The sequence below is a fragment of the Phaethon aethereus genome (genome assembly GCF_964289735.1).
Source record: "Phaethon aethereus genome assembly, chromosome: 18".
NCBI lineage: Eukaryota > Metazoa > Chordata > Aves > Phaethontiformes > Phaethontidae > Phaethon > Phaethon aethereus.
The window spans coordinates 7,706,222-7,850,400 of record NC_138594.1 but is presented as its reverse complement, the minus strand read 5'-3'; the positions used below and the strand labels follow the sequence as shown (position 1 = coordinate 7,850,400).

Sequence of the window (144,179 nt, the reverse complement as noted above, 5' to 3'; positions counted from 1 at the left end):
TGACAGGAGTATCTCTGCAGAAACCTGCCAAAGCCAACAGGTTAGTTAGAAAAACTGATACAAATGTCAGTTCCCACAGAACTAGTATTCTTCACCCCTCCCAAAAATCTGAACCCCGTATTTATCAGCAGACTCACTTTTAAGTGTCTGGGGAAGGGGAACAGATTGGAAACTGAATGAAACACCTTGAGCATCAACCAGAAACTACAAGCCCATTAAAAAAAAAGGAAATAGCAGGCATACATGCAAAACCAGAACAAGGCACAGTTTTCAATAAGAAGCCAATATAGGTTAAAAAAAAAAAAGTGACAGAAAATCAAGAGACTAAACTGGAATTCCCAGTTTTGAGTCACCATGTAATTCATTTCACCTCTATACCTCTTCCCCCACCCATGAGATGAGCCTAGTATTACTCGCTATGCGCGATTCCTTGCCTTAACAGAGCCCTTCTAGATCTTCAAACTGAAGAGGCTGCAGTTACAGATAATTACAGCCAAAGAACACATTAACATTTTCCGTAACTTAGTCCCGCTGGGCTTCAGGACACTGTTCCGAGTTACACCGAGCCTTCACTTTAAGGCTATCGAGCGGACATTGTACCCGCAGTAAGTACAAATTGCTATTATGTTAAGCACAATAGGATGAGTTTTAAGCAGAACACTGGTTTCTTTTCTGACCATAATAATCTGCATTTTTACTGGTCTGTGCCTATCACGCCTTTTATTCAAACTCCTCAAACTTGAAGAATGTTCGAAACAGATTCAGCTTCACAACACTCCTAGGGGATAAGTGTGAAGCTGCAGCATTTCTTCAAAAGCGTGAAGCTGCATAATCCCCATCACACAATGGGGGAGGGTATCGTTCTTAGCCCTGAATTTCAAAAAGGTTTTCAAATATCCAACAGCTTAGACTTAGCCCAAAGTTACATTGGTCTGTCTGAGAAGTTTAACTATGCAAAATTTAAAACTTTTGATTGACCCCACTATAATCTGTGTATTACTGAATTCCTCAATATCTTTAGGGTAAGCCACCTGCTATCAGGGCTGATCTCACACATTGCTTAAACCAGGAATAAGAGTCAGAAATCAAGAGTTTTCCACTCAGCCGGAAACAGCACTCACTCTTGGTTTTTTCCATAACTGAAATCTGCACACTCCAGGGATCCCAAGTACATCCTCTATTCTCTTCCACAATTACACTAGAATAAGCCGTTACATCCAGCTATAATAGGTCAAGACAAATTCAGGGATAGAAAATCAGCGTCGTTCAGTCAAGCAATGTTCTTTTTTCAAGACGGAAAACTTTAATTGGAGATTTGCTCAATTTCAGCCAAGTATCTGTCCATAATACTCAATCTTTTAGAGTAATTAATCTTAATTGATACACATCACTGTTCTATAGCCTCATCTCAGTACGTGGTATTATACATAGCTGAAATACTCCAGCACAAAGTGGTTTGAGAACTGACAGCCCATGAATTCCTCTGTAGTTGTTACAAGCAGCTTCAGGGCCTGACTCTGCTGGGTATATTTATGCAGATGAAAGACTAGTTTGTGTTAACACACATACATATAAGCAATAATGGCTCTTTTACACACAAAATAACTTACACAAACTTGCATCTCGTGAATCCCATGTCATTTTCCCACTGTATCTATCCAACCACTTCTTGGGTCTCCTCAATTAAATGTAACCTTGAATTTCCAACTATGAAAGACCTTTTCCGTCACTTCCAAATTCCAATTGCTTCATCTCACAGTATAGTCTTTTTCCCTCTAGCTTACCCTTATTGAACTGAAGCATTTTGCAGCTAGGACAGAGTGGTAACAACCGTCCCACAGTATAAGAGATACTTGTATTTTGTTACGACTCTTTGTAGTACAAATTCAATAGCCTGCACAGTTCACGTGATGAATCCGTGCAACAGGGGCATAATTTTTCCTTCTGTAATCTCATTCTTATCTTCCAATCTATGAAGTAATTGCTTCTTCAACAAATTGAGCTGGTACCTCCAGAATCTAACCCCTGTGTGCAGAAAAAGGCATCCTGCATGGTCTCCTGGATCCACTGAAGTCTGTTAGAAAGCACATAAGCATGGCTTATTTGTACAAATGAAGGACAACATTCTCCAAGACAGGACAATGCAGCTGTGGAGTACAGTGAGACTCAAAACAAGCTCTTACTGCTGCAATGAATTCATCAGAGAAGCTACAGGGAAAAAAAACATGGCTTAATTATTTCATTCTTAATGCAACTCCTCCCAGTAGATCAGAGAGGATAGTTTTTCACCAAGTAACTGAATCTCATGAACAGCAGGATGGTGAGGTTCTGACTGACTACACAAGTTCTTAAACAAATATTTTTGTATTTTAAATACTCAACACACCTTTTCTCTTCCAGCAACTTGGAAATCTGCATCCAAAGCTTAAAACAAAGACTAAAGAGGAACAAAGAACCCTTGCAGTTAAGCATGTGATACAAACCCCTTAGCTAAACACTACACTGCATCAAGATTTGCAGACAGGAGTTGCTCGGTCTTCATAAAATGGATGTGTCTTTGAAGATCCTAAATTGAAGTTCAACTCCCCCCAGTTCCTAGCCATGTAAATCTGTTAACACCTTACTAGGCTTCATTTCCCAAGTCAGTCTCAATTCAGTAGAAACTGACTGAAAATACAACAGAAAACATACTAAACCCAGGATAAATACAGATTCCTGCTCTTCTGACAGGAAGAGGAGCAAGAGGTAGCAATTATAAGTAACAGCTCCTGCATCACATTTCCAAACTCCCCCTCTGCTTCAACTCTTCCTCCCATCTGTTTAAGCATAATAAAACATTCAATATTGCACACACAAAATGGAAGTCTCATATGGTAGGCAATCATGTGCAGAATAGAACACTATGAAGACTGAGATCTCAGGCACATTTTACAGTATCTATTATGAAAACCGAATCATACTGCAGCCACGTCAAAGTGTCTGATCAGCTTGTAAGATTTCATTCAGGTTAAGGGGTCTCAAAGTAGTCTTTAATAAGATGTATAACTTGCATAGCTTTAGTGATTGGCAGAAAATACACGTGCAGACTACCTCAATGAAAGTGTCCCAAAATGGGTTAGACTGTATTGCCACCACACTGTGTCACAAACACGGGACAAAAACCTCCGAGTATTCAAGAGATGTTTTGTTCCGGAAAAAACAATCATTGTTCCATAGTTTAAAGAGAAGAAATCCAAACGACAACAGTAATGTCTCAACAAATGCCCAGCACATTGCTGCTGCTAGCTATCCAAAAGGAAATGCAGCATGAATACAGCAGAATTCAGTGCAAGAGTAAGCGACAGCGTGGTATACGGATACCTGTGAGACTCCTGGAGGTACTGCACAGCAGTAACTGAGGATTTTATGCTGTACAGACTTGTTTCAGACACCCTCCAGAAGAGCTCTGTATCTTCCTCCTAGATCTTACAAATTATAGCAAAAAAGGGGTTTAGAAGATGACCAGAGGCCTTCAAATACTGCAAGAAGCATCCTTAGGTGAGAAAGCAGCTTCTTCTCAAGGTGTGCTTTGACTGCCACATCCAATTAGACGGGTTCAGCGCTACATCCAAACAGGAAAATCTAATTTGCTGTCTGATCAGCAAGTATTTGGAAAAAAATCATGTAGCAGTTGAAACAGTTCCACACAGAAGAGACTTACAGAACCGTAACTTTCCAAATAATTTTGAGAGCAGCAATCCTGGCTACTGAATGAGACAGAGGGGAAAAAAAAAAATCATTCAGTCCTTTTAAGAATTTGCTAAACTACCTGCACTGCAAACATAGTTCTCAAACGGAAGCAGGGTCAAACAGCAGATTCAAGACAGACTTCGTAGCAAACCCAATAATCTTCTAAATAACCAGTGTTACTCTAACATCTACGCAGTTTTTTGTTTTCTTGGAGGTTTCATTTCTAAGCACTAACCAGACTAATTCTCTTCAGCCTGCAAAATCAGACAAGATCACAGCCTGAAGGGGAAAGGCTGCGGTGATAAATATTTAATGGACTACATCAATAAAATTTATTTTGCCAAGGAGAATGGAAGGAGAGGAAAAGCAGAGAAATAATTCATTAAAAGAACTTCTGCTTAGCAGTGCTAGAAAAAAAGCCATGCTAGGAAAAAAGAATTAAACACAAAGAGATTTTAAATAGGTCAGAGCTTAAGTACTCTTTAACACATGGCAAACTGACAAAGAGCTGAGTTTTTCAGAATGAGAGTACAGTGACATGTATACTTAATAGTAATTCATCCCATTGCAAATATCTAGTAACTATACATGCTAGTAACACCAGTAAGAGTTTCAACTTCTTGCAATACTTCCTATTATGCAACCTTTAAGACCTCTTTAGTACCTGAAAGTGTCCTTGCTCAAGGCCCATTAAGAAATGCCACAAGCACCTCGAGGTTTCCTTTATTTCTCAATGCTAAAGTCTTCCCTATTTTATACTGGATGGGGCAGGAAGTTATGTTTTCCAGAAGACAAAAAAGCAACAGCAAGAATTAAGGTATTTAGTACAAAGCTCAAACATTCTTATACTGCAGTGGTCCCCATAACTCAATATAAAGCTTAATATTTGCAACTTACATCATAGAATTTGCAAACAAAAATGTTTAATCTCTCCTTCCTTCCTGCCACTATTTGAAATCACTTGCAGCGATACAAGAGCACAGAGCATCGCAACATAACACCTTTTCCATCTACTCTCCTGCTCCATCCACTATGGACTTCTTACAAGCAGAAGTCAGCAGGCCAGGCAAGGAAGAACATCAGAAACTCTGTGTTAATGCTAACTAAACAAGTCCAGGAGCCCATTAATTCTCAAGTTCTAATTCTAGATCTACTAATGACTTGCTATATGGCTTTGAATCACTGGATTTGTGACTTATTTTTATGGGTGGAGAAGCACACACTGTGCAAAGAGGGGCACAGTCTCAGGACACACAGATTAAATGGTATTAAAATACTTCACAGCTACTTCAGTGAGATTTGGTAGAAGATTTAATATATTTTAAAACCTACCTTTTTATGAGTCTTTGCTTTAAAATGATTTAATAGTTTTGTGGATGAAGTCACACTACTTAAACCTCCCTAACAGTGAAATACAGAAACGATTAGAAAAACGGCCAACTGTGTCGGTAACCACAACCAAAACCTCACTCCTCAGCTGCGCTGTCACAGGAGAAACTGGTCAGTAGCACGAAGCAGTCAAGTCTCCAAACAAGTGATTAAGTGCTGCCCTCTAGTGAGGTCATAAACCAGTTTCAGCATCTAGATTTCTGAAATTCAACAAAATCTCATTCCCAGACAGATTGTAGCTAGTTTTTTCTGTAAGAGAAGAATCCTACAGCAAGCATGAAGTGTGCTCATGATTTAATTTTACTCTTCCGTACCAGGGTCTTTAGTTTAGGTTTAGCACTGCAGTAAGGTTAAACGCTGTTGTCAATTTAATGCCTCCAGAACATATTCTGCTTTTTCCTCCAACTTGTGAAATCAAGTTCTCATTTTACAATGAATCACTGGCAAAGTCATTTCAAAAGCCCATTACATGAGAAAACACAATATTCTATTTTTTAGAACAGTATGACATGAATTTAACAATAGGCTCATATATTTAAAATTTTGGACAGGGTTCTAGAACCAGCTTTTTCTCATGCCGAGTACCTTTTTTATAATGCCACTTTCACTGAAGGCTTAATGACTTTACTACTGGTTACTGGAGCACCTTGTCTTTTGATGTTACTGCCCAAAAAGCTCCCTCATGTGGACAGATACTAGTCACATTTTATTCTCAAAGCAGGGGTTTTTTTATTGTAGCAGATTCCTTGTCAACTTTTTGTTCATGTATTTAAAAAGAAAGAGGTGGCCAATTCAGGAACAAAGAATTTCACAACTGATTCAAAAATCAAGTATGAAGTGATACTCAGGATGCTTTGCTTTCACAGAAAGCTAAGAACAGGGTCATCCTTAGGAATTAAAACCACATTACATACAGTTGCTTTTGTGACACACAGGAGGCAGTAAGCACAACTGAGGGTGGTGTTTCTCACTTTCTGGTTTAGGCCAAGCTACAGCTGGCCCATTAAGTTGGGCTGAACTACAACACCTGCATCAACAGGGCTTCAGGTTAATTTACTCCTCCAGTCAGCAAAATGCTGTTTCCAATCCAGCCTCAAATGAACCTGGCAGATGGAAAAGCTCACACTAAATGCATGGAGCAGAGGTTACAGTTTACACAAAACTGATGTTCAGCATTGGAATACTTCATATGCTCATAATAAAGACATTTAAGCATTTCTTAAAGACATCAGCTTGAATGACAACCATTACAATCTACTTAGTTTTGCTTTCACAAAACATTGGAAAAGGTTGAAACAACTTGCCTGAAAACTTATCAGGTACATTTATTAAGGAACAACTTTAAAAATATACAGATGTTACATTAGTATTTTTGAACTTCCATACAAGATAAAAAAAACTTCTTTGATTTTGTCAGTGTATTTGCATCTGCAGGTTGCAACACCTAGAGGAAAATTAGTACAGAGAATTTTGTTAGTATCTTCCAAACATTTAGCTGTCACAGAACTTTATGCATGCTTAACATGCAGAAGATGTACGTACCAGTCTGAATGAGTTTAGCTTCCAATCAGTAACACGTGTCAAACAGAACTACTATATTGCTGTCAAGGCTACAGGTCTTTCCAGTTTCCCAAGAAGAGTTTAAAGTGTACAGTAAAATGGTATCTGCACACAAGCTCCACTTCAAACTTCAGTAATTTATGTAATCTAAATTTGAAATTATACAGACTCATGTAGGCTCACTTAGGTGACTTCATGACAGGAGCAAGCGAAGTATCTGCAAGCCTACAGCTGTTTTTAACAACACTGCCTACGAGTTTGATTTAAATATATACAAATTTTTAAAACTGCTGTCAACAGGACTGAGCAGAAATTTAGTTGGACTACCAACTCCCTGTAACAGTATTATTAGAAAAGCTGAGATTGACAAGACAAGCCTGACTCTTGCCCATCATGTGGAGCCTACTACCCGAGTGATCCAGACAGAACAGTTTCAGATTACACAGTATTAAGAACTTCTTGTTGCCATCTATAAAAAGGTGGAGGTAGGAAAATGAAAATAAGGTTCCTCAAGACAGTGTTGCCAACAAGTTCTAGTGCTTCTTTTACCTCAGTTACAGGTCTGTTTTCTCCTCTATCTTCTTTTAAAAATCTGAATAATGTTTCAGTCTGAAGAAAAAAAAAGTTGAAACATTTAAAATTTTTCAGTAACCTATTGAGTGAGCAACACAAAGCAGCAACAACTATTCAGTAGTGTCACTGAATATTCTTAGCTAATCTGAAATACAGGTGTAGCAAAGGATGGCAATCATCAACATGCTAGATTTACTTGAAGTTCCATTATAATATGGAGTTCCAATTAAGGACAAATCACAAGATTTATTCACATTTTTACAGACTTGCTTGGGAGTCTTTCTAAATTCTGCCTGTCAGACTTTGTAAATCATTAAAATCTTATATTAAAAATAAAAAGTTTTTTCAGTATCACATAAAGTTACTCAGTTTAAAAAAAGAAATATTCTTGCTCTGAGTTATCTCTGATCACACCAGCAGAAAAAAACCCCACCACAACACTTCTCTCTTCTCACACAAAGGCAAACAGTTAAGCTTATGCTAGTCAGACAGCAACGACTGAGTTCGAGTTCCATGTTAAAACTAGGATTTTAGAATCCAGTTGTAAGCTGGCAAGAGAAAACATTTATTCCTATGCCCTCACAATAAACCATGAAGTCTTGCCACATGCATCATCCAGCATGTGCAGCAAGCCTTCAAACCTCACTGAGCCTGAGCACAGGATCACCAAACAGTTGAGGTTGGAAAGGACCTCTGGAGGTCACCTGGTCCAACTCCTCCTACTCAAAGCAGGACCACCCAGAGACAGCTGCCCTGGACTGTATCCAGACAGCTTTTGAGTATCTCCAAGGATGGAGTCTCCACAACCTGTCTGAGCAATCTGCACCACTATTCAGTCATCCTCCTGCCAAAGACACTACTCACCCTGCCTTTGCAACTAGAACAAACCTATGCCGGGTATGGATGTTAACAATGAAGCACAGATCTTTTAATCCTCTCAACTACTTTTTTTAATGGGGAGAGCATCCAGTAGCTGGCTTTTTACATACTAGTTATTTCAGAAAAAGACAGTAAGAGTTTTGATAGGGATGTCTGCAGCAATGTATATTTTATAATCAGACAAGGCTCATTCTCCAGAAGGGAAAGCCAGCTCCACACTCAGTTAAATCATCAGGTGAAATTCAAATCCCCAAGTCAAACCTTATCATTTACCAGCCATCTGCCCCACCTTACAGAATAGAAACATGTTATCTGGGATTAATGAATCTAAGTACATACCTAAATAACAAAGCTTTGCCTTTGTTATTTGCTACAGAGAAAAAACCACTTCTGGGAGAAAAGTCCATAGATTGAGCAAGATAAATCTGTTTTCTTCTGAACACTGGGAAGTTTGAGAATACAGTATATGAAGGAATGTGCACCTATTGAGAAATAGGTCATTAGTTATAACAGTTAGGAAAAAGCCACTAAAACTCCAATTAAAGTATAAATTTAAGTTGAAGGTCAATGGTAAGTTCAAATGTTCAGTTATATTCCTATCCTACATCACTCATATATAGAGTTATACTGGAGAAAAGGTGCAGGGAACTCACTACAAAGCCAGTTATTGCAAGTCATTTATTCTTAAGTAATTACATCAAAGCAATAAAAACAGGCTTCCAAACCCTCAGATTAATTCAATAGTTCTACTGTTGGCCAGAATTCCAACAAGGTTTGCAAAATTTTGAATGAGCTAGGAAAAACACCACATAGTAAGACCATTACAGTTAACAGCTGTTGAAAATTCACATTGTTGCCAAGTTATATTTACAGCACTGAAATAAGGGCATTTCAAAAAGGGAAAAACAAAAAGATGTTTTTTTCAGAATAACCTCACTGAAGAAAAAGAATTATTTCCTTATGAATGTACAGTATCTTGTACATGTCCTGACCTGCTTGGTCTAGCAAATTTTGCAGTACACCTATCCACTCAATAGCAGCTTTATTATGTCACCAGGAACATTTCAAAAAAGCTTGTATTAAAGAAGCTGAACATACCAATTTGACAGCCTCATCAGTTTCTCGGGAAGCCACTGCCAAAATTTCTGTGGTGGGATTGAAGGTCACACATGTAGCAGATGTAACTAGGTTCATTATGGCTTTAGCTGGTTTAGGACGGCTTTCTTTGAGACAGACATCAGTAGTATATAAATTTACAACTCCAGAATCTGAACTAAAAAAAGAAATTATTGAAGACTATAACCAAGAAGAAACATTTACAGTACGTATTACCTTGTTATCTATAGCCACCATGCAACCAAAAATGTAATTTCCAATTATTTACTGGAGTTTGTAATGATATTTTGTTTGGAGCTTGATTTTGCTTTGGACTTTATAATAGTATTTAGTGAAGGCTTTTTTTGTTTTTATTTTTTATATATATATATATATATATATATATATATATATATATATGAAGAGACACACTTAACTGTGGTGAGCCTTGATAAGCCCATTTCTTGTACAGAATGAATTCAAAGCAATGACAGCGTGGTATCAAAAGCTTCTGAAATAGTTTCAAGCTTCATGATTTTTTTTTATACCCTGTACAGTAACTCCACTTAAAAAACCTGCTTCTACAGTGGGCTAAGAAAATGCATACTGTACTTAAGTATTTGCTAGTCTCGTTTAAAGGAAGTGATACCCTAGCTGAAGTTGCATCTCAGTTAAATACACTCGGAGGAACACTTTCAAGCTTGTGGGTTTGAGCTGAGGCATCTTTTCAAATGCTAACATGCTATTTAGCAGGAATCAAATGGGGAGTATAGGAAAGAGAACTAGAAAAGGGGAAGACCCTGAATTGACATTTGTACTACAGAATTTATGATTTCAGTCAGTATGATTTCAAAAGTAACTGCTAAACCCATATATGGCAACAGTAATACATTAAGAGTGATATTGGTATTGCGTTACGCTATTTTAGGTACAGAACAGACTGAATTATCTATTCACTTCTACTCTAACCTTACTTAAACCAAACTTACTGCATGTTCTTACACTCTCACCAGCCACCGGTAAGTTTGGTCAAGAGATTCAAAATGAGATAGGAAGTTGTCAAATTCAAGTCACTTACCCACACGCCACATACTGGTTATTTTTTGAAACAGCGATGCACCTTCCTTCCAAACAACCTTCATCTTCAAATTTGTGTAGACACTTTCTGCTTCTCACATCCCAAATGAAAACTTCACCTTCCTCTGGTTGCACAGTAAAGTAGAGAGTAAAGAAACCATACATACAGAACACATTGTCTATTTTGTTAAAATAAATTTCATTAGATGACAACTATCAAATACAGGGTATTTAAAAGAACAACTGAAGGCATACTAAAACAGTTAACTCCATTCTGTAACGATTGATCACTCAGTTATATTTTTAGGCCAGTATCTGGCCTAAAGTCTTTTAATTACCCATAATTATTAAAACAATAAATGAATTACAAAAACTTATGCAATTTAAATGAAATTATGATTAATGCTGTTAAAGAGAATACTTACTTGAATAGCTATATATTTTACTGCTGTCTGGAGTGAAAGCAGATGCAGTGCATCTTCCATTTACTTTCATAGTGCTAACCAGTTCCTTTGTCTATAGGATGAAGAACAACAATGGTGACAATGATTCTGCCAAAAATCTGTAGGAAAGTTGTTTCCATACTCCTGTCCCGCAAAAATCTTAAGTTAGCTACTGCCACGAAAGTAACAGCATTAACATTTTCAGTTCCTATAGACCAGAGAACAAGCTGATGTATATGAGTCCATGATCATTTATTATTGTACAGCTACAGCTAGTTCAATAAACACTAATTCGCTCCCTTGCTGAAGGGTCTTCATTATATAATGAAACTGAACTTTCTTTTTAAATAGTATTTTTCCTAATAAAAGTTTAAAACAAATCCAGCTGCCATCATACGCATTTTAAAATCTGACTGAAAAATTCTATATGCATTATGAATCACAGTTTATGGCATGATTCATGAACACAGTACAGCAGCATGCACTAGCACTATTCCCAAAAAAGCAGTCCTATATTTCTTCCACCCTCAGATGCCTGCTCCCATGCTGATGCCATTCCATTTGCCACCACAGTGTTTGTGCAATCAACCAAAATACAACACTGACATACAACTTTTTCCAGTGACAGCTTAAAAACCCATGAAACTGGCCTTAGCTCTGCCAGCCCCACAGAGAACTGCATAGTCAGAAAAAATTCTCAGATAACCCAAAATAATTTTCTGAAAATATAGTTAGTTGATTCAGCAGCTCATTTTTGAAGGCTGTCACAGTATGCGTCATACCTCTGTTTCAACTGAAAGCTGTATGGCTTTTCAGATTAAATATAAAGCACATTCAAAAACGAAAAGGTACCAAGAAACTGAAGCTACATGAACCATGAAGAGAAACTACCTTCATTGACAACAAGTAAAGGTAACCTGAAGTTCCAGTTAGAAGCATAAATGATCCATCTGGAGATACTTCGAAGTTTCTGAGAAATCTTTCCTCCACACCTTTAAAAAGAGATTCAGAACTTCAAATTGGCATAATTTATTCTTTTTTCCTCAACATTCAGAGGAATGATGAATATGACAAAGACCTGACTTCAGCTTTTCATTTCTGTAATACACTGTCACAGTAAAGTTACAACTCAACCTTGTTTATGTGTGACAATTAACTTTTAACAACCCAGGCCAACTAAAGCAAAAGGTACCCAATTAAAGATCCCCAAAGACAAGTTAAAAATATGACCTCCAACAATTCACCACACTTCCTTTTAAAGCAAATTCATGTCAACTCTATTGGGGACAGCTTCAACTATGCCCAGACACTTAAAGCACTATAAAACGTACCTCTTACTTTCTGTATAGGAGTAATACTTCCACTCATCATGTCATACACAAAGAACATTTTATGGTGAGTACCAGTGGCTATAACTTGTTCTCCGTCAACACTGAAACAAGCCTTGTAAATTGGAAAACTCTCTAAATAGATGCTCTGTATTCTTGGATTCCTTATACCATCGACCTTATTAAAAAAAAAAACATATTATCATATTAAGGAACATACCAAATACTTCTACATAGAAAATTCCTATCAACTAGCCAGTACAAGAGACTTAAACAGTAAGAGGTACAGAAGTTTGAGAAGAGAGGAAGAGATCAATGCTTCAACCTACAAATAACCTGACTCTTGGTTCCTCACCCTAAATATCAGGCACTCCCAGCTTTCCTGGATATACTTCACACCTCTTACCCTTCCCTGTCTTGTCTGTGTTTTGTTCAAATAATCACTTTTATTGTGCTTTTCTGAAAACGGAAGCATTTGCTTTGTATTGTTCTTTCCTGCAGCCCTGTGGGAGCGTCAAATTCCACCTGTGTCTTTGACCATTTCACCTATACTGGGCCATGCTGAAAGTTCCTAAATACAGTTATGACCTTTAGTTTCCAGAGAAGCAGGGCAGGAATGTCCCAGGATGAGCAGCTTCCTGCTGCAGTACAGTCTCTCCATCCCCAAAATGATTTCACAGCAATATTACAGTTTTAAATGAAAGTGGACTGCTCCCCACACTAGAGGCAAACAACTTAAGAAAAAAAATAATCTCATTAGTCCTCATCACTGCAAGCCTTAAAACCAAAGATTTTTAAAAACAAATCTTCAACTAAAAACTCTGATACAACAAAGTTTGCCTATACTCTGTAAGTGGTTGGTATGAAGTCACAAAAGGGAAATTTCTTCCAACAAGATGCCTTCAACCAAGCAAATTCCATTCTAACCATAGACATTACAAGCCCTGTGAGCACACCATTATGAGAGAAATCAGTCTATCATTCCAGGGTATCTCAGGCATTCTTACTAAAAAAAGTTTCTGTACTTGGTCATTTACATAGTATAGATTGAAATTCTTCACCTGAAAGAGTGACACAGATCGATCATGTCCAGCAGTCATGACTACTTGAGCAGAGGGATGAAACTGCACAGTTACCAGTTTCCCATTAGCAAAACGTTCCTGATTAGCAGGCACGCAGGTTGCCATCTAGAGCAAAGATCAAGAAGTTTAAAAAAGATACAACTTACACATTTTTGCTAATGCTGATAACAGCCAACGTAATTGCTCTTTATTCTACAAAAGCAAGATCTTGAACCCTATGGTGAACTTTTAGACAGCATGACATATGCAGCACACACACAGAGTAAGTTTAGTAAGTTGCTTCAACACAGCAGCATAGACATAAACCAGCTAGACTTTCTAGTGACTTCAAAATTAATGGTCTATGTAAAACCAGTTGCACACTAACTCATCTGAAACAGCTGTAGATGAGAGTGTAAGAAACATTCATATACCATAGAATAGTTTGGGTTGGAAGGGACCTTAAAGACCATCTAGTTCCAAGCCCCCGCCATGGGCAGGGACACCTTCCACTGGATCAGGTTGCTCAAAGCCCCACCCAACCTGGCCTTGAACACTTCCAGGGTCAGGGCATCCACAACTTCTCTGTGCAACCTGTTCCAGTGTCTCAACACCCTCACAGTTAAGAATTTCTTCCGTGTAACTAATCTAGGTCTATAGAGCTAGCTAAGCTAGACTTAAAAGTCTAGCTCTTTGCAAGGACCATTTCAGTAGCCTCTAATTTGTGGGAGAGTCCTATCCTTCCTATGCATAAATTAAAGTTCTATTACAAGATGCTACTTTAGACTACATAAATTAACTCCTATGTCAAACAATACATCTCAATTTATTGTTTCATGCTTTCATGATGTGAACATTCCCATTTGTCTGTTCACTCTTCAGAGTTTCAAGTTAGAGAAACAAACAAGAAATTCATACGATTACTGATTTCACTGCCCAAATAGCAACAAAGGAGTCAAAGTGTGTATATGGGTCAAACTGAGAAGGAAAGATCGGCTTGCCTTTACCTTCAAAATACCTCTTGGCAGGGACTCTGAGTTTGATATGAAATTGCCAGTCCTGCATAGCAGATCGTCATCTTCATCACTGTCACCTAATTAAGACAAAGCACATTAAAAAGGCTAAACACTCACAAAACCTACAAATTCCTTACAGAAGCAGATTAAATCAAAGCACAGTGAAAGAGGGAAGGAATAAAGCTGACTTATACAGCATATTATCACACTACTGAAACTGATAAAACATCAAATTTTTTTTTTCTAAGAAGCTGAATAGGGAAACACATAAAAGCTTATTAGGATAGTAATGGGTTTATTTACTATCACTTGCAGTCCTTTTGGATTTCTTCCTCATTTCTAAATCAGCCCAGGCAGGAACTCCCCCCATGGCTCGCTGAAACCTAGCAAGAGAAAGGTAAGGAGGAAAGAGAAAAAAACACAACTTTTGAGAAAGTAATCTCCTTCTGTATATTAAGTACTTAGAAGATGTACAGTCAGAATTTCGCAAGATTACTTGTACTTGGAACACTGTGCAAGTTCTTTAAAAATTCACTGAGCTTTCTGTGTTCTGCTGACTTCCTGAATGTGCAACTAAAGCAAAATTGATACCAAACATTAAAGCACCATTCTTTGGAGCAATACATGCTAATACCAAGACAACACAATGACATCTAAAGTTCTGCTTTGCTGTCTGACTATATTCTCATTTCAGCTCATTCTTAATATAGCATATTAAGTTAGCATCTTCCATCATCCTATTTACAACACAATGTATCACAACAAAAAATTTCTGGTATAATTCCCTAGAAGACAAATTAGTTTCTGCACGTTTCCTAAAACAAGTAATAAAAAAATTAGTCTAGACAATGCTAATGCACATTGTTTATTGTTCTTAATATAATTTTGGATTTTAAAGTACTTCTAGTACTATAAGAAGCACTAGCTTTAAACAGGCCACATGAATACAGTGAGTAAAGAGGAAAGTGATTTTAAGTGTCACATAGACATATCTTATCTTAGCCACAAAAACATTAATGAAACTCACTGTTCTTCAAGTCTTCTTTTTAGCTTTTTCTTAGTAAGTATCTTCTCAGCATCACTTTTCATGAAATCTTTTCTATACCTATGGGTCATATCAACACTAGAGGGTGGAAAAAAAACAAAGAACATGAACATCACTCAAACCGATGCCACTTAAAGTCACAGACACATAATTCCTACCTGCAAACTTGAACTTACTCTTCCTCAGCTTCATCATCTTCATCCACCCAGGCTGGCTTTCTAGGCATGAATTTATTTTTTGCTTCGTTTTCTACTTCCGAATCACTGGAATCTTTCTGGAGACTTTGCCTCTCTGCAGGATTAAGCTGAAAATACCAAACAGGCCATTTTAGCCCAGCCACGGCCCGGTGCAGGGAGATGACATGCACGGCGGCGGGGCGCAGGCAGGGGCAAGGAGCCGAAACAAGGACCAGCCCCTACTCGGGACCGCAGGAAGCGCCGCCTCCCCGCGCTCCCCGCCGGCGGGCCCGGGCCTCAGGGAAGGCCCGTGGGGCAGGAGCCACCCGCCGCGCCCCGCGTCTTACCCTCTGGGGGCCGGCCAGCCGCTGCAGCAGCTCATCCTCCTCCACGTCGAGGCTGTCGCCGAACACCAGGTCCTCCAGCTCCCGCTCGGCGTCCGACGTGCGGGAAAGTGCCTTCAAGTTCCGGGCGCGGCGAGCCGCCTCCGCCCGCTCAGCTGCCGCCGCCGCCCGCTCAGCTGCCGCCGCCGCCGCCTCCGCGCGCGGCTGGAGCGGCTTCACTCTCTTCTTCGTGTTCTTCATTTTCTTCTTTTTCTTCGCCGCCGCTGCCGGGCCCGGGCGCCGCGGCCCCGCCGCGGGCTGCATCGCTCCTGACGAAGCTGCCGCGAACCGGAACCGGAACGCGCGCTCGCTAGCCGCGTGACCCCCACTTATACCACCTTCCTTGCCCCGCCCCCGGAGCGTGATAGGCTTGTCCTGCTGCCCCTCCTCAGCCCACGTGACCCGGCCACTTCCCCGGTCTCCAGACACTGTCACGTGATCCCCTTTCTTTGCTTTCCTTCCCCCCGCCTCCCTCCCCCCACCCCGCATTCCACGTGATGCGCCCCACGGCTGGGCTGCTCCATTGCGCGCTCAGAGGGGTCCCCCGCCCCGTCTGACAGCAAGGGCTCCTCACCAGCCGCCCAGCAGCTGTCCCGTGCGTGCCGCCGTCCACCGGAAGGCAAAACAAGCCTCAGCGGGGCTGCCCTTATCCCCCAGCCTCTGCCCAGTCTCTGAGCCCCCCCGTTTCCAAATGGTTTCCCCCGGAGGTGGTACGGCGAGCGAGGAAGCCCCAAACAGCTGGGAGCCCAATGAGGGCGCGCGGTGGGCCGGGCGCTGCGCGTGCGCAGAGGCGTTATGCTAATGTTGTTGATATTCCGGCGCAGGGAGTTGGGTTTCTTTCTCCGGCTGAGTGAGAGGCTGAACTTTCCAGGCCGCCTCCTGCCCCGCCGGGCCCGGCCCCTCGCAGGGGGAGGCGGCAGGCGGAGGGGGCCGAGCCGAGGGGAGGGGGCAGAGGCAGCGGGCGTCTCCTGCCCATGAGGGCCTGATGGAAAACACAAAGGACCTGGTGAGTACCACAGCCCGGGGGAGGTGGCAGCCGCGGCGGGGGCTGCCCCGCTGAGGGAGCAAGCGGCACCCCCGGCGCCTGCGGGGAGGGGCGGGGTGCTCGCGGTAGGGCGCGGGGAGCAGGGGGGGCGGGGGGGGGCTGGGTGAGCGACTCCCCTCGGTGCCTGTGCCGGGGGAGGCCGGCCGCCGCCGCTGTGAGAGGGAGGAGCAGCCCCGGCGCCCTCCGGCTTTTGGGGAGGGGGGCGGTGCGGCTCTGCGGGGGGGTGTGGGGGGGTGTGCCGGCCCGGGGCGGGGGACTCCTCCGTGCCGGCCCCCCGCGGGCCGTGGAGCGACGCCGACTTTCTGCGGAGCGTTGTCGCGAAAAGTTTATCGCGGGCAGCTCCCGCGGAGCCGAGCCGTCCCGCGGAGCGGGGGCAGCCCGGGGCGGAGGGGCCCCCCCCCGGGGCCGGGGGGGCGGGGGGGGCGCCGTGGGTGGGTGCTGGCAGCGCTGCAAAGCCTGTCACCCACGGGAGAGCTGCGGGCACGTGGAGGCGCGCAGCGGCGGCTCCCCCTTTGTTGCGATCCCGGCGGAGCGCTGCGCTCCCCGGCCCGGGCTGTGGTCTGGTTCTTCCCCTTCCTCCCCTTCCTCGTCCTGGCGGCGGCCGGGGTCGGCAGTGAGGAGCCGCGGGCTGCCTCGCACGCAGCGATCCGGGCGTTCTCGTAGCGGTCCGCTGAAGTGCTCGTCTTTCAGCAGCTTCTTCTTGCACCTAAAGCCTTTCAGATTTAGTTTTCCAGTCGCGCTCATTTTAAGTGCTGTAGAGTGTTCTTTAACATTAGCACTTCAAAAGTTTTGGATTCTTTGCATCCAGTTCCCCCCCTCTATATAATTTTTATGACTCTTTATATTGTGACTTTGCTCTTAATGCGAAGAGCAGTAAACCCGTGAAACCAGTTTCACTTTCTGGTTGTTGCTGGAAATGTTTTAAAGTGTAACAATTTCTGTCCAGTGTGGCTTTAAAAAAAAAAAAATCGTACTACAAAGTATATGCTGATTACGGTAGAAACTACTGCGTGTGAAAAAGTAATTCATTTTAAAATAACGATTTAAAGCGTGGGTGGCAGCCCTTGTGATTTTTCACATCTAAACCCAGTTAAAACTGAATGCTGCAGGGCAGTCTTCTGTATTTAAAATTAAAGTTATTTTGCAGGTTTGAGAACCTCCATTTACTTCTTTGTTTGCTGTATTTGTTTATAACAGTCTGATTTCGATTTGTAAAGAGTGGAATAAAAAGGCTCTGAGAGACCCTAATCTGGGACATTAAACGGGAGCTGAAACAATATATTCCTTTCAAAAAGCAATCAGACTTGGTAGGGTAGTAGTCTTTACTCATTGCTGCTTCTGAGGGGTCGCTTTGGGGAAATGCGCAATGTAAGTGATAGGGACACAGAGCAGAGGTATATATATGCTCTCCTGTGCAGAAGTTATTCTCTATGCCACAAGAATAGTTTAGGTGTTCTTCTTGAGAGTGTGTAGGCTTGTGCATGTGCAAAAGGATTGTAGACTGAAAGTAAGAATTCTCTTCGATGTTGTTCCCCAAAGAGCTAGATGACTGTGGCAGTAATGATAACATGTACAAAAGTTCCCTCTCGTTGGCTTTCATTTCTCTTACCTTCTAAAATTTGATTTAATTTTGCAAGGCTTTTGATACCTTCTGCAATCTACTACTGCATACCTGCATTTCTCAGGTAAGTCAGTATACTCTGGGCATGTGTGATATTTTGCTGAATCTGGCTCTGAGCACATGGAATGAATTCAGGTCTTGAAAACTTTGGTTTTGGGTTGGTGGTGTTTTTTGGTTTTCTTACATTTAAATTGGTTTTTTTTTTTTAATGGTAACGCAGTGTTTAAAGTGAAGTATTTGCCTCTTCCAGATATTCCTGTAAGAATAGATTTTCAGTTTTCTCAAAACTCAGATATTTCACATATTAATCATCACACACACCCTCCAAAATTGCCTGCTAATTTGATATATTTTTTTATGAAAGAGTCTCCCCACTTGTGTGAAACCCCCTGGGGAAGAGGCTATGGACAAAACCATTGGCAAACAGCAGAAACTGGCTTCAGACAAAATGCTGTCATACATAGCAAATGAAGAGACAGGAAAAAACATTTCTGTAATTTTCCAGCAGAGATTTTACTTATAATAAGAGTGGAAGGCACATTTCCAGATAGAGGTGAGTTGCTTGTATAAAAAAGTAAGTTTGGTTGGTTCTAATTTCCAGGAATCCCAAGATGTTTAGCTTTGGGGGTTTTTTGTTTGTTTGTTTTTAATGAAAGCTGAAAGTATGTTTTCTTTAAATTGGTACCATGTTTGAATTTTCTTTTTTTTTTTTCATGCGATGAGGCACAATTAGACTTCAGTTCCACAGGGGGCACACTAGTATTACTATGGTAAATTATTGTGGCCAGCTTATGTTCAGAAGAGTTGTAATAAGTTAGTTCCATCATCTTGTTTCCTTAATGCTAACATGCAGAGTTAGAACTAAGCTTGTAGCATAAAACATCAGTGAACTTTTGAAAACAAAAGCTCTGTGTCAAACTTAATACCAACTTGGAAATACGCGACGGGAAATGCACGATCTGTTAAGGATATGTGATTTAAGTAAATGTGTCTTATCACAGACCCTTGGCTTGAAGGTTGTGGTGACCTCATTGTTGACCTTGGCCTCAAATACCATCTGTCCCTGCTTCTGCCATGTTTCTTGGGGTTAGATGCCTATCTGTATAGGTGCTGGTAGACCTTTGTTAGGCTACAGCTCTTGTACTCAAAGCTCTAAATTGCTACCTTTCTGACTTCAAGCACCAAATTGATTTAGTCAGCAGTAACAACAACCATTTTGAGTGGTTTGAAACCTTTCTGTGGCTGTTCTGGATCATCCTCCTTTGGCCAGGATGCACTTATTTGGGGACAAGAAGCTTGGTTACTTAATTATGGGGTATTTTTGTGGCAAGTTTTCACCTTCAAAACACTTTCTCATAAATTTTGCCAGTACTTGAGCAGTCTTCATCAAGACACTAAAGCAATTTCCTGAGTAAGTATTTGATGTCTATTGAACATTAAATAGTTTTGTGTTTTGGCCAGGCATTATTCACCCTTCGTGACCAACATCCACACTGAAAGAGTAGCTATTAATGCTCAAACAATGTATGCTATAATGTGCTGACCAAACTCAACTGTATGTATATAGCATATATACATCTATATGTTAAGGGAGTGAGAAATTATTTACTTTTCATATTTGTTTAGAGTTGCTTTCTTGCTTTTATGGAAACCAGTTTCCTTAACTATATTCTCCTGTCCTACCATTTGCCTTGTGTAATGGTTAATTAAGAGTATTTCTTAAAAACACATTGTTGCCAAGTATTCACAGGGAGGAGAGGAAGAACAGGAAAATGGGAAGTTGGGCAGAATAAGAAAGCAGTTCTTAAAGAGTTTCTTTCTCCACCCATCCCTTCAATAAAGAAAAGTATGCAAGAAAACCCCCAAGCAAATAGTCGTACAGGCTTATTTGCCAGTCCCACTTACCCTAGACTTTGTATTGCTCTGTCTAAAAATCTTTCCTGTTGAGGAACCAGTAATCTCATTAGGAAAATAAGCCTTAGCCAGTATGCCTAAAAGTTTGTCTTGTTCTTTTGTTTCTGCATTGCTTCTGCTTAATGTACTAGTAATTTCTTAGTGGTGGAGTTATTTAAGATACTCCTCTCCTGGTATTAACCAGCTACAAGGTTCTAAGTTTCAAAGTAAACCAGACTCTTGCTCAAAGCATGTTTTGCAGATAGGCAGGATGCTATTCCCTCAGTTGTTAGAAGGTGAAGAGCATTGGCCTGGTTCAGTTTTGAGGAAAAGACAACCTCCCAAGCATGATTTTTAGTGCTAAATCCAGCTTCTAAGAGTAGGAAATATTTTATTTTTTTACTTGTGTGCCTGTGTTGTGAAACATGGCTTGATCTTACTACGGTTGTAATTGTTAGATCAAGTTACTACTACTGTTAGTCTCTGGTAGCTTTTTTGGGTGAAGGACTGCATTCTTATGGACAGTGTCTCAAAATTCAGTTGGAACACCTTGCAGGGTAATAAGCTGTTTTTTCTGAGGCTTCCATTCATAAAGCTCCTGTAGCTACCATGGTTAGGTGCTTTTTTGTCAGACAGACAAGATGTTGCTAGCCAGCTGATCATCACTTGCAAGAACTCAGCGGGAATTGCAGGCTGCTACTGAAGCAGCTGCTTTATCTCAGTTATGGTTCAGTTTGAGGCATGTATTGTCCTTTTTGTAAGGATGCCATTTTTGACCATTGAGTTCAGAGTCGTACCCCAACTTTTTTTCCATTTCAGATGTTAGACAAGGCTTGCAAAAGAATAGGACCTCTAAGTTCTGCAAGAAGGGTTATCAGAGATTCCATGGTGGTTGCTTGTTTCTACAAACGCTGTCTCTCAACATGGATTTAAAAGAACCTTAGTGGTATTTATTATCAAAATAGAAATGTTTTGATCTGCTCTAACAAAGTTCCAGCGGAGGTAATTGGATATCATCTTCCCTAACTTCCACCTACTGTTGTGCACAAAGTACTTTGTATTTTTTTGTTGCAAAACTGGACCTTTTCCAAGTTTAACAAAACATATTTTGAGTAGTTTCCCCAGAATTACAATCCAGATAACAACTATAAATTAACATTAAGAATGTCCTACATAAATTATTTAGCAAACGTGGTCATCTTCTGGCAAAGCTTGGATAAAAATGTTTTATAAGAACTACAGTATTATTTTAAAACAATAAGCAAAGCTGCTGTTTTGAATGGCTCATAACTTGAACTGGGACAGTTTGGCCAAATATAAAGTAATTTGAAAGGTGATACATGAGACTTGTTTTGACAGTGTAGCTGAATTTGACAAACTTGATGATTGCTGTTTAGGAACCTGTATAATGCTGAAGAATCATTTTCTTAGTAGAAGGCCCAACTTTCCATATAGAAAGTGGAAATACTTTCTTTCTCATCTGTGGATATTTTGGCAAAGAGGGCTTGGCAGTAATATTGAGGTTCTAAATACATGTGATGCAAAAGAACAACAAAAAAAAAGAGCCAACTCTACTGTTGTATCTGCAATTGTAATTTTGCACCATGCTTCAACTTGCCTAGAGCAGCCTGTCTTCCCTTCTGTGCCACTGGTCCTTCCTCTTGCCTTTAGCCTCCCATTTCTTCTTTTACCTTCCCTTGTGGTGGGAACTAGAGTTTCTTTAGTGTAGCATTGAGAGTTGGAGGGACTGGGAATGGGCTGCACTTCTCTTCCTTCTGAACTGCTACAGCATTTCAGACCTCAGCCAGTAAAGTACCGGGCAAAGCAGAACTGCGTGTGGGACCAGGGTTCTCCAGTCTGGAATGGAAAAGGGATGTCCCGAGACTACCTTGTACTGCAGCCTCCACTAAAGGGTCCTCTGTTATGTGGGACAAGGCTCTAATCTCTTGGTGAACTCAAATCAGCTGACTTATGGAGGATGAGTGAATGAGGAAGGCAAATCCTGCCTTGGGCACTGAAAGGCCACTCCTATCTATCCATAACACTAGAAGGCATCACGGTGTTCTGCTCTTACTGTTGTGGATGGTTAATATGGTATTGCATTTTATTCTTTAGCGGAGACTGTGGTCAAGGAAAGTTAAATACTGGGGGACGTAAGCAGTTCATGAAATCTTGAGGAAGATGACTAGTCTTCGTGTTCTGATCTGTAACTTACTGGCACTGTTCGCAGAACGCGTATCCATGGCAACGCTGTGCTCAACTTCTGTCTTAATCTACATACACGTGCACACACAAATAACTGATCTTGCATCTTGTTGGCTAAGAGCATCAGTACTAGTGTACAGGTGAGGCTTGTTACCAGTGGAGGTCAGGACTAGGTTGCGTTCTGCCATTGCTCAGTGTTTCCTCTAACGATTGCGACTGTTACCCTAGCTACTTCAGGCAGATGTCACTTCCTTCAAGGAGTTCATAGAATCATTAAGGTTGGAAAAGACCGTTAAGATCATCAAGTCCAACCGTCAACCCAACACCACCATGTCCCCTAAACCATGTCCCAGAGTGCCACGTCTACATGGTCTTTGAACACTTCTAAGTGCTCAGAGTTGTCAAGTTATGCCCTATCCTAAGTTTTGATTGGTTTTAATACAATTTTTAATTGTTGGCTGAGGAATGTGTGCATAATTAACATGACACTGACTTTTTTTGCTCTTTTATTTCAGAGCTGCTTTAAGTGTTTTAAGTTAGTTTACCTCATTGCATAACCTTTTGTGCTTACTGGTTTTTGTTTGGTGTTTTTTTTCTCTTTTTAAATTGGATGCTGGGATTGGATCAGTGTGGAGATTGGTTTTCCCTTTTAACTATAAGGAAATCCTTCCATAATAGGATTTAGTCAGATTGCAGAGAAGAACAGAGAATATTATAACAAAGGGATAGCATGGCAGAAAAAGGCTCGGATGAGATCCAACAATAAAGATGTTCAGGCATGTACTCTCTAGGAAAGGGATTTGGGGAATTGGGGAATTACTGTGATGAAATCTTAAAGCTATGAATCCAAATGCAGTTTGAGAAGGAAGAGTCCAATCCCATACTACTATTTTTCTGTCTACAATGACTTCTAAATAAAATTAGCTCTTGAAAAAGTAAGTAGAGGCAAAGGCTTTCTCAGTATTTTTTTTCCTGTTTTCTTGGCTGTACTTCATTCTCCTAACTTGTGCTTCTATTGTAGAATTTTTCTTTTTCTTCTGTTTATCTGTTATTTCCTCTCAAACTTAGTAGATACTGTTAAGGATAATGGAAATAGTTTGAATTTTTTTTTTTCAATTTTTTTTTAGGTTATTGAGGGCAGCTCATGTAGCAGTAGCCTTGTTTGAGTAGAGCTGTGTAAGATAGTAATAAAGTGAAAATTGTCACTGTATTAAAATGCATGTATTGGATGTGGGGGGAAAAAAGACATCAGTTATTCTATTGTTTATACTTGTTTAATGTCTTTGCTGGAAATTGCTTAACTGTTCTTCAAAATTCTATGGTTTTTTTTGACCTCAGATTTTATGGTTGTAGGAAAACTCTGTTATGTAACAAGTTTTTGTATATGACAGTGGCAAATTAGTCACCTTTCTATCTTTTAGCATTTATACAGACCCTATTGCCATAGTAACTGAGCTCTTCATAATTGTTAATGTATTAATCCTCAGAACATCCCTGTGAGGTAGAGAGGTATTCCTGTTTCACACGTGAGAAACTGAATTATAGGGTAGCTGAGTGATTTATCGGTAACCCCCCAAGCCAAGGAGAGCAGCAATACACTCTCATTTCTGTCACTGTGGTGTAAGTGCCCTCTTGGTTGAACTGTCTTTTCTCTGCCCAGCTTTCTCAAATGAATGAATTTTAGTGAAATTGGCTGCAGCCATCTGGAATGTGCTCATTTGCATGTAAGATCTGTGTGGCTGTCATTATTCAGCACATCAGGTTTAATGAACTCTGAAGATATCAAGAAAAAGAAATATATGGACTGCTACTGTGTATTCTCAGTGGATCGTGAGATAGATTTTTCTTCCTGTATATCACAATACCAAAAATTGGATAGTTTTGACTATACCAATATTAATTTAATTGGCAATATATGGCTCATATCTCTGTGCTGATAGAGCAGTTTGTTAGTACATCTACTTCTTAAGGCTTTGACCTTTGAAACTTTTTAAACTTGACTTTGAAATATTTGCTTTCTGAATACTCTGCTATTCTTTGGGTTTTTTGTTGTGTTTGTTGTTTGTTTTTTTTTAATTTTAGACAGAACATACTTCACGAGCAGAAAGGAAAAGACGTGATTCATTCGGGATGTTTGACGGTTATGATAGTTGTAGTGAGGACACCAGCAGCAGCTCCAGTTCAGATGAGAGTGAAGAGGAGGTTGCTCCTTTGCCATCCAGTCTCCCAATTATAAAGAACAATGGACAGGTCTATACTTATCCAGATGGCAAATCTGGCATGGGTAAGTATGTGGTGCATGTGTACAAAGAGTTTGATATTTATGGTTTTTAGCCTGTGCTGTGAGGTTCCAATCCCAAACATTTGAAAAGGGACTAAAACAGCTGAAGGGGTTGGGGTTGATTTGTTTTGGGAGAGCGGTATTGTTTGTTTTTTGCTAAAATGAAATAAGATGTTGCATCCTGCTGTCAGGAAAGGATGGGGACATCCACTCTCCCATCAAATGTTTGTTGTGTATATATGCACATGCATATGTATGTTCTCATGTACATTGTTTTTATTCTTTGAGCTTTGAGGAAAATGTCAGTGTGTTCTTTCTACATTTGGGCATATATAATCTCTCTACCCTTTATGTTAATATACAAGGAAAAATTCATTACTGCTACTGTATAAAGTCTATTAAGTGTATACCTGTTTACTGCCCACTCTCTGTGAGCTAGACTGTACTGGAAAAAAAAAATTTAAAAGAGAAGATGGCTTTTATATTTTAGCCAAAATCATTAGTGATTAGTAGAGCTCTGTCTGGGTAGAATCTTGGTATTGTCACATTGGCATAAGTTAGTTGCAAACTCTTGTTATGGAACAACTCAGTGAGTAATGCTGTCAACCTCTGAAGCATATGATTCCAGCTAGAACAGAATATTGGTGGGCTGGGGTACTTTGGGTATACTAATTTATGATTCAAAAAAGAGATCTGGTTTCATTTCAGGTCGGAAGTATTAAATATTTAAAGGAAATCAAGATTGGCAGGCCCAGATTCAAAGCAGACGCTTGCTTGAGAACCGTGAAAACACAGAAATCGGCTTTAGCTGATTTACCTGGGTCATTCACTTCTACCAGTGGTAAAATTAGTAGGGAGCGGAGGGGAGGCACCCATTCACTAATGAATTGGAGGTTCTTAGTGTTTCGCTGACATCTGTGGTGGTGGTCTTGTTTTCTGTGCAGTTCTCTTCAGGGTCGGAGCCCCAGAAGCTGTTTGGTGGTGCCACCTACAGGGCCTTCCTTATGTTGTCTCCTGAATTTTTATTGAGATCTTCATTACACTGTTAACATTTCGCTTTTTCTCTCCTCTGATTAGCTACATGCGAGATGTGTGGAATGGTTGGTGTCCGTGATGCTTTTTACTCTAAAACAAAACGCTTCTGCAGTGTGTCATGCTCTAGAAGCTATTCATCCAACTCGAAGAAGGCCAGCATTCTGGCCAGACTTCAGGTAGCGGTACAGACACCATTTTCTTTATATACTTATTATAGTCTATGTTTGTAAAACATGTAAATTTGTAAAACTTGCTGGATGTTTTAAGATAAGTGAGATTTCTTAACACATTAAAATTTCCACATAAGTGATTTTGTAAGCCAAAACTCAAAACTGTGTCAGTAATGAACAAATCACTTTGTTCAGCAGAGCAAATTACAGAAAATACTGACTCCTTATTTCATTTCTGCCGCAGTGGCCCTTCTGCAAGAAAAAGATTGGGAAAAATCTTCAGTCCACATATGTAGTGACTTGAAATGCCATGCACCTCATACCCAAGAGACTTTCTGGCTTTAGAGGGCGTAAAGGTTTATTTAGCGTTGTTGAGTTTTGGTTTTGAGGGTTTTCTTAACTACATAGATTTGCAAAATGGGTTTTGGTCTGTTCACTTAAAACATTAATCAAATCATCATGAAGGTATATTTATAACATTCAAGAAAAGAGATAGAAATGTCAAGAAATATCATTACATCCTATCTCAAATTAATTGCAACAAATGCCAAGGAACTGCATTGATATAAATTAGAGTAAAAGTTCTTCCTTTTAACCTGCTTTTAAAAGGTATCTTTTTTTCAGGTAAACCACAATGAATTTATAATGCTGTTCAAGTTGGAATACTAGTACAAAAGTCATCTGCTGGACATTCTTTGCTACTGGTTTTTAAATTTATTTAATATTACATGTAGTTTTGTGATTCTTAGTGAACTTCCACTCTGTGTTCTAATTTAAGTTAAATCTACCAGAGATATGCTACAGACCTATGGAAATTTCCTGATGGGAGTTTGGAAAGACTTTATTTACTTAGCTTTTTTTGTTTTAGGGTAAACCTCCAACAAAGAAGGCTAAAGTTCTACAAAAACAACCCCTAGTGGCTAAATTAGCAGCATATGCTCAGTACCAAGCAACTTTACAAAACCAGGCAAAGACTAAAGCAGGTAATGGCACATAAACAGAGCTGAAACAAATTCTTGGTAATACAAGATTTGTGGCTCGTTAGCAGCTTCCTAAATAAAATAACTTTCTCTTAGCAGCTGTCCCTGTGGAAGGTTTCAGCTGGGGTAACTACATCAATAGCAATAGCTTTACAGCAGCTCCTGTTACCTGTTTTAAACACGTAAGTATTTTTCAATATGTACTATCCTTTTGTGTGTGTGCATGAGAGTGAGTCCATGTTAATTTTAGAATTCGTTTTTGCAGAACATTCCTATGCAAATATGTTTCATGGCCTCTATGAAACTTGTATTGTAAACTGTGTTAGTGTGACCGCTTTTTAGAGAGGTATGTTTGGTTTTATCTGTCCTTTAAAACCATTCTGAACGCTATCAGTTACTTTCATCATACATGGTCTCATAAACAAAGAAAAAAGTAAAAGGAGGACTCATAAACACATAGGAAGTTATTTTTCCTCACATTCAAGACGTAAAATCATCAAATGTACTAGAGTAACGAACCAAGTCATGCCATATTAGAAAAAGTCATAAAAGGCTTTTTAGACAGTCAGTATTGCTCCATTATGTTGAACTGATCTTTTGCTTACGTATTTGGATTTGGGAATTTTTTTTCTTATGTTTTAGTCAGATTCTCCCTGTCAGTCATGCTGCCAGGTAGTAGTAGAGGAAAATGAAGGCATTTTTTTAACCTGAAATTAAATAGGTTGGTTTTCTTTGTATTAGAATTACAGAAAATCCAAATAAAAAGTTCTCAGTCATTAAAAAATGTAATTAGAGGATGAGGAAAATATTTAGCAGCACCTATCTTTAATGGGTTTGTTAAATTCCAATTATTAGCCCTTGTTTAAAATATTGTCAGTACTTTCTGTCTGTTAAGTAAAAACTTTCTCACAGAAAGTATTTTCTCAGCATACTTTTTTTTTTTAATTTGGAAGGTTGAAGTGTTAATCTTCTTAGAAAAGTTTTATTTTGCTCAAAATTATCTGATGAAAATTGCAATCAAAACAAACATTTTGTTTTAGAGAAGTTGTCCATAAGGGAGAAGAGAGACATTTTTCTGTCTGGGTCTGGAATTCATGCTGAGCCCTGTCAACTCATAAATTAGTAGGAGTTGAGGGCTCCTGGCAGTTGGCACTTTCTGAATAGCACCCTTTATGCTTAGAGGCCTTAGCTATTGCCCAGAACAGAGCCTTGCATTAGTATAGCTTCGTGAATTTGTATCAAATTCCACATGCTTAAGTAAGCATGTTTGCACTTTGCTTTCACAGTTATGTACATGCTATAATAAGTAATTTGGTAAGTACATATCAGAAGGTATTGTTTGATAACATGGGCTGTGCTATTATATCAACAAATGCTTCGTGATGTATGGCATCCTTAATTAGGATACAGCTACGATAGTTAAGTCACTTGTAAATTATGCTATAATATTCCATATTAAAAGGAGTTACATCTTCCTTTCTCACTGCTTCATTCATGAAGTTGAATGGTACACCAATAATGTGAAGAGATATAATATTAATGTACGCATTGTACTTTGAAAATTTTCACAAGCTACATGGCAACAGTGCTACTGAGCCTGAATGTTGTTTCTTTTCTGTCCCCATTTTCCTTTTTCATACAAGTAAAATGCAACTCCTGCAGTCTCTGATGGAGATTTCTACTTCTTTTGGTGGGCATGAGTTAGTGTTGCAAGGGTGTGATTTGCGTTTAGTTTCACTGTAATTTTTTCTTAGAAAAATACATTATTTTAAACCAGTCAGAATCTGAAAAGTACGTAGTATTCTCTTGTTAGGTCCTTCTCTCTCTCTCCCACTCTCCGTTATAATTAAAAGAAGCAATACTCTGTCTCTCTGGAAAGATTGTTATGTTTTCTGTGTGCTTTGATTTGTAAAAGTTTTTATTAGTTGATGTTTGTTTACCGTCCATATTATGGATTCCATGCACATGTTGTGTGTGTCCACAAACTTGGATATACAACTTACTCTGTTCAAAACAAAAGTTTTGAATTGACAGTAAAATCATGACATATCTACCCTTAAATTTGTTATTAGATAAAATATGTGTCTGGTTATTCTGGGTGCATCTGTATGGATATTTGATAGGGAACATTGGGATCAATGTTAAAGAAAATTTAATGGAATTATGAGATGTGGGATTTGGCTTTTTTTTTTTAATAACCTGGCATACTTCAGTATTTCAGGTCCGATGTAATTTTCCCAGATCAGTTGTTTTGTGCCTGGGGAATTATTTCCTCTTCTATTTAAAACAGTTATATTTTGGAATTAAAACATTTAAATCTTGAAATTCTCTATATCTCTTTCTCTATATGAGAAGAATTAATTTCAAAGTCTTTTGATGTGCTTACTGTGCTTTTTTGTACTTCCCTGTTACCTTCATTCCAGATTTTGGTGTTGGGTATTACTAATGAAATTCACTAGCAGTAGTACAACTGTGTTCACTTTATAGTTCAGTAAACTGAAGTAGAGAAGGTGCTTTGGTTTATGTCATATAGGAAGCCTGTCAGAAAGCCACTATTAGTTTATGCACCTTGCAGCTTTTTTGTGGTTGTTGAATTGTGTTAAGCAGACACACAGCAGTAGCTGATGCAAGGAGGAAAACTCTTTAACATTTTTAATAATGTGTGATAGTAACATACAATGTGTTCATTGCTAATCTGCATTCCAGTTTCATTTTCTTCTAAAAGTTTTTACTTTTTTCTATATTTGCTTTTATTAGCTGAAACCATTCCTAGAAATAAAAGCAAATGCAGTGCTTTGAGTCCTTTTTCAGTACTGCTTAATGCACGACTTAATGCACAATTAGTAGTAATTATTCCTTTCCACTCCGTTGCTAGTGAGATGCACATTTCCTGAAGTTAAGAATTTTTCAGTCTTTCCTCCATTTGGATTGTATTCTGAGCGGAACTATTTTCATTCTCTTGGTTTCTTTTGTTATTAAAAGAAATAAATAAATCGTTTGCTCTAAGGGAGCATTTCCAAGATTTTACACCAGGTGGCAGTGCTTGCTTTGAACTTTTTACTTGGAAACCTTTTGCACATTGTCTTCTGTGGCTTCTTTTTTTTTTTTTTGTTGCGGTACTGTACACACACAAGATTTCCGCATAGTATCCTTACGCTTCAGGAATTGGTAGCATCGCTTTGCCATTAAAATCCTGATTCAAGTTTCAGGTCTGAAATCATGGCGATGTCGGTGCTATCCAAAACCTTTATGAGCCAGTTATTTAACCCACGAGATCTTTGTTCAGCTAGGCGTGTGGGGATACTTTAGCCTTCAGGCGCTCGGGTCAGACAGCACCTTCCTGATTGCAACTTACCTTGCAGAGAAGGCAGCTGCCGCTCACAGCTAAACCCTCCCAGGTCATCTCCTGGAGCAGGAAGCGATGAACCAGATCTTCTTTCTTTGGGAGTGATGTGAAGTGGATCTCTTCGTCATGAGTCTGAAAGGTAAATTTGTTCTTACCTGTAAATTATGGTTCTGCTAGTTCGCACTATGCCAATCCAGACTTCAGAGTTACCCTTCCAGCCAGCAGATGAATAAGACTTAACACTTATTATAGTGCTTTTTGAGTTTTTCAAAGCACTGTGCAAACATTGATTGATTAATCAGATGAAGACAGAGAAGACATGAAGGAAGACTGCTGTTATAGCGCTGGTTTATCCAGTCTTCCTCCCGTAAGAATATTCACAATGGGTGTAAAAGGAAAAGATGGTGCAGTATACCAGGTATACTGTAAACCACACTTCAGGACAGTAATGTTATCTGGCATTTCAGTAGCGATGCTGCCCAGGATGGCTTCCTTCTTCTAAAGGGTGAGCCATATGGATTGGTGTAGGAGAACTAGCAGAACCAATATTTTCACAGAGAAGGACAAATTTAACTTTCTGCTATTTCCCTCTATACCAATCCATGCACTAGAAATAAAAATCTGTGAAATTTCCATTACCAGTTGATGTGAGGAGAAGCGTTTCGATATATGTTTCTCTTTGAATCAACTGAATAGATGAGCAGGCAGTGAAATATATTTCAATTAAGTGCAGCTGGATTATGAAATTATTCAGCACTGCTATTTTTGATTGTTTGGCTTCATCTGTATCTCTGTACAAGGCAACAAGATTTACTAAAATACCCAGTTTGAAAAGTTTATTTCCTTAATTCAATTGAAAAATCTACACATGTCAATCTAGAGGTGATAGCGAATATGTAATAGGACTTGATTAAGAAGCTGTATCTGCATATTTGTGTGTGAAAATAAGCTGTCATCTTTCGAGTTGTTTTTTTCTCTGTCTGCCAGATGGCAGAAAAGAGCTCTGCAGTCTAGACTGGTGTAGGTGGGACATAGCAGAACATGAAGAGACCAAGCTTCAAGAATAAGAAACTGGCATACTTGTAATAACTTATTTTTCCTTTAATAGTTAAAACTAGTTTTAAGTTTTGCATGCCTAGCCTCAAATATTTCTAATAGTGAAGGGTATCCCTTTTTAAGATAAATTTGGCTTTTAGTGCTGCTAGTTAGCTATTCCTGATTGTCAGCAAAATTCTGTTATCGTGATTTCCAGTCATTCAAATTTCTTTAACTTGTGGCTCTCAGCCAAAATTCTGTGAAGTTGGAGGCTATTCCCACTGAGCGGTTAAGTTCTCTGTGTTTGCAAAGAGCGTTGTAAATGAGACACAGCCTTAGAATACTGTCTGTTCACTACGGTACAGAACCAGAGGATCCCTTCAGTTGTCCCTGTGATATCTGGATATTCTCTGAACTGATAAGAATTATTTTTCTCAGAACACCTTAGGATTGATATGACTGTTGTTCTTAAATACCCCAAATCTGAATCTTTCCCTTCTTGGTGGTCTCAAGTTTAATGTAGACTGAGTCATGTTCTATTTTGTTACCAACATAACTTCAGCTGAGTAACTTTTAAGGTTTTAGACTCTTCAGCACTGTGCATTTCTGCTTATTGCTGCTCATTGCAGGGGGTTGGACTAGATGACCTTTAAAGGTCAAGGTCCTTTCCAACTCAAAGTATTCTATGATTCTTTGATATCTGATATCTCTATGATACCATCTTTGACTATCTTTTCATGATGCTTTGTTCAACAAAACATTCTGCTTGAGATAGCAAACTAAACGTAATTTTTATCGCCAGTTTCCACAAATTCTTAGAAGTTCATCAAGCTTGTATTTCTTTTTGTTACTAACACGTTGGTCTAAGCCTTCAGGACAGTGTGTGAGAAATCTAGCTCTGCTTTTCCTTTTGGCATCTATTAAAAAGGGGCCACTCAGCCTTCTATTCTTTTTGCATGCTTGATGGGCTGATTGCTTGCAGGTGATATGAAGGCCTGTTCCTCTGAGAGGACATGAACCAGTGGGTGATAAACCCCACCATAATACATCATCAGAATAGATTCAAGAAATAACTTCTAGGCATTCTTTCAGGAATGTTTCTGATTTACAGCATTTAAAGATTTTCGTGTCTGTGGCACACGTATGAATTTAAAGTACCATAATATTCTTGTAAGGAAAATTTCAGAGGAATTCCACTCACTAAAATTCCACATTCCATTCTCACTAAAATGAGTAGCTTACACCTAGTTGGAAACAGTACAATAAAGCTGACCTGTGCATATATGCAATTTGTGTTTGTGCTTTACAGATTTTTAAATTTGAAATCCTATAACTTTTGCAGGGAATGCACAGTAATAATTGTATAAAATTACAATGCTACACGCAAGCTTCAATTTAAAACCACACTAGGTTTTCATAGAAAGAGTGTTTTCTAAACATACGCTTATTTCTTACCATGTATATTAATTGTTTTGTCTTTTTAAGTTGCTCATTAAAAAACTGATATAACAAAAAGAAAGTTATTTTCATGTGGTGAACTAGTGACTTTTCCCCCCCTACCTTAACTGATAGGCACCTATGGGGACATGCTGGGGTGATATCTCAGAAGGAGTGCGAGTGGAGGTTCCAAACACTGACTGCAGCCTGCCTACCAAAGTCTTCTGGATAGCTGGAATTGTAAAATTAGCAGGTAAATATATTTTAGTTGAAATCATTAAAGGAATCAAAATAACTGTATGAAGGGAGCTAATAAATTTAATCAGTGGCCACCTGGTTAGTGTAATGTTGACAGTGGTTAGGTTGTCAAAGCTGTGTCAATAGGTTATATGTTTTAGCGCTATCACTATTGTTATACTGTTTTACAGTGTCTTCAGTGATGCTTGAGAACACCTGTTTGTTTTTTGGTTTTTGGGGTTTTTTTTTATATTGCCTGAGAACATGGTAAGAGCAGTGCAGAATGAGATAGGAAATTGTATAATAGCTAGCAAGTAAGCCTCATTGTATGAATCACTTTTCTTGGTTAAGAGTTAAATATTCAAGGTCACATAGCTAAGATCTAAAAAAACAGATACTGTGGGCGGTTAATTAATTTTGTCCTCCTACCTATAACTTCTAAAGGTTTTATAGTTCAAGAATTTTGATTTTAATTAAAATTTGACTTGCATGATAGCACATACACATTTATCACAGTAATCCATTCTGTGCATTAACAACATGCAGAAATGTGCCGTAAGAATAACATTCTATAAAAAGTTATAATCTAGAAAATTCACTGTAATATACATTATGATTGGTAAAGAAATATTAATAAATATTTATAATCTTACTTAATTTTTGTCTTTTTTTAAATGGGATTACTTTCTTTCAGGCTACAATGCTCTGCTAAGATACGAAGGCTTTGAAAATGATTCAAGTCTTGACTTCTGGTGCAACATTTGTGGGTCTGACATCCACCCAGTTGGTTGGTGTGCAACCAGTGGAAAGCCTCTAGTCCCACCTCGAAGTATGTAAATAGTAGCCTTACTGATTGATATAAAAGTCTGTCTTTATTAAACTAAATTTGCTCATGGTCCAGATATCAAAGTATTTTTTTTACCATAGCAACTCTTTCAACAGTTATGAATAAATCATTTTAACTTTTGGAAAAATAAGGACTTGACTGATGCTGAAAGTGTTTCTTGGAGTAGCCCTCTGATGCAACTTGAAGTTTTTAAGATCAAGGTGGAAGCGGGTAGCAAATCAGTGATGTGAACATGCACTGATTTTATTTATATTTCGTTATTAAATTCTTTGCCCTGACATACCCATAAACTTAATCTTGGGTAGCATTCATTCTCTAAAGAGTTTTTTGTCATTACTGTCATCGAGGCTTTTTAACAGTCATCTGGGATTTCTTCTTTACATATTCCAGACTCTAATATTGTCTCTAACGGACACAATTAAAAATCAGTGGCTTATTTTTTCCCCTTCATTTGCAACAGCCATCCAACACAAATACACAAACTGGAAAGCTTTTCTAGTGAAACGACTTACTGGTGCCAAAACACTTCCTCCTGACTTTTCTCAGAAGGTAAGGCTGATGCAATATCAATGATGTACTGTAAACGAAATTGCAGCACAATGTGAAGAACTGAAGTATTTTACAATGGCACATTAGCTCCTTTTATAGTGAAGATGATACAGTAGTTTATTCCCTTACAGTTTTCCTTGGAATCTTTATTCTCCAATTATGTCCACGCTTGTCAGTATGTATTTGGAAAACTGTTTCTTCTAGCAGAAAGTAATGTTCTTTAAAAACTAGTTAGTCTATTTTAATTTTTGAATACCCCAATTTAAAAAAAAAAAATTAGAGTGCTAATAAGCTACCCTGTGATAAGTAAGAAAAACTAAAACTGTTTTTTCTAATTCAGGGGTTATTTTTATCATGCACTATTTCAAGAAACTGAACAAAATGTGGTAATATAGCACATACCTAGATGCAACGAAGTACATATATTTAAACGTTAATATTTTTCATCTGCTTTGGACTAGATTTTTTTTTTTCCTTTCTTTAAGTGTGGCAGCTGCCTGTATAATGTGCTGTAAGTTTGCTTACTAGTATTGTGAGATGGTACATAGCTTTTAGTTAGAATATGAGACTTATTTGTTGTTTTACACAGCATCTAATAATAAAAAAAAAACCCACAAAAAACCTTTCTGCAGTTGTTCATTTCTATTTTAAAATTGGGTCAGTTGGAAGCCAAATTAAATTGGCAAGATTGCAACACTTTGAAGAGCTCATAATGGAAATGACGAGTGACAGATACTGATTTTTAAACAGAATGTATTGTCACAAGGCAGATTAACATCTATTTCTATTCTCTTCCTTTCTTTTTGGTATATTATGAAGAAATATTTTTGTGAGTGACCAGCTTTCGTTATGTTGAAGGTTTGTCTTCCATGCCTTTTAGAACGAAGTATTTTAATCCTATTTTTAACGTGCTGTATTTTGAGCAGGTGACAAAGCAAAAAGAAAAAAAATCTTGGCACTGTTTTTTTTGTTTAAAATATTTTTCAAGGTAACTTTATCCATTGTTAACACTGAACAAACTTTCATTAAGTCAATAGAAAATTTCTGTAATCTATGTGAGAATTATATTAGGGGCTGTACTTGATACAATTAAAGCATTGTAGGATCTATTCTACTTAGTTTTCTGAAGCATTTCTTTTTTTCCCAATGTACAATGAAATATAAGAGAAATCGGTTGTATGATTTTTGCAGGTTGATTAACAAGTACTTGAATTAAACGAAAAGTGCACTGATACTGTGCTTTAATAGGAGAGACAGATGACTAAGGAAAAACATTCTTACAGGATGGTGGTTTTTTCCCTGTTACTTTAAGGTGTCTGAGAGTATGCAGTATCCATTCAAAACTTCCATGAGAGTAGAAGTTGTGGACAAAACGCACCTTTGTCGAACAAGGGTAGCAGTTGTAGAAAGTGTCATTGGGGGACGGTTAAGATTGGTGTATGAAGAAAGTGAAGACAAAACTGATGACTTCTGGTGCCATATGTACAGTCCACTCATTCATCATATTGGTTGGTCTCGAAGTATTGGACACAGATTCAAAAGATCTGGTAAGCTTTTTGTGTTTTAGAGGTGTCTTTGTGGGCAGCATTGGCTTGGTGAAGCAATACTGTCACTTTATACAATTAATGAAACTAGCTTGAAAAATAGTCTTTAAAAATTTGTATAATGCAGCCCAGCGGTTTTACCAATTATATCAGTTAAAAGTATACTTAGTGTATTTTGCAAGATTGGAAAAGCCAAAATAAATTTTAGGTTGGTTTGTAGTATGTTGATATCTAGAAAGAGTTAACGATAAACAGTGGTTAACAAACTGCCAAGGCAGGAAAACCTTGAACTGCAATATTCAAGCATGGTAAACCTCATTTTTCATGCTGATACCTGGAGTTGCAAACTCCTAGATTCTTCATGTTTGTCTTTCTTGTACAATACTGCATGGACAAGTATCCTATTAGATACTGAATTTGTTTTTTTTTACTTGCAAGTCTAAGGACTATCTAATATGTTTGTATTGCAAGTTTTACATGTTCTGGCGGGCGTTAGGAGATGGGCAGGGAAGATGAAGAGACAGTCTAATAGATGGTATACAGTTAAGGCCCTTGTTATCTAAAATACAAAAATACTTGTAATTTGAAATATTTAAGGCTTCTTAAAAAGAAAAGTCTGGTTTTACTATTTCTCTGGTCTATTGAGCTTGTTTCCTTTGTCAGAAACAGAATTTTTGTAAAAGATTCCTCAAGCGTTCCTTCAGGAAAACCTTCAGTTTTCCTAGCGCTTAAACTTTCATTGAAACCATTTGTAAATAAGAGTAGCTAGAGAAATCAAGAACGGTGCTACTTCCCAGAAGTAATGTCTCTAACAGAGTTCCAGGGTTTCCCCTCGGAAAGTGGTATTCAACAGTTGGCTAAAACCAGCTCACTATGTGTTTAAAGTGATTACGTATAATTATATTTAAAACAATATAAATATAATTTTCTGTCATAACATAGTGCAAAGTAGTTTATTTGCCAATTTTTTGCAAAAGCTTCTATGTATATTTGTATCAATTTTGTGACATAATCAAGTGGCCTTGTAAATATTGGATACTGGGTTTTTTTCCATAAATGAAATTGTGTTGTAGAGGTATTTCAGGTGGGAGTCAACAAGGAAAGTAGATACTGAGTGGATTATGTCCTCCAGATTTTTGTGATAGTCGTATTACAAACTGTGTTCCTCCCACACCAATGACTGCATTGTATTAGTTAACATTCAGAAAAGCATACTGTCTGCTCTAACAAAACTTCTGAATAATATGTACTATTATTCCTTGTAGATATTACAAAGAAACAGGATGGACATTTTGATGCACCCCCACATTTATTTATGAAGGTGAGTTTGCTAGCAAGAACACTGTTTTCTCAGAATTTACTGAGGACCTTTAGTTCCTGGCATTCGTAAAACAGACCTGAAACTCTGCTTAAGTCCTGGAAATAGGCCCAGCACAAGCATTAATTTTTTTTTTTATTCAAGCACTCTACCTAATTTGGCTTCCTTGACATAAGCAGAGATGATAGAACAGGTGTATCAGTCTGTTGCTTTGGCACTGTGGGGTTATATTTTGTTCCAGGCTTATTAGATTCTTAGCCCCTGGTGCTGTTATGTGATTCTTTTAGGTAAAAGATGTTGACGCAGCTGGAGAATGGTTTAAAGAAGGAATGAAATTGGAAGCTATAGACCCCTTAAACCTTTCGGCAATATGTGTGGCAACTATTAGAAAGGTAAGAAAACAAATGTCTCTTTTGGGAAGGTCGATAGGAATCCATTTTTTCACTCACCTTTATTCAGGTTTGAAACAAAAGGTAAAAAAAAAAAAAGTAGTTCATTCACACAGTGAATGTTTATGGAGTACATCCATTAATTGCTTACACGCAGTTGCTATGAAAAAAATATACTCATGTAATATATTTTTTTTATTTTGCCTTTAATCTCTGGAAATTCAGTCTTACCTTTAATTAGAATATAATATATTGGTGAGAACAACTTGCAGGACAATCTTCTGGTAGTTATACCAAGTGTTTTGCAACTGTTCAAAGAGAAACCTCATCTTGCTTGTGCGCAGAATTCTGTGAAGACATTTTAAGGATGTACTTCTTTCCCAGCTTGATTGAAAGGGAGACCATCCATGTGAAATCTGCTCTAGAAGGAAGAAAATGTAAAAAGTAGCTTAGCAGAATTACAGAACCTTACCAATGAGGAGTATGGTTATGATTTTGATTTTTTTTCTTATTAACGGTGTGCAGAATATCCTTGCAAGCTAAACAGTAGACCAAATTATAAAGCGTTAAAATTAGAATTGATGTTCACGAGAAAAATAAACTTGAGATCAGAAAAAGGAAGTGCTCATCTCTCATAACTTTGCAGTTAACAAAGGTACATTTGACAATATTACACAGAACTTTGGAAACAGGTATGATTTGGGGTTTTTTGTTATAATTGAATGTCCTTCTGAGTGTGCTTCCATTATTATTGAGCTACTTTTCACTCTTTTGAAACATGGCATGCTTGCTTTCTAGCCTTATCACACAGTTAAAGGTATTTAATGTAAAATTTTGTTTTTCTTTACAAAGGTTTTAGCAGATGGCTATCTTATGATTGGGATTGATGGCTCAGAAGCAGCAGATGGGTCTGATTGGTTTTGTTACCATGCCACTTCCCCTTCTATTTTCCCTGTTGGTTTCTGTGAAATTAACATGATTGAACTAACTCCACCCAGAGGTACATTTAGCATTCTGACCACCTTTTATTTTGAATATTTTTCAGTGATATTGTATGTGCCATATGCTTTGTTTCTTAACTCAGTCTACAAAATTCATGTCACTTCTTAGGACTTTCTCAAGTCTGAAACAAATACAACAGCATAACTTCAAAGCAATCTGAAACAGAGATGACCAACTTTTCATTTAGAAAAAGTCGAATTGAACATCTGATTAATTCTCTGACTAAAATAACTTGCTTTTGCTGTCAAAAATTGAGGATGGGCACTAGTTGAATAGTATATTCCTTAAGTGAATGGAAAGTATGCTAGTCACTAAAAGGACTGTTCAGAATGTTGCTTGTGTAGTCCTGGCCACCAAAAGGATTAACAAACGTTGTAAAGGATCTGACTTAGGCTAATTTGCAACAATACCAGTTAATTTTTTGAAGAATATGCACAAACTGCAGCTTCGAGGAAGTAGCCATTAGAGCTGTATGCTGCGTAATCCCTTCTGTGAGTAAAAGCTGTCTGTCCGCTAGCACGTAGGCCTACAGAAGACCGTATTGCCTTCATTTTTCCATTTTATTGTCGTTGGTCTAGCAATCTGTAAAGAGGATTGTAACTTGCTGTGTAACAGCAGATAATAATGGTTTTCTATGGATTTTTTTTCTCCGTTCTCATTTTTGCAGGCTTCTACTTGTATTTATTGAATTGTTTTTCTAGGTAATAACTACAGAGACAGTGTAATGCAACATGAAGAAAAAAAATTCATATCGCTTTCATTATTGCACACAAATGAATCTGTCATCTTTGAGTATGTGGAAAGTGCAGTTGGACAGTTTTACTATTATTTTTCAGTCAGCTCATTAGTGAATTTATGGCCTAGAAGTTCATGGGCACAATCGCCCCTCAAAAATCTGTGGTGCAAGAGTCTCTTGCAATTGGAAAAGTTTTTGTGGGCAGAAAAAGCATGCATATGAATACGTATAAATTTAGAGATAAATACATTAAACTGATGATACAGAATAGGAAAAAACCTTCCCATCTATTACAAAACATGTCCTCTTTACTCTTCCAAAACTGCTTACATAACAGTATGTGAATTTTGTTGTTAACACATTAGATACTTCTGTGTTTCTTGTATCATGGCAACCTTATTCTTCGTCTACATGTATATTTTCCTTTTTAATGCAGTTTGCCATAACAGTCCTGTATTAGCCACTGAGGGGCAACTGTAAATCAACATGCAATAATCTAAAAGTCATTTGAAAGAGGAATTAACAGGAGTAAAATACAGAATATAATGTGCATCAACGTATTTAATAGGATCCAAGTGATCAAAGCTTCTTACCTCTTACAGGGGTGTATTTTGCTTTCCAAATTGTGGGCTTGAAAATGGGTGGTTTCTTCATACTCTGACTACTCTTAACAGGGACCACATGCACACGTGTCTAGTGTGTGTGTGGTGAGAAGCTAATTAACGGACTTGCATACAAATATATTGGTCTAGCCAGAGGAATTGTTCATTAAGAGGAAAAGCATTAATATGCACAACTGATAAATTATTAATTGTTATCTGTCCAACTCCATCTGTTCATGCAGATACTACTTACCTAACGTGAACACTTTTCCAAAGTACATTTAGCAATGTGGATAATTTTTAAGTTGCTGTGAAATCATTGGACTTTACGTTTACAAGCTCATTCCTTCCAAACATCTTCATCCCTTGCTGAAATCAGTAGAAGATGAAGATGCTTAGGTACTTTGAAGAATGGGATTGCATTTGGGGCTGTGAATGTTAGCTACCTGATGAGCCTGGCCCTGCAGTACTGAGCTATCATTCAGTGGGAGCTCTCTACTCCTAGTTAGATGAGATCCAGCTGTTTCCCATAGCTCCCTGTGCCATGCCCGCTATGCTGCAATCTTTTCAGAATGTCCAACGCTGCATACTACTACAAAGAAATCTTTCAAGCTGTTGCTGCTAGAATTTGAGAATTGTTAGTTTAAGCCGTTGTAGAAGTTGCCCAAAAAATAGTCCTGCATGTTTTATGCATATTCAGTAGGTGAACAAAAGCTAAATATATTTGAGAGATTATTTTCTTCCCTTTTATAATAGCTTTTTTAATTAAAAAAAAATCCTGTAATTTTCCATATTACTGCTATTTTTAGCCTTATTTAAGTTTTAAAATATCCATGCTGCTTCTTACCGCTCTGTTCCAAACAATTCAAGTGTTTCAATAGTGGAGCTCTTTCCCCACAGGAAAGACACTGGATATGGTTAATTACATGGTCTGTTCTGGGTCATTTGTGTGGGGCATTGTAGAGATCAAGGATCTACGTGGACAGAAAGCTTCAAAAGTATGAATGATTAATATTAACATTAAATGACACTTTCTGTACCAGAGGTTCATTCATCTTGTTTGTTGCCAATGGGCAATGTTCAGGTGATTGTCTTGTCCCTTAGACCAAAGCTCAGAGAGTGGAAGTTTCTGATGTTAATGTTTTGCTTCTTTGTTGTCTTTTTAACCATAACACAGTGCCAATATATTATTTTTATTGTTGTTCTTAGGCATGAAGTTTGCAGTTGATGTATGAAAATGTTCTTTAAAATTCACAGGTTATGCAAAACTCCCTTTTAAATGGTTTGACTACCTCAGGGAAACTGACTCAATAGCAGCACCTGTAAAGCTCTTCAATAAGGTAATAAACATTATTCATGTATATTTAAACTGTAATTAGTGTTTTCTTTACGCTTCTGTCTGCATAGTCCATGGGATTAACCCATTTCAGTAAATACAATTTTGAAAAACTAAGACAACAGACTTTTAGAAATAAGAACCATTTGAGTATATTAAGCTTGAATATTTCTGAAATGTTAAATAAATACAGGGGTACATGAAACTTCATTAATGATACTTAGTATTTTCCTACATTAAGTTGACTGAAATATTTATTTCAATGCTGTGTTTAAGCCATCTTCATTAACATGTTTGTTTACTGATGTTTGCCTTGTTCATGTTCGCTTTTCCAGGAAGTTCCAAACCATGGGTTTCATGTTGGAATGAAACTGGAGGCTGTTGATCTGATGGAACCTCGCCTAGTATGTGTGGCCACAGTAACTCGTATTATCCATCGTCTTTTGAGGATACACTTTGATGGATGGGAAGATGAGTATGATCAGTGGGTGGATTGCGAGTCCCCAGACCTCTATCCAGTGGGATGGTGTCAGCTAACTGGATATCAACTACAGCCTCCAGCACCACAATGTAAATAAAGTAACAGTTGCTTACTGGTCCTTGTTCATGGGTGGTGATTTTCCTAACTTCATCCTTTTCAAGTTAGGTTACCAGGCATAACAAAAATAGAACAAATTCTTGGTAATGCTTAGAAGTACACAGTTCTAATCTCTTCCACCTTGACTTTTAAAGAACTTCTGTGGCTAATTACTGTTTTTTAATGCCAGAAGATGCTTTTTTGATCCAGGGAAAAAGCCTGTTAGTCGTCACTTCTAGATAATATTCACTGAGAATTTATATTGCTCTAAGACTTCAGATATATATGCTTTACATACTGAATCTGAGGGCACCCAGCGTGTGCAGAAGTATTTATGTGAGAAGACTGTATTTTATTTAGTGCATCAAGACTTGTCCTGTCAGGTCAATTTATATGATAATAATTGATAAACTGTATTTAGAGAACTGTTAGTTGTTTAATCGGAGGATAATAGTGGTTACTGTTAGTAGTTTAGTGGGAGGCTTTTCCCACAATAAAGGTATTCTGCCTTCATTCAGTCACTAAGGAGAAATTCTGTAACTGTGTCGCAGCTTTGACACGTTCTGAAGTGTTTTTCTGAAATAGTAAACTTTAATTTTGAATTTTTAATTTTTTGCAGCATCAAGAGATAGCCAGTCAAGTTCATCAAAGCAGAAGAAAAAAGCTAAATCGCAACAGTACAAAGGACATAAGAAAAGTGGGTGACAAAGTAGTGTTTGCACTTTTCCTGTTGTTGAAAAAGTTTGTGGTCTCTCCCTAAGTCCCTCTCCTATTTGGAAATGTTTGTGTGTGAACAGGTGTTATGCTTAAAGGTGCAGTATGCCATAAAAGGAACTCTTTTTCATTGAGTATAGCCATTTTTATAACTTTCAATAGGGTTGGTGTTGCTAATAATAATCTATATGAATTGTAGGTGGACAACTTTTACAATACTTTTGGTATTTGGACGTAATTTTTTTTAAATAATACATGATTACGTAGGTATACTTCCTTATACAAAATACTCAGGTACAGTTTTAATTCTGCTTTTTGTAACACAGGTGTGGGACTAAGAACCAAGTTACTAGGATCAGAAAGAGGAGATGTAGAAAGTTTAAATTACCATTTCGCTGGTTCCTTTTAAAACCTAGTGACTTATTTGCCAGTTTTTTAGATGAGACATCTGTGGGAAGCTGTATGTAAATAAAACTTCTGTGATTATTTTCAGAAACAACAAATAGCCTTGCTCTGTGTGACTATTCTTGTCACAGTAAAAAGCAGTAGTGACACTTTTAAGAATCTGAAGTACTCAGGCTCTTTCCAGAGTAATTTGATCCAGAGGGAAAAAATTATCTGCAAAATTCACAAACAATTTGAATGTGCACAACTGCACATTTTGCTTTTGTCCATATTTTTATTTCCATGACTCTGTTGGTTTAAGCTGAAAATCTGTTTTGTATGAGTGAAATGAAGGGAGCAGGGGCAGCCAATCGTAAGAAGACCTTGTGCCTTCTCCCATCATTCTTCTCTGGAAATCAGATCCATCTGTATTCCCTCCTCTAAGCAATGTTGTAGTTTATGTCAGTTTTATACTGAAGGTTCTTAAGCCATTTTTGCAATAATTTGACAATTTTGAAAGGCAACTACCCGTTGAGTCATAAGCAGCAGCAACGTGACAGCCATTGTACAAGAAAAGTATGTGCCAGAGATGTCATGATAAATAAGAACACAGAGTAAGCCTTATTAAAAGTGCTACACAATTTTTAATGATGTTTAGCTCAAGATTTTACACCATCTTTTTTAAAGAAGAACCAATTACAACTGGAGGGGAAGGTTTTTTCTGCCACTTAAGAATGAATAGTTTGTCTTGATAGAAGTAGATGGTCTAGTTCCAGACAGCCTAACCATGGATATTACGTTTGGAGCATCAGATCACTATTCTGACTCATTCTCTTGGTGTTTTCTTGGAAATAGTGGCAAGTTGGAAAGAAGGTGCAGTGTTTTACACTGCAGAAATATGGGCAGGTCAGCTACAGAAAATACAGGTCTATTATCTGTCATCTTGAATTGGCCCTGCTGCTTTGTCAAGATATTTTTCTAATAGGACAGCCTAGGAGACAATCAAATCAACAGTTTTGTTAATGTTGAAAGTTATTTTACCTGCAAGTCAGCAAACTTGACTAACGGTAATCTTTAACAGTCCTTAATGTGACATTAGGAGAGATTTCATTATGTGAAATACTCCTCTAAGCGAGAACATTAGGCCTTTCTTACCATTAGAATCTGTATCACCTTGACGTAGACTTGTTTCCAGAGAGTTTTGTTGCTCCGATACTTGAGTTCATCCACGTAAGGCATATTCGCTGAAAGAGAGGAGAACAGTTTTTCCCCCACCCCTTAAAAACTCACTTTGAAGTACAGAGGCTGTTGAAATCTAAATTACGCTGTTCTGCATATGTGAGGTGTAGCTGCTTTGCAGCTGTTCTCAGTTAAGTGTATTTTCTGATGATGAATCCTTATGTGGTCTTTAACTTCTGGACAGCCTTATCTTACAAAGCATCAATCACTTTGACTTCAGTATTACTGCCAATGCTACGATCAAAGGCTTCCAAAAGGCAATGTGGATTTATAAGGACTATCATGTGCCTTTGGCCACTAGTCCTAGATAAAGGAATAGATATGGGAGAAAAGCACTGGCAAGGTGACAGGTTTCATAAAAATAAACCTTTAAACATGGTGAGGGAAAAGAACTCCAGGCGAGTCTGACACTCATTGTAAGTCTGATTAAATGGACCAATTGCTAGGTTGAATTGTGCAATGCAAACCAACTGCCCCTAAGAAAACTCTTGCATAAAACCTAGAGCAGGGGTCCGTAGACAGATGCTGATCTATTTTAAAGTAATTCAATTTCAACGAGAATAGTTAGCTGATTAATAACATGAAAAAAAAAAATTATACTCTTGAGGTAAAAAAAAAAAAAACAGGCAAGTTTGTGTGAGATTAAAAAAAAAAATCTGTCATCAATTTCCCTTATTTCAAATCTTTTTTATCTTTGAGTGGTAGTTTGTATTGAAATAAGATGCATCCACTGATTTCTGTTCCATCACAGATGTAGCTATCAGGGGTGGGTCCGTTGACCTGGGATAGGAAGAAGGGTATCCTTATTCTGAGCAGGACCTGAAGCTAAACTCTGAGTTAGGTCTACCCTAGCCTCCTGCAGTGATTTTGAGAATTTTGTCAAGTGAGATTAAAACTTTGTTTTTATCTCGGGCTTCCCCTGTGATAGAAAAATTACCTAAATGAAGAGCTGTGCATCTCACAAATGTGAGGAACTAAAACCGTTGTTTTCCCAGTAAATTTGTGAATGGATCTATTAAGACAAACTGGAACCTTCTTCACTAGTCATTGCAGAAAGCAACCTTTGCTATTTCGATCTTGGGACCACTGAGTGCCACAGGCTAAAGCAGGTGTATGGGAAGTTCTTAACAACCTCTTGTTAAGTGCTTCAGACACTGCGCTGTTTCTCCTTTCTGCTGTTTGAGGTAATAAACAGTAAAATCCAGATCCTGTTCAGAATCTTGCAGCACTATTTTTTAAATAGAATTCAGGTGCAGAAAAACTGCTGATTTGAGAATATCTAGAGCAAGTTGTGAGTGTTGTTGCTTCAAGCTAGGAAAAGATGGCTATGTCATTAATTACCTTTGTGTAGGACCTGTTCTTGGATAATTCTGGACTGTGAGCAGATTTTGTTTAGCAAGCTATGCTAGATCATCCTGCTCCTTACCTCATCCCTCTCCTTCCACCTAACACCTCTGCAAAAGTGTCTTGATATCTCTCTTATAGTAAGTGTGACAGAAATAATGGAAAGGTAATTCCCCTTATCTAGTGCCATAGGAAGGAGATTTGTTTTAGTGTAATTTGTTCTTCATTTCTCACTAACTGGAAATAAGTGTGGGCTATGGAAACAAGGAAAAACTTCTGATGGGTTTCTTTTCTGGACTGTTTACTCAATACTAAGAAATCTACTTAATCATCAAAAGGAGATGAGAGAATAAGGTCATGAAAAGTTATAGTTGGCTGCCTTCTACGTGTTTATTCTTGGTAGGTTATGGCAACAGAAGTGCTGAGTCACAGGAAATAATACGAAGAAAGTGTTCTCTGTAGCCTTTTATTGTTCAGCACTTGTAAATAAAAATAAATTTACTTTGAAAAGGATTTCAGTCATAAAACTGTGTAATATAGTAAGTGTTGCTTTCATGGCAAAGTAACCACAGCTGACGAACAAGAAATTGTATATGTCTTAATTAAACTAGGTTATTTTTAGCACAGAGAGGTGTTACTTCCACATATTTTTCTTATATGTACTTACAACACACTCCAGAATGTCTTTGAGTCATTCTGCTGTGTATAACGATGCAGATTTCGAATGCAGTATTTTACGTCCTTATGGAGGCCGTTGAGAAGCAAGTAGCATGTACTCGGTGTGAAACAGAACGATTACATAGGGAACGCTGCTGTAATGGGTCATGGTAAGAGGAGAAAGCCAGAGACTCCCATTGTTCTGCTGTGCCACTACAGAAACGAGTATAACCAGCGGAATTAACGCTCGACACTGAATGGGAGCAACTTAACAAGCATTGCATCCAGCCATAATGTTTTACTTCTAAACAGCAAAGGGGTACAACAGAAGATTTTTAAGGGATCTTAGATTAGGAGAATTTCTTACTCCATAGAAACAAGTGAACTTGCAGCTGAGGATACAGCTGTGCTTTTTTTATTACTTTCTTTGAAATCTACAATGGGCAACATAATGTTAACTTCTCCTTATGTGATTGTGGCTTAGAAGTAGTTAATGTGCACACATGTAGTAATAACGATAGAAAAGTTAACTGTCAGGTTGTTACTCCTTTTACAGAGAGGCTGATCATAACACAGAGACTTCTTTTAAGCATAATTTGTTGTTGTCGACTGTTTGGAACACCCAAACACTGTATTTTGGTGTGATTACTGATACACAGAGCATGGAATAATTTTCTTTAAAATGTAACAATGTCTTTAGTCTATTTTAAATAAGACTGTTCAAAAGGGAGTAGAAATTAGCTAGCATCCTACCTGGCCTAGCCTTTAATAAAGCTGGGTTGGTTTTGGGGTTTTTTTTTTTTTTTTTTTTTTTTCCAGATTTACTATGTTGCTATGCAAGGAGCTTGTCATGTTGACAGTGAACCCATTCAGTAGCATTTGGATTGTAAAGATGTGCTTATTTTACCCTTTTTAGTTTTTAATTAGAATATTTTATAACTATCATGTGTCCCGTGTGTGTGCAAAATATCAGGTGGACTGTTTGAATTGTGCCTTAGGCCTTCCGCTTTGCCACTGTTCTCAGCCAGCGGCATGTCCACCGTTGCTGCTTGCTTTTTATTCAAAGAAAGGGAGATCAAGCTGCAGTTAGTTTGTATGTTTGTTGGGGAGTTACAGTGTTACTTGTTAATTTCTAATCGAAGCAATTTCTAATTAATTTCTAATCTTCTGAGCGCTTCTGTGTATACTTGGGAATAGCTTCCAGTTCTGTTTCCAACCGGGTTTATTCCCGGTGGGTAGGACTTTGCACTATGTGCCTACTGGTCAGAGGCTGCACGGGTCAGTGCTTGACAGGTAACTTACCCATTTGCCTAGGCAATTCGTTAGTAATGTAGTATGCAGTATCTACACACATGATCTGTTTTCTGGTAGCTGTATACATTGGAATATGGTTATTGAAATGATAATTTGACCTCAACATTTTAAAAGCTGGGATTCTGTAGACAACATTCTGCCTAATTATGGTGTTATCTCTCTAAAAGGTTCATCCTGAAGTCGTCTTGTAAGAAGAGTATTTAAGCGTGGTGATATCTTTAGCATATACATAATCTAGTTACCTTTTCTCTTCAGGGTTAGACTTTTGTTTGTCATGTCATCTTTATTTGACAGTGTTGAGAATACTTACCCATTAGCAATCATAAATATAGCTGAAAGCAGTGGAGATGTTGTATTATAGTGCTTGCATCCCTGATATTGTAGAGAAGTTTCTTTGGGCACAGAATTGGAACATCTTAGTGATAAAGGAGGAACATGCTAATAACTTGTATGGGAAATGTTTTCATAACATTTTTTCATGAATGCAATGTTTGATAATTTGAAGGCATTTTAGAAGATATCTTTTCTGAACAATGAAAGGCTGATTGATATTTGTAAGGCACTGTAAAAGTAGGAAGCACGGTTCTAAAGTAAGTTAGAGTATGTATTTTTAAACTAGGGTTTTTGGAGGCGATAAACTTTGGACTGGATTAGTTCCCCAGAACCACGCTTTCTGTCTCTTGGACACACACTGAAACAACTGCAAATTCAAACTGAGCCCGTATGTCTTGGGTGTCCGGCCAGAGGATTGTGTATTGACTGTGCAGAGTAGCTGCAGCAGAAGGAATTTACAGCATTTGTATTTCATTGAGAGAGTATTAAAGTTGTACCAGCCAGTCTCTGGAATTCAGTAACTGAAGTGGGGTTGTTGAGAACAATATTCCCAATAATAACCGAATGGTGCCGTTGTACAGGCCCTTGTTTTCCAGAATCGGCGAATATGAAGCAGAGCCATGTTGCAGTGAACAGTCCGAGTTACCTAATGCACTTTAACCCAGGTGTTTATTTTAGTTTGACTTGATGTTTAGAGAGGAAGATACCAGTTGGGAAGAAACCTGTCAGTTCGTCTAGCCCACCCATGACAGGTGAGATGCGGAGGAGCTTCTCTGGTGATGAGGAGTTGACTCCTCCTCCATATCAAACCCTTCCAGCACAGACAGCCCTGGAGGCCTTCCAGCCTCCCAGGACTAGCCGAGAGTTCAGTCCCAGCCTCAAAACAGGTAACTAGCCATATCAGTCTCTCTTACTGCAGAGGGAAATGATGGACAGGGTGGGGAACTAAGCACGGTCTAGCATGTAGTGTGCTGACTCATCAAGTATCTTTTTTCTTTTTTTTTTCCCCCCTTTAAATTTTGGTTCATTTTCTTTTTTTCTGTTAGAGAGCTTTTCATTCTCACTGATGCACCATGTCACTAAATGAATCGTAGAAAAGGATTGCAGCTGTTTTAGAACTTCATAGGAGGCCATAGGATCTGGTAGTTTTTTTCTTCCCTTTTCCTAATATGTATGGCAATATAATGTAGCAGGTAAACAAATTATTTCTCACAAATATGTTGTAGCAATATGATCTGTCAGACAAACTGGATTATGTTCTCCCTGCAGCACAGTTACCAAGTTGATAGATTTAGCTTCAGATTTGCTTGATTTACACTCCCGTAAACTCGCTTTAGTCAGAGTCGGCTGCTGTTTGGGCACTTTTCATTGACTGAGGAATGCAGGCAAAACAGTTTCTCTTGTCCATGCGGTAGCTGTTAACAGAACAGGGCACGGTAACCTACTTGCTGCCTTTGGACCCCGAGGACAAATCTTGACTCTCTTCTGCACACCTCTCAACACTTCTCGAGAACTCCATTATAATTTTTACTTCAGCTTGGTGCTCATGTGTACATGCCTGTCTTTTACCAGAGTCTTTGATGCAAAAGAGAGAGAGTGTTCGGGAGTGTTTGTTTCTGCACAGCTTTTTCTCCTTCTCTTACTGCAAATCTACCTTAACTGCATGTATGTAGTGCACAGACATGCACAGTCTGAGTTTTCTGTGTCAGTAGATCTCCAAGTTCCCAAGAAACACCTGTGTTCTTTGGTTTCTGACACCCCATGCGTTCTCTGATCATGTTGAGGGAGCTTTTCAAAGTTCTGAATTTTGGAGATGCTTGACAAAATTAGTTTTATTGGTGATGTAGCCTTATCATTGTTCAAAGGTGTTTAAATTTAAATTGAAACCAACAAGACCACACCCTTTCAGCTGGAGAAGAGGAGGGCATAACCCTGATATCATATGGCAAGTTAAGAACCCACTTGAAATCAGCTGGAACTTGCTAACGGCATGCATATTCCTCAACATTGTGCACTGCCTCACATTTCAGTAGCTGTAGCTGGGATGTAGGCACATTGCAGGAGATGCTCATATGGCTTTGAGTGGAAGTAATGCGAGATTAGTGATGAGACAGGCATCTGCTCTAAAACCTCTTGCCTATCGGAGACCTCAGTAAGGCTCATTAAACAACTCTTTCCCCTTTTGTACTGTCATAAGCGCTGGAGAAGGTTTCAGTACTTCATCTTGTATAGCATGAAGTGGTTTTGCTCTCTAGCAAAGTCATGGCGCTTCTTTAGCATCCATGAGTATTTTGCATCTCATCTTGAGTCCTATGAAATGATCTTTTAAGCACTGAAATGCAACTGTGGGGCAGCTTCACTTTTTAGAAGAGCCTATAGCCAGCTTGTCAGAGGAGGAGACTGTTCTGAGAGACTCACCCTACTTCTGCACATACTGCAGACCATGTTGCTCTGTGCTATATTGATGTTTTAGGGATTTAAGTGACATTGCATCGGACAGTCTGTCTCCAGGCAAATCACTGGGACTATTTAAAAAGGGAGTATCTTGCACATCTGCATCCCTTTTACTTCCAAGGTGATCGGTCAGATGACTTCCATTACCTTTTCTTATTCTTCTTTCAAGTAACTTTTGTTATATAGCTGTAGTAGCTGTAGCTAAGCTTTTCTTATGGAGGATTGCAGTTAAAAGCTGTATCATAGGGACAAATGAAGCAAAGTATTGTTAAATACCTGTATGTAAGGCTTTTGGTTCAAATTAGCCAGAGGCAAGCCAAATTATGGAGACTGCTATTACTCTTGTACCTGCGGAAGCATTCCACAAATACTGGGGGAGAGAACAAAAAGAACATGCCTGGTGTCCGGTATCCCAGACCTGTGTGTAGTGTTGGCTTCAGGTATTAGCAGCATATCCAAGAAACCAATTGGTGATGTTATCATCTAAGTGATAATGCCTTATCATTTAGACAGCACTTTTTGTTGTCCTCCACAGACCAAGACTCTTGATCAGAGTTGGGCATAATGCAGGGAGAAGTATTCAGGGGAGAAAAAAGCAGCAAGGGATTTGGGCTGTGTAGGTGGGAGGAGACATCTACTAAAGAAAGAAATGAGGAGAGCTTGCATTATGCTCTTACTTTTTGACAGTTCTTAATATCTTGATTTTCAAATTTTATTTTTATTTAGCACAAGTGTTTGTTTCATCATGGAAGATGACATAGAAAAATAATAAAAGAATAATCAAATGGCTTGTAAGTTATTGCAGGACTACTAGCAGCAACAGGTTATGGGTGGCTTTTTTTTTGCTTTCACTGCATATTTCTGCATTTCAGGATACATTTATAATGCATATAAACTTTGTGTTCAGTAGCTGTAAGCTTTAATACTCTTCTCATTCATTTAGTCAGAGAACCATTTATTTTTATAATCAACCCTTTCTTGTGGGTACTGCACCTTTAATGAAAGTCTTGACATGTTTTGTTTTCAGTGTTCTTTTCATTGTGCTCATATTTTGATAATTTTCACTATTCATTAATGAAACTGGAAGAGTAATTGTGACATTATTGCTATTCACAACATCTTTTTTATGTCTTAGATCTCATTTCTATTTTCTTTTTACAAATGAAAGAAGAGAAGATTAAAACGCAAAAAAAGATTTTTTGCTTGCATGAAACATCTGCGATCTTAAAATTTTCATGTTGTATTGAGAAACCTTTGTCAATGTTTTTTTTTCTTGTCTCACATAGACCATTTATGGTAATTGGGCTAAGTAATGTGATTTGCAGATTGTAAATGGACATCAGTTAATGTTATTTTTACTTATGTAAAGACTAAATAGGAAGTAAACAGTAAACAAAAGAGTAAACAGTAAAATAAGTGTTGTTCTGAGCAACAGTCATTATTCCTATTAACATGTTCAGTTATCTTCTTAAACCAGTGTTTTATAATACTAAATTCTTGAAAAAAAACCTGTAGGGAATATATTATTGTAAGTAATTTGTTCAAATATGTTAATATTAGAGCATAACTTAAGGCTCAATTTACAGTCAGAAAGCATCTGCTTTCCGTTGGATGCTGAGTGTTAAAAGAAGAAGCACTAAAATGCAGAACATAAGAAAATGGAAAATCTGGGGTCTCTCATTAAATTGACCAGACTTAAATCTGGTCAATTTAAATAATACTGAGTAAATTTAAGAAGAAGTTGTACTTACTTTGAATTTTATAGGTCTTTAATGTTCATCTTTTATTTTTAGTGACTTCATTGCAGCTGAAGGAGGAGTTGCTAGATGGAGAAGAGTACAGCTTCCTTCAAGGAGCATCTGATCAGGAAAGCAACGGATCTGCGAGTTACTACATCAAACAAGAACCATAAGGCAGCTCAGAAAAATGAGGGGCAGAGTACTGGTGAGAGGAAAAGAGCCTTTCTCCAAGACTGACTGATTTTGTTCCCACTTCGATGGTACGGTTCAGGTGACTGTACCTGGGGCACTTTGCTAACTGTAGATGAGTTAGACTCAGTTCAGAATTTTTTGGAAGGGCGGGGAAACTATTTTAGTGAAAAAGATTTTTCAATTTATTAAAAACAAAAATGGACACTTTTGTGTTGTATTTGAAGCTTTTGAAAGAATTTTGTAATATTTTCAAGTTCAGATTTATTGTGCATTGTTAACAAGAACTGAAATTCTAATTTTTTTGTAAGATTAAAGTTTAATTAGCATGATTGTGGGAAGCGGTTGGAGGAAGATATAGTTGCAAATACAAATGAACTGTCATAACAAATGAACCTTTTTGGTACAAGTTGGGAGACTTCTAGACTCTTGTGAACTGCACTGGTCACGCCTCTTTTTTTTTTTTTTTTCATTGTGAAAATAAGGCATTTAAGCTCTAATTTAGAGGCATAAATTGTGTGTGGAAGATAGTCCTGTAAAGCTCTACTCAGTGAGTAGCCCCAATTGCAATGGAGCCATCGCCTGAGGAAGATTTTAACTTTTCAAGATGTTTTTATTTAGTTTAAAATACTTTTTTTTAATATAAGGGGGGGTGGGTTTGGTTTTTTGGTGGGTTTTGTTATTTTTGTTTTTAAAGTTCCTTAGGGTCTGATTCAGTGCCCATTGATATCGGTAGCCTTGTCTCCATTGACTGCAGTGGGCATTGGATTGGGACTATAAAGCTCTTGTCTGTACATGAATGTCTGTAGTTTTGGAATGCTTCAGCAAATGTTTACAGAGCCCTATGCCAAACTTGAACTTCAGAAAATTCCCTCATTTGGAAGATCAGTTTTAGCTATGAATTCAGACTAAAGAAGAAACTTAGATGGACAGTAACTCAGGCCCCCCCTTGGTAGTAAGAAGGAACTTCTGAGTGTTCTTTGGATTATTTTTTTCCATTCAGAAAGACCTAGATGTTTCCTCACCATCTTAAATATTTATTTCTAAACATTCAAAGCCTATGTTCCATGTGATTTCAGTGGAGATAAAAGGAGCCATACGTTGTGGATTAAAAAGATCAGTTCTGCACAGCCCGCAATATTCTTCTCTTGTTGCAATAGTGTAATGTGGAAGTTGAGACTTGAGAATACTATATAAATCATATACTGTCTGGTATTTAATTCATGAACTGGATTTGCTTATTGCCTGGAATCCTTGTGTCTCACTTCAAGTATCCCATTAGCCTCACCTGCTTAACTCCAGGGTTTTTTTAAAGGCTAAAGTCATGTGAAAGGGTGAAAATGACTACCAGTAAATTAATTTGTATTTTAGAACGAGCTCTTAATTTGGATTTTATCTTTCCATATTTTTAAACTTTGTAGATTTTTGTAGATGATGTCATTCATGAAGTTGATCAGTAAAGTGATTAATCAGCCCTGCAGAGCTGTGACTGGAAAAATGTGCATCAAGAGCTTTAGCTTTTACCAGTAAGGTTCATTAACTAAACTCTCAGGAATAAACTGCATATGTTCTATAAGTGCTTCTGGGTCTTAGCAGGTCCCCTCAGAGCAGTACAATGATCATCTGACTCTTGACCATAAATTAGGGCTTAAAAAAAAAAAAAATAAAAATGATTAATGTCTGTGTTCCTACAGCCTAAGAAATGCTTTAAGGATATCAACCCACAGAGCCCCAGGAGACCATTTTTGTATATTGTTGTTTGAGCTTAAAAAACAAAAAAGTGCATAGAAAGTTGAAAACCAGCAATTTGATTATTTTCTAAAGTTTTGCTCTAACTTTGCATACATAGTATTGGTAATATGCACAGGTTTACCTCATTCTATGCAAGAGGGGTTAATTATGTAAAGTTTTGTATTTACTACTGGAAGTAAAAAATGTCCTGTATAGTGTAGGAATGTCTGCAATTTTTTTCTCACTGGTAAAATTTCTTAAATAATGACCCCTTTTTAACAACAGCTTCTTATATTGACAGAATCTGGTTATCAGATTATAAGTATCTGTAACTTCAGGTGGTAAAGACATTGTAGCTCTCTAAAATAGCCATAAAAAGGACTTCGTCAGGCTTGGTAGACTTCAAATACCTTCTCTCAGATTCTGACCTACTCATGATGTTTCTTTTGAACAGCCTGGATTGGAGAAGTAGGATTAGAGACCATTGTAATGACACTTTGAGCCTTGATTTATTGTTTTTCCTGTGTTCTCAATTTAACCTGCTGTAAAATCCAGCTCTGCAAGCATTGTTTTGGTTTGGTAAGTACATCACTGTTTTATTTTTTTTTAATGCAACAACTTGCAGATTGTCCCAGTCAGCTGGAACAAGGTTGGCACCATCTTGCTTTCTTCTCTCATCAATAGCTTCTGACTTCAGTAGAAAAATTGTTGCATTAATTTGTGTTTCATAATGTGAACATTTGGGCTAGTAATGAGCAAGGTATATTGCCAAGTCACTAAACCTTGGACTTACGTGCATTGCCCAGGATCATACCTGATTTCTGAGTTACAGTCTTCAAATGTCAAGATGGAAGATTAGCACTTAAGTTGAACATGCTTCCTGTGTTGGAGAAATGTAAGAATTGGATTTGAAGTCTGTCAGTCTTCATAATGTTCTTGAAAAATAGGTATCTTATTCCTTAAACACTAAAGTATGTGAGTTGACATGCATTCCCAGATGCACATGTGACTTCAATAGAAGTTGCATGTTGAGATTTATGGGGGAAATTTCTCTTTGTGTTTCTGAATTCAAAATACATACTTAATTGTGTAATTGTCAAGTACAGTGAAATCTGTCCTAAGCAAACCACATGAAGAACTAAGTGAAGTCACTTGCTTAGCGAGAGGTTTAACACAAACCTGAGCAAAATTCCACCAGGTATTTAGAGAATGGTATCTTCAAAGAGTGGGTTACCTGTTGGCTGTGGTATCCGTAGTATAGGCTTCACTGTATTTGTAAAGCATTTGTTAGCAATGTGGCTGTAGGTATTTTGGTCTTCATTTTACCTAAGCCATGTTACTTGGCTAAAGGAGCAGCAAAGTGTTGGACATCTGAAATCTTCAATGGGGTCAAACTAATTTTGGTATTTGGCATAGCAGGCTTTTATAACCGTAAGGTAGCGCAAGTTATGTACCTTACCTTTGCAGCTACCCTTCCTTATTGCTCAAGATCTTTCTGCTGATCTTTGATTTTTATGTTATTCTAAATACAACTCTTTAACCTTTTCCTTGCTGCATCTGAGGAAAGCTAAAGCAGTTATCAGTTCCTTGTTCTATGGATACTAACACGGGTTTCAGTGTTTGTTTGTTTTTTTATTGTTGTTTTATGTGATGTGAATACCCTCTCCTGTCAATATTTGTACAATGGTGCTAATATATTTGGTAACAATCCTTTATTGGGAAGGGATTTTAAAAAACTGTGATTTAAACTGAATTTTTCTTCCTTTTAATTTTCCTATTTAAACAAAAAGCCACAGCCATTTATACAAAAAAAGGCATCAGCTTTGGCCCCTGGGAAAATGTTGGGGCGGGAATCAAGATTAAACAAATAGGGTTTTTACATCATTTCTGTATGTATTTGATATATAGATCAATATCTGTACAAATTTAATCTTTTATTTTCTTGGTAATTTGTGTGGTCAATGAGAGAGTATTCAAAGCTTTCTCATGCAATGTACATAACTAAGTGAAAAAATGCTTTTGGAGAAATTAATGTTACTTTCATTTTTACAAGACTGCAGATTTTCAGCATGGATGTGAAAAGCATTAAAATTATAACTTTGTGTACAAGATGAAAATAATTCACTAAATTTGCCTTTTTTACACAAAATAAAAATGATAAAAATCTTTTACTGTGATTTTGTTTAAAAGGCACTCATAGTGGCACCTACATAAATTGCATTCCAGCTTGCTTTTCTCCTCAGAGAATGCAGATAAACAATACCCACCATTTGCAATGCCATGAACATTTTAAGTAACTGGGTATGTTAGTCTGAGCATAGACAAAGCACGAGAGGTAGTGTTTAATATAAGAAGGTGGCATTAGATAAGCATTTAATAGGGAGCAAGCTTTGCACTTGGCCTCATATTTCACAGTTGGTATTAATAGTTGTGTAGGGAGGGAAATTTTGTCCCAGCGTAGTATCTTCTAGTTCAGTTCTGCTCTGGTGGAAGTAGCTCAAGCATGCCTTCAGCTCTCCCTCTGCAAGTTGGCTTTGCTACTGTAATGTATTTCAGTAGCCTTCAAAGCAACTTTGCAATGTACATAAGTAAGTCACTGAATTTTTGTTCTGCTGTTCCTGTACATGGAAGTTGGTGTTAGTCTGTTCTAGGTTGAATGCACCACAACGAATTAGTTTGTATCAGCCATTTATTTGACAGTGCTGAAAATGACTAAGATAACCGTGGTGATAATTGCTCCCAGGTCAATAGCTGGAATGAGATGATGTGTTAAGAAGGCACAATTCATCGTGGAAACTCATTTCACTCGTAGATCCAATCATGGGCACAAGACTTGAAGTCAATGAGCTCTGCCGGTTTGAACCAGAGGTTGATCTCCTTTTGCGCGCTCTCCACGGAGTCACTGCCATGAATGATGTTTCTGTGGAAGGAGACAGACACCATTGTTTTGTATAAAAATACAATTTCAGCAGCCTAGTAGTTCTCCATATGCAAAAACTTGGATCTAGAGCTGCAAGACTACTATTTCAGGTACGCTATTCAAATACCCCCACTGTAAGAGCTAGTTACACCAAGCAGGGTGACTAGGGCTACTTACTACAACAGCCACTGCCACTGACTGATCTTACATGAAACTCTGAGGAGGAGCTGTATTTAAAAAAAGTTTTGTACCAAGCCATTTTCTTAGGTAGCAGTTATGGATTGTGACCTGCAAGTAAAATACCATCAGACCAGGATATCTATCACAAATTTTGACTTTCTAGAATAAGTTACTACCAACATCGAGTTTTTAATTTCGATTGATAATGAACTGAGCACAAACCTTCCTACTTGAATGCAGAAGTCACCACGGATGGTACCAGGCTTAGAGTCTGCAGGGTTTGTTTCCCCTAGCATTACTCTCCCAGTTTTAACCACGTTGAGTCCTTCCCACACCTTAAAGAAAAAAAGACAAATTCTATTAATCCATGCTTATACAAAAAAAGATTTTAACTGTACCAAAGATTGATCTTTGCTAATAACACACTTTGCAAAGAAGCAAGGGCTCTACCACTAAAAAAATTAAATCTAACCTAGATTCTCTCTTAAGATGACTGGGGGGGGGGGGGGAAACACACAGGAACTGAACTTCATAAAAAAGACTATCAAAATTGTCACTCTAGTAAAGAAGATACTTTACCAAGCCCCAGACATAACAGATGTACAAGACCAACTTCAAAACCTACTTGTGATAGGATAAGGACAGCCTGCAGGCGCTCCTACTTGGGTAGGTGCACAGTCAAAGCAGGAGAGGCCGCTGGGGCGCTTCCATTGTTTTGAGGAAGTGCAAGATAGAATGACACAGAAGATGGGTTTCTGTGGGAGACCCCTGACCCTTTTTTGCCCAAAACAAGAGATCTTTTGGTGCAGAAGATTAGGTGTTGAGGAGTTCTGCTTAATACATGCTAAGCATTTTAATATGCATTTTATACACGCACTCCTTCCTTTCCTTCTTGTTAATAAATAGTAACTCCTTACTTGATTGTCTTGATTTTAATCCTGGTTTTCTTTTGCCACTATCAGAACTGGGTAGTTTGAAAAAGTGTTTCCATAACACTACATCTGAATATTTTAAAATAATTTATAGAGCGAGACAAGTATCTTCAAGAAAGGAGTCTTTAAGTAAAACTAAGCCGCTTACCATGGCCACGACAGGTCCGGAGTTCATGTATTTAACCAAACCGGGGTAGAAGGGCCGGTCTTTGAGGTCAATGTAATGCTGTTTGAGAAGGTCTTCAGAAGCCTTTAAAAGGACAGATGTAACATTAAATATCACTTTTAAAATATCATCCCACAAAAGGTGTTACTACTGCAAGACTACAGCATTAGTGACTGGATTCACCAGTCATTAACCTTATCAACAGTTGCTGCAGTGCTATTACGGGTTTCAGTGGAAGCTCCTCATGTAAAATTAAAGGAGTGCCTGACACACAATCTTTCTTTGTAGTGCTGTCAGTGCTGCGAGTTGTCAAAATTATTTCTTTGCATTATGGTAATCCTCAGCAATAAACTGAGCACAAGATGTCTGGATGATGTTACCCAATGCAACCTTTCAGTCAAGGTCATTTCAGCGCTCTCAAGTAGGCTGCATTAAGCTATCCACTACATTTTGTTTCCTGTAGGAAATGGGAGAGATCAAGTGTTGGTGCTTGACAGAAAACGGAGCCTGACGTGTGATACAGTACTGCCCGCGGCTGGGCAAATTCAGCGTCAGCTTTGCCTTCCGATGCAGGAGAAGCCGCACAGGCAGGCACACAGGTAGGTGTCTTCAGGCACCTATTCTGGCCGGGGAGGGGAAAGCGTTTAGGACGGAGGCGGCGCCTGGGGGGACTCCCCGGGCGCGGAGACTTACGTGCACGAACTTCATGGCCACCAGCCGGAAGCCCTTCTGCTCGAACCGCTTGATGATCTCTCCCACCAGGCGCCGCTGGACGCCATCGGGCTTGATGGCGATGAAGGTGCGCTCGCAGTTGGCAGCCATGGCGCTGCGGGGCAGAGGAACAGGCGCGGCTGAGGCTCGGCGCCGCGCCCGCCGCCGCCTCCTCAAGGTCGGAGGGAGCCGACGTCCGCCCCAACATGGCGGCGCCCGGCCCGGGCCCACGTGGCACCGGGCTGGCGCTGTGGCCCCCCCCGGGCCCGGCGGCGACCCGCTCCCGCCCCGCTCCTCCGCCGCCCTCTCCGCTCGCCGAGGCGAGCCCCGCGGGCCGCCGCGCCCGCGTCTTGAGGCGGCCTGTCCGCCATGAAGCGGCCGCCGCTGGCTTGGCCCGCACCCCTTCGGCCTCCCCCTCGCGCAGCGGAGCTGGGCGGGGGAGCCCGGCCCTCGCCTCACCTCTCCGCAGCCGCTGCCGTCCGCACCGCAGCCGCCGAAGGAAGAGGAGGAGGCGGCGGCGCGCGGTTGCCGGATCCCCCGCCCTGCACAGAGGAGGGGCCGCCCGGCCTGCGGCGCTTGGGGGCGGGCCGGGCGGGGCCGGGGGCTCGCTTCGGCGCCAGCCCGCGGTGCCAGGGTGCGGCGGCCACTGCGTTCCCTCAGGGCCCGGCCCGCCTGCCCGCCAAGCCCCCGCCGCGCCTGGCACCCGGCCCGGGACAGCGGCTGGCCGGGCCGCGTGCGCGCTGGGGCCGGCAGCACCCATCGCCTTCGCCGTCTCGAACGGCACCGGGGGGGGGGGGGCGGGCGCGTTACCTTCCCCACAGGGAGAACGACCCCAAAGCAGTTTTTATTGAGGTGTTTGCTTTGCTGGTCGGAGACCTCCCTGCAGCCCGCTAGCCGACGGCTGCTACTGCCAGCCTCGCTTAACGGCAGCAGCGCGCCTCCAGCTGCTTGAAATCGCGTTTCTCGCAGAAAAGTGAGGTGAGATCCGTAAGCCCGTAAGTTACCGCTGACGTTGTTGGGCGGTGGGAAGATGAAGCTGCAAAGTGTCAAAACGCAGGGGTAAAACTCGCCAGCCCCTGGGCCTGCTTCATCACGAGAATGAGGAAGTGTGTTGTTACTTCTTAGTATGTTTACTTCTTGGCTCTTTACTAAAAACACCTTTTCTCCTACTGAGCTAGTTATAATCATATACCATCACTGTAACTGTGATATTAATGTAGTGCTCTCTGCAGTCCTTACGCAGTCTCGTGTTGATGAGCCACTTACAACTAGGGAAAAGGACATGTTCAGTCAGACATCTCAGATGTGCAGGAGGGCACTGCACTTCTTCTGGGAGACAGCTGACCTCCACCCCGTCTCAGTCTCAACCTGTTAGAAATAGTTATCGGCAGCTTTTGGACAACCCCCGCATCTCCCGATAACCCAAATTTCTCTATTTCGTAGTAAGCAAATCAAGAAGAAAGCTCAAGTAGTCCTTCAAGCAAAAATGGAACTGGAGGCTACATTTCGTGAACAGGTTTGTCACATGTTGCCTTTTCTCTAACGACCTTTAACTTAATTGTTTATCTTCTGTGACACTGAATCTTTTCGGAAGAGCAGCTAACAACCTCACCTACACTTTGGTAGTTAACGAATTTGTTCCCTCTCCTTACACTCATTAATTAGATCTAAGACAATGTAATGAAAATTTCCTTTTCTTTCACTTAAGAAAGAGCAAATGTTGGTTTATTTTGTACCATCTCTTTTTAGGACTTACATATTTTCATAAAGTATCATAAGCATTGAATTCAACATTCCTTGCACAGTTTAGTATTTGAAATGAGAAGTCACTGTAGGAAAATAAAATACAGGAGTTTGAACAACTAATTTAATGCAACTCTGGCTTTTAATGAATACGTTGCAGGTAAATAAATACAGAATATTCTTGTTCCTCCTCCCATACAGCTAGTGCATATTTGTTGTTAAAATTTCTGCAAGAGGCTGATAGTTTTCTCTGATAGAAGCAGACACCTCTACTGGAATACCTTTAGCATTACTATGACTGAATTTCTTTACATGATTAAATACATTTAAAAAATAATGCTAAAGTCACTTCTGAAATAGCGTATCCAAGAACAGCTTGCTTTGGAGCTCTACCTATGAAGGAAAGAACACAAATAAGGGCATTACTAAATTATCAGCTGTTCAGCCAGTAAAGCAAGTATCACTCTGTTGTTGCTCTGTGCAACAGCAGAGGACTGCTACGGTAAAGTGGCGGAAGGTAGATCTCCCTTCATCCATCCACACATTAATCTTCTTTTCACATAAAAGAGCATTTCAGAAAGCCTGGCATATTAATCCTTCCTTAAAATGCTAAATAAATCCCATGTGGGGAGAAAAAAAAGCAAGTTGAAACATTGTCAATCTAGAGGAAAGTTCTCATTTTAATCAAAGCTATGCTCTGTCTATAGGCACAGCGTGTTCTGAAGAGGGGTGCATTCTGGAGCCGTATTGGGCATGGGGATTCACTTGGCTTCATATCAAGTTCAATCCTCAACATTTGGGGATACTATCAATATATTTCCATACCACCAGTTGTCTCCTAACATTTTAACAAAGTTAATCTTTGACACTGAGCCATTTGCATATTTATTTACCAAATAATTTACTAATCTTTTTTCTATTTACCAAAATACCCTCATTAACTACAGAAGGTTTCAGGAAAATACATGCGTTGCATGCTCTGTGTTTTCATCTCATGTCTCTCACCCCCAGAAGCAGCTTTTTAAAAGTACAATTCCTTCTATAACTTGACAGCTTTTTAACCAAAGCAGCGGCAAACACTGACTATATTTAATATTCACAACAGAGCAATCTCACAGATTTCTGTGAAAGGTTTCTACTGGTTTATATGTGGGCTTTGAAAGAGCTAGAGGCTAGCAGCTGGTTACAGACAGTAAGGATACCAGAAGGTACAGGCTCAGTTTTACTCATAGACCCATTCATGAGCACAGCTTCTGTAATCAACCAGTTCTTCAGGAGTGAACCATAAATTGATCTCCGTCTCAGCACTTTCTAAAGAATCACTTCCATGAATGATGTTCCTAGGAAAAGAAAAGGTGGATATAAAAGCAATATAATCCTCAAACTCAAAGGAAAGCTGCTTTTTTTGAGGCAGTCCCCATTATGGAGGGAAGTTTTAAGTAACTGTAAAGTAGTAACAGGCACGGAGTATGCAGTCCCAGCTTTGCCCATTTTTGTCAGCAGGGAAGACCACAACTCCATGTCTATTTTTAGGTCATAACATTACGTGGGCACAGGGAACGGCAGCTCTGTGCATAAGACAGAGAAGGATGGAGCACAGTTCCTACATATATCATGACATATATCAGGACATGCCACTGGACATTTAGTGTCTTTAGATGGTATCAATAGTTTCAAAATATACCTTCCAACTTGAACGCAGAGGTCACCACGAATAGTGCCAGGCTTTGAATCGAACGGATTAGTTTCCCCCAGCATCACTCGTCCAGTCTTAACCACATTAAGACCTTCCCACACCTTAAAAAAAAATAAAAATAAAAAAAAAAAAATCCATTGAGATTATTAAATCTTAGCAGTAGATGAAGTAGCAAGAGTTAATCGTACCTTCCAGAATTACACAATGCTGTCCATCATGGCACAAATCACCATCTGAATATTTCTAATAGCAAGACAAATTTTATCTCCAGTTTTTCTGTCAGATTCGTGAAGCATCTGCTGAAGTTGTCCCCTTCTGCACAATACCTCTCCTCACCAAGGATGGGAAGACAGTAATTTTAAATTTCAGTATGGTAAACAGCCTTCCAAAGCTGTCTGCTTGTTGAAGATCTAGACCTCCAGCTCAAATATTTTACAAATACACTATCAAGTGTAAAAAAGAGAAAATCCCTTCTAATGAAGTTAGACTGAAAAAGATTTTCAAAGTTACTGTATCTTAGGAGTACAGTAAAAATAATCCACCATCATTTCAAGCTTGCTTAATACATGGCATTTCATAGTGGCTTTTTTGTGAGGGTTTACTGTTTCTCAAGGCGCCAGCTTTGGTTCTCCCTTTACCCCAACCACTTCCTCAATATACTGACTCAAAGGAGAGAAAGATTATGAAAAAAGACTAAAGAAAAAGAAGTTAACAGCACATCTTCCTAATTACAGTATTTGAATCTAGGTTTTTAAGTCCTCTTAAAAGTAAACTGCATTTCAATAGGTAACACAATCGTATTGCAGGTAAGACAATTAAACAGTACATTTTTCTTAGCTGAGCTTCATTCTCAAGAACTCACCATAGCTACCACCGGTCCAGAGTGCATATACTGCACCAGGCCATCATAGAATGGCCGGTCTTTTAGGTCAATGTAGTGTTCTCTCAGAAGGTCTTCAGAGGCCTGCATTAAAAAACAAACAAAGAAACAAACAAACAAAAAAAGCTTACAGTAAGAACTTAAGAGCATACTGAAATCACACAGCTTAACCACAGAGCACTATTAATCCTAAAACATGCACGCAGCTGAAAATTTGGCATTTCTAGCATCATCTAACTTTTGGTCAATACGAATTTGAACTGTTTGCTTTAACCACCGCTGAACTTAGAAAATATCTTTTGCAGCTATAGACAGCTTATACGACCTGGTATTTGTTGAAGATACTCAGAGATATTTTTTAGGTATAGGATGCACCTAAAAGAATATTCTTTTCAGACTAAAGACATTGAGTTACTAAAATTAGCGTGCTTAGCCACGTCTAAAGCATTTAGCCAGAGCTGGAAATTGGAACTTTTCCAAAAAAATAAAAAAAATATTCAAAGACCTCTCAAAATTTCAGGTTTAATTGTTCTGAAGACTACATTTGTCATTATAGCATGACGTTCATTTATATGCAGTTTATATGAAAAAGGAGACATACAAGTTACAGAAAGCTTACATGTATTAATTTCATGGCCACCAGTTTGAATCCTTTCTGTTCAAACCTCTTGATGATTTCTCCCACCAGTCCCCGCTGGACTCCATCAGGCTTGATGGCGATGAACGTGCGCTCGGCAATAGAAGCCATCGTCCTAAGCAGGAAATGGAATAAAAGTCATTATTCCAGGACCAGCAGGCAAGTGCAATCACAGCCCTGTATCCCGTGTAATATCAGTCATTATAATTAAAGCAGCTACATCTGAAGATCTCATGATCTGTACTGATTTGATAAATCAATCACCATACCTGGGTTTTCACAAGTGCTACAAAAGGAAGTTTAAAACAATAACAGTGCCCCACACATAGAAGCAAGCAATCAGCAAATATTAAAACCAGAAAAAACTCTAAGAGGAATGAAACGTACAGGCAGTCACATCTCCCAAGTGCAGCGTGGGAGGCTGCTGCCCGCAATTTACGGCAAAGTAGGTTGAATAAATCTGTATGCGTAATTTTCACCCGTAAACCACTGTTATCGGTTGGTTGGTTTTGAACACGGCTTTGCTGCCAGTGTGTACGTACCTGGGTACAGGTACAGATGTCTGCAGGTGTAGATGCCGATGCCGGCAGAGGCAGGCGAGGGGGAGCTGGACGCAGCAGTGGGTACCGTGTCAGTATCCTAGAAAAGCGCTGGAAGGGGCCGGGGTTGAGGCCCTGCCGCGGCCCCCGTGCCCCGCGCAACCGGAGGGTGCCCGGGCCGGGCGAAATCCCCCCGCTCCCCGCCCCGGCTCCCGCTCCCCACCGCCGCCCCGGCTCACCTGCTGCCGCCCCGGCCGGCTCTGGCAGCCGCTGCCGGCCGAGCCGCGGCTTAGCCCTAAGCCGCCCCCGGGGGCGCCGCCGCCGCCGCGGGGCAGCCGCAGGCCGCGGCGGCCGGTTGCCATGGCGACGGCGCGGCCTCCCGCCCGCAGGGGGCGCCGGGCCCGGCGGCGGGCACGTGCCGCCGGTCTCCGCGCCTGGGCCCCTGGCCCGCTCCGCCGGTGTCAGCCCGCACCTTCCCTCCTAATCCGCTAACGGCGTTGGTGCCGTGCCCCTTCACCCCCCGCCGGCGGCCTCGGCCCGCCCATCCGAGCTCTCACCGTCTCCTCCAGCAGCGCTGAGCTGGGAACCTGCCGCGTGCCTACCGTCTCCCAGGTTCCCCGAGCAGGAAGCCAGGGAAGTTCCTTTTTTTAGCACTGTCTATTCTAGCAAGTTACTTCGGACTTAGAAGTTCTGAGTATTCCCCCGATAATGTCAATCCACTATATTCTCTTGTTCCAATACACGTTTATTTAAGACTTCTCATACTACTGATACAAATTCTAATGCTGTAATCCTAAGGCAAAAAAACATTTAAAAATAGAAAACAGGTCTCTAGAAACAGGATGTTTAGAAAAATATTCAGTTAAAAGCAGCAATAGGACATCTATTTACAGCCTTGCTAAAACTATGCCATTTAACAATTAAAGCTTAGGACTTGCCATAAGGTGGGCAAGCACTATTTGCAGCTTTACCATAGGTCTCCTGTGTGATCTTTGCCAAGTCTTTTAACCTCATTAAATTAAGGGTCATCTTTGCCACTTCTGAGATTAATCCATGATTAGCACGGCATGTAGTGCATCATACAGTACATGAAACACCACAGAAGTATTCTTCCTTGTTATTTTTAATGTACAAATGAGCATCTTTTTTGCTGGTTGACAATTCTACCGAAATTACTAAATTACATTGAAAATTATGTGTTTATCTAAAATGCAAAGAGGTATACAGTCTAGACAAGTAATTTCCTAAAACCAGACTGATCATGGGAAGATAAAGTAAAGACCTTCAAAGTCTTCAGTGAGTGCACTAAGTACAATTACTGAGCTCAAGCCATTTACATATTACTTAAAACCAGTACTGATTTTTAAAACATGCCTGAGGCAAAAGACTGTCTGTGAATGTCTCCAAATTTAATGAGAATTTAAACATAGCTCCTAGCTTTGTCGTTTTGTCCCCAGCTTTATAATGATCTCAGCTGATGGCCTGTATCTGCACCACTCGGAACATTTGCGGAGTTCTCATCAGGACTCCCTTTTTGTGCTGTGCACCTCTTGCTCCTTGTAACCAGACTCGTAAGTCTGACATGTTTTGTTGCTCATGGTTATACTAGTCTTCATTTAGCTAAGTATTGCTATCATTCATCTGGTTTTAGTTTGATTTCTGTTGCGCTTTAAGATATAAAGTGACAAAGAATTAAGCTTTTACAATTTCTTCCGCTGGGTAAAGTCCCAGTTAAGCTCTTCTCACCCCACACCGATTCAAAGGCTAATTTTCTTCCCTGCTAAACTGCAAACCAATTTACTTTCAAATAAACTGTTATTTTCAGGGATAGGGAATATAATTTTTTTTCTTATTATCCAGAAAACTAATTTCCTTTTCAGGTAGTTCTTTCACCAGGAGTGTGAACTGCATTTTACTCTACTAGTTACCACAGACAGATACTGCTTTCAAGCTACAAAGACAATGCTATCAGGTTTCTTTGTGCTGTTTCATATGCCTGATTAGTTTACTAAATTGACAGGTCATCAAAGTCTCGTAATCTCCTGGCAAGCAACTAGGATGTAATTCCGTAACTTGTTCTATTTTTAATCCATCTCTGAGTTTCTGATCTCACACTGACTGCAAATGCACATCATAAAATGCGATCACAACGGCAAGGCTGTCAATAAGATACATTTTTACACCACTTAAACTTGGCTCTCAGGTAGTTTTTCTATTGTTTGTCATTTCAAATACTTCATTTACCCATGTTAGAAAACCCATAGCTGACTAGAAATACAAGAGGCACACAAATGGCTCTCTTCTACCTGTATTCCTCAGTCTGACTGCAACTCTATGGCAACAGCCTGCCTGTTCAGTGATGGACTTGCTCCAGCTGTGAAAGAAAACCACATCTATCAATTCTGCTAATAGAAACAGGATAAAAATAGTCCATCCTCAGAGACCCCTTCCCCTAAAGGCTGTCAGCGGACACCTTGACCCATTTTTGCCATCTCTCAGAACGTACGTCTTTCGAGCTAATGTATTTGTGCAATTTGCCAAGAATGACAGCAGTATCTATAAAACCCTACATAAAAAGGATCTCTGCTACAATTCAAGATGACTGGTATTTTTATCCTCACAATAAATGGCAGTTGTTTAGAGCTGCCCTCACATTATGTAGTATTACGTGTGAATAATGTGGCAAGGTCTAGATTAAAAGTCCACTGCAATCAGATATGGCTTGCCAACCTTGTCCTGAGAGGAGAATGGAGTTACCGCTCACCTTTGGCTGTCTGCAGTCTTCTGACAAGATTTGTTCAGGCTCAGTAAAAACAAAACCACAAGTCAATAACTCCCACTCAACACTCGTGCATCAAGTAAAGATTGTAATCCATAGCATACAGCAGGCAAACACAGAGAAGTTGCATTTTTTTCTCAGTGGACGACACCTGAACAGAAATATGAAAAAAATAATCTTTTCATAAGGATCATTTCCAGTAATTTAAATGAAAATTTCACTTGAGATGTAAGTAGGAAAGTACACATTGTGTCTTTTTTTAAAATTATTTTTTAGCTAAAATGATATACTTTTTTTGTCATAATTAAAAGGCAAACAGCTTTTCTTTCCTTTTGCCGCATTTATAAATAAATTCGTACTTTAACTGCCTATGCCCTGGCTGCACTATGTAAAATATCAGCTTAGGAGGATGATTTCTAAAGAGAGCTCACATAAAAATCCAATATATGGTGCTGAAGTCTTTTCTTCTTCTTTGCTATTCCTGCGTAGGCCCACTACCTTAGTACATAAAAAGACAACGCAGCATATGCATTTAAAACACAGTTCCTGTCTTAGAATCAGTCCAAATGAGAGAAAATAACACCGTGCAAACCTCTACCGCTCTCCAGTGGAAATTGATGCAATCACTGCAGCTGAAGTTCCACCACTTATTGAGCTTTTCCTTTTTTTAAAATACCCATTTCTTTGTTCCTGTACTGCCGCCAGGCCACCAGGTTCCTTAGCTCCATTGCCCAGGAGATACATTTACTTAATGGAAAATAGTGATTTCCCCAAGTACGAATTTGTATGATAAAAATGAGGAATGTGAAGCAACTCTAAAACTTTTCAATAGCAGCAGATGTTTTCAAATTCATGTAAATGCCCAGAATAGCTCACATTATTCATATACATGCCAAAACACATGATCCAGAATGGAATTCAGTGTTCCAAATCCTAGGAAAGCCAATCTCTCTTAGCAAGTGCAAGATGCTTTCTAAGTTGTGTTATTGCTAAAAAAACAGGTTTTCTGATATTAGTTTATCTGGAGACTTTATTAGAAATAAAAGGTCTTTTTAATGTCAGAGATCAGCCAACACAGTGACCCAAGCATGGTTTGGGAGCTGCCAAGCCCCAAAATCCAGTCTGAGCTCCGTCAGTCATCCCTAAACGAATCACTTGATCTATTTATGCCTCTGTGGGTGCAATAAATACATAATAACGCTTTCAGATAACTGTCAGATAGCATTTCCTTAAATCTTCTATTCAGAAAGATGAAGAAGATTAATTGTGCAATCCCTTGGGGTCGCAGGCGGCAGCCGGCCTCCCCGCTGCCCCGGCCCCGCGGGAGATCCCCTCCACGGGCGGCTGGCTCCCCGTGGGGCTCAGCCCGTGGGTCTCAGCGCCTCTTCTCCAGCTCCACAACCCAACGGGCCGACTCCCCGCCCCGGTACCGAGACGGTCTAAACTTCTCCCCTGAGGCGAAACTCCCTGCCAGAAAGCCCGGCAACCCCTCGCCCGCAACGCCGGGCACCTCGGCTTTCGCTCCGGTGACCCAGAAGGTGTCGCAGCCGCCCGGGGTCCTCCGCGGCCGCCGCCTCGCTCCAACGGAACGCGTCTTCCCGAGGAGCCACACAACGGGCGAGGGCGGCCGCCGCCGCCGCCATCGCCGCCCCCGCCTTCCCGCCCCGGCCCCGCCCCCGCTGACCTCACCGCCAGGCTCCGCCCCCCGCGCCGCTGCGGGCCGCTGGCTCGCCCGCTCCTCCCGCGTGACGCGGCGGCCCCGCCCCGGCGCGGCGGGTGAGGTCAGTGCCGTGCGCCAGGGCCGCTCTCCGCCCTCCCTCCGCCGCCCGCTCGCCCGGGCTGTAGGCGAGGCCGCGCCGCAGAGGGAGGAGGTGCCGGGAGCGCGCTGAGCCGCTGCCGCCCCGCCGGGCCCCGCGAGGGAAGGCGCTCGCCAGCAGCCATGGAGCTGGCAGACGGCGTGGTGTACCAGGAGGACCCCGGCGGCCCCGGCCCCGCCATGATGTCGGAGCGGGTGTCGGGGCTGGCGGGCTCCATCTACCGCGAGTTCGAGCGGCTCATCGGGCGCTACGACGAGGAGGTGGTGGCCGAGCTGATGCCGCTGGTGGTGGCCGTCCTGGAGAACCTGGATTCGGTGTGCGCCCACAGCCAGGAGACCAGCGTGGAGCTGGAGCTGCTGCGGGACGACAACGAGCAGCTCCTCACGCAGTACGAGCGGGAGAAGGCGCTGCGCAAGCAGGCCGAGGAGGTGAGGGCGGGCGCCGGGCCCAGGGGCTGCGGCGGGAGCGGAGCCGGTGGAGGGCGGGGGCCCGTTCCCGAGGCGGGCGGCGGCTCCGGGCTGCCTCCGTGGAGGCGGGGAGGGCGGGGGGGCACTTCCCGGCTGGGCCGCCTCCCTCGAGGCCGCCGAAGGCGGGGTGCTTGCGGCACCTGGGCCCGGGGTGTCCCGCGGCCCGACGGTGGCTCCTGCCGGCTCCCACGCAGGAAAGGCCCCGCGGGTGGGGGGGCTACTGTCTGCGGGGCCGGGAGCCGCCAGGTGAGGAGTTCAGGTCGCGATGTGATTCCGGGAGGAGGGAAGGCGGGGGGCGCTCCGACCCTGCCTCTAACGCCTGGCGGGGCCGGTGCCGGTACTGCGGGCGGTGCCGTGCGCTCGCTGGGCACAGCTGGCGGCGGAGCGCTGCCGCGCGTGTCCGCGGCTCCTCTCGGCGTGGTCTGAAGTAACTCCTCTGAAGCGCTGCTCTTCCAGCGACCGGGTCCACGGAATAAAAGCAGGACTGCTTTGCAGAGCAAACGTGAAACCATCTGCTGACTGCGCCGCTCTTCTGCTCTCCCTCCGTTTTTTCTCGGTGGCGGGAGGCGGATGGTCCGTTTCAGATCAGTTGTAGAGTGTATTTGCAGGAAATAGTGAGGAGGCATTGCAAAAAGAAAAAAGGGAATAAGTGGTGTCTAGATTGTAGTTCTTCAAAGTTGCTACGTAAAAGCTGCTGTCAGCAACAGGTGGTGCAGGCTGTTCAGGGACATAAACTCTGACTTAGGATGTTACTACAAAAATCAAAAAAAAGTGTAAGAATTACTTCACCATAAATAAGCTTGTGAAGCATTATCTTCTGGAAGATTATAAAGCAATACAATAGAAAGCAGCTGTGCAGGGTAACTTCCTCTAACTCATTGTCTCGCCAAACTCCTGTAGGAAATTGGATTGACAGCATTATCTGTAATAGAACAAGCCATCTTATAAGTCTATTTCCAGACTTCATGTCCCGTGCTTATCTCAGTGCTGTGCTTACCTTCTAAATTTTCCAAAAATCTGAAAAATCACAACACTAAGGGTGAAGACAATATTGATGATGAAAACTTCATTTGAAAAACATTAGCCCGTACAAATATTTGTATACATTATAGTTATAAGTGAGTGGAAAATGTTGTCTGCAAATTGTTCCAGGGCTTCAGTAGTTTGCTGCAAAGTAATGTGGTATGAATGATGTCCCCCAAACTCTTGGAACAACAGACCGTTCATCCTTCTTGTCAAACGTGTAGTTGTTTGACAGTGCTTTATTAAGGACTTTCAGTCTGGGGACTATTGCCGTAAAGCCTTAATCACAAGGTGCGTGTAAAAGGCTTTTTTAGAAAACATATTTTATTTTTATTGAGAGAGTAAGAGACTGATAAATAGTTTCTGAACTAATTCATGAGAAAATCAATCAGGTTTGAAACACAGGCAGCATTTGCCAGATGGGAAAAAGCAGGCCTTGGGCAGCATTACAGAAATCATAACAATATGGTGAAATAGAGTATGGTATGAACTGTGATGTTGTGGCTCTTCAGGAGCTATACCTCCTTATGTTGGTAGTGTACTTCACTGTGATCTCCATTTCTTTGTGTCATGATAAATTAACTTGAGGGGACAAGGATTATGCAGTCTAAAAACCAGTACTTCTGCTGCAAGACAGCTCACTGATGCTTTCCAAAGTACAACTGGATCAAAGACCATATTCTCAGTTGTAAGCACAAAGGTCATCTTTTTGGTATGTGCTGAGGTCGGTTATGCTGTACATACGTGAAAATGTCTGTCATAAATAAAGCATGGTATGTTCATATGTTCACGTACGAGAGGTATGTGTTTTATTTAGACTTGATTGTGGCAACCTTATTTTTTTTTTTTTTTCAATGTTGAGATAATCTGATGGGTGCTGTATGGTTGAAATAAAAGGAGGGAACATTTTTTTCTTGGACAAAAACTTACTGGCTTAGTGCCTTTCTTTGGTTGTGGAGGTTGCTTGTGTAATCCGATAGCAAAATGGAGAATTCTGAGCTACTAAGTTGAATATTCTGTATCGTCTGTTCTGACTGTCCTGAAGAATTAGCATATCTCCTTTTACTTTCTGCTTGCTGTTGTAGGAATTTTTATTTGCAGTAGTATCTTGATGAATATTAATGATTTACTATTTGAATAGGAATCTCCTTACACCATTTTCCTAATTTGCCTCCTTTATTTCTTTTCCTTAAGAAGTCTTACTAAAGAAACTTCTTGGAAGTCGTCGTCTATGGAATTCTGTTATAGTGGCTATAAAAAAAGATGATTTCAGGAGTTCTGGGCCTACTTCTCAGTCCTCTAGGTAACAGCCATGGCCTTTTTAATTGCTATGAAGTCACTTGCCTGACTTTTAACATGGTACGTTTTGTGATACAGCTGAAAGAAATAGAGGAAGCAGCAATTCTGCTGTTCAGCTTACAGTTCTGCATAACTTATCTTCCCACTTAGAGAATGTTAGGCAGCATGCCCTGCCACAGAGAGGTGGGAGAGGAAGAGGGATTTGGGGTTCTGCTATTTTATACGCTAACAAGTTTCACTTGTGTAGAAGTATACTGCTCCATACCTCTGTGTGTGTGGCTAACAGAAGGGGGGTTGTGTGGACTTGGAAGCAGGATAAAATCTACTACTTTTAGCCATGTCAAGCTGTCTAACGTATCTTTTCTTTTCTGCTGTTGGTGGGATTAAGCTGCTCTTGAAATCGGATGTTCAATACATGGCTGCTACTTTTGCAACCATGAAAAAGGATTTACCGTCATGAAAATTAGTTTAAGTAATAGTGTGAACTTAATGGCTGCCTTTTCTTCTACTGTTTCCAAAGTTAACTTTCCCCCTTAGGATTGTATGTTAAACTCTTACTGCAGAGTGTTTACTTAAGTATTTTTCATTTATATGAGAGCAAATTTGAGATCCGTTATACAGAAAATCTGTTAAAATAGTGTTAAAGTTGCTAGGTTGTTTTCAGTTACCTATATTTTTCTCTACCCTAAGCCCATCTGAGCTGGCTTCGTAGTTACTTTTCTCTACCTACTCCAGGAAGAACATGCCATTGGCTGAAAAATTGGCGTCACCACGGTAAAAGTTACCGAAGTCCATATCATTGGATAGGAAAGACTGCCAAGAACCCTGACATCAGATGTGCTCAGTATTGCACCTGGATTTTGTGATGGGAAAACAAGTTAAAATACAAGGAAACAGAAGATGACATCAATGTAGGGAAAATGTTTCATTTGGCTAGTACTGTATTACTAAGGGATTAAATGGTTATATGTGTGAGAGGGGGCTCCAAATGCGTACGCTGTGCTGTTCCATTGTGTAGTCTGAGTTTGTGTTTAATGCAGTGATTATTGCCGTAGGTTTAAAATTGGTTACATAAAGACTTCTGAATCTTATTTGTGGAGTACTCTTTCATACTTTTTAATGGAGGTCTTTAAGAGCAGGTTAGACAAATGTCTGAAATGGCATAGTTGATACTGCCTGGAGAAAATGGGAAGGATTAAATGGGAGTTGCCAAACATAGTTTATGGAGGTATCACAGGCTTGGGTTTCAGCAGTAGGCACGTGCCGAAGGACGTGTGCATCATATCCTGTGCTCACACCTTATCCTAATCAAAATTAGGATCCAGACATCAACATTGAACATCAGAGCCTTGAAACAAGATGTCCTTTTAAGGACCGTTCTAGCAGTATCTTCTGTATTCTTGTGGTATTCAGTCTGATTGTTTTAAAGATGTGTTGGTGTCCTTCAGCTTGTTCTTCTGAAAAACAAAACAAGCCAAAAACCACCTTGCTTCTTGCTAGATACGGCTTTGTGGCCTAGACAGAATGTCACTTAAAATGAGGAAAGCTAGATTTTTTTTTTATGTCTTCTTTTGTATTTTGTGTAACCAGTAGCTTGGGTTGAAATAAGAGAATGTCTAGTACCAGTATAGCAAGTGGCTAACATATTCCTGCATTTACTTTAACCAGTGCAGAAGCTGTGCAATATTTGAGTGTATTGTCAATGTAAATTAGAAAGATGCATTTAATAGGGGTGCTCAGGCTATGCTTGGCTGCTGTGGCGGTTTATCTGACTAGTCCTTCCATCATAGTCATACAGGCTTAGTCAGGATGAGATGATCAATCTCTTGGGGCTCTGCCTGTGTTAATACCATCACTGGAAGGAGAGATGAAACCAAAAAGAAACATTCAAAATCTAAAGCGCTCAATCCATGATCTAATCAGTTATAGTTTTCAGCAGGAGGGGGGAAAAATTGCCCAGCTCTAATTATAAAAATACTTTGAGGAGATGTAACTTACCTTCATTTTGTTCAAGTTAGAATTTAAACTCGTGGGAAATAACCAAAGCATTTAACTTTAATACAAAACCACTTTTAATAATTGCAGTTGAAGAACTTGAGAGGAAATATGAAATGGTATCTATCTTTAGTTCATGAGTAACAATGACATTGATGGCTTTGAACGGCTGTTTGTTCCAAAGTGTAACTCTCTGGCCTTTCCAAGTTGAGACACATATCGTTTTCAGAAATCCTTAAGAGAAGCAACTAAACCAAGATGTTACAGTTTTATAATTCTTCTTTCATGTTTGCCCATGCTTAATTTAACAAACCATGTTGGTCTTTAGCCCCAGTGCTAAATTTGTGTCAAACTTGGAAGCCCTTTTTAAAAAGGCAGTCTGCTGAGATTAAGCCAGAAATGACTTGAATCTTTAATATAAAAGGGGCAGAACTCTTGTATCACTTACTACAAAGGAGAGATGAAACAAGTTTAAAGTTTGAGGTTTTCAGTATTACGTTGACAAATTGATATTCCCAAACTTTGTGTTGAGGGAGTAGAAAGACTTCAGCACATCTTTTTGAAGCAGGAAAACTCATTTTAAATTGCAAAACCCAAAGCAGTGCTACCTGGGCTAGTGTCAACTGTTTTATGATTTAGCTTCATGCAGTCATATGAACATCATGCCTAGTCCTGTGATAGCTGTGGAGAGCTTGTCTGAAAGGAACTCTTGTTTCACTTCATAGATTTTGATGCATTTCTACATCTGAAGTGATTTTTAAGCAAAACTTCTTCTGATGACCCTACTAAACTGAAGCTCTTTTCATAGGGTTATGAGTTTGTGCTTTTGTAAAAGCTGTAAAATACATTGGCTAAAACTTAGTAGTAGCTTATTAAAAGTTGATGTGTGAGCATTTGAAGTATTTTTCCCAGTAAGTTTTCCTAGCAATATGTAGGAAAAAATTATATTCAGATCACCTATAACATTACTGGTTTTAAGTTGCTCCCTCTTCTGTCTCTCTGCTTCCATGTGGTACCCAGCTGCAGCTTGCCTTATGACCCTGTAGCTGTCTTCCATGGTTGGTTTTTTTATTTCTGCAAAGGCTTCTGGTGTGCTTTTCCTCCCTGTATGGCGAGCCTTCTGTGCAACTTGTGCTTGTGGCCTTGCCTTGTCTTTGCAATGCAGAACAGAGAGTACTACATGACCTAAGACATCTTTATGCCTCTACTACACACTGGACTTCTTAAGTTTTTGGTTAAGAGAAAAGCTTTTTTTTTTTTTTTTTTGCTATTTAAAACTGCTATAAGATGAATTGGTAATTTTAATGTTATAAAATGTAAACACTGATATATGCATCCGTGAGCTCCTGAATACTGTGAAACACAAAGCTGGTAAACCAAGGTAGCAGAAGATGATGGTGATCAGCACAATTGCAGAGTGCCCGTAAATAGTTTTCTATGCTGCTGACAGATTGTAGGACCTGGTTATTAAGTATTTGATGAAGACTATGAATATTTTATAACCTATGAAATAGTAACAGAAATTGGGTGGCAATGAAAAGATAGCATGTAATTTTGGTTGGTACTGTTGCTCGTGTGTCCCTATTGCAGTGTTTGTACCTTTGTGGCTTACAGGTGAAGATACCCTTCACCGATGTTCAGTCAAACCTAAGGATACCAAGACTCTCAGTATTCACGTGCAGTGTTGGCAGGCAAGTGTGTGAAGTTAGGAAAGAGTGAAATAATTCATATTTATGTTAATCCCAAACAAGCTTCTCTGAAGTGGTTGGCGCTTAGTTGATAGTGATTACACAGAGCAGCCTAGATGGGGTGCTTGACTGATGGGCACTGGACTAACATAGTGTCCTTCATGTTTAAATGTAGGCTGTAGACCTGTTCTGTTTTGGAAAACTGCTTGCACCCTTCTTTGCTATGAAGGGCTGATGTATTGTTTCCTACATGCTGCTTGAAATTAATGTCTTTAAAAGAGAGAAATCAAGGAATGACTGTATATCTGTTCTTTCTTGTTGAAGAAAGAACTTTGCTCAGGCTTTTAAAAAAATTGTGGAGTCTAACTTCACTTTTTTTGTTTAGAAATTCATTGAGTTTGAAGATTCTCAAGAACAAGAGAAAAAGGACCTACAGACAAGAGTGGAAGCATTAGAATCACAAACTCGACAGCTTGAACTAAAAGCAAAAAACTATGCTGATCAAAGTAAGTAAAATATATTGCTCTCCCTTTAAGTGGTATTAGTGCATTTTAAATTTAGTTCTGTAAAATGATAATACATATGCTAAATATCCATGCTATCAGATTCCTGTATTTGGCAAGATAACTAGGTTTAACTCTTGTGAAAGTTTGCTTTCCTTAGAATTAAGGCAAATCATAAGGTTGTGACTCATAATCTGATTCTTCTGATCTCGTACTTGTTGATTTGCTTTTCCTTTTCAACCATGATATTTTCATGTTTAGCAACTTGTTCAGGAGATAGCTAATTTTCTTTCCAATAAAATGTTGTCTGTGCTAAAAGTAAATGTGATCTTTGGGTTTAGAAACACTACCGGGATGAGAATACCACTGATGATGATTCTCATTAGCTTTTGTGTAACTTTTGTTGGATTAGTTCTGAGGCATTTAGTTCTTACAGAAAAAAAGTAAAGGAATAACACTTCCTCTTTTAGAGATGTACTGTGTAATTTACAAAAACTTGTGTAAGTTTTGGTAAAAGATAACAATGATCAGTATTCCTAAAATACTGAAATATACAATGTGAATATATTGTAGCTTAGCTATTCTGCTGGTCTGCTCCTTATCCAGGTACATAGTCATCGAATGAAACTCTATCACCATTTTTTCTACTTCTGGTTGAGTAAAGGCGGGGGGGAATACTAAAACACACAAAAATCTTTGCTTTTCATTTCATCTTCCCCATCCCCCCAGTCTTAAAGTGAAGATGAAAGACCTGTGCTGCTAATGATGGATTAATTTTTTTTTTGTGCTCTGAGTCTGTTAAACATGCAATGAAGGTCATGATTTTTTTAGCACAGCATAGAAATAACAATATGAATTAATATGAACATCTTTTGTCAAGCTTCTAAGCTAACTTCTCTCAACATAAGACTAGCATGTCTATTAGTTAATATATAGCTTTTATTCCTGGGCCATGCAGAAATGTAAAGTAAGACTGTATCAAGCCTGATAAGGTTGAGGTAAGATCAGTTTCTATAAGCAGAGTGTTGGTGGACAGAATAGCCCCTCTTCACTATTCTTTCTTCCTTTATTTCTACTCGACGGCCTTTCCTGCCCATAATGCAAGAAACTATAGCTCTCTTCTCATGAACTTGAGATAGAATAATCTTCCTGTAAAGTTTCATTTTCAATGGCATGAGTGAGTCTATATCAGGATAGAAGTATTAGTGCACTAGTGTTAAGATTAATGTACACTGCATACAGAGCTGAATGTCTCTGAAGTTTGAACTATCTGAACAATGGAAAGTTTTAATTTTCCTAACACTACAACTTTTTTGAATAAGCTCCTTGATTCATGGGTGGTTTAGAATGCTGTTGGCAAATCTTAGAGGCATGTACTTCCTCAGGTCCATTGCAGTTAAAATGTTTTCAGATTCTGTACAGACAGTGATGGAGGAACATTTCAAGCAGTCTTATCTAGTGAAAGCCAGGATGACTGATTTCCAGGAGTTTATCTTTATAGACCAGGTCAAGCTAAAGTGGATAATTGTAAAGTGTATTGTAGAGACTTGTATCAGAAATGCTATGATTCTTGTGAATGGAAATGTGTGTGTGTTTAAACACAGCAGAAGAGGGGAAAAGAAAACATTTGAACTAGAGTTGAGTGGTCTGTTTTGGTAACAAAGGACACTGTTTCCAGAACGCCTGTGCTCTAAGCCCACAGCCCAAACAACTTGTTAATGGGACACCCTGTACTCTGACAACAGGATTATGGCATCAAGACTGCATCATGTTGTATATACCATCACTTTTTCTGTTAATACAATAAAAAGTACAAATTAGTTGCACAAAAAAGAAAAATCATTTGGATTCCTGGCAATGTATGTGGCAGCATACCTGGAGTTTCTCTTACAGTAATTGCAGTTACCATATACTGATGTGCATTAACACCGTTTTATATTCTGTGAATCTGTTCATGTGAAATTCTTTTTTTTTGCCTTGAATATTAAGCCTTCGAATAAATGTATGATTTTGAACTTTTAATTGCATTGTGTGTATATACGTGTGTGTGTGTGTGTATATTTCATAATAATGAAAGTATTTGCATGAGAAACTCAATTGTTCCAGTAGAACCACCGAGTGTTGGCTAGAACTACTTTTTTTATAGCAAATAGTGTTGTTGCAAACAGTTCTCATAACATAAAATTCTGATGTTAAAGCGTTGACTTTTAAACAGTTCCAAAATCTTTTTATTGGAGAAAAGCCTTTTGTGATGGCAAAAATGTAACTTTGGAGAAACAATAGGGCTGTGTGGAACACTGAGTTTTGCTTATGATTTGGGTTGATAACTTGTCTGGGACAACATGAAAGACTGCTATGAAGATTTGACATGCTGCTGATGCAGAGCAAGATCAAAGGGGACATAAGCACAATTGTTGAACACCTAATGAATATTATGCAAGTGAACTGGCTTGGGTTTTTTTTAGTGCTCTAAATTTCTAGAGTATGGAAACCATACAAATGTACATGTTCTTGAAGTGGTCTAACGCTACTGCATTATCTTGTTTTCTTTTTTTATAGGCAAGGCAATTTGTATATCCTACGATACCAAAGATACCAACGTGTCACTAATTCACTGGGTGCAGATACAAGTCTTCTAGCTATATTTCTTTTGCTCTTCTACTTCCTATACTACTGCCTGTGCATTTAAATTAGTCTGTGGTATTGCCAACTGTTACCACGTCAACATTCAAAATAGTGGTAGTGTTATCATTGATAATGGGAATTGCAAACGTCTGCCACAGAGCGAGTAAGCAAATAAAACCTGGCTTTGCTGTTTTGTGTCAGAGTGCGGAGTCTGAGGTAGCAACATCAGTTTATGACATGATTAATAGTTTAGAATAGGAAACAGGTAAGACCTGTGGTCCCATGTAGCACTTTAACTACAAGACTTTTTGCTTCTTGTAGAGAACTTCTTGTGCTGTATGCGTTCTTCCTCAAATAACCAAGGCTTGTGAGAACAAGCCTTGTCCATTAAAATGTTGTGACTTGTTCTCTTGAACACTGTCCATCCTGAGCTAGTGAAGACTAGTTAGCCCTGGGAGAGGGTGGCTCTTCAGTTACATGGTAGGGTTCCACACGATTGTATGTGTTTAAACACACATGACAGTTAAAGTTGCTCAAGAAGCCATAGTTTTGTTATGTCTTGGATTATAAATGCTTGGGTTTGCATTTTTAGTGATTGCCATACTGAAGAAAATTTTTTTTGCACTTAAATTTATCCTGTGGGGTTACGTTCATAGCCACATATTCAACTCGCTGGGTTGGAATAAATCTGCCCTTGGAAATTAAAGAAGTGAAATATTTTTTCAAGCAGTTACGAAGTTTCTGTGGTTCACTGACCTTCCCCCCTCCGCATTACGACCTTAAACAGTTGCTGTCAGCTGCCTTCTAGATGAGTGAACTACCGTACTCTGCTCTTTCATCAGAGGAAATGGGAAGAGGGAGAGATGGCAGCATGACCTGGTGGCACTGCTGGGCGGATTGTGAGCCACAGGAGCTGATGAAATCGTGAATGGCAGGGGCAGATGCACACTGAGTTACTGCTCTTGCATGATGTATAGCACTCCGTCCTGGTATTTGGTGGATTGTGGTGGTTGCCTAAGTCAAGTTTGCTGCCACAAATGGTGCAGCAGGTTGCATCTTGGGATATTTTGGTAAACTTACAGAGAGCAGAGGCGTAAGGGTTTGAGACTTCTATTTGAGTGTGGGAACATGCTGCAGTGACGTGGCTCTTTTGGCCCGTGATCCATGTCCTCGTCTCACTTTGCACTGCTCTTCTCCATAACTTTCCATGGTTTGCCTCTGCCCTCATGTTGGTGTGTGTTGGCTGTCAGCACTACCTGTGCAGGGAACAGAGGAAAGACAGCACCCCTGCTCTCAGGGGCCTGTGGCTTGTGGAGGTTAAAGCAAGTTCAATATCACAAAATTCCTAGAGATTTGTCTAGGGATGATGTTGGTACAGGTAGAGTTTTTAGAAGCTTTTACTGTTGATCTTCAGAAAACCTTTACTGAGTGTGAGCAAATGTCTTTTTTTGGGTTTATGACTTGACTAGACTTTCATGGATTTTTATTTTTTTTCTCAACAGCAGAGGGCACCTCTGAATATTGTGGAGGGCCACCAAGTGTGGAAATCCCAGGTTTTCAAAAAATAAAGGTTTAACACTTCTCTTCTCCTTCCCTTCAACTTCAATGATGTGTCTGAGGCAGACAGCAGTCTTTGATATAATCTTAAACATTCCTTAGAAGAGCTCGAATATATCTGACTTTCACATTATTCCAAGTCTTTGCTGTGGTGAGACCCCTAGCTCTGCTTGTAATTAGTTTGCAGCATTAGAATGTTTCAAATTTCAATCCTGAATCCGGAAAACTACGTACTTAGTGCTGTTTAAAAACTCGTAATAGCGATAGGCAGCTCACTTGCCCAGCAGTGCTCCACGGGAGCACATGATACTGCTTTGGGTACTGCTGGTCTCCAGTTACCAAAAGGGATAAGTGCCTTTCAGGGTTCACGTGATGTGCCGCTGAATTCTGTGGGGGCTACGGAGTTTTAATTTATTGTCCTTCCTTGCTTCCCTTTTTGGGAATGTCAATTCTTTTTATGCATTGCAGGCTGTAAGTTAATTAATTTTATTGGACTAAAAGACAACTATAGTGTATTCTGACTTACTACAGGAATGGAACCGCTTTGGAGTATGCTTTCTGGAGGAATCATTCTCAGAGTAGCCTATTTACAAGAGAATCTGAAAAACACTATGTCTGTATGGTTGAAGTGCTTTCTGATGGAGGTGGTAGGCTGTGGGAGTTTGAAAAATTTAGTTCCTTTTCTGGATCTGCTGAGTGCTAATGTACAACCAAGTAACATACTGCATTTGACAGGACAACCAAGGCATAGATATATTTCCATACTTGAGTTTATCAAACCTTAGCTTTGTAATTTATGTTCAAGTTAGATTATATTTGGGGAAAACTACATATGTTAAAAAAAAAAAGACACCCCCAAAAAACCCAAAACAAAACACCACAAACAACCCCCCACCTTGCAAAAAAAACCCCCCAAACAACCAAGAAACAACTCTTGGTCTTCAGAGCTGCAAATGTTGTGATACAACAGTTGGGATGATTGTATTTCCCATGTCAGGTGACATCGTGCAGCAATTGATATTGCTTGCTGTAGGTTTTATTTGGGGTATGAGACAAACATTTTGGCAGCTGACCTAAAAACATGCGGATTTGTTTTCCTCGGAAGCTAAATAGAACTATTTCTTTCACTGGCTTCAAGAGAAAATTGAAGACCAGGTTCTGTTATAAATCTTCTGCAGATATTAAGTTATTTGATATTTTATTTTCATCTGAGCTCCCCAGATACCAGCATTACTGTAAAGTACACCCAGGTAGACAAGCTCGTGATGTGTAATCTGAAGGCACCCAGTACTCTGAGATACACCTGCATAGAGCTGTAGCAGCAATTTAACGCAGACCTGTCTAGTTGAGAAGGAGACTCTAATACGAACTTCCAGCTGTGAAGCTTAACATAGTTTTGAGATTTGACTTAGAGTTGCATATCTGCACACATGATGGTGTAAATAATTAAACTGGTGTGGAATACATCTGTTGGTAATGCTATTTCTTGGTATGGCTCAATGGTAGTGTTTATTCTTAAGGAACACAAAGCTTTTCAATAGATCCTTCGAAAGAAGTTGAAAAGTTAAGGTTTGTTCAGTGGGGTCTGGATTGTTCCTACATGTTTTTCAAAGACTGAGAACAGCAGAACTAATCTTATTTCCAACAAAGGAGGAACAGAACAGCTTGACTTACTGTCTTTCTTGATTAACAGATTTGGAGCTTGCCGTTTGCCACTTGTTTCTCATCTGCATTGGCTTGTTTACAAGGCTGATTCCCCCACTCCCCTTCCCTTCCCTACCCTGTGCACCAGCTGTCCTTTACTAAACTTGAAGAGTCTTTCTATAAGGAGAAGCACGAGCATCAAAGCATCCCGGAAAGGAAGGCGTTGTGTCTGACTAAAGCGTTTCTGGGTTGTTTCCTGGCTACCTTACGTTGTGAAGTTACAAGAGTACCTGCCTTTTCTGTGCTGGTGTGGGAATCGGTGGCCCACTAGGTGGAGCAGAGGGTACGGTTAGCTCAGGAGATTGCACCGAGTCATGCTGCAAGACTGGAGGCCAAAATAAAATGGAGTAGAAAATTAGAGCAGTGATTGGCCTGCTTTAAACTCGTCTATTAATATACCTGAAAAAAGTGGTGAGAGGAGGTTGAAATCCACTGACATATAATTAACTGCTCATGTACGTCTTTAAAATTAAGGGAGTATTGTGCTAGTGGTTTAGGTGTTGGAGTTTGGTTGTTACAGTAATTCCATTGCCGTAAATGTTGCAGTATACATTCCCGAGTTGTCACTGGTTATCTGGCTTCAAAAACAATTCCAATCTGCTGTAGCTTCTGTGTTCACACTGACTTCATGTTGGAGTTTCTCAGAAAGTAACTTGCTTCAATAGCCAAATGTATAAATGAAGCATCCCACTGTTTTCAAAACAGTCAATCAATCGAAACTTTTCTTAGTGAAACACTGTTATGGCCAGAGACTAGGCGAGAAGAAGTTGGTACTAGATCCAAATGATTTTTGACTTGATTTTGGGTAGAAGTTGACTTGTATATGTCCTTGTTCATTTGAATCTCAACCTGTGTGAAGGATGTCCTGGCATATGGTTGTCTTTATATTAAATAATTGTAGCAGAATGTTTAAGGAGATTTTTTTTAAGTTTTAGGTCAGGTTTTTGGTGATAAATTACAGTGATTTGTGTGTCTGAGACGTAGTGGATACTCGAACAGTCCATAAGTGTCAGGAATAAGACAATGCAGCTGTATGTGTTGATATTTGCTATCAACAGAGCATTCTTGACAGCTAAATTATCTTCATAATTTGAAGCACCCTGCTTTTTAAACTGAGAACTAAACCTATAGTTCACAGTGGTAAGAGCTTCTTGAAGATGTCAGTCTTGCCAAGGAGTCGAATTTACCACCTGTTTTACAACTTCGTTTTCTGTGCTTCTTATTTCCAGGTCTTATCAAACAAGTACTTAATCTGAAAGTGATAGCTTCAGTCCCTGTTTCAGTCCATGGTTGGAAGTGTGTGCTCTGTAGCAACTACGTAATTGGTCATAAGGTCCTACTGGATCATGGGATCGATTGTACCTGTTTTTAAGAATGGAGCTGAATGAAAGCTGTCTAAGGAGAGCTTTCAGATAGTCTTAGTGCTAGGAAAGGTTCATCAATGAGCTGGATCTCTGTCCTGGCTTGTGTAGCAGGAACTTGTAATTCCTCTTGAAGGAATCACATTGGTTGGATTTGGCATTCTAGCAGGTCTGTTTCTCTTTCTCCCCCTCAGGCTTATCAGCAGTTTGAGGCAGAGGACAACATACAGATGGAGGGTGTTCCAAACTTGGTAAAAGCCATCAGACTTGGGAGGTAAGCTCTGATTTTTGAACAGGCAGGGTGGGCAGCTTTGCTGCCTAATTCTTTATAATGCTGTCAGGAGGCAGAAACTCCAGAGGTTTCTTTCTAGCTTGCTGTAATATTTAATCTTCCATTTTAAGGTTTGATTAGTTTGATTTGAGAGAACTTTGAGGATTGGTACTTCAGGTCATTGAACACGTTTGGATATTGGTAGTGCTGGAGAAGGTTGCAGGTAGACCTTGGGTGTCAGTTTGTGGTGGTGTTCCCATGGGACGCTTTCTCATCAGCCTAAAAATACTAGAATATTTACATTTTATGCTCATACTTATGATGCTAAAGGGAGAGCTGTAAAATTTTTCCATGTAGACTTGCAACCATGTGTAGTGAAACTTTTTTGATGTGTATCGTATTTTGCACATGTAATACCTTACACAATGTAATCTTACAATGTAATATCTTCTGTGATGTAACAAGGACATAATGGCTTTATAAAAATGTGTTACAACAGGAAATGGACTTTTTGCTTTTAGGATCTATGTCATGAAACTGATTTTATCTACCTATGAGCAATTTGGCATCTTGGAAAGAAGTCTTAGACTGAAATACCAGAGGAGCTTTTTGTATTGTTACTTAAATCAGATTGATGGGAACTGTGTCTGGTTGCCACTTTGCACACCCAGCATGTGCTAGGCAGTGCCAGCACCCAGCTCCATTCCTCTGGGGGAGGGTGTTATCAGGGTGGTGCCAGACTTCCGCTCTTTTGTGTGCTGGTGGAGTGAAATGGAACTGGTGACAATTTGGTTTCAAATGTACTTCTGGGTGCCAGTGGAAGGCTTTTTTTTGTCTCCCATTTAGTTTCCTGTTACTGCTGATGGGTGTGTACCTTTAAGAGCGACTTAAGTTTCTTGAAGGTTTTGGGGACAGAATCTGGTGGTCTTGCTCAAAATTCTTCTGGCTGTTCTTCACTAGGTTCAAGTGTCTTCTGTGTTCCGGTCTATGATGATCTCCAATCCTCGGGGAATATCTGATCTCTTCCACAGTGTTTAATTGGAGAAGAGAAGCGAGTTCTGTTGGTTGTTGTGTCAAGATCTTATCTTTCGTGGGAGGCATGTTTTGGGTAGAGTAGATTTCCAGTGTTGTGTATCACCCTGCTGGTATTGGAAAAGCCTGTTTTGAGGACTGTTAATGTGGTGTCTGTTGAGGGTAAGTGTAAGCTTAGTGTACATCCACTTATGACCTAAACTTCTAGCTGTAGGACTGTAACGTGTTACACAACTGGAAACAGCTTCCAGAAATGCTCAGTGTCAAATATGTAATTTTCTAGGGCCTTCATTTTTTTAGCCTTTGTATGTTACAAAAATAGTTATTTAAGATCAGATTTAATGGAGATATCCTCCTTGGCTGTGTGGTAGCAATATCTACGTACGTTTATCTTCTAAGACTTGAGTTAAGGAACTGTTTAAAATTGGGCTACAGAAGGAGAAAATGGTGTGCTTCATTATGGAACCTCAACCGTTGTGAAAGCATTGTATCCGTAACGGTGGGAACTGCTTTTGTGGATTTCATGAAGGTAGGTTACTGTCAGCTATGAAGAAAGAAGGGTGTTTGTAACACCTAGTGTGGCATTAATCTTCATTAAATGCACTGTCAAGTACATTTCCCAGAATCCACCGGATAAAATTAATCGCTAGGAGCCAGCGTTGGACGCAGCGTCTAGACACAAGCGTACCGCACAGCGTCAGGGGGCATTGCTGTGGTTTCTTTGCAGGTTCCTGGTGAGGCTGCGTGGAACCGTGACTTCACTGTCCAGTGTCAAGCAGCGGTGTTTCACCAGCAGGCAGCGTGGGCGCAGAGCTGCGGCAGGGCTGCCCGCCTCTCGCAGGGTGCTTGGACACTGTTTCTAGGAGAAGGAGATGGTTTCACAAAACACGAAGCCGATTAGTCACGCGGTTTGCGCTTTCTGATTTCCAGGCTGTCCTAAAGCAGGTTTAGCACGGCGGGAAACTTTCCCGGCCCTCGGTCTGCGGAGAACTGTGACGCAAAGCCCGGAGATGGTGGATTGAGCACAGCCGTCGCTGGATGGGCTGTGGGCAGCTAAAGCTGCTAACTGGTTACTGCTAGGATGTCTCTGATGGTCAACTGTTCCAAAATGTAATTATTTTTGACTAGAACGCCGGTCAGTCTAAGCTAGTGGATAAAATTTGATTTGTCATGTCAAGCTGTATAACTATAAATTCTGACACTTGTTTCTGTAGGCACTAACCACAAACTTCCATATAACCTCCCTTTAAATGTATGAGGAGGCTTAAAATGTTTGTTGCCTAAAAATAATAAACTAAAATCTTCCGTTCATTAAGTATTTGTCTTGCATAGCGCCTCAAAAATACATATGTATGTATTGTGCTGTAAAATATATTTTTATATATTGTGCTGCAACGCTTGTGCACCACTTTCTGCTATTTGACCCAAGGAGCTTTTGTTCAGTCCGGTAATGGTGCAGAAATGAACGCGTTCAGTCTTGCATTAGTATAAATAAAATTTGATGTGATACTTTTGGTCAGATATTTATAGGGGGAGTGCAAAAGGTTGTGTCAAGGAACTTAATGTTCGTACAGGAGCAAGATTAGATTAGAAGCTAAGAATGTTTACACAGATTTGAGAGTAGACAATTATGTATTTTGGCTCCAGCATTTGACTCTGGCAAAGATTTTTTTGTTTGAAATGTACTTACGGTAAAATACTGTGTCAAAATACAGATACATGGAGTAAAAAAGTGGTATATTGAGAATTAATTTTCAGAAGACCCAGTTGGCAATATGAAAATGTGCAAATGGCAGAGAAGATGCTGGCATTTGTCTTCAGGTGATGTGTGTTTGGCAATGAGTCTCTGGGGATGGATAACTATAAAGTTGAAGTTTCCCAGGGGTATTTAAACATGGCAAGTAAAATAAGAGAAGCTCAGCTACAGAACTTGAAACACATGCTTATGTCACATAAATATCGTGCTCAAAAATACCTGAACAAAAAGATGGAATTCACATCCAAGCACCAAAAAATGTTTTCTGTTTGAATGGAAAAAAATAATTTGTGTGGGGAAAAAAAAGTTTGGAATTTGTTTAGTTTTTCTGCAAATTAATTGCACAGGGATATCACAGTTTGTTCCAGCTCATCTCCTCTTAATATGAAGTGTCTAAAGTTCTACATCTGCTAGATGTATTTTTGATTTCTTGGAATACCTACAGAAATATTCAAAAGTTTTTTGTGTTTTTCTTTCCCTGAAACTATTGCCTTCATACTCAGTGTAATATGAGTGAAAGCCAGCAGAAGTCTTTATTTCTGTGCCACAATTTATGACTTGAAGCTATTTTTAAAAATACCTTGGTTACATTTGTCCTAGTTAAACACCTTTGGAAACTGTGTGTGGTTATGTTTTAAGAAACCAATGTAGAGCCTTAACTGGAGCTCACAGCTCTGATCCGAGACTGAGTCTAGCTACGTGACGTGGCTCTCATCTCTTCCTACGGTTGCTGTGTGCACATGTGAAACAATCTGGATTTGTGTGAGCAGTAAGCTGTCCTTGAACATAAAAATCCCCTCTCATTGGCCTAGCAGTCAGCTAGGAAAAAGATTATTTGAAGAAGTGTATTCTTGCAAGGACTGCAAATGGTAAAGTTGTGCTGCTGATGATGTTCTTGGGAAGCTCAAGTGTTGAGAGTTTAAAAACACAAGAACCAACTTACTTTTTTATTCTGCTCTTTGCTATTCGCTATACTCTCATCTCTGATGAGGTTGCCTAGTCCTAGGCAAGTCAGTCTCATTTCTTAGAACTCTGAATTTTAATTTTAATTCTTTTTTTTTTTTATTTTGTCTTCTTCCAGTTAGCAGACTTGAGGAGAGGGAGGCAGAACTCAAGAAAGAATACAATGCACTTCATTCAAGACATACAGAGGTAGGTCACTATGCGAAGAGGAATTTAGGGTATCTGTAAAAATTCAGATCTGTGGAAAACTTTGTTTTGTCAGCAACTGGGAAAATGATTGGACATTTTGCTTAATTTACTGATGCTTGGATGTCTGTATTGTAATGTTAGTTGTAACCAGGCTTCATTTGGCTATGTAGGTTTTCTCATTCACATCTAAGTGTCTGTCTCTCCATGTTAGTTTGATTATACGTTTGTCAGTTTTATAGCTTTGTCAGACATTCGTAAGTCTTAAAAAATAGGAATTTGGTTTTTTTATTTTTCAAAGGCAATTCTTCAAAGCACACTAACAAACTTCAGAGAATTAGAAATGAAATTGCAATCTTGGTACTCTTTCCAGCAGTTTTCTGTGTTGGTTTTACTTGTACCATGGCAGGAACAAATGCCTTCAAAAGCTGGCCTCCTACTGAGATTAATGATGAAAAGTCGTCCCTGTCGTATTTATTGATAGCTATTGAAAACAGTATTTGCTTATAAAGGTGGGACAAGTTTGACTTTGTTAAATTAGAGCCACACTTTTAAAGTTGGTTCTAAAACGTAAAGGGGCTTGCAATGCTTTGAGTTTTAGTAGCAGGTTGTCTTTCCCATGCAGGAATGCTTACTGCCTGACTAGTACACTTACTTCAGTGAGGAAATAGCTAGGGTCGCTGAATAATTCTGATTAATATGAAGTCCCGATATTGAGCACAGTCCTTGTCCTTACTCTGATTGCTTTGCCTTTGTTTGAAAGGTCAGATAACTGTTTTTAGACCATCGCTAGCAAAGAGCGGAATGCAATACTGACTGTTTGTAGTTCAAAAAACCACATGTGGGGAAAGGGAAAGAAAATACAGATGTCAGATTTGGTTACCTTTAATACTTTCTTAGCAATCTTAAGATGAGTATGTTATACTGACAACAGCTGAAAGTGGCTTGGAACCACAACCAGCGTGTAGCTCAAGTATTGCGTGACAAGATCTTAAATAACAGTATTCATAGATTTACTGAAATCCTAATGTATTTAAGATCACCTTTGTTACTAAATAGTTGCTTTAGAATGCTGCATCTGTTGAAAACTGGCAGTTAAGTAAAATGAGAAATGACAAAACTTAATGCTGCCCACTTAAGTTTTACATCCTTTTGAATTGGAAGTACTTCAGAGTACTGTGTGCTTGCAAAGTTTTGGTTTATTTTAGTTAGAACCTATGGGTACTATCGCAATAGAAATGGCACCAGTTCTTACTGAATCCTGTTTTGCAGAGTTCAAGATAACTAAATGTATTGGGTACCATTAATTCAATGAAATGCTAATGAAATGTTCTGAATATCTTTTTACGTAGGTTTTGCTCCAAAATGGACAACAACCTCTGCTGGTTTGATTCCAATTTATTAAATGTTTTTACACCTTAAATTCACTTTCTTTGGTGTAGGGAGAGGTGTTTCCTTGGGCTTTATCATTACTGAGGTGACTATGTCCTTTCTTCATAAAGAAATAAGCTGCAATGCAACGTGGTCTATTCATACCTCTGTGCTGCTTAAATCAGGTCTCACGTTTTCTGTGCCCTTTCCTTTCAGCATGATTACGTCTTTTTTTCCCAGTCTCAGCATTTTTTTTTCCTTTTGAATGTTTCACCTCTCTCCCTTTGTTACATAGCTTCTGAAACCAAAAACCTTTACCTTAGGTTATTTTTGGGTTTGCCTATGAAGATTTTGATCTCTGTCTTTAGGTGACAAGTGTGTGTACACATTACTAGAGGTACCCAAAATTCTCAGGCCACCAGCTGGCAGCTGACAAAATACAACAGTACATTCAAGAAAGGACATGGAGAGTTGATGGGGTGATGGGTTTGTGGGCTGTGAAAGCTCAGCTCTGGGCTGGGAATAGCTACCAGGGGTGTGATTGTTTACAAAAGGTTGTGAGTCTTTTTAACAACTAAGTGTGACTAACCCTCAGGAAGTTAACTGGATACTCCTTATCTTTTGCAAAGACATTTTTGAGCACAATTATTAAGAGACTTCCTGATGTACTTTAGTCATAGACTGTCTCGGGTCAGCATTTTAATGCTGGTATCTGGTGTGTGTTTAAAACCCAGGGACTGAAATCCCTGGGGACTGGAAATGACAGTCTGATAATAGTACCCATCTTACCCATCCCTTATGTGGTTTCTTGCTTCCCTTTCTCCCGACAAATTCCAGTGGTTTAGGTCTGTGTAGTAATTTTTTTCTTTTAAAGCACCATATTTTGGCAAATATCCAACCTACTTTTAAGCATTAAGTTATCAAGTTTTTTGGCTTAAATACTTCTATCACAATACTTGTTTCTGAAATCTTTCTTACTTCCATGTTTTTCTAGGAAGGAATACTCTTTTCCTTCTGGATCAACTTCACCATTGTCTTTGCAAGTGATCCATCTCTAGTACTTACTGAAATGGCAATTGTTTTTCTTTCAATTGACCAAATAATGAACAGAGCATTAGAAAGATTTTATTTTTTTTAGCTCTAGGATGTTGGCAGTGATTACTTTGACAGATGTCGTGTTAAAGATGTGACTTGACTGCATTTTCTGCAATCTTAATTTCTAGCGATTTTTTTCTATTCTGCCTGTCTCCAGTATTTGCTTCCCTCCGTTCCCCACCTTATTCTTTAATTCACAACTTAGTATTTCAGACTTGGATGTCTTTCTCTTCCAACTCTTGACTTCACTGAGGCTCTGTACCCATGTCCTCTTTCAGCATTAATCCTACCTGCTTGTGGCTACCTCTTTTCTGGAAATCCCTGGCCAGTAAACTCACTGGCTCAGCAGCTCATGGGAATTTCACCTAAACAGTTTCAGTCAAAGTGGATCAAGACCTGCTTAAACTGATAAAGCCGTGGGAAGTTACACCAGAGATGCGAACGTGAGAACTGAACCCCTCACTCACAGTGTGTGTTGAGGAGCGCTCCTCGGAGCTCAGCCTGCCAGAGACAGGGCTCTGCATTGCAGCTCCGGACACCAGCCTGCCCTCGCTGCTGAGGCAGCAGGGCTGCCTTGACTTCTTAAAGCTCTGGGAAGAGGCTTTAGCCTTCTTCACCCTTCTCCTAAATTAGCCTTTATCTTTCTTGCTGCTTTCTGTAGAGTGGGAGATGAGCTAATGGGTGTGAGTGGAATATATCCCCTTAAGCTTCCTCCTCTGGTTAGTCTGTGCTTGTGCTAACTGGCTTGATTTTAAACGGATTAAGGTATGATAACCTGAGCGGTTGTGTTGGCAGATTGGAAGGTGGCGTGTAGCTGGGTGTTTGTAGCAGGTAGCAGCGAGCATAACGTGTTCAGTCACAGTATAATGTGTGAATGCAGCCTGAACGTGTTCTGACATCCACGTCATGATTCCCTGCTTAGTTAACATGCTCTGGTCCCTTGTCTGTCCTCTGCTTGCAGCATGTTTTGATCTTGCATTGATCTTTGCTCTAATGCTCAGAACAGATGCGCAATAAGGCAGCATGCTGAAGTTCCTGAATTTGAACTTCTGGAATTTAACTATGTAAAGTCTTGTTTCCGTCTTTCTCTGGCTATAGGGGACCAGATGCAGGAAATGATCGTACAGCCGCAGGGACAGCATGCTAGAAAGGTGAATTGTTGACAGTGTAATCCAAAAATCTTTGGACCTTTGCTCTATAGACTTAGAAAGGATTTTATTACTCAGCTATAGGTTTTATCTCAAATACTGTTCTGATTAATAGAAAATGTACTTCTTATATTGCCTGTACAAAAGCAGTCTTGTCTTCCACACATACCTGTTAGTGCTTTTTGGCTTTTCGGCAAAGAGATGATGCGCTGCTGCTAGTGACTCTTCCAGAGCAAACCCCCTGAGTAGTGGGTAGAGGGACTCATTTTCTTTTTCTGCCTAGTTAATGGGGCACACCTCATAACTGCAGCACTGGCTTTTTAAAGCTTCGGCTGCAGACTGTTTTACTATTCAGTTGGGAAACTGAGGCAAAGCAGTACATTAGCATCTACCTGAGAGTTGACTAACATCTGTGGCACTTCTCTGCACGGATTTCCAAAATAAAACTTTTTTCTCTCTTTTAAGGAAATGCTACTTTTTATCCTTTGGGAAAGACAAGGCTAAGATAATTCGATATCTCTTTCCCTGACACACAGAGTATGGGCTTAGTTTAATGAAGCATAATTGGGCCATGGAAGTTTCTCAGTGTTTTGCGCTGATACGATGTGACAGAACAGTGAGCCTCTCTGGCATTGGGAATGTACTTTGTCAGGTTCGTTTGGATAAACAGATATCCCCAGCTAGTCCCTGCACAGGGAGGCAGGAAGAGAAGGCCAAGTGGAGATGTCTGGTTACAGTTGTGGCTAAGCAGGGTACCAGTCATAGTGTTTTTGAGATTAGATATCTGTTCTTTCTAAATCCTTGTGCTGAGCATTAACAGCTTGATGTATAAAGCCTAGATTTAACATCTTTATGTACTATTGTATCTGCAAGCAACATCATCTTATATGTGGATAAAGATACATCGAGCTCATCGGGGGAATTGATGCTTTTACTTAGGTGACAAGCTCACCATGAATCCTTAGAGGTAAAAGGTAGTTACATGGAAGTATGTTTAGGACTTTTGTACTGAATCAAGGAGATTCTGGAAATGTCGGTAACCTTAATAAATCTAGATTATGTGGGACATGGAAAGATCTATATAGACACAGTTGGTCACACATTCCCAAAGGGAGGAATCCGCAGAATGAACAGCGAGGGCTGTGGCCCAGAGCCTGGTCTGGCAGCGAAGGAATTACTAAAACCTGTTCTGGGGGAGTTAAAGCATTGACACAAAAAGGAAGGAGTGAAAGAGAAAGGAAAGTATAAGGGGTATGCTCGCAACCTGGTTAAGGAAAAGGTGCAGGTACAGTAACCACAGCATGGCATATACACGTTTGTTTGTGACAAAGAAAGGATCAGGCTTGTGTATGTTGGGAGTGGTCATATTTGTAAGGGCAGGAATAGACACTACTGCCAGGATGTTCATTGTCTTTCACTGAAGGCTGAAGCTTAACATATAGAAAAACCTGTAACACTTTGTACAGTTACAGAACTTGTCACATGCTGCATGAGGAAACCAATCTGAGTATTTTTTTGAGATGGAAAGACATTGCATTGCTGTCACTTGCACTCGCAAGGAATGACTTTCATAATCATCTTGTAATGTCTGTAAAAGCTCATTATAGTCAGTTTTTACATGTTGTGCCCTAAAATGGGCTTGCACATGAATTGTGAGGTGCTGTTAACTACATAAGGTAGTTCTTCCAAGTTCTGAGTTTATCTTTAATCCCCTCAGCTAATGCTAATTGAGCAATGTATTTAATCACAACAGTGCTGAAGTGGTCTGTATTTATGATGTCTTCTTTGGAACAATTGATCATATCCAAAATATTTGTGGACTTCAGGGGCAGCAAGGTGAGCTGTGAGTAGTAAAAGGTTATGGATGATTAAATATTGACTGCAACTTCTATTGAGGAGAAGGTTAGTAGATGTAGTCCTTTATCGTCTGTCCTTTAGACTAAATTCGGTAAGAATTGTGCTGAGTAGAGAGTGATTGAATCCATTTAAGTCTATTTTAAAATTGTCAGCAATATGAACACTTTTTGGATAGCTGAGTAATCTCAAAACATAGCAAAACTTTTGATCAGATGTTGAGCACTGAGAATTCTAGTGTGTTAATTTGTTAGGCTTTTTTTATCAGTATGGTACTTCAAGGCTATGCTGAGACCTGGAGTCATTTAGATTGAAAATATCTCTGGAGGTCATCTGCTTCAAGTCCCAGTGGTTTTGGAGGGACTCCTCAAACTTTTATTGTAGTTGAGCAGTTACAGTGAGCTAACTTCACAATAAGCTATGGTATTTAATTTATTTCAACCTTTGATTAACTGATTTCTGGCAGTTGAGAATCCGTGCACCATGACTCTACAGCACCAGCTCTGTAGTTGTCCTGTCCCCTGGGGACAGAGGGAGGGTGAGGCACTTTTCTCCTTGTGGACTATTTTTTCAGTATTGTCAACTTTTACTCTTGGGATCCTGGATCAAGGCACTGTGTGGACTTTACATGGTGGTAGTACTGTTTTTCTGATTTTTTGCGACGCCAAAGGCATATATAGCTTGGATCTGTGGAGGAATTGCCATGTTGCACTGCACATGACGCACACACTTTGTTTTTCATCTTATTTTTGTGTTGCGATAGCTTACGTACTTTATGCTGAAGACCTACAGATTTGCTTGTCTTACCATCAGCATCATTTTCATCTGTGGAATGGTACTAAACTACATAGTCCTTTAAATTGACCCGCCCTCTAGCCTCTGTATGTGGTTAATTAATATGGTGAGACATTTCAGAAAACAAAAGAATAGGCTAAGTGGAGGGAAGAAAGTAGGATAAATCATGTACTTTGCAAAATGTGAAAGTTTTACTGACCCTATTCTCTTTTTTCCCCTGTGTGTTAGTTGTTCTCTGGAAAGGTACTTGTTACTCGGCTACTGTTCAGTAGCTAAAAAGCACCCCAGGTGTTCTGTTTACAGTTTTACTTTGAGAAGCCAATTGGTGTGCTGCAAATTGCAGGTAGGACAGCTTTTGTTCAGTACTATCTCCCTCCCATGATCAGGGAATACACTGACAGGATACAGAATGGTCTAATGTGCATTTCACGGTTACCCATTGTGTTTTTCCTGGAATGTCTAAATTAATTTGGATTATAATAAACCTGTGTAAAGCTACGCATAGGAACCATTGGAACACCTAATTTTGGTTGCTTGATGGAGGCAGAAAAGCCAAGAAATGTGGATAGTTAAAGGCAGAGCCTTCAATTCTTTTGATTGCTTCTGTGTATGAGTAAGCATTTAGAAAATGCAGAAAGCAAATGAGGTGGTCCTGGTAAAACACTGCATTTGTATCATTTTGCTGGAGAAAAAATTTTGTAAGCTTTTGACAACAGTTAAAGTATATTATATAATGTTTCTCTAAAAATAGGCAGATTTTTTTTTCTGTTCTGAAATATATTAATTAGCTCAGGTGAATGCTGAGAAAACCAGGATCTGTACGTAATCAGTATATACCATATAAGTTACTGATTTATAGAATATCCATCAATCATGATATCTTAAGCCAGTTCACTCTACCAAAAAAATCTTAGGCTAAGAATATATATTCATGTATGGCTAATTCTGGCAAGCAGTGTTTGTGGAGAAGCTGATACTAACTGAAGTTTGTAGCATCCAAAGGTCAAGCTTACCGGCCTTGGCTTGACATCAGCCCTGACTTGAAAGTAGCATGTGGGTGGAGGTTTCCTGGTCCTGCTGAACCCAGTCCTAATGTAGGTAACTGCCCCCAAAGTAAAAGGTGATGTAATATTGGTTGTACAAATGCCTGTTGATAACAGTCTTCTAGAAGTGTGCGCATACCCTTTCTAGAATAGCAGAAGCAATTAGTTTTACAGAACAGGTATTTTTTTCTAGAAGAAGCCTTTGAGATGTGACCTGAATGTGTCTCAGGAAAAAAGTACACTAAATTCTTCTGCAGTACACCTATGAGTTCGTTCTTTCTTTTATTTTGTTTTGTTCCCAGTGCCTGTTCATCTGTGAACCTGAGTGCAGAAATGCTAAGAATACCAAATGTCATGTAGGCTTCTCTTCAGGCTTTCCTAGTTTTCATTTCAAAGATGTATGTCCAAACTAACCTTACGGAGTGATGCAGTGATACCCGTTACTTCTTCCCATGCACGTCCCGGATCAGTTACATCTGGGTAGCATCATCCTTTGGCCGATTGGAATTGGGGTTCATTAAATACATCATGACTGCAGGAATCAGCATGTTGGCCTGTGGCTGCCTCTCTTAAAAGAAAGAGAGCGAGCAAGCAAGCAAAGCTCTTCTGGAGTGCTAAAAATCCACAGGCACTCAGTCCTTTTTATGAGATGTTAGTCTAGATAATTGAAAACCAAAGCTTTCTGGATTCTCTAAATGTGAAGTTAAATTTATTTGGAAGTAAAAAGAGAAGAGATGCTGACTTTGTATTTCTGTCTATGGAAATAATCTGATTCATAGTTTGTAGATTCATTATATTTAACATTTGAGGTGCATATTGTCTGACCTCTGCAGTTAGGTTATAGTGAAATGTATCGTGTGTCATATAGTAAATTTTAGTATCTGTTGGACATAGAAGTCTTAAACAGCCTCTGAAATGGATTTGAACATGGCACTTCTGGTCAAAACCCTTTTCTGTAATGTCACATGCACTTTGTATGCCTTTAGGATGTTTCCTGTGCACGAATGCACAAGTAAGTTCCCTGATTTTTTTTTTTTTAATTATTTATTATGGGCTTCTCTTCTGGTTTGTGGTTTTATAGACTGTATAATTTTGCTTCTTTCTCTATCTAATTCTTTAATGTTTCTGAATGCTTTTACTGTTTTTAGCATTACAGGGGAAGATTATACTCTGTTGGCCAAGAATTATGCAGTTGTAGTAAAAGCAAATGGTATTAAATATTTTTTGCTGTTTCTCTTGTCGTTTTAAACAGATGATTCACAATTATATGGAGCACTTGGAAAGAACCAAACTTCATCAGCTAACAGGGGGAGATCAGCTAGAATCCACAGCACACAGTAGAATTAGGTAAGCTATTTATTATGCGCTCACCCTGAACTGAAAGAAAAAAAATCCATTCATTTGTGTTTGCAAGACTTTGTTCTTTAATCCTCCAACAACGGTTTGGCTGAATCGGAAAGATTCATTGTATGATTGGAATGCGGTAAGAGAACAGTGTAGAAATCGGTAGAAAGAGGCTTTTGCTGTTGTAGTGCTAAACGTTGAGATATACTTTGTGCATTAGCCTTAAACAATTTCAGCTTTTTTGAGAGTTTGCATTCGGGTAGGCAGGGAAAATGTCAGCAGCTGTCCCGAAATAACTGATACCTGCCACGGCTTTGTGTACGGGTTGATGAAGGTGCGTATCGTGGTACCCATTAATTCTAAGGGCTTGACGTGAATATATTATGCAGATTTTGAAGCTTTCTAGCCTATGAACTCTGCGTGGAAGGAGGGGAGAATAACTCCAGGGCTGGCTGTGTCTCTGCGTCGCTGCATAGATGCTGCGAGGAGCCCGGCGGCTCCCGGCGCGAGGGGGAGGAGAGCGGTGATGTCATTGCTCTGGAGCTGCTGCAGAAGAGTGGAAAGCTGCTGCTGATGGCATTGTTTTTGTGGCAGCGGCTGAATGACAGACTTTGCCTACAAAGATACACCCTCGGCCCCTGTGTAGCCTTCTTGGTTCCGGCGTTTCACCATGCCAGCACAGCGCCATGAATCCTGGATGCATGCTGCTATTTGTGTTTGGCTTCGTTGGCGGGGCGGTGGTCATTAATTCGGCTATCTTGGTATCTCTCTCTGTTTTGCTGCTCGTGCACTTTTCTATTTCTACTGGTGTGCCAGCTCTGACGCAGAACCTACCAAGGATACTCAGGTACTCTGACCTACTGAACCTTGGCTTCATGTGCTCTTTTTTTCTGCTTTCCCTTTTCCTTTCAATCAGAAAGAGCAAGGGTAAATTAGAGATGTAAATATGTATGGATCTCAAAATCTTTTGTAAACGTGATGTTTATGGGGGGGGATGTGGCAATATATTTCTTTATGCACTCAATTTCATTGCCTGTTATTTAAGCAACTACGTGGTCAGTTTATGTATTTTTTTAAGAAAGCTATTACATTGGTTTATTGTAACCTGCAAAAAAAGCTGTGATGATAATGTCGTGCATAAAGCTGACATTCAGGGTATTGTCAGGTACTTGGCTGATTTTGTATAGCCATAAATGTATGCAGTCGGAGGCTTTGTACTGTTAAATTTCACTATTTTTTAATCAAAATAATTATATAAGAACAGTTAATTGGCCTTCTGCTCAAAACAACAGTAATTAGTTGACCAAATTATTTTAAAAATCTGATTATTGGTTGGTGGGGGGGAAAAAAAAAATCTTTCATTATTTAAGCATTAGAGCTCTTAAAGCCTATTCACTATTGTTCAGCCAAATGTTATCCTCTCCTCTTTTTCTGTACTTGCATGGCAAGCTGCCAACTCTGTCTGTCCCCCCTCAAGTTACGTTCCGTTTGTCCTAGTTGCCTGGAGCGGTAGCAGAGATGCATTAGAATATTGTGACCAAAAGTAATCTTGACATGTCTTAGCGCTATAATTGCAAATGGAAAACAGTTGAAAAAGTTTTAAAATGTAGCTTTCTGACCCGAAAACTTGACATACTTTAACTGTGGTTGTAAATTGAATAGTAAACTTCATTTAAAGAGGTAAGAATGCTGGAAATAGTGTTCTCTGAAAGAGGCGTGTGACTTTCTCCTTAATACATGGTGCATGTTGACTTTGTACGGTAGGGTGTTTTTAACTTATGTCTCTGAGCACAAAAGGGTTGTTCCAAAGATTTAAAGCCAATCGATAGGTAAAAGAAATACCAATTGTTAACAGCAATGATAATAAATATATCTGCATGAGTACTTAAATTTATTTTATTTTTTTATATTTAAAGTGTAACTCTCTATAGGCTGATCTAGTTAGTAAGGCTGCCCTTGTTCAAAAGGGAGGGAAAATCAAACCCAAATCAAAGAACAAAAAACACAAAACAAAACAAAAAACACAAAAAAAACCCACAAAAAACAAAGCACAATATTGAACTTCATGTTCAATAACTTTTATTAGACTTTTTATAATTAAGCAATCAGATGTTTTAAGAAATAGGGTTTTTTGTAATGTGCTCTTGCTTCCCTGGAGTCCATTTAATGGATTTGAGGGGCTTTGTGAAGCTATGCTTTTTCTTGCCCCTAGTAATTTGTTGGTTTAGGAATTACAGGAATTGGAACTCGGTTCCTTCATCTTTTATTAATTTTAAAAAAGATAAAAATATAGGATGACGGAATCTAATTGTGGAAGAGTTCTTTCTATTTTTTTAACACTAGTCGGATTTCAGAACAGAGCATCTGGTTGCTTATCCTAAGGGTTCCTGTAAATGCTTCAATATATCACTTCAGAATATTAGTTTAGGCTTTTAAAACACGTGCCTGCCTTCTGCTCACTGTTGTATTTTCAGATATTTCTTGGACATTGGAGGAGTAGAAGGGTTTCTTTGCTTTCCAGTCAGCAACCAGTGAAATAAGTTGAAATTGCTTCAGTCTAATCAGATAATTTATTTTCATGCAGACATGCATTTAATAGCCTTCATTTCCAAAATAAGCCCCCTTTTCAACCTTCCTTTACCCTGTAATCTTGCAATGCACCCAGACTGTGTTTTAGTGCATCAAAATGGGTTCATAATGAGCTACTCTGCAAAAAAAAAGCAGATGTCAGTTGTGAACTTTCTGGTACTCATTTTGTTTAAATTCTCTCTTCCGAAGACTGCAAAGAAGATTAAGCTTTGCGGCATATCCTGCAAGCAAGCAAGCCTGTCTGCTCTGAGCCATTGCTCCGGGAGGCGTTTTCCAAAGCAACGGGCCCCTCACAATGCATGCTTTCTCACCGGCTTTCTTCTCCGCTGAAGGGCAGCTTTTTTTCCTTTTTTTGTTGCTGTACTACTTAACCGATGAAACGGTTTCAGTCTGTCTTTTAACATAAGCTCAGATTATGTGGCGTGTCTTTTGTTCCCGCACGCATTAGAGTTGTGGGAAATCTAAAGAAAAGCAGAACCTGTTACAATAGCGGAAATCGTTGGAATCAAATTCTGTTTAGTTTTGTGGCTATTTTTTGTGGAGACTTTTCAGCACAGTTAGTTTGCAGATGCTGGGACAATATCTGATGCTTTTTATTTTGTAACCCTGACTGATTTTGCTTTACTGGCTTTTATGCCGACTTTGCTCTGCTAAACTATTTCCAGATTAACAACCAAACTTGGAATAATATTTATGAAAGGCCACAATACATGCAATGTGAGAACTAGTCGCAAAGATTTTTGTGGCAAGGAGCATCTCTTGTACACCTGTACTGGAAAGGTTTATGCCAATTAAATTGCTTGAACGTGGGTTTTCCGGCAATGTAAAATTTACCGAAACGAGTTTACTGCTTAATCGCTAACCTTCTTGACTACCTCTTCTTCTGCACGTACTAATTCTGCATAGAATTCTGCCTAGGTTGTCTTTAATGTGTGAAAAGCCTTGCAAAAGAAAGTATATATAGTTGTGAATTGACTTTTTCTAGTGCTAAAATACGAGATCTCTCAAATCTTAGTATTTTGTCTGGATTGTCTCTGCAGGGGTACTTGCGGGCGATGCTTTCTCTCAAGAAGCGTAATTTTCTGCCATCACCTGTGCACATTTTTATCATCTGTCTTTAGTATACTTAAAGCTGTGCTAGTTGATTACAGTCTTTTTTTTTCTGTATTTGATTATTCTGATTGAACAAATACTTTGCTTTATCTCCATTCTGTGCCTGGCTGATACTTTTCCTTTTCAGGGCTGGCTGTAGCATCCTATGAATTGCATTCTGCACAATGTTTTTGTCTCTTGCTAGCAGGAATAATTAATCTTTTTGTTCTCTGACAGCAAGATTGACTTGGATTTTTTTTTTTTTTCCTGAGGGTCAATATACGAAGCTTTGGAATTTGCCATAGGGAAGTGATAAAGGTAGCAGAGACGGTGAGGAGTGGGAATGCAATAATTTGCCTTATTGGCACAAGCTTTTGTGCAGCTTTAGGGCAAAGTAGAGTGTTGAACTGATTTTGGTCAAAACTATGCAATGTTTGGCTGGGCTAGTTTTAACATCGGTAATTCCTGGACCCATTTTTTTTCAGTTATATAAATGCATGTAATTCCTGTGATCTTCAGAAGAAAAATACCATAAATTTCGCGAGGAGTTGGACTTTAAGCTGATTGTTTACAACTTTCCCAAATGCTGCAGTTAATGATTTAGCTGTTGACCGTTTGTAGAAGTTACGTGGTGCTGTATCTTGCAAAAAAAAAAAAGTGCAACATGGTATTTTTAAGAGTATTTGCTGAAGACTAATTTAGTCTGAAATAAGGCAACATTTTCATCTCATACTCCTGTTTGTGTTCCACTTCTGTAAAACTTGTTTACTATAGATTAGCTTTAGTGCAATCAATAACTGCTGCTTAAAGCCATGGTATAGACTATTTGCAATTAATGTGAAATGAGGAATTATGTGCTGTAATACAAACAGTGTATGCTGCATTGTATATTTAATAGAGAGTAGCATATGAATGTTTGAACCGATAATTTTACCACTTCCCTGCTGATTTCAGAAGCATCCAGGAAAATATATTGTGTGATGTCTGAAATGGCTGATGAAACCTGTCTCTCTTTCAAGCAGAAAGGAGCGTCCGATATCACTGGGCATCTTCCCATTACCTCCAGGAGATGCACTACTTACGCCCGAAACACAGAGAGAAGCGGGGGAAACGCCTGGGTCAGAGCACTGGAAATTCCATGAGCTAAGCCAGCCACGGTCCCACACAAGCCTGAAGGTGAGCGTGCAGCTTGGCTGCCTGGTGTGGTGGGAGGAACTCCCATAAACAGATAAGAGATCCTTGGTGGGGAGAAAAAGTAAATTGAAGGGGAGGAGGGAAACCCTTAAATTGTATTTATGTAAGCCAAGTGTGTTGCTTACTCAAATGAGCTTTGAGGGATCTTATTTATTGGAAGAAATGGAGTTTGGGTTGCGTTTTCCGAATGAGTGGTAGTACAGGCTAGTTCTCCTCTTACTCACAGGAGTGGGTTCGTTCTTTCTGACTAAGGACCGTTTCCAAAGGTCAGTCACTTGTTCTTTCCACACTAGATATGCAACTAGTGTAAACAGGTCTGATGGTTTAATATTGCTTTAGAAGGAATGCTGTGGTTACTACACAGGCAGTACTCTCAACGCAGCCTCTGCCTACTATCAGGCGTGTAGCGTAGGTATACCACAGAGTTGAGAATGACCTAACTTTCCTAAATTAGCCTGTGAGTATGATTTCCCTTACATGTAGGTTGGCTATAATTCCTGCAATTGTTCTGTGTTCCAACAGTGAGAGGGTGGCATAGAACAAGCTGCAGAAATGGAAAAATGGGGGAGTGGTGTTGGAGTGTGCTGAATCTGGCAGTCGGGACTATGGTGCACTAACAACACAGCGGGAGGAGGGATCTGCAGGGTGAAGAACTCCAGAATGTGTAAAGCCTCCCTATAGGTTGATGAGGTTTTTTTGAAGACTATGGATGCACTGTTATCTTGGAAAAGGCATACAGTTGAGGGGAATTTCCTCCGAACTGAACTTAATACCTAGCAGGGGAATATTAAAGTGATAAGAATTAAAAAGCTATCCAGAAATAATTGAAACCCAGATTGTTTTGTTTTGTGGGGGTTTTTCTTTTTTTCTTTTTTTTCTTTTTTTTTTTCCTAGAGGCCATATGGAGATAATGGGAAGTGTAAGTAATGGTTAATTATAAACATATCAAAGTGACAACAAATTTTTTGGATCTAAAAATTTGTCACTTAAACTCTTGGCTAGGACCATTTTTGTATCGTAAATTTGTCCTATTCCCTTTTCCTAACCCAATTAACATCAATAATTGGACAGACTTTAGGAGAGCTCTCTGAAATACAACTTAAGTTATGAGTAAGGGTAGTTGGAGATGGGGTATAAAGGGAAGTCTCTGATCCCATCCTGTCCCCTCAGAAAATTATATTTGTTACTATACATTGTCAAAATGGGCTTTTTGGTATAGTTCTTCTAAAAATAATGCACTGCTAAAAGAGAATTTACAAAACAGCATGGATTAATTTTTCAAACCTCGTTAGTCAGAATATGTCCCTTGGGTCTAAAACATCATCTTAGCTTTTTAGCTGTGAATGTAAAGTACTTCTGAAGTGAACCCATTGAATAACATGATATGTTGAAGTCATAATCAGAATTTGAAACATTCTTCTCTAATACTTTTACTCCTCTAAATACTTCTAACATCAAGTACAAGGCAAAGGCAAGATACTGCTGCTGTAAGGCATCTGTTTTCCACTCATGCGTGAACATTTCATTAATAGTCAGTGTTTTCTTTAAAAGTATCACAAAGAGTAGGTGTCAGGGAGAAACTCAGACGAAAAAGACTGGGTTACCCTATAGCTTGTACAGTACTGACGTTGCTGGATGTCATTGTAAGACAACATACAATTATGTACTATTCATTCTCTTCTGCTTATTTCTGCAAAGCATTGCGGATGAGCTACTGCTTCTTCAGATTCAGTTTTTGAATTTTTAACTAATTTTTCTTTTTTTCAGGAAAAGTCTTTGGGCAGCATTGCCAAAAAAGTCAGATTTGCTAAGTCAACCCAGCATTGACTGTCAAATAGTTAGGCTTTGAGATATTTTGATTAATTCATTGTCACTTAATGGAATTGCATTTCATTTTCATTAATTCTAGACCAAACATTCATTATAGTCTAATCGGTATAGTTTTCAAGAGTTAACTAAAAAAATACAGTAGATAATAAAAGTCAGAATTGTAAAATAGATTATTTGGAATTCTCTTAAGGAAAGGATCATTCTCTACTATTTTCTCTTGCACTATCAAGCAGCTTTTCTTGAGCTTTTTGTTTGAAAGTCGGTGATCGGTCTGTGCTGCATCAGTTAGTGGATGCTTTTAGAATACAAAGATGTAGACATGTTTGAACAGAGCCAACAGCTCTGTTGCGGTTTTATTCACAGTTTGTGTGAACTCTGGATTCCCTTGGTAAGGGGTACCACTTCCTCTGTATCTGCTTGCTGAAGTATAAATCATTATCCAGCAGCTGAACGTCACCAGTTCAAAAAGCAATTGGCTAAATTGTGTAGCTTTTTTTTTTAATGGACGTAACATGTTAATATGTCAGTTTTGTTGCCTTGTATTACTATGGGTAAGTGTATGTGTGTTTTTCCTTTAGTGGTATTTGTTAGCTGACTGTTTCTGAATAATTTTGTCAGAATATCAAATACTGATTATTGGTTTATTTTGGAATTTACTTCCAGTTTTCATCCTGTCTTAGTAATTGATAGGCAGGTCTTGAAAGTGCTGAATGTTGTTTCTAAGGCTTACAAATTCTATGTGGGGATGTCACTATAGCATGCAAGCTTTTCACTTACGCTGATACACATAAATGTGTATTTTCCTCCCTGACCCCACAAATTAAAATCTTATCTTGCCAAGAAGTTCCAAAGTAAAAATTTAGAAATTACAATTCTTACTAATCTTCCACTAGGTACAAATGGGAGAATGCATGTCTATATGCAGGTATCTCTTGTATTTTTTTTTTAAGTAACGTTAAACTTCAATTTCACTTCTGTTTCAAAAAGGGAAGATAGCAGTACAATGAATTGATGCTTCACAAAATCTAAACTTGCTTCATTATTGACAAGTTTAGGCTTCCTGAGCCAATAGATATGTCCTCTTTAAATGTCACAGACTTGTCTATGGGCTTTGCTTTCACCTCCGATTCCCAAACAAAACCCTACAAGAACTTTTTATCAAAACTTAACCATTCTGCCTTCATTTTGCACATACAAGCCTTGGTGCTTCATCTTGAGTTTTGCCAAGGAGATTCCTCTAATGCTGTACACTAGAAAATACTGGCCTAAACAGACCAAATTGTTTTCATATCTGGAGTGAGCTCTTCACTGTTACGTGCTGCTGAAGTCATAGGTAAGACGTCAGGATACTGGTATGGCTCTGGTCGTGAATGAGGGGTGCAATGTGAACCAAAGACGACGGGTCCAGAAAAAGGCTATTACTGTTTCCAGGTAGTAGCCTCTAGTTACATCAAACGCAGTCCAGCCTGCCCTCAAACACAGTGCCTGATGCAGCCCTGTCCCAGTAATGACCATAACCTTGATTCCAGCAGCTGGGTTCATAGCCATGCTTGTGGTTCCTGATACAGTCTCACTGTAGTGTAAACTGTTGCCAGGAATTGGCTTCTAAGAAGGAGCTATTTACTGGTGTTCTGTAGTGGATCTGAAATCTAAGCAGATGAGTAGTCGCTGCCGTTTAGTGTCTTGTTCCCAGTGTTATCCGGGGCTTACAGCGCAGACTGGAAAGCGTGTAAGAACAGTTTGGGTGAAGTGCTTGCAAATACCGTACTTCTAGATCTGTTAAATCCATGTACTGCATCAGTGCTTCAATGTCTACTTTTTAAGAAGGTGCTTTAAGATATCATGCATATTTTGAACAACTAAACATTTTATAACCGCTTTGGGAAGATTCAGCGGTTCATTGTGCAGCTAGAAGGATTATCAGTGTGGGAATGCTGCCTATTGTTAGAAGACTTAGCAGAAAAGCACCCTAAACTTGTGACTATAATAATCAACTGAGATCAAACATTAGTATTAAAAATAAGGGCATGTTTTATGTAGCTATGACCTCCTTAATAGAAGTGAAACCATAGCTGTAATCTAAAGATGAATTTGGTAGTACTGGCTTAAAGTAGCCTTTCCATTCCCGCTTATTTGCGTTTGCATATTCTTCAGTAAAACACAGTAATTTTGGTGTTTGTTCTCTAATTTAGATGCCTAACTCTTCTAATAATACTTTAATTCTTGTTCATTTTTTAATGGTAATGTTCAATGTTAGGATGAGCTCTCTGATGTTAGCCAAGCAGGCTCAAAAGCTACTACTCCAGCATCCACAGCTGCTTCAGATGTGCCTGTACTGCCTGCTGAAACTCCTCAAAAGGAAGATGTTGAAGGACTTGCAAAGGGCACAGACATGCTGAATGAGAAGGTGGATGTAAGCAAGAACATTGAAGTACAGGTAGCTCAAGAGACAAGAAATGTGTCTACTGGTGAGCTGCTTTAACTCTTTAGTATATGCTTACTATGGACCTCATATTTAATCCGTTATGAACTTTCTTTAATTGTGCCACAAATGAGAAATGTTTTTTGACTCAATATTTTCAGGAATACAGAATATTGGTTAGAGATTTAAGTCAGTTGCTTATAAGTGGCTTTAGTCGTTATTTTTCTAGAATTGGAATTATTTGACACTTCCTTGTAAGCAGCAGAAATGGTATTCATCTAGACAGGAAAAGTCATGAGATGAGATAGACATCCACTTGGAGAAGTAGAAGTACTGGGGAATAGCTAATCTTGGATGACTTAAGTTAAATTCAGGAGAGAGTTGCTTAGAATATTCCAGTGTCTGTGCTGGAGTATCAAAATTCATAGGTCTTCTCATTTAATTGCCTTGATAAGTTTTTGAACAGAAGTCTGAGTTGATGATTGATTAAGAACAACTGCATGGAGGTAATGTCCTGTGTCACAGTGATTTTGTTTATGGAAATGTACCACTGCCTTTTCCCTAGGTGGAAATGAAAATGAAGAAAAATCTGAAGTTCAGGCAATCATTGAGTCAACTCCAGAGTTGGATATGGATAAAGATCTCAGTGGATATAAGGGTTCCAGGTAAGTAGTGTGTTTGATTTGAGTAGAAAGACCGATTTTGAACTTGTGACTTGTTTAGAAATCTCACCAGACTGAGTTCATGCATTATGTGATAAATTTCCTACTTCTGTTACCTTACTTCCCCAAATTCCTCAGGAGGTTTTAAGTACAACAGCACTTCTTCGTTCTGTTGCTACAGCTGATGAATGTTCAGGGTACTTCATATTACAACAGACTTAAGAAGGCTTAAATATTCTTTCCATATTTCAAGCAAAGGATCTATACAAGAGGCCTTTTCTCCCTAGGTCTGGGTTTCAAGGTACTAGCATTTTCCAAGCTGGGCCCTTGTGTTTTCACCCATGTCTTTAAAATCTGGACTTATAACCGACGTTGCAAATGTTACAGCATTTATCTATCCGATTCTGATGGGTGGAATCCCAGTGTTGGCAGAATGGTTTTGCCAGAGCCTGCTTCCTTGCAGGTTTTTGCTTGTGGAGGTTAACATTTCTGTCAAAAACTCTAAAGCCCTATATAAAATAAGCAAATGGTGTTTTAGTAGTAGTGGGTGTCCCTGATCTTTTAGGCAAGCCCTGAACAATTTAGGGTCTAGCCACAAGTCCTTCAAATACGTTGTGTGTCTGTGTTTCATTCTTGTGATGAGATGGAAAAAACTACCTTGGATAGTGAATGTTAATGGTGTAAGATCTTTCTGTGAAAGGAGCCGTTGTTCTGGCCAGAAGAGTATTTTGATCTCTGACTATTCGGTTCTCTTGCATTCTTGTTATATTAAATGACTTCCAGTTTGGCTGAGCTGTCTGTTCTTTAGGCATTTGGGCTGACTAAGTCCCGATAGGGCTGAATCTCTATATGCCAAAACTTGATATGCTTTAATTTATTAAAATCCTGACCAGCTCAATATCAGCAGCTATCTCAAGTTTGGAATCTCGATGCCAAAGTAGTGTTTGAAAATAGAATCTAGGACTCTAAGCCATCTGAAAGATTCTGAGAGCTTTACTTCTGGGTTTTTGGGGGGTAACAGAATGAACTACTGGTAAAAACAGAGAAAACTTACTTTGTTGTGGGAATGTTTTCTTTCTGCTCTTTTTGTCTTGCTTTAATTTTTTTGAATAGCACTCCTACCAAAGGCATAGAGAACAAAGCATTTGACCGTAATACAGAGTCACTCTTTGAAGAGCTGTCATCTGCTGGTTCTGGCCTAATTGGAGATGTGGATGAAGGTGCAGATTTACTGGGTAAGAAAGGTTATTTAAAGATGCCCTTTAGAGGAATTTTCCTTGTTAGTGGAATGCTTAATTATCCTTGCTGGATTTACTGTTAGGATTTCTTTGCATTAAAATCTTTTGAGGATCGTCCTAAGGCGGTCATTGGAATGCAAAAAAACAAGAGAAAGTGTTTGTTCTTTCTGTCAATATAATGATACCAGCTTTAATCTTTTGGGGCACTTCTTACACTATTCTCTATTTCAGATCTCACTATATGTTCTCTGACACAAGGATTTTTATATCGAGCAAGAATTTTTATCTTGAACTAGTTTTAGGTAGCTCAGTTCAGATTGTGCCCAATCTGTAATGGCCGGCTTTATCCCCTCTCTATGGAATTTAACTTGGAAGAGAGAATTGCAGCAGAATGCGATGGTGGTAATTTGAGAATCAAACCATTAATTGAAAGGGGAGGGGGAACCCACATTTCTCTTTCGCCCCCTAAGCAGCTTGTTGCTACTAGTGTGCTGAATGAAAAAAAATGTAGGTTTTGGGAATATGAGTTTATCAGGAGCAAAAAGGTTGTTAAAAGAAGGATCTTTCTATAAACAACATATATTTCTGGCCATATCAGTGTTCAGGGTTCATTTTGAAATAATGAAAGCTGATACTATGGAATATATGAAATGCAGATGCAACTCTTGTGTGTTTTAGAAGTGGGTTGTATATAGAAAATCAGCAGTCTGTTTGCTTTTGTCGTCTGACCTGGCAGAAATACAGATTGTTAGCAGTATTAGTTAGAACTGTTGTGTGTGCAATCTGGATTTCTGATTGTTCAGTGTTCCACCAGAAACTTATTTTCCATCAAATAGGTGACATTTCTGCAAAGCATTACTCGCTTGGAGTAATAGCCCTATCTCCAGTCTGAGAGATGGGTTTTCTTTGTAGTCACTCTGCTGCCTTGAATCCTGAGCGGTGGGGACTACCGCATCCTCGCTGGAACATACTTCATCCAAAACTCTTGCGCTGTGTTGTCACAGGGACAACTAATGGCACATTCTGCATTCACAAAATACAGATACTGGAGAAGAACTATTAACATGTAGCTAAGGGATGGAAGTTGCTGTATGATAAATTGTTTAAAGAAATCCAATTATTGTCAGGACTTCCTGATAAGAGATGCTTTGTTTTCCATGGACAAAATAATATAGTATAATGTATCAAAAGTTTGTCACTGACTTCATTAACGCTTTCTGTAAAACTAGTGCTAGAAACACCAGTGTGTGCAGAATGAACACGTTGTGGTAACTGCGTTTGTTATGCAGAATGTGTTGGTCTAAAAGTTTTACTTTATAATCATCATTTCACTTTGAGCACAACCATACTCCGAATTACTCTCTGTTACCTGAAAGCCACATCTGCATCCAGGATAGTCAGTGTGTTTCAAGCATTTGGATCTGTTCTAAGTAAGCATTAAACCTGAGTTTGGAGTTCTGTAAAAGTAGTTAATTGGGATTCTCTAATCTGTTTTCTCTTGGGCTGCATACCCAGGGGAATATTCTGGTGTGTATGCTTCTTTTTTAAAAAAAATTCTTTGAAATCTGTTGCTTCTACAGTTAGGCGTTCTTGGCTGCTGCTCTCATAAAATACATTCTCTGCATTTTTTCCCTGCTTGGTAACTTTTTTTTTTTTGCCTTTGCACTCTTGGCTTCCTAGTTTTTGTTCTTGCATTATAAAGGATCCTGAAACCTGTTGGAAGTGATCCTAGGTACTTTTTTTCTGTGAATACTCAAAACATTTAAAAAGCAATAGCCATTTGCATAAAAAAAACCTCTCGATGACTGTAGTGTAGGGGATTTCTACAGATGTTGATGCAGTAACAATAGCTTATCAAAGTTCCTTCACTATTAAATGTCATTTACCAAAACCGAGAAATTCCAAAAGAGGGAACTTTGTCTTGCATGTCTATTTATAGGTCCTTTTTTTTAATTGTTATCCAAACATCTTAAGTCTTCTGTTACCAGAGTTGCTTAGAAGATTGTGTTCATAGAGTATTTTAAAAGGCCTCCATGCAGATTGTTTGCATGCCTACAGTAGAATAGAATAATAGGGTGAGAAATTAATTTCCAGAAATTTAAATAATATGGAAGTAGCTATATGAAAAGTGGAGTTCACTTTTTTCATAGTGGCATATTCATTTGAAACTTTTACTGAATGACTCGGCATTTCTTCCAAGTACTGTGCTTCTGAAATATTTCACAGAAATTAATATAGACTTTTACTAAGTTGCGGATTTTTATAAGCGGTCTGACCAATAGAAATGGTTGTGACAACTTTCTTTAACACCTGTCTTTCGTATAAATCCTGCTTGTAACCACATCACATTCCATTTCAAATTTTTGGTGGTGGCTTTGTTTTAATTCACTGTTTATTTCGTAAGTATTGCCCTTCACTCATACTGCACCTTACATGAAATGTTTCTTGTTCTTGTTTTTGCTTTACATGGAATGCATGGGCTTTAAAGACCATAATTTCTTTGGTAAGGTATCATTTGCTCTGGGGAGATCTGCAGGGCTTTTGCAATCTGAGCTTTATAATTCAGCATGTCTTGTATGTGTAACTGATACACTTTTGTATCTAACACGGTATAAAAGACAGTCAAGCATTTTAAACTTAACTTTTTATGGACTAATACTTTCCCAGGGGTGCCATGTTTGGCTCTTGACTTAGTAATGTAACCTCTTGAAAATGTATAGACTAGCCTGTGGTTAGTCAGGATTGCCTTTAGGCTTTAACTGAAGGCAGATTGGGAAGAAGGTGGAGGGGAAAGCTAATTGTAGAAGGTAGGTCCTGAAACTTCAGACAGCTCAGTTTTTCTAACAAGTTTGTCATACTTACAACTCAGCTGTTCTTAGACAATTGCAAAACGTAGGTTTTGTAAAAACATCCATTTTATCTGCTAATTTCATGTGTTTGTTTCCTTTGGAAAGGAATGGGTCGTGAGGTTGAAAACCTTATTTTGGAAAATACTCAGCTGTTGGAGACAAAGTAAGTGAGAATGTGTATGTAAAAAAAACTGACCATCTCTGTTGTTTTTTTATATCTTCTATATCTTAATACACAGAAAGTTGAAATTATACAAATGTGCTTCCAGTTCTAAGAGTAGTAGTGGTATAAGTATTTTGAATTTGCAGGTATATTTGGCTAAATATATAGCTTAGTTGGTATTCTAGAAATTAAGGACCGAAGAAGCAAAAGCTGCTTTTATCCTTGTAAGGCTACAAGAAAAGTGTCCTGATGAGATCAACTCCCTGCCTTTTCTTTTAGAAACACAGCTGTAACTGCAGAAGCTAATCCATAGGAGCACTGCTGAGGAATTCAACCTCTAAGCAAACTGCTCTGATTTATCTGTACTTTTTTCTAATACAGACGTGTGAATGTCTCTGAGCATTTGAGATTCGGGGTGAGAGGGCTGACCTGTTTTAGAAAGCTGTATCTTTTTACAGCAGTTCTGTGTAAGAAATTTGTAGGTCTTCAGATTTAAGAATAAAATCAGGCTGAAGCTAAACTATGAGACCCTAGTCATCCTTATAATGGTGTATTTTAAATGTTTGTGTAGAAATGCACTGAATGTAGTGAAGAATGATTTGATAGCAAAGGTGGATGAATTGACCTGTGAGAAGGATGTACTACAAGGTGAATTAGAGGCTGTAAAACAAGCAAAACAAAAACTTGAAGAGAAGAATAAGGAACTGGAAGAAGAGCTAAAAAAGTAAGTTTAATTCCATGGTTGTGACGAAGAAAGAAAAATCCCTGCTGTGGTATCTAATGCATCTATTTTTTATTTTGTATTTAGGGCTCGTGCAGAAGCAGAGGAAGCAAGACAGAAAGCTAAAGAGGATGATGATGTAGGTCTATGTGTGTGTGTGTATTTTTGTATGTATAATTCACAATGGGACTTTAGAAATTCACATGGGTTTAGTGAGTGCTACTAAACTTTACTGTTTAATAAGTGGTGGTAAACTTCCTCCATGTTTCAGAAAAAAAAAAATCTGAAGAGCACAAGTAAACTTAAACTGACCATGTCTAGTTTTTTCTTTCCTCTCTGCCCATTATTGTATGTCACGTTCTTTTTGAAGAACTGGGGGGGTTTTATTCAGATTACACTACACACAAAGGATGGGAGGAGAGGAGGGTAAAATTGAGTTAGTTTTACGAAGACCCAAACAATTTGGAATCCAGAATTGTGCCCTAAACTGACTCTTATCAGAAGGCAGAGCCTGACTCTGCAAGGCCCTACTGTGCTCCTTTGTTCATCCCATGTTTGCTTTTTTGTGTGTTCAGAGTGATGTCCCCACCGCTCAGCGGAAGCGTTTTACTCGTGTTGAAATGGCCCGTGTTCTGATGGAAAGAAATCAGTATAAAGAGAGGCTGATGGAGCTTCAGGAAGCTGTCCGATGGACTGAGATGATAAGGTAAAAGGCTCTTTTAAAATCTTTGATAGAGCTCCTTGGATTTTACAAGCTTTTGATTTTTAGCTGCCGAGTGGTCTGGTCAGTAGGTTATGTTATGAGGCCTTAATTGCCCTTCTGCTCGTTTCCCTACATGCCCATGAATAACTTTGTTTTTAAGTTATGGACATGTACCTTATCTTTTCAAAATGGGTTCTTAGTGAGACCTCGGTGAAGACGTGTACTTCATATGATGTGAAATAAGCATCCCCTGAAGAAAAGTGTGTATCTTGGACCAGTTACAAAACTTGGTAATTGTAAATAGCTTTAATTTGGTGGGCAGAAAAAATTACTCTGTGTGTGTGTGTGCACATACCTTAAAGCAGTGGGCCCAGCTGTCAGCTGAGCTGGCAAAACAGGAACAACATACAGTCTTCAGACTGAGTGTAACCCATTTGTAAGGACTTGGGTTGTTCAGGAAGGACATAATTTTAAAACCCTGCAAGGTTTGCTTAAATGTAAGCAATAAAGGTGGTGATTTGGTCTAATCTGCATCCTGAATATTGCGTTGTTTGGAAGATGTGATTTTTAAAAACAAAAGTCTTCAGCCTTGGATCTCAGCCCAGCTTATTCTTGTCGCACCCCCCTGAGCCGTGTCTGTGTCCAGCGGTAATGGTGTCATTTAGTGCCGCCTGACGGCCAGGTGTAATAGTGGCATTTAATTTTGTCAGTTGTCCTCAATACTTGTGACCCATTTCAACTCTGAGTCTGAGAGAGGAAAAATATGTATCCCCAAGCAGACATGGCTTGCTTTTCTATAGCTACTGTCTCCTGTAGCAATACTCCCCTATCTCTGTTAATGAATCTCTGGCTTCAGGAACAATCACTTTATCATTTATTTACTGATGTGTTGAGGAGTAAGAGGTTTTAAAATAAAAGGCAATGTTTAAAATATCAAAAAACAGGAGGCAAAAGAATTCTAAACCGTTTGCTGCTTTCTACTAGCTGTCTTCATTGCAAAGTGTTACACAGATCTGTCTCTGCTGTCTGAAAAGCACTCGCCAGTTGTGTTTGTGATGCAAATAAATGTGGATGATCATTACGTAACTTCAGTTCATCTAGTGAGAATTTCAATATTGCGCTCTGATCGGAAAAGAAGTGGCAGTGTGAAGAAACAAGCTTTGATACCTTCGATATGTTATCCTGGTTCTTTAAATAAGAGTTACACACTGTTCTGTTCCATTCCTTTTTTTTTTTTTTTTTAATTAATGCTTATTCAGTAAACTTGGAATTCATTTCTTGTAGAGCATCAAGAGAAAATCCAGCCATGCAAGAAAAGAAGAGATCAAGCATTTGGCAGTTGTAAGTATTGAAACACAACTCGCTGGCAAAAATAATAAAGACCCTAACCAATTAGCTGGCACATTTTTGTATGTTGGCTAATTATCTTTTGGCAGACGAAGATGTCTTAACTGTTCTCCTCTTGTTACCTAGCATGCCAGCTCGGTAAGCCTGTTCTTGAAGACAAAATGTATCGTAAGCTGCATCACGTAGTGAATGGCTGTGCACTTTGTGAAGTTAAATGCCAAAGTGCTGTAATTTTTATCTAGCTGAATACGCATCAGGGCTCTTGTTCTGAACATTTTTCTGGGTTCTTTTTTACGATGAAAAGCAGAAACCTGAATAGCTCCTGTAGATTGCATTTATTTCAGCTTCCTTTTCCTTTATGAAGTACTGCTTACTGATTGTTAAATTTTCCTTTCTAACTTCCAGCTTTTAAAATCTAGAAGTGTTATTCACAACAGGATATTTGCCAAATAATCCTTTGGTGTTGTGGTTTGCTGATAACTGTTTTACCTTTTAGCCTAGAAAATGGTGAGATTTTTGAAGTGCTCTGTGCATGAACTAATACACTTTACAACACTGTCTTCCAGGTGTGGTGTTAACATCCTAATTTTGTTGGTTCCCTGTAGATCTTCATTCAAGATGAAGATCCCATTAAATTTTATAAACAAATGGGATAATAATTCTTTGAGAATTTTTCTTACTGACATGAGTTTCTGTGCTTTGAGAGTGTTGCTGAGTGTGAGGTGGCTATTGGGCTCCAGTTCCTTAGTCTAACTGGCTTAAGCAGGCTAGCATATGCAGTGTTTTGCCTGCATAGTCAAATTTAGATGTATCTTACAAATCTTAACTATCATCTACCTTTTTTTTCTTGTTCTAGTTTTAGCAGGCTCTTCAGTTCATCTAGCAATACAGCTAAGAAACCAGAACCTCCTGTCAATGTTAAATATAATGCTCCAACCTCACATATTACGCCATCAGTCAAGAAAAGAAGCAGCACCTTATCTCAATTACCAAGTGACAAGTCTAGAGCCTTTGAATTCCTCAGTGAAGAGTAAGACATTTTGGTTTTATAATACTAGATATGCTCTATCAAGTATTTACTCTTTTTTAATCCCCTGAGATAAATAGCATGCAGGACAACCAAGGGATCAGGCCCAGCCAGCAGGGGTTCATGAAAGGCAGGTCCTGCTTGACCAACCTGATCTCCTTCTATGACCAGGTGACCCGCCTAGTGGATGAGGGAGAGGCTGTGGATGTTGTCTACCTGGACTTTAGTAAAGCCTTTGACAGCGTCTCCCACAGCATCCTCCTGGAGAAACTGGCGGCTCGTGGCTTGGATGGGTTTACTCTTCGCTGGGTGAGGAACTGGCTGGATGGCCGAGCCCAGAGAGTTGTGGTGAACGGCGTTAAATCCGGCTGGCGGCCGGTCACAAGCGGTGTTCCCCAGGGCTTGGTTCTGGGGCCGGTCTTGTTCAATATCTTTATAGATGATCTGGATGAGGGAATCGAGTGCTCCCTCAGTAAGTTTGCAGATGATACCAAGTTGGGTGGGAGTGTTGATCTGCTGGAGGGTAGGAGGGCTCTGCAGAGGGATCTGGACAGGCTGGATCGATAGGCAGAGGCCAACTGTATGATGTTTAACAAGGCCAAGTGCAGGGTCCTGCACTTCGGCCACAACAACCCCATGCAACGCTACAGGCTTGGGGAGGAGTGGCTGGAGAGCAGCCCGGCGGAAAGGGACCTGGGGGTGCTGGTTGACAGCCGGCTGAACATGAGCCGGCAGTGTCCAAGAAGGCCAACAGCGTCCTGGCCTGTATCAGCACTAGTGTGGCCAGCAGGAGCAGGGCAGGGATCGTGCCCCTGTACTTGGCACTGGTGAGGCCCCACCTTGAATCCTGTGTTCAGTTTTGGGCCCCTCACTACAAGAAGGCTGTTGAGGTGCTGGAGTGTGTCCAGAGAAGGGCAACGGAGCTGGTGAGGGGTCTGGAGCACAAGTCTTATGAGGAGCGGCTGAGGGAACTGGGGTTGTTTAGCCTGCAGAAGAGGAGGCTGAGGGGAGCCCTCATCGCTCTCTACAACTACCTGAAAGGGGGTTGTGGCAACGAGGGTGTTGGCCTCTTCTCCCAAGTAACCAGCGATAGGACAAGAGGAAATGGCCTCAAGTGGGAAATGGCCTAAACCAGGGGAGGTTTAGATTGGATATTAGGAAAAAATTCTTCACTGAGAGGGTGGTCAGGCATTGGAACAGGCTGCCCAGGGAGGTGGTGGAGTCGCCATCCCTGGAAGTGTTCAAAAAACGTGTGGATGTGGCGCTTCAAGACATGGTTTAGCGGACATAGTGGGGCTGGATTAATGGTTGGACTTGATGATCTTGAAGGTCCTTTCCAACCTTAGTGATTCTGTGATTCTGTAAATGAAGTACAATGTTTTCCTGAAGTCAATGTTGATACATAAGAAGTCAATATAGTGCAGAGTGAAATGCCCAGCAGTGGATGAGGACTCTGGGTACCTGGCAGTAGTATTCAATTTGGTGAATATCACTGCCTTTCATAAAAGTGCATGTAGGCACAGGAGGCAGCACTTGGTACACTTTTATATGCAGGTGTTGTAGCTCAGCTGTAATTGTACAGATACTTTCACTTTAAGTTCAATGGAAAAACAGAACAACATGAGTCAGGCTAACGAGTGGCTATAATATTTTTTTTCTCCTGTGCTGCTTCTTGGCAATATGTCCTTTTGGTTTACAGCTTTTAAAGCTTCTAATAGAGGTACATAACCCAAGTTAATTTTCTTTAAGGATACTGACAATAGACTTTCTGGTTTTGCAGGTCTTTCACATGTCCCTTAAATAACTCACAAGAAACCTGGTGTTCTATAGGTTTCTATGTGAAGAACTAGTGATCTCCTTTGGTAACCCAGTGCTCCCACAAAGATCTTGTATATTGAGTTTAATGGCAACTCTCATTACACACAGAATTCTAAAAAGCATAAAATAACAGGTTCTTTCATAATGATTCTTCCCTAGAACTGAAGCCAGTTTAGCCTCACGCAGAGAGCAGAAAAGAGAGCAGTATCGCCAAGTGAAAGCACACGTTCAGAAAGAGGATGGTAGAGTGCAAGCATTTGGCTGGAGTCTACCTCAGAAGTACAAACAGGTACTATGCTTATGTTTTCAAATGTAGCGTTAATGACTTCATGCTTTGTGAAATTTGAACGAGGTATAACTTCACAACTTGTGTTTGTGTGATTCCAGCATTTTTTGTTGAACTTCTGCAGTTAAGAATCTTTATAAGGAAAACACAATGCAAAACTCTTAACTGTGTTTAACGAAGTCTGATCAACTGATTCCAAAGGCTGTAAACCTCTTAAAGGGGGATGCTTTTCTGGTTTTGGTTTGGGGTTTTTTTTGTGGTTTGTGGTTTGTTTTTTGGTTTTTTTTTTGCCTAGGTGGCAAATGGTGCCCAGGGTGACAATAAGATGAAGAACTTGCCTGTACCTGTTTACCTGAGACCTTTAGATGAGAAGGATACCTCTATGAAGGTAGGATATTTAGAGTGATGATATAGAGACTTGGACAACCTTGGAGACTTGGAATATTTTTTAATTTTAGACTTAACTTTACTTCAAAAAGAAAATAATTGTTTCTTTTTTAAAGCATAGGTGAATCAAAATTTAAGCTTCAGTGTAAATGCACATTATTTTAATCTTAATGAATTCCTTGAAATTGACTGCAGATATATAATAATTTTGATATTACTTAGCATATTTAACAATGAGTATGTCTCTTTTTCTTTTAGTTTTAACATTTAAGTGAAGTATTTATTTTTTCTTTCAAGCTGTGGTGTGCTGTAGGGGTAAACCTGTCAGGAGGGAAAACACGAGATGGCGGGTCTGTGGTTGGTGCTAGTGTATTCTACAATGATGTGACTGGTATGGATGCAGATGGCAACAAGCAGCAAACAGGATCTCAAAGTAGCTTAGATAGACTAGACCAAGAGCTCAAGGTAAGGTCACTGTAAGGCACGTTGAATAGTTTATGTAGTAAAAACATCTTTACCATATATCTGCAGATTAATAAAATACTGTGTAGTCAGGTTTATTGTTAGCAAATAGATTTCTCTTGGATAGTCATCAACCCAAGATATTTGGGTTATTGAATCCAACTATAAAAATACTGTGATTCTTTCCTGTGTGCCAGCTTGTTGGCAAATCTGAGGAGCAAATTAATTTTACATCAAAGTGATACACTGCTTATACCAGTGCTGCCTGCTTTAAAAAATATTTTTGACAGAATTGTTCTTATTCTGAATGCCAGAGGTTTTTTTAAAAAAATGAGGGTTTTTTAGGTGTCTGTGCCATTGTTTAAACATATTATTCTTCATGTTTTCATGAAGAAGCAATGAATGGAATTCATATTAAAGGCATCAAACAAAGGCATAATTTTTAAGTGCTTTGGTACATCATATTAATCTATGGCGATGCTGAGTGTGGTAGCTGGCAGGTAAATAGTGTTCTTATGTAACTTTATACTTGTCTAACTGTATAATTATGCAGTATAATTATTTTCTATATTTTTCTACCCAAGTATGAAATATGAAGGATTTTTATATTCCAAATACGTACTGAACAAGTAACTACATGTAATTTTACAACGGCATTAAAGATATTTAACTTATCACATATTTATGTATATTTCTGTAGCTGATAACATAAGAACATACGTGATCAAAGGTTCTATTCTTGTCCCCCTTCCTGTTGCTGTTCACTTCTGTTCTGCTTTTATTCTCCTTCAGGACCAGCAGAAGGAGCTGAAACATCAGGAAGAATTATCCAGTCTAGTTTGGATCTGTACTAGCACACATTCTGCTACAAAAGTTATCATTATTGATGCTAATCAACCAGGAAATATTCTGGACAGTTTCATTGTTTGCAATTCTCATGTGCTTTGTATTGCTAGTGTACCAGGTAAAGACTTGTGATGTTTTAGCTCCTCCTTTTTTAACTGTATCTTACTCGGATTTTTTTTAATGCAATGAAAAATGAAAGATTTGTTTATTAGTGTAATAAAATGTTACTGTAACACAGCAATAAAAAGTGTTTAGTTGCGGGAAAACTGTTGGACCTCTATTCTACTGTTCTACTCTGCAGTTGGCTCTTGACCTAAATTAACTCAAAGGTAGAGAGATATCAGCAACCAAGACTAAGTATTTTGTCTGCTGTATTATAATAGTGCCAATGTCTTATGGAACTTTATATAACAAAAGAAAAATATGTTGGCCTTTTAGACCTCTTCAGCCTCCTGAAGATAAAGTAGCAAGTCTTGGAGCTTCCTGTAGAGGGAATCCTTGTTACACTGAGAGTGTATGCGGAGAGCTTGTTAGTTATGTTAGGATTCTGGAGAAGAACTAATTGTGCTTTTGGATTCTCGTCTCTTGGCTTATACTTATAGAAGTCTTTAGCACTGGTTCCAGTGAAGTAGTTTTGTTTAATAAGCTCAGAAGAAACCTCTTTCCAGTCAAGCTTGAGGTTTTGCTCCATTGAAAATACGTATAACTTATAAAATCAAAACAGCATAAAATATAGTGAAATACGAAAAAAATTTCAAGAAACCAAGAATAATATTTTAGGTCGTAAAAGTATTTGAGAGGGTTGTATGAGAGAAAAACAGCTTTTCTTCTGGAACAAAGGATCTATTGCAGTTAAAATCTTCATAAAGATGTAGATGGGTATCCTTTCATATATGCACTATTATGAAATCTAGTTTTAATGAAAAATGTATTTGAAATAGAAATAAACTATCTGGAGAACTCTGCAGATCGAAATACGGCATATGACATTCAGATGTGCAGCATGTTAGATACTGCTTTTTTGCTTTTTGAGGTTTGTGATAGCATCTTTAATGTCTGCTGATTCTGTTAAAATAAGCTTGTAGATAGGTGTCTGCATCTCAGTTGCTGGAGAGTTCATTCAGTTTGAAGCTTAGTTTGTCACTAGGTGGAGAGGTGATTCACCTTTATCCCCACAGGAAACATGTGAGTTTAATCTCTTTCAGGAGCAAGGGAAACAGACTATCCTGCAGGAGAAGAAGGGTCTCAAGAAGCAGATGCCAGTCAAGTAGACAAGTCATCGCTGTGTGGAAGTATGACTAGCAACAGCTCTGCGGACACCGATAGCTTGCTAGGAGGAATAACAGTGGTTGGCTGTACTGCAGAGGGTATCGCAGGAGCACCTGTAGCTCTTGATGCAAATGGGGGCTCACCAGTGGCAGATAAACAGTCAGGTATGAAAATCTTACAGGTATGCCAGGGGTGGCCAAACACCGATAGATGTAACTGAGAATCGAATGGTGCAAGTGTCTAATGTAGTAGCTTGTCTGTAAGCAGGGGTAACATAAAACAAGTACTCTGAGAAACAGCCTGTAAGTCTGACGTACTTGTATTGTGTAATTGTAGCTGAAAACTTCGTGGAGGCGATAATAAATGGGTGTAGAGAACTGCTTCTTTCAAATACTTTTGAGAGAGTTCTGTCTTGTGCATGGTCTAAAGAGAGCTTTTAGGTTATTCAATATTTGAAATGCACATCTTACTGACAGATGACTAGAGAGAAAGTGGATATAGACCTTAAATCTTGTGAAGTCTTAATAGAGATTTAAGTGAAGCTGTTTACTCTGTAGTCATTCTTAATATTTTCTATCATATGCCCTTCAGAGCTGCATGGTGATGTGATTGTTAATGGATATGTGCTTGTTGGACTTGAACGTTATTTATTTTCTTATGGCATATAATACTGTTGCTATAGCTGTGTTTTTTAACTGATTGGATTTCACCGCTATTCTAGTTAATCCCTTAAAGCTACTCTGTGCCATCAGTTACTGGTTTGATACTTAAAGTGCATTTGACACTTGTTGGTACCCAACCAGTAGGTTGCGCTATGTTTTGTTGGGTTTTTTAATGAGATAGTCACAATCCAGATCATATATCTGGTTGTTACAGATACTCACTTCAGTTTTAAGTATCATGTTCTGTCTGTTTTAAACAATTGAGAATTCTCTTGCGATTGTTAAGTTTTTCAATTTTTTTTGTTCCAAAGATATTGCAACTGAAAGTAATTCAGTAGATGAGAACATTCCAACAGCGGAGGAGGCAACAGAAGCAACAGAAGTCAATGCAGGGACAGGAGAAGACACAGCTGATATCGCACAAACTGGAGTCTACACAGAGCATGTCTTTACAGATCCTCTGGGAGTGCAGAATACAACAGAGGCATCTCCAGTGTACCAGCCTAGGTACATAGTCCTCATACATCTTAAAATGTATTTAAAAAGCAAAACATAGGTTATAATCTGAGTAATCTGTGCCCATTATTAAATGTATTTTAACTGGGTTTTTTTTCAGTACTGAGTCAGAGTTATATAAAGATGTTGCAGTCTTGCCGAATGAGCAAGATCTAGTGAGAGAAGAAGCACAAAAAATGAGTAGCCTTTTACCAACGATGTGGCTTGGAGCACAGAATGGATGGTAAGAAAATGCTAATCTTGTTAGATTTATTTGGAAAAAATATTTTGAAGTTGCTGCTGGTATCTACAGGCTGATGACTGTCTTGAGTCAAGATAAAGTGCAAGAAGCCCTCAAGGGAGCCTAAACTTTGTATGCTTTGCTACATTTAGGCATTACAGAATTCAAAGTAGTATGGGTGATTAGCAAGCTCTTTCTGGGACATAACACTTTTATCTGTGGAAAAGTTGTTTGTTTGTTTGTGAAAGAAATTGTTATGGTCTGATAATGCTGTAACTTTCAATATTCTATTATACTAGAAAAGTATATTGCCCTTCTAATTGCATCTGCATCTGCAAAGGACTTGGCAATGTTTCAGGCATCTGAAAAACCGTTCTGCTGCTCATGTAGCTCATTCTTTCAGACTAGATGTAGTGTTCAGTGAAAGATGACAACTGATTTTCCCTTTAATTGTGGATTTCAATTATAGGGGGGTTGCCTGTTTTTTCCTGTCTAGCAGACCTTTCTTAATGCTTTTAATCTCTCCTGATTTGTTTTTGCAGCCTGTATGTTCACTCGTCAGTGGCCCAGTGGAGGAAGTGTGTTCATGCCATTAAACTTAAAGATTCTATTCTCAGTATTGTGTAAGTCCTGAAAGAATGTCATGTAAATCATAATGAATTCCTATTAAAATACTTGCAAAGTAGTTTTATATTTCCTCCTCGGATATTGGCAATGTCAGTTGACATAAATGCATGCATATTCTTTGAGGGGGGGTAGAAATTGTTTATGAAGGAAGGAAAATAGGAGGAATCTTGATAGTATATCAGTGGTATCTGTTGAAAATGCTGTAGCTCAAATGATAAGCTGTAGCTGTATACTTGGTAGTCTTGGTAGCTGTATACTCAAAACAGTTACAGGTTGTTATCCTTGATGTTTTCTTCAGGCATTGTAGCTAGATGTATTTTAAGCTTTCTAAACTGGATTTTGACTCCTTGTTACTGTCCCTTTGCTTGAGCTATTTTGCAGAAATCAAAACACTAGGGTTAATGTGAATATAAAATGCTGAAATATAAAATGTTTATACCTTACTTTAAACTTGCATTTTGAGAAATGCAGTCTAACAGTGTATATTCTTGTACCTCCTTTCTTTTCCCAGACATGTAAAAGGAATAGTATTAGTTGCACTAGCTGATGGAACACTAGCAATATTTCACCGAGGAGTTGGTAAGCATTCTATTAGATCTTGAAACCAGTGAAGTTGTAACTGTATTTAGGAAAGAAATGTGCCACTTAGTGTTCTGAAAATGTATTCCCCAATGGCCTTTTCACAGGTTGTCTTGAGAAACCTTTCTAGTATTTTAGTTGCAGTTTCAAGTACCATTTTTGTACTGTCCTGGTGCATTCCTGGAATTTTTTCTTACTCTGAGAAGGAGAATGGGATATGTCTGAGTTAAATAGTGAAAAGCCAGTTGATAGTCCGCTCTGATCATCATCTCTTGCTTTTTCATCATGCTCAATAGTCTTGTCTTCTGTTTTGTTAGTAGTGTTAATAATTGTCTGTGGCCAAGTCCTTCAATGAGAATTTTGTAAGCATCCCTTCAGAATTTCTGCCCAAACCACTCCTGGAGGAGCTCCATTCTTCAGCCTCCAGAATAAGGACCTGGATGGGAAGGTCTTACTATGAGTAACTGGAACTTATCTGTTGGCTTCTTCCCACAGCTTCCCTATTCATTTGTTCTTTTCCTTGTGGAGTTTAAATCCCTGTGCTCAGCATTTAGAAGAATTAAAGAGGTTGCACAGCACTAATGCAAATATTGTGAAAGATGCATATGGGAAGAAGTTGTTATGGCTTTAGTGTTTGTTTTTAAACTTGCTCTAGTGGCTTACAATCTCTTAAGGATCTCGAGTAAGTGTTAGTGATGATCTGTGGTTTAGCTCAGCTTACAGAAGAATTTTACTTGGTGTTGAATGACCAAATTTAGTATGCTTTCAGTAGATTTCAGGTGCCACTCTTAAGATCTTGCAGCATATTTGAAGAAATCTTGGTGCACTGGCCAACATGTCTATATTCAGTCAAGCAGCAAGTGCTTTGTACTGTGTGGGTAGTTGCTTGTTGTAATGTATACGGATGCCTATCCAAGTAAAGCATTTAGCACTAGGTAACTTGCTGGTTTTAAAAATATTTAGACATGTTTTGAACATGAGTCACTGTACAACCTTATTACGTAAAAACAAAGTACTACTTGGGATGTTGGTAGTTCATAAAACTAGTTGCTGGTTTTTTTAATGAGGAGCCTAGCCATAAATTTGTATTGCCTTATCCAGATTATTACAGTGCTTTTAAAAAATTAGACTGCTAAGATATTCATCTGTGCTTTTAAAGGATTTTTAAACCTATATTTTGTTTTGTTTTTTCTTTTCTTCCTGTTTTAAAGATGGTCAGTGGGATTTGACGAACTATCACCTCTTAGACCTGGGTCGGCCACATCATTCGATAAGGTGCATGACAGTGGTACATGACAAAGTCTGGTGTGGCTACAGGAACAAAATCTATGTTGTTCAACCAAAGGCCATGAAAATAGAGGCAAGTTAAAATGTTTTTTAAAATAATTAAATGTTTTGTTTTAATACCATCTCGTGCTACAGCTCGAACTCCAGAGTAACTCCAGAGAACAGTTATTTGTTCATCAGTACAGAAACAAGCAGGCAAACAAATTTGTCTTGGGAAATACTATTATATTTTAAGATGTTTTCATTGTTTTGGAAGACGTTAAGCCATGATGAGACAGTTCTCATTTATTGAAAGCAGTTTGGGGGTGGTTTAGTTCTCCGCTTCCAGCTGGCCAGGAACAGGAAAGTGTCCTTGCGCAAAGCTTGTAAGGCTCCCAGCTCATTCGCTACACGTATGCCTCACTGTTCTCCACCCGCTTGTAACCTTCTCTGTAATCTGTCTTTGCATACTTTAGAGGTTCGTAAGCGTTGATCTTCAATGTACTCTCCCTCCAGTTACAGCATAGTTTCAGGTGTGTAAGCTGGTGTTTCCGCAGTGTTGTATGTGTACCTGACAACTCTCAAGCACAGGACGTGGCTAAGGTTTCTGACAGCCATTAGCAGTATTAATATTCAGCTTCTACTAATTGGCCTGAGACGTGGGCCAGACCTTTTGAGGCTGACTGCTCAGCTCTTCTGAAAATATCAAGCACCCAGTTAATAATCTCTTTTTGTGAAGACTGTATACATGGAAAAAGGTAAATGAAGGAAGTCGTACAACAGTGTAATTAACTGTTTTGCTGGTGGATAGTCTGTGTTTTGCACAGGTTTGTATGTTAGAGCAAGGCTTGACAGTACTAGGAAGAAAAACACTTTTTGGGCGTATGTATCTTGTGCTGTGGCTGGAGGACCTCATGTCAAAAAAGCTCCATGTTAAAATGGAGACAGAAGCCAGAGTAGGCTGGAATGGGATATGTAAATGAAGACACAGTAGGGAACTATGGCTTTGAGATCGCACTGTAGGGAAGGGAATCAGCATTTTTACGATTACTTTACCAGGATCGTATGGTATTTGTAACTGAAAAACTGTATCTGCTAGTGATCTTGCAAACCGGAAGGCAGCAGATGACTTAAGAAAATTGCCAGTATTGACAGTGTAAGAGTAACAGAGGAGTCTGTCTTACCCTCCTTTGTTTCATCTTCTGATTTAAAACCCAATCTTTTGCAGAAATCATTTGATGCACACCCAAGAAGAGAAAGCCAAGTGAGACAGCTGGCATGGGTGGGTGATGGGGTATGGGTGTCTATTCGTTTGGACTCCACCTTGCGCCTCTATCATGCGCACACGTATCAGCACCTACAAGATGTGGACATTGAACCTTATGTAAGCAAAATGCTAGGTAAGTTGATAAGAAAAACTGTTGTATTCTTACACCTCTTGCTGTCTGGAGCTTTCTTTTCCTTTTACAGATCAGGCAATTCTCACTGCAAACTAGGGGGAAGGGTGGGTTGAAGGCTAGTCAAATCGTGTTAGTGAAAACTTGAATCTGGAAGTAGAAGCCTAAATCAGTCTGTAAAGCACGATGAGGATGATAGGTCTTCTGATACAGTCTGTTGATCCTACCTGATGTTTAAGGTGCCCCTAAAAACTCAGAACTAATGAGGAAAATGGTAACTGGGTTGGGCAGGAAGCAATAGAGATGCTAAAATCTTTTTCTTTTTTACTGTACTGATGCCTCTTTTTTTTAAATCTAAGAGTGGGAAGAATCCATTACTTGCCTGGAAAAATTTCTTCTTTTTCAAGAAAATAAAAATGAAAAATAGAAATTTTAACTGTTATTGAAGCTAATAAACTTTCTGATTTTTTTTTTTTATTAATGTTTATGTAAGAGCAGTTTGACCACCTACGTAACACAACAAATACACGTAATTGGGCCACGAGAAATCCTTCACAAGTAACTACTGTGCCATTGTGCTTAGCTGGTCAGACTTCTGCTCCTCTCGTAGTGCTAATGGACGAGAAATTAATTTTAAGAGATGAGAAACCATTATCTTACCCCTGTAAACTCACTTTTTAAAAAAAAAAAAAAAATGCCCTGGTGCTCTAAGCCCCAAAAGATTTTATTGTGCAGTATTCTGGAGCTGTCATACCTTTTGTGCTTTTCTCACAGTTCATGTTAGTCTCTTTCTGTATAGGTTCACAACTTAATTAACAGGGTGTTTTAGCCTTTTAGGTTGTCTTTACAACTTAAATGTACTCCTCTGCCTTGTTTCTGTTTGAAGTGGGAGGGAATTACTTGTTCGCGTGATCTGGGAATTGGAGTTAAGATTCTCTGTTATGGAACTAAAATTATTCTTGCTCATAATTTTTGATGAAAAGCATCTTTTGTTTTTAGGTACTGGTAAACTGGGATTCTCATTTGTGAGAATCACAGCTCTTATGGTGTCTTGTAATCGTTTATGGGTAGGAACAGGAAATGGTGTCATCATCTCCATTCCATTAACAGAAAGTAAGTAAAATATAAATGAATAGCACTGTGCAATATGCTGTAGACACAAAAAGAGAATATTAAACGCCATTCAGATGCTTGCTAATGGGTAGAAAGCTTTATTGCCAGGTCTGAATCTTTCAGGTTTATAACAAATTGGGCCTGTGTGATGTTTAGCACCTACTGTGTACATCGATACAATTACTCTAAGCAAAAAAGCCCATGGCCAAAATCTCCTGTACTTCAATTTGAGCAGAGTTGCTATGGCTTGAATGGAAGAGACGCATTGAAGCCTTAGAGGTGGTTATGAGCATTAGCAGCATTAATAGAAGCTTATTGCTTGTAAGAGATGGCTTTGGTTTTCTAATCAATGTTGGGTTTGGTTGCCATATGATCACCAAAGTAGATTTTTGCTTGAGCAAGTTCGTATTGTTGCTAATACAATTTGATTGGCTTTAGTTCTTGAGAGTTTGTCACAAAGCTGCTAGAAGGGACTGGAACAGCAGTAGAACCAGCCGCTTTAAAGGACGTGTTCAAAGTTACAGGAGTTTGTAAACACATTCTACAAATACAGCACTAACTTCTAGGTAAAATTCCAATAATGCAAATCCAGGTATCTTCTTAATAACAGACCCCAAACTCTTGTCATAAGCTGAAACTATTTAGGGGTGGGAGGGGAAGCATTCAGACATGGACAGTTGAACCTTGGGAGGAGGGAATGATCCATCTCAAGGGCAAAACAAAAATAGGTAAAGCTTGGGAAGAGTCTGTGTGTAAATTGATTGCATTTAAAGCAACAACAACAACAAAGAAACCCCCACCCGACACTTGTACTTGAGACTAATCTTAAAACGCATGGACAGAAGGTTTGGAAAATAAAACACAGCACTTTGATAGTCCTAATTGTACTGTTCTTATATAGAAAGTAGCACAGTCTGAGAGGAAATTTAGGGTAACTTAATAGTAAAAACTCTTCATGTTGTTTCTGCTTTGTTGAACAGCACATACCTGCATTGTTTCTCATACTGTTCCATTACATTGTACATCCATTCAGTAAATGTCTCTTTTTGCATTGCATGAGTGTACTAAGGAAGGACAGACTTCCTATCATAAATCTGAAATAGCTTAAATCGTGCCTTCAAAAATTATAGCTCTTAATTTGCATCAAGCTTAATGTAATGTTTCCAGCGGAGTTTTTAAAACAGCAGTGGACATGAAAAAGTCCCTATTAAAGCTCTTCAGTTTAATTTCAGTTTTGTTAGTTGTTTGCAAATCGGAACAACCGCTTGTGGGTAGCCTGGTAGTGGGTTTGAGAATCCTTGTTACAAATATTCATGGTTTTCAAAGACAGTCACATCCCTGCGTAAGCAATTGCATATCTTGGTTCCCTGGGTCTCAATAGCAGGGCACCTTCTAGATCTGCAGATGATGTTTCAAAAGGGCACTTGAAAACTTGAGTTGTTATGTATTGGTAGCCTCCTGCCAAGGAAAGCGAGAAAGGGGAAACGTTGCTAATCAATAATAAACTTTATAGTGATAAAGCACGTGAAAGTGGCAGTGCTTTCAATGTCCATTTTGTACTGAAACTGTTATAACAAGATGCTGTTCTTTGACTTTTTATTGAATCTTCTATAATTAGATATTTGCTGTTTTTTAGGAGCTAAAATTTTAAGCTCTACCTTATCAAAAACCAAAATGCAAGAGTGGTGGGTTCTCATTAATCCTTCTCCTCTACTGTCATACCTATCCATTTCCCCTTTCCTCCTTTCTCACTTTAGCTGTAATCCTCCACCAGGGACGTTTACTGGGGCTGAGGGGTAAGTGCAGATCCTGAACAAAAAAATCTATTTTCAGGCTTCTAATAGCCACTTTGAGGCTGTTTCCCACTCCTTATAGATTTACCCTTTGTATGTTCCTAAATGTTTTTCCACTTGCAGTTACTGCATTGCAGCAGTTTTTTGTTTGCTAAATGGCCACCAATCTGCTCAGCAGTTTAGTATATCATCCTGTGTTGCAGCTGAACTGTCATACAGACTTTGTTTTTCTTCCAGCCAATGTGATATCATATCTTACAACTTTGTCATTAATCCACATCATTTACTGTCTTGTTACAAATCACTGTTTCTTTCACTACTTTGATAGTCTTTGGAATGGAGATGGCTTGTATGTCTAGCATGAGTACTTCTCTGTTTTAATGGATTTTAAAACTTCTCAGTAAAAACTAGATGTAGAATTATGATAGGGTAGCTCCTTAATGCCCACAGGTGGCTATTTTTAGAGAATTTTTGCTGGCAAGGGGATACCCTATGATTAGTTGGAATGGAACTGTCTTTACTTACATGTTTAAGTACATTGAATTTGCTCATACCGAAACATATTCGAGGTACTTATTTTCTATGAAAGATACAGTCCTTTGATAAATTATTTTTTTCCAAAAGTAGGATATTAAAATCTGGTGTTTATGCTAGACTAATAAGAATCCTGCTCCATTTTCTGATGTACTTAAAATAACGAAGCATGCAATCTTTTTTCTTTCCAGCTCTGTCTTGAATTGGCATTGCTGCCCTCCTGTTTCATTTTTATCTAAGTTGGCTTTAGCTTTTAGATGGTACCATAAGGTTTCTTAACAAATAATCATTTCTGTAATTTGTATTTTCAAGTAGAAAACACCTCTTTTCTTTTACAGCTAATAAAGCAGCAGCAGGCTCCGGAAACCGTCCAGGGAGTGTAATACGTGTATATGGTGATGAAAACAGCGACAAAGTGACTCCGGGAACATTCATACCGTATTGTTCAATGGCACACGCGCAGCTGTGCTTCCATGGGCACCGTGATGCTGTTAAATTCTTTGTCGCAGTGCCTGGTAAGGTTTTGTGAGGGGAAATGAAGTTTCTTTTTCATTAAGTTAAGTTTTGCTTAGTTAAACATAGTGTTTAGGCAAAGATAGCAAGTGTATGAAATAGTACATTCAGAAGGAATTTATTATATTTCATTCACAAGACTTGTCTGATTCCTAAGTGCGATATTGTTTAATGGGAGGAGAAAGGTTTGGTCACAAAGAAAGAAGTGCTTCGCTTCCATCTGGGAAGAAGGAACTGTGGTGAGTCAGTACCTGCCTATTAAGAAGGCAGTCAACTGCTAATTGATGGAAGGTCCAATTTAAGAGTCTGATATCCTGCAGGAAGGATGAGCTACTAAGGGAGACACCCCCAAAGGAAGGAATCTCAGTTGAAAAAACTAGAAATTTCCTAGGAGCTGCAGTGCTGGTTGAATACCCTCTGAGTGCTTGCATGCACCTTGTGTGCTGGAAGTAAATGACTGAAGTTTACTTAATGGTCTGACATGCGCTGAATCATTTCAGTTGTGTGTCTGAAAGTCTTTAAGTCTGTTTCAATGACATTGTCTAGATCTGCATGCCTGTGCTGGGAAATCTATCAGGAGGCATTTAATTCTCTGAGTTCCATTGAACTGACCTGAACGGATTCTTTATCTCTCTAAAGAGATGAAATTGGAGCAAAGCTAGCTTTCTGTCCCTCGCTGAAGAGATGCTAGAATCCAAAGTTAAGTGTATTATCAGGCATTAAGTATGTCATCCAGTGACCAAATAGAGGTGGTGTCATTCGGTGAGACGTGGCATAAAAATGTATTCTGTTTTTAATCTAGGTCAGGTTGTTTGCCCACAGAGTAGTGGTGGAACAGAGGTAACAGCTGATAAACCAGCCCAAGAGTCCTCGAACCAGAGTCCCTTAAAATCAATGTTGGTGATAAGTGGTGGCGAAGGATATATTGACTTCAGAATGGGTAAGAAAACTGAGCCTAAAATCATTTGTAACCCCTTCCATACTGAAAGGTCATTAACTGTATAATAACGTCTGTTGTGACTGCAGACTGCATCTGTGTGATCAGTCAGTATATAGTTTTTACTAAGCAAGTGCGAGGATAGAAGTGTCTTTATTCTGTCCCAGACACACAGACCTTCAGCTTCCCCTTCTCCCAATCAAACCATGATCTTTGAGACTAGTCTGTAAAAACATTTATTTAAAACGCTGCTTTGGAGTCATCTACCATCTACCACCTTACCTTTGCTGATGCTTTCAGTCTTACTTTGATAGGTAGTCTTCTGTCTCAAACTGCTGGAAAACATGTCCTTAGTTACTTAAATATACAGACTGACTATAAAAAAAAAAAGTCACGTATTAGGTGAAGAACACTCAAACTAAAATTTACTCATTTTTGAGTGAAAAGGGAAAAAGTAGTTCACTGTTATCTTTGCATGCCGTTCTTATTTTGATCACTGCTTTTCTTGAATAGCATTTTTGCATGATCTAACCCATAGAAGATTTTTTGTGTAAACATTTTTTTTTTTTTAATTGAAGCTTTTGGGGAAACATAACAAAACGAGAGTGGTTGTGGTCCTGTGCTTACAATCTGTAGCTGGAGACCTTGACAAGAAGTGCATAAAAAGGAGTTACAACTCCTAGACCGGGTTTTGACCTTTTGCTGAAATCTGTCTACAGTTTTTTTTCAAAAATAAGAAATCAAACGACAAAAAAACCCCACAAAAACCACTACAAAGGAAAACCCATGAAGGCCAGCTCAAATTCTGTCATCCCACTAGTCACTGAAAAACAAGTTCCTGCTGGTAACCCCAGTGGAGTTACGCAGGAGGCAGGACTTGAGGCAATTCTGTGCCACACGGAAGTGAGTATCAAGAGCTCTGCGCTTGTTCCAAGCAAGCTGGTATAGCCACATACCAGATGTGCGTTTTGCTGTCCTTGTGGCATGATGCAAAGCCATGAACTTCAGCGTCAGTACTGTAGCTGCACTAGCTCAGCTATTACCACATTAGTGCAGCAAACTGGCTCAAGAGCGAGTTCAGGCTATTCTATGTTTAGGTTCCTCAGACCTCCAGAGTAGTCTAACCAGAAAACCAGCCAAACTGTGACTTCAAACCTTGCTGAAGTTGTAGGTCAGTTCCTATTTCATCCAATTAAACTGACATTCTGTACCACAAGACTGCCTCTGTATTGATCTTCATTACTGTCTACGTGCAATTTTGTTTAGTGGTTCTGTCACCTTTGATCCAAGTCAGCTCATGTCGCCGAGTTTAGATGCAGTTACAAAACTGCTCTTCTTTTTTGAAGAGCAGTAATGGAGAGTAGGCTTAAGGCGGTCTTGTGCCAGTGTGTGCAGAGCTGTGACAAGCTAGGATAACTAGAACAAGATGAAAGAAGGGGAAAGGTTCATCATAGACGTGAATGTTGCATTGGCTCACTTGTGCTCAATCACTGCTCTTGTTTCCAGAGCACTTTATATGGTTTATGTGTTTATGCTAGCGCACTTTCTCGTAGCATAACCACAGAATCATAGAATCTTTGGGCTGGAAGGGACCTTTAAAGGGCACCTAGTCCAACCTCCCTGCCATGAGCAGGGACATCTTCAGCTAGACCAGGTTGCTCAGAGCCCCGTCCAACCTGACATGGAATATTTCCAGGGGTGGGGCATCAACCACCTCTGGGCAACTTGGGCCAGGGTTTCACCACCCTCATTGTGAAATTCTTCCTTATATCTAGTCTAAATGTACCCTCTTTTAGTTTAAAACCATCACCCCTTGTCCTATCACTACAGACCCTGCTAAACAGTCTGTCCCTATCTTAGTTATAGGCCCCCTTCAAGCCCTGGCAGCTGCAGTAAGGTCTCCCCAGAGCCTTCCCTTCTCCAGACTGAACACCCCCAGCTCTCCCAGCCTGTCCTCAGAGCAGAGCTGTTCCAGCCTTCTGATTATTTTTATGGCCTCCTTTGGACCCTCTCCAACAGGTCCATGACTCTCTGGTGCTGAGGGCTCCAGAGCTGGACGCAGCACTGCAGGGGGGTCTCCCCAGAGCGGGGCAGAGGGGCAGAATCCCCTCCCTCGCTCTGCTGGCCATGCTGCTTGTGATGCAGCCCAGCACACGGTTGGCTTTCTGGGCTGCGAGCGCATATTGCCAGCTCACGTCCAGCTTTTCATCCACCGGTACCCCCAAGTCCTTCTCGGCCAGGCTGCTCTCCACCCCTTCACCCCCAGCCTGTATGGGTACCAGGGGAGCTCTCCATCTCCCTTTCTGGAGATAACCATCTCCACTTCTGCCTGGGAGCTACTTCACGTTTGCAAATTAGGTTGTTGTTTCTCTACCTCAAAGAGTTGTTAAGTAATGAAATGTGTAGAAGATGGATACTTAAACTAATTGGAGGGGGCTAGAATTGAAGAGTATGACCATCAGAATACTAGGCTCTGAAATAATAATGCAACAGACTTTGTTTGCAATGTATATATTCATAATCCTGAATATGCTTTTATATGAGCATATGGCAACTACTGTCTCTTACAGCGTTTTTCTTGTAAACCTAGATGTCACTTGTCTTCCTGCATTTGGTGTTAATACTGGTTTTTTTTATTGTCTGCCTGAATCAAAGTTGTTGTTTTTCAGGTGATGAAGGTGGAGAATCTGAACTTCTTGGAGAAGCTCTACAACTTGAACCTTCTGTAGCCAAAGCTGAGAGGAGTCACTTGATAGTGTGGCAAGTAATGTGTGGCAGTGAGTGAGCCTGTAGGATGCAGCTGGAGACCTTAAAAAAGAAGAAAAAAAAGAAAAAAAAAAAAAAGAAAAAAAGCGCTTCTGCATGTTTTTTTTATTTTGTGAAACCTGTTTCACTACACGATGTTGAAGCATTTCTTTGCTGTTTAACTTTATATTGCAAATCTGTCATACCTTTAACTATACAGGAATTAGCTTGTGCTGTTTTACTGCACCCGTGTTACATGGAACAGTATAATGAAATCAGATCTTTCTCAAAACTGGTGTGCACACCATAGTAAGCAACTGAGACATTAGTTTTACTGTACCACAGCAATCTAATGTAGTTCACTTCTTTGGTAGTCTCACTTGAGTTCGGCTTTATTACAACTGAGCTTCATTTCACTGTATAATGCATTGAGTAAAACAGCGAAGTTAGTCCCAAAGTATTAAAAAACTAACAAATTATAAAATGGATTATTAAGACTCGTCCAAATACTCACTGAGGGCTAAAGCAAACTGTAAATTTCAGCTTTTGTTTTCAAACCTGGAAAATCTTGCTTACGTAGTGTATACGGTTTAACTTATGTTCATCAGAATTTTGGGGTGGGGGGAGGGGATTGTACAGGAATTAAGATGACAATATTTAAATAAAATTACATGATTTCACTGTCAAAACTCAAAGTTTGAGAACTGCTGCCCTCAATAATGAGCAATTTTCAGCGTAGTGTTTTCCCATTTCCCTGACATGGAACAACTCGGTTTCCAAAGGGTATTCTTAGGATAATTTGAATTTGAAAATAACTGTAAAATTCTTGAACAGGGGACATGTTTTGTTCTTTTCTTGTCTTAATTCCTTATGTCCTAAGCACTAGAATGACCTTCTCTGCCTAGCTGGTCAAACTCATGAGGCACTACATGTGTGAAGGTTAAAGACCTCAATTAGAGCATGAGAAAAGACGAGAGTGTACAGGAAAAATGCATTCTGCCCAAGTGAGATTGTAAAGGAACTTTAGTGCCAGATAATTAGGTACAAAACGTAAATTTTTTTGTAGTTGTATACCCCAAGTTAGTAAAAAAAAAAAAAGTTTAGTAACAACATTAGCAGGTAACACTAAGATTGAGTAAATGATGAAAGTCTGGAGACTCTAATATGAGGCTGACATTCTGTCTACTCACCATCTATTTTTTTAACCATAAGTGTGAGTTGAAGATTGTCTTCCTTTTACATTGAATTTCCTACATCAGTATCAGACCTAAGTTAAACACGTCGTCATTTCTGTACTTCAGAATATTTTAAAACCCAGATTTGCTCTTTCATTTAGTCTCTGGAAAGTACAAGTTTTGAAGGGTTTTAATAAACATCCAGCATTTACCCCCAAAAGGCTGGGACTGTTCTGTTCAGATTGGCAGAGAAATTTAATAACTTGATTATGTGAGAGAACTGAACAGTTTCAGAAGAGTGAATATAGAAACACTTTTTTAAAACTGCCTAAACATTTTTATGCAATAGGAGCAGTTCTGGTCTATCAGGCAAACATGTGTTTATATATTTTCTTAATTTTTTAAATGAACACATTTAGCTGAGGTCTATTGTGTAAATATATATTTAGGCAGCTTTTTCAAATGCATATCATAGCTGATAAACCAGAAAAACTCCATTCAGGTCTATTGGTTAGATTTATATGTATAAATACTTTTTAAGCGACATATTTTGTACACAGCTGTTCCTCTCGTAAATATGTATTTAGGACATGAACTATGTAGTAAAAATCCTTATTAAAGATGTCTAATATCTTGGTAGTATTTTTCTCTTCAGAATGCCAAAAGTGATGAGAGCATGTTGTTCATAATTTGCTTTCCAAATTCATCTTTAACGTCACTCCTAAAGTACTTTGGCTTAAATACAAAGTCTGGAAGCTTTTTAAAAATTATACAGAAAGTAAAGTGACTAAACACTCTTAGAAAGACCTATTTAAAACTTATAGACATGTATGCTGAACCTGAAGCACATCTGAATTAACTTATGAATTGGATGTCTAAGAAAAATGCTGTCTGAACTTTTACTGTTGTGCAGAATCGTCACTGTGAGTGGTGCAGTTTCACCGCTTCTCCTGCCATTTTCTTAAATTTACTTGTTTTTTCTCGTTGGAAAACACAGTCTCCAAAGCTTTTACTCACTGCTTGATTGTCACATTCTCATGTTCTCAGAAAAAAAAGCGCACAATTCTGTTCCTTGGTTCTTGTATAGCATTTTATTCGTAATTAGTGATGGGCTGTTTGCTCCGAATGGCTTTACTGCTATCACATAGAGCAGTTCAATCTGGCAAGGGCGTACCTGGTCTTCGCCAAATGTATCTGGTCCACCGTGCCATTTTAGTCACCTCAGTGGGCCAACTCCTGCAAATTTTCTCAGAGAATGATTGTTTGTGTCCGAAAGTGGAAGGGTTTTAAAGAAAACAGTAGGCGAACTGTGTACCACTGTGGGTGTAGATAAAGGGCATGTGCACTTCTCTGTATTTCTCATTTTAAAACTTTATCCCCTGTCCTAAGGTACAGTAGATTAAATGGGTCCCTATTGTCACCGCACTGCACTGGGATTTTTAAACTCTACTTAAGGTCGCTTTGAACGGTGAATAAAGCACGTAAAACCCCAGGCATTGCGATGGCAGTACGCTCCTACAAATCCGTCTCAAGAATGTGTTTATGCATACACTCGTGATTAAAGCATCATATAAATAGGAGTAAATCTCTTGATAGCTACAGCTTGTTAATAGTTTGGAAACATTTCGAGCACAAAATATGCAGCACATTACTTGCCTGGGTAAGAGTGTTTGCATGGTGAAGGTGAAATGCGTCGTATAAGCTGCTGCAGTGTCCATTTCTTGTAAAGGTCTTCCTGCGTTGGATCGGATAGAGCTGGCAGAGCGTAGACACTTTATCATAGGCTGCCTTAGTAACAAACAAATGTTAAATCTGTTTTATTATACTAACTGTTCTAAAGAACGTGTGTCTTTTAAAATGCTGTGTAACTGAATATTTATTTCCATGTGAGTATTATAAAAGTTACCAAAGGATTAAACCTGACTTAGCACTCTTGTAAGTGACCCTGTTGAGGCAGGGTCTTGTGAAGGCCCTGCTCTAAAACAAGACACGGTAAACTCAAATACAGTTCTTTAGGGAAATCAAATGTTTTTTTCTAACAGGGTTATGCCATATTGTAACAACCTATGTTGCACCTCAAAGCATTTTTCTATACACTAAATGTCTCTCTCGCCCTCTAACAAGATTAAGTTTCCTTTATTATTTTTGTTGATACACATTTCTCAATCTTTTAAACATATATTTTAAACATTTTATGGTCTGTAATTTTTGAAAGTTTTGTCTGTTGGACACTTTACGCTGAATTTTACTTGCCTCTGTAATCCAGTATGGATACTACAGCGTTAAACTTGCTGTCTGTTAAAACTTGAGGCTTCTTTTCTGTGAGCGGAAAAGCTCATATAGCAGTGTAGTTATTTCAGTATTTATTTCTATTATTGAATCCATGGGGTTCAGAATGTAACTTTGTACATGAAATATATATAAATATGTATATGAAACATGCATCGGATTGGTGTGTTCTTTGTAGTCTCATGTTAAGTTCAAAAGTGTTTGATGCTATCGGAAGGCATAATAATTGGGTATTTTATACTAGGAGCCAAGTATTACTACCATAACTACAGGTAGTAATATATTTGAGTCACCCACAACTAGTGTAATCCTGCGCGCTCGTAAACTCTGAAGAAAAGCTTTGCTCACGGACTGGCTCCCGAATGATGCCATGCTGTCTTCGCCTCTTAGGTGGCCCACAGACCCGCTGATCCGTAGGGTAAGAATCTAGAGGAGATCCGATTAACTGCAGCCCAGATGAAACAGGGGCTGGCGCTGGAATTTATTTTTCAAGTTCTCTTACCACCTTACCAAAGATTCATCTACGCTGAAGTGCACGTTGGTCGCTTACCGCGCAGCAAAGGAAATGGTGTGTTTATAAGGCAGAAGAATGAGGACTCGGTGACAAGAGATTCCCCTTCCCACTGCAGGAACAGAACACTTGGCTGGAGCCAGGTTTTAATGTTTTTCCTGGCTCATCTGCCACTTTCTAACCATGTTTGTCCCAGCAACTTATCTCGATCAGTATCTAACAAGTGGCCATGCCACTGGAGGTATTTGGTTAACCCTTGTAATGGAGTGGGGCGGCCCCCTCCCCGCGCAATGCAGGCTGTCCCCGAGCGCCATGGCCGCGATGCCATCCGGTCCCGTGCCTGTGCGAATGTGCGAGCCGGTGTTACTCTCGCTCGGCAGTAGTGAAGGACCTACGTGAAGTTGTTGCTTTTGAATACCTCTAGGATGCAAATACTTCATCTTTGCATGTGCAAACTTGGGAATCCGTGGTTCAGAAAACACAAAGTGTCCTGTTACCAGTGTTGTACCAACTTGAAAATTTATCATCTTGGTGCTTAAAAAAAATAATAAAACTTTATGCTCATTTACTGCAATTTTCTCACAAGATGTCTGCCTCTCCAGAACAGATGTACTGTTCTGAATAAACAGTGTTTATTCTCGGGATGTGTCCATGTCACATCATTGCACTGTGTGAAGACTGTGTGCGTATGTATTAAATAGGAAGAAGCATCGTAAATCTTTACTCTGGGAATGTTGAAGCTCTTCTGGCAGCCCTGACAACACCTCAGGCCTGTGGGTAAGTAATTAATTTAATTTTTCAGATCCCGTATTGAGAGAGGCGCTAACAGAATAGCGAACTAGGTTAAGGAGTTGCAAATTATATTTCGAGACTGATGTTTTAAGCCATTGTAAATACTCAGGCCCTTCGGCAATGAATGTGGTGATAGTAGGAAAAGCCCTCACAGTTTTCTGTAGCAGACTTTGAAAATGTTATCTCAGTTGTATTGGTCTCCTCTAAAAAGGGGTGTTCAAATCAGAATGCATAAAATGTTAATAATCACACAGGAAGTGAAAATGGTTCCATGTGAATGCTCTTTATTGGAAAATACTTGGTTTGCTGGAAGCTAAACCTCAAACTTATTGAGAGAGGTTGAGATAATTTCTCTTTTTCTACAGTGTAATAGCAAATGAAAATGAGGGATTCTTTTTGCCATCACCTCCTTTTTTCTCATCCTGTAATCTACTTAAAAGCCTTTTGAGCAATACAGTCTATAAATGCTATTTGGCATTGTGATGATCTCTGATGCACGTGTGCCTCAAGTCTACTGTAAAAGAAGCGTTGAGGAGGTCTTTTGGCCTTGGACCATACTCCACGGCGTGGTGTTTGGGATGTGTCGCAATTTTGCGTGGTTATAGTTAACTCCTTTAAAAAGCTATTTTGAGATGGCAGACCCAAGTATGAGAATTGTTTTCCTGCTTTTCGAAACACTCTGAAGCGATGGTGAGAAGGGGGCCGATGAGGAGCGACGCGGATTGTTGCCCGTTACCATCTGCTTGTGCTTCTAAGATGGATGGAAGCCCCCAGGGCCGGGCGCAGCCTGCGTTGTGTTTAAACACAAGATGGTGCTCTTACAATTCAAAGACAACGTGGAGACCTACAGGGAAAACTCGTGATGCTGGAGTATCCTCTTCTCCCTGCCTTTCTTTCAACATCCACGGTTCAGGTTTCCTCTAAGAGATCTTCAAGGTGAAGCTGTCGTGTCAGCGGTCAAAGAAAGGAAGGGAGAGTCTGTGCATTTGATCATCAAAGGGTTCAGGAGATGGCTCTCCCTTCCCTTCACCTCTCTGCGGTTGGCTAAGTCGAGTTGTGGGGATTTGTCTGTCTCCGGTACGGCCCCAGCCAAGAGGTTGGGCTGGAGGTGGCTGCTCCGGACCTGGGACCTCTTCAGCCCGTGGCACCTGATGCCTAGGAAAGGAAAAGGTTTTCCTTCATCAGAAGCAGCTCACGCTGGGCAGTGGGAAAGGGCCAGGCAGCGTGAGGGCGCGCTCCGTGGCACTGCAAGAGCCAAGCGGCGGCTTCGCAGCGTCCCCCGCCTGCTGCTTCTCCAGCCTTCAGGAACATCCCGCTCCGCTTTGCAGGTGGGACGTGAACGACCCCCGTAATTCATACCCTCCCTGCAGAACAGCACCTTAAAAGCCAGCAGCGGGTCTGGCTGCACTGGTGAGGGGGCTGGTGCTGCTCACATCTCGCCACGGACCTTCCCCTTCCCTGCTCCAGCCCCGAGGGGAGGGAGGGGCAGGTGCTTTCTGCAGGGGAGGGGAGGGCGGCGGCCGCCCCCCCCTGCACAAAACCTCGCGGTGCCCAGGGGCTCCTGCCTTATAGGCTGGCTCAGGTCTGGAGCCTAAATGAGGGGAAAAAAACAAACCCACATGTGCAAGCTGATGGGTGTTACACCGGGTCAGACCACGCGTCCTGGTGTCCTGTCTGACGGCGGCTGGAAGCAAATGTCTGGAGGAGAGAGCGAGAACGGGGCAGACCCGCAGGTCTGCTACGCTGTCAGGCTTGAAGACTCAGCTTTTTCCTCGTGGAAACAGCTGGATTGATGGAAAATGGTGCAGCTGTCTGCCTCCCAGCAGGAATAAAAAGCAGGAAATGGGAGAGCTCAGTGGTTTGCAAAGGCAGCTGGAATACCTCTGGATACTTATCTGGATGTAGTAAATACTGAGAATAAGTTAAAGCTTCACGCTTCTTCCACCACTTCTGTTTCTTCAGCCACTGCCTGGGCGCCCCAGCAGATGCCATCGCAGGGACGCGGGTACCGTGCGCGGCTCCGTCCCTGCTTGCTCGGGGCATTTGGTTTCTGCTCCCCAGGGTGGCAGAGGGATGTCTGTGGGCATGAGAAGCACGTGGGTCAGGTGTGAAGAGCTTCATTCTTTCAGGCCAGACCTGGTAGTGGTTTGGGGTAGGTCATTGCACTGGGAAATGGTGTTAAAGGCTGGTGGGGGAGGCTGAATCCAGGAGAGAAAAGGTGCTGAGGACTTTTTTGGCTGTTAATTGATGTGTTCAGTGAGAGAACAGCAGGATGTGTGCGTGGGCAGGAAAAACTGAATTCTTGTCGAAATTGCCCAAAAGGTAATGAAAATCCCTGAGATAAGAGAGAGGTGAATTGTGCGGCATCCACAAAACCATTAGAGGCCGGTTGACTCACTTGCACATAAACACTGTGTGGGTGCTCGCTAGCAAAAAAAAGCCCTTTGCCGATGTGCCGGTGTCTCATTCCTCCAGGGAAGGAAGGATGGACGCCGCAGCTGGGAGCCCCGTGCCCAGCCAGACCTCGGAGGTGCGGGAGGAGCAGGATCAGCCCCCAGCAGTGGCGTTGCAAACTCAGAGCACCAGACACGAGGCACCCATCCTCGCCTGGCCGCCGGGGGCTGTGGTTTTCCATGTGTGGGAAGAGGAAATCAGAAAGGACATCTCAAGAGAGGGAGATGGCACCAGGAACATCCCTGGCAATGTCCGACTGGCAGTATCGTCACTATAAAACACCCGGAGAGAGTAAAGACTTCATGCAACGGGCGTAAGGAAGCAGTTTTTGATGCCTTTTGGGTGATGATGTGCTGTTGAACTGACCTGCCACCAGCTCAACACAGCAAGTCAGATGACCACCTTTTGCAAGCGTTTTTAAGAGCCATTTCCCAGCCAAATCTCTGAACTTTTCAGGGTGCTCGGAAGGTCATTTCACCATAGCAACCTGCATCTGCAATAAATCCCAAAATGACAACTTCGGGCCAAACTGTGGTTGAACTGCTGCTGGGAGCCGTGAACGGAGAAGTGGGTGTGTGGCGCGTGCTCGGGTGCGAGGCGAGGTGGAGCTTGTACCACGATCCCTGCGGGGCCGGTCCTCCAGGGAAAAGTTACGGCCCTTCAGACACTTCCAGTCTGGGCTCTGCTGCAGTCCCAGTTCGCAAGAGGCTCAGGGCTGTCATGGTCAAAAGGCATTTATTTGGCATCGAGGAAGCAAAATGCCTGCAACTGGCCCACCCTCGTGCAAAGGAGTAGCTGAAACTGCCGCGGGCCTTACCGGAGAGGCTGGAACCATCTAAGCCCCCTCGTGCGATGGCAACAGAGAGCGTGGGAGAGGCGGTTCATCACTGTACCGGGTCCCCAGAGGAGATCTGGGCAGCCAACCTTGCCCCGGACGTGCCCGCGCTAGCCATTCAGCCTGGGAACCTTGCAAAGGGGTCAGAACCAGTGCAAAAGGAAGCATGGAGGAAACTTTTTGGACAAATGAAGAGACTTCAACAAAGTCTGAGCCAGCAGCAGCGTTTTGGGCTGACAGCAGCACTTGGGTGTTGAAAGTGTTCCTGTTCGGTGAGCTGGGTTTTGCAAGCACCATAAGGCATGATCTTAAACGAGGCAAAGGGAGGAGAAGTAAATGGGAGTAGGTCCTAAGGAGTGTTTCATCTTGTGAAGAGGAAGGCCAGCAGCCCTGGCTGGGCTTGCCCTGCCGATGAAGTGACAATTTGTTTCCTCCCATGGTTAAAGAAGACTTTGCTGGGTTCCTTGTGCCCCGAGGAGCTGGGTTGCATGATCCCAAGCTGGACCATGCTTCTTGGTGCTCGCTCAGTGTTGTTTTAGGTTGGTATCTACGCACCGTGAAATACAGGTCTATACGCAGGCTCTTCCCCAGAAGAGAAAACCAGAGCTGAAGAGCTAGTTGAAGTAGTCATGGTTCGCAAGAACTGCGGCTCAGGCAGGCAGGTTCAGAGGTTTTTCAGCGCTGGTGGTCTTTCTGGTCCTCCATCTGCTCTGTACCCAAATACTGGCCTTCGGGCACAGTCTGCAGCATGCCAGGGAAGCTTTGGTGTTTGGACAAGAGACATGGGAGTTTTTGCAAATCCCCGCAGCTGCTGCAGTTTCCTCGCTTGTTTGTACAAATTCCATTTTTTACAGTGTATCTCACACCCCAGGTGTGCTGAACTTGAGCAGCTCTGGTCAGTTCTCATCAAAAACTAAACAAATCACTGATGTTGGAAATCCTGCCTTCCCCTCCAGCCACGAATCACTCTGCGCAATGGCAGAGACTTTCGCAAGGGTACTGAAGTTATTCACCGAGCAATTCGGCTGAAGACGTCCTGGCCTGCAGCTGGTTCAGGCGCAGTTTGGGATTATTCAGCCTTGGGCTGCTTCGGCCCAGAGGTGGGAGCTGCTGCACGGAGGCCGTCGGCTCCCGGCGTGGGTGCTGATGGTTGCCCGCACGCGTGCTGCCTGCAGCGTTTCGGCAGCCGTGGCCAAACCAGCCTGGAGGGTTAATAAAAAAGCCTTGGGACCTGCAGATTTGGCGCGTGGCAGGAGATGTTGCTCCTTAATGGAAGACCGTGTCAGTGCTGGACAAGGACTGAATCTGCAGGGAAACCTCCAAGGTGATGTTGGCATCACAGCAGCGTGTGACGGAGAGATGCTTTGGGGTTATCCCCGCAGCTCCGGCATCGCAGCAGAGAAGCTGCAAAGCCCAGTCGCCTCCTCTCTGGGGCCAGCTCCTGCTGCAAGCGGAGAGGCACGTGCAACCCCCCTTGTTGAACCTAGTCGTGCAAAGATTTTGACTCACTTTCACCTAAAAGGATGGGCAAGGGTGCTAAGAAAGGAATATTCTCACCATCCCTCTCAGCAAACACCTTGTGTCCGGGGCAAACACCAAGGGCCAAGACTGGAGTGGGTTTTTCCCCTCGGTGCAACCACGTTCCCCATGAGAAGCTGAACATTGGCGCTGCCCGGCTCTCCTGCACCTCGGAGCAGGTGTCCACCCACCCTCCAAGCCCCAATCTCTGAACCCTCCGACTGCCCAACATCACTGTGTCTGTAACAAATAAAGAAGAGCTACAAACTGAGCTTAGCAGGGCGCTGGGATAGGAGCCCCATCCAGGACCAGTAGTAAATAAAGTTACGTAAGCCAGTAGGTCATAGCTCTAAGCAAGCCTTTTATGGGCCATAAATGCACATTTCCTGGCTTTTATAGCTTCTGGTTACAAATATAAAAAATACTGTGTGATTGGAATAAGCCAGCTGACCATCTCCTAACACCAACACTGTGCTGGGAAAAGCTCCTCATGCCGCCGGCGGGGGGGGGGACTCTGCGGGAAGCCTGGGGATGCTCCCTGAGGAAAGCTGTACGCAAGCAAAAAATGAGGCACTGCCATGTATCTATGTGCTGTAACGGAGGGACTTGACCAGCGCCACATCACCACATGGTGACACGATGTTACGCCCTCCCTTTAAATAGCGTCAGTATCTGGCATCTTTATCTCTGCGGGTTTTATGGTGGTGGAGGGTGTAAGAACCTATTGGCTTTTGATAGCTTGGGGTTATTTAGAGATTTTATTTGCCCGACAGCTTTCTGGGGTGCTTTAGGAAGTGTAGTAATTAAATGTTTTTATCAAATGTACCCACTTGAGGAATGTTAAACATTTTCTATTGGTGACAGCAATTCAGTCCTGGTCCGTTTGGGGCTGTGATAACCACCGGAGACGAGCAAAACGCCGCGAGCTGAGCTGCTGGCCCGAAGATGGGCACCCAGACCGTGCCATGCATCGAGCCTCCCAGAGCAGGCTTCAAACTCAATATACCTGCTAGATGAGCAGCTCTGAAACCACTGTCTGGGTACGTTTGGCTTCTGTGGGGTGCTCGGGGTGTCAGGGACACTCCTCCCAAAAATGACCCCGGGCTCAACAGCCTCAATCCTGCGAACTTCCAAGCACGCACGTAAAGTCGCAGCACATGACTTCAATGGGGCTATTCATGTCCCGAGGGGAAGCGTCCACTTCGCTTCTTGTGGGATTAGGACTGCTGCAAGCCTTAAATCGGGGGCATACGGGAGGAGAGAAATAAGATTTGCCCCCAAAATACCATGCGTTCCTTTACTAGCACGGAGGAAGGACAAGGGCAGCAATGACAACTTCAGACTTGAGGGATTTTGGCAAATGGGGGAAGGCGTCGTCCTTCTTTCCTCCTCCTCAGTGAAATGACTTATTCACAAGCCAGCGCTTGCTCGCTTCCCAGGAGACGAACATTAGACCTGCTCCTTCTCGCCGCACACGAGCGCGCTGGGCTGAGTCGCGGCCCTGCCGCGGCGCGAGGGGGCATTACCCGGCAAACGCCGCCGCAGCCCGCAAGGTTTCTAAGCCATTTTTCTCCCGTCTCTGTTTCCACTTTGTTATAATCCTGGTTTGGTGTCTTGTCCACTCGACTGGTATCCGCACAAACCACGAGGCATCCGCTGTTTCACGTTAGCCTGTTCCATGGGCTGATCGGTTCCTCTAACATTTGGCTCATTTTCATTTCCTCTCTTCCCCGCTGTGTTCGTGAAGGTTCTGTGCTTCCCCAGGCCGGTGCTGCGTCCTGCGCTGCCCCGGGGCTCCTGCACCTAAACCCCGTTACAGTTCTCCACGGCCAAACGTCTGGCTCGGGAACGGAGCATTTAAACAGATCACTCAGCATGAGCACGTATTTTCCACGGCTCCGGCTCTGTGCCGTAAAGACGACGATTAATGACTGTGATTTGCTAACCCCGATCACTGGGATTTCTGCTCGCAGATCACGCCTCCCCAAACCCATTCCTGCGGAGGGGTCGGCAAGAAGCAAACGAGCATTTCTCAGCTTGTCGGTTCCCTTCTTGCTCTGGATTCCACAGCTGGGTCAGTTCACCACAATACCGGAGGACACGTTAAAAGCAGCAGTAGCTGGCGGAAAGGCCTCCGTGCCATTGCTGGAGGGGAGTTAAGCCGGAAGAGGGACCTACGGAGGCTCCGGGAGGGATCTGTAGTATGCCTGAGGTTGTTCCCCTTTCCTCACCGCTGACTTGAAAGTAGATTTAAACATGACAGAGAAGGCATCCCTTCTTCTGGGGCTTTTCAGGAGGTCACAAAGCAAGCCAGGGCAGTCTTATTCTCTTCACAGTCGATGTGTATGCAAACCAGATTTATTGCCGCCTTATTTGCAGTAACTTCTGGAGATTGTTACTATATCCCCCTTGGTCTTCCGCAGCCAGCGGATGTCTTTCTCCTCACGGCCCATGTTTTCTGATCGTTTCCCTCTCTTTCTGCACTTTGCCTCCTCGGCTGTCCGGCCGAGCAGAGCCCGCTGTACGTGTGACAGGGCTCCCTAAGCCGTGCTGAGCCTGCGATCCTCCCTTGCTCCCTGGTCTTTCCCTGAGGATCTCCTGCCTACCTGACCGCTCCTTGGCAGTTACGTTTGCCGAGGGGTTTTATTCTGCATTCGTGCTAACTTTCAGCTCACGCTGCA

The 144,179-nt window shown here is 40.1% G+C and overlaps 4 protein-coding genes across 7 annotated transcripts; 2 read left to right on the top strand and 2 right to left on the bottom strand.

The window, feature by feature from the left end:
• Positions 1-7,233: 7,233 nt before the first annotated feature.
• On the bottom strand, positions 7,234-16,018 carry UTP18 (UTP18 small subunit processome component; the record flags this gene model as incomplete). Its single annotated transcript, XM_082008150.1, has 13 exons — positions 7,234-7,287; positions 8,470-8,612; positions 9,229-9,403; positions 10,304-10,427; positions 10,728-10,818; positions 11,637-11,737; positions 12,077-12,251; positions 13,135-13,260; positions 14,142-14,227; positions 14,454-14,533; positions 15,178-15,273; positions 15,372-15,499; positions 15,719-16,018. The coding sequence occupies 13 exons, from the start codon at positions 16,016-16,018 to the stop codon at positions 7,263-7,265; spliced, it is 1,650 nt and encodes a 549-aa protein (XP_081864276.1). The 3' UTR covers positions 7,234-7,262.
• Positions 16,019-22,767: 6,749 nt separating this feature from the next.
• MBTD1 (mbt domain containing 1) lies at positions 22,768-52,290 on the top strand (the record flags this gene model as incomplete). Its single annotated transcript, XM_082008236.1, has 15 exons — positions 22,768-24,802; positions 25,877-26,010; positions 26,873-26,987; positions 27,084-27,166; positions 32,938-33,055; positions 33,734-33,868; positions 34,347-34,435; positions 35,748-35,982; positions 37,245-37,300; positions 37,585-37,689; positions 38,539-38,686; positions 41,284-41,366; positions 41,698-41,932; positions 42,559-42,636; positions 52,172-52,290. Exons 1-15 carry the CDS (start codon positions 24,649-24,651, stop codon positions 52,288-52,290), a joined length of 1,887 nt encoding a protein of 628 aa, XP_081864362.1. The 5' UTR covers positions 22,768-24,648.
• A 4,549-nt stretch (positions 52,291-56,839) lies between these two features.
• On the bottom strand, positions 56,840-64,211 carry LOC309411460 (nucleoside diphosphate kinase; the record flags this gene model as incomplete). Of its 2 annotated transcripts, XM_082008097.1 has the most annotated exons (7): positions 63,885-64,211; positions 63,248-63,349; positions 62,374-62,486; positions 58,929-59,061; positions 58,218-58,319; positions 57,360-57,472; positions 56,840-56,957 (listed from the first exon to the last, which is right to left on the bottom strand). In XM_082008097.1, exons 1-7 carry the CDS (start codon positions 64,011-64,013, stop codon positions 56,840-56,842), a joined length of 810 nt encoding a protein of 269 aa, XP_081864223.1. In that variant the 5' UTR covers positions 64,014-64,211. The 2 variants fall into 2 exon arrangements, with proteins under 2 accessions (XP_081864223.1, XP_081864224.1); XM_082008098.1 differs by lacking the exons at positions 56,840-56,957; positions 57,360-57,472; positions 58,218-58,319; positions 58,929-59,061 and adding an exon at positions 61,912-62,029.
• A 4,940-nt stretch (positions 64,212-69,151) lies between these two features.
• SPAG9 (sperm associated antigen 9) lies at positions 69,152-132,449 on the top strand (the record flags this gene model as incomplete). 3 transcript variants are annotated; one of them, XM_082008229.1, is made up of 29 exons in its annotated part: positions 69,152-69,465; positions 75,895-76,015; positions 87,400-87,470; positions 96,026-96,120; positions 100,821-100,974; positions 105,080-105,290; positions 105,810-105,909; positions 107,020-107,141; positions 110,099-110,156; positions 110,728-110,880; positions 110,965-111,016; positions 111,453-111,583; positions 112,865-112,921; positions 113,784-113,957; positions 115,932-116,061; positions 116,354-116,446; positions 116,743-116,910; positions 117,700-117,871; positions 118,959-119,186; positions 119,996-120,191; positions 120,301-120,423; positions 120,963-121,043; positions 121,559-121,626; positions 122,838-122,986; positions 124,121-124,292; positions 125,289-125,402; positions 128,068-128,244; positions 129,045-129,182; positions 131,849-132,449. In XM_082008229.1, 29 exons carry the CDS (start codon positions 69,160-69,162, stop codon positions 131,962-131,964), a joined length of 3,930 nt encoding a protein of 1,309 aa, XP_081864355.1. In that variant the 3' UTR covers positions 131,965-132,449. The 3 variants fall into 3 exon arrangements, with proteins under 3 accessions (XP_081864355.1, XP_081864354.1, XP_081864356.1); XM_082008228.1 differs by having other exon boundaries at positions 100,818-100,974; XM_082008230.1 differs by lacking the exons at positions 69,152-69,465; positions 75,895-76,015; positions 87,400-87,470; positions 96,026-96,120 and adding exons at positions 96,804-96,964; positions 127,160-127,198.
• Between the last annotated feature and the right edge of the window lie 11,730 nt (positions 132,450-144,179).